A 143,232-nucleotide genomic window follows, 5' to 3' on the forward strand; every position below is an offset into this window, starting at 1 on the left:
GGGAGTAGGAGTAAACCTAAACCTAGCAGGTAACTAATGAAAGAGACTATCACTGCTGATTTAGGCTATTACTGCTGATTTATGGAATCAAGAACTAGAAGGCTTCCCTGTGATGCAAGGAGTCCCTTCACCTGCCTTTTCTTTCACCCTTTCTGCAAGACAGGTCTGTAAATCCAGCTTTCCCATGTTCTGTTCTCACCGCTTTAGTTGCAGCTCTTGGAGGAAGAATCTGGAGATCAGTTGTAGGGCAGACAAGAGACTACTGCTAATAAAGAATATCCAAACTCCATTCAGCATTAGATCCAAACAGCATCACAAATGAGGTTCCTGCATGATGCACTTTTTTTCTACACAGGAATTTGATTCATATATATATATATATATACACACACACACACACACCTTGGTAAAGCAGAAAAAGACCTGACATAAAAATGAGAAAACCAAATTGCAATTTCCCTCTCAATCCTGGAGTCTCCAATGGATGCTGATCACCTAAGCAATGCTCTGAATGCCAAATATCACTTTATTGACCATGAGAAAGCTCCAAGATGGATTGAATTCTTACATCTTCTTTGTAAAGAAGTATTAATCAGGATCGAGCTTCAACAAATTCTCTGAATGCCCAATGTCACTTTATTGACCATGAGAAAGCTCCAAGATGGATTGAATTCTTACATCTTCTTTGTAAAGACCTTACTTAACACACACATCAGTTCATTCCCCTTTGCAACCCCCAAAGTTGTTAAACCTTAATGCTAGATAGTGCAAAGCAGCAACACATCATAGCACTACAGTGTTATATAGGCTGGGACAACTTCAGCAGCTACAAAGTACTGACCTATCATTTCACCTTCAGAATACAAAATGTTCCCTTTTTAATTAGTGACTCCAGAAAGAAATATTTTAGTCACCAGGAGTATAAAAATACTCCATATTCCTCTGCTCTTAGCTGCGTGGGTTTTGAACAATGGCCTCTTGGCATTAGCTAGAATCTAGAGCCCAAATACTCAGTGGAAATCCCTCCCAATGTAGCAATTAGCATCATTCACTTACTTGACCTACATTCTAAAAGTGTCTAGACAGAATTCACTACTGATAGTTTGGAGGGATGGGAGTGAAGAGGTTGGTTGGTTTCTTTAGCAGGGAAAAAAAAGTTTTTAGATTAATTTTTGGTCTATGTTAGAAGAATCAAGGACACATTAAGATACACTGTTACACAGAGAGATGCTGAGGAAAAGGTCCCCTGTCAGTATAAATCAGACCTGCAGCCTCCAAGAGCAGTGTGTGAGAAGCACGCTGGTTTTATCAGCTGGGATCTGGCCTAAGAACCTCAGCCTAATCCATTAGTCTGTGCTGCTGAAAAATATTGAGTGATACAGATGAAATGAAAGAAGTGCAGCAAAGAACTATAAATAGCCTGGAGGGAAAAAACTGAACACTATCTACACCCTAGTAACAAGGTTAGAAACATCACATGCCCTGTGATTCAGACTTTTAAAATATACATATATATAAAATAATGCCCTATATTCCTTCATAGCTTATCTCCCTAGAAGCAAAGACCCTACAGATCTAAACATGCTCTAAAGCTACAGGCCAAAAGGTAAGCTCACTAGTGTGTATAAAATTGTGCTGGTGAGCAGCCTAACCTTACAGCTGAGGACTCTTTAAGTTTATCACTTAAGTCCTCTACTGGAAATGAAAATTATGTAGCACACAAGGCCTTTGCTTATCCTGTCCATACAGGATATGATTCCACACACATATGATTCCACAGCACCAAGTCACTGATCACCAGAAAAAGCACACTGGCAGAAGGCTAAGGCCTGAAGTAATAGAGCTGAACTGACTAAAAGCACTTACTACCATCCTCCCTGAATGTGCCTTACTACTCCTGTGCCCCTAGCTCAGAGCACAGAGGCTGCCTCTCCATGTGGTCTGCAGTGCATCAACATTCCCACGAGGGTCACCCCTGCATGCTGAGGCTGGCAGTGCAATAGCACCTTGTCCTGCCTCTCCCGTCCCCTGCCAGGTACAGAACACGGGCACAAACCCCCTCTGGAGATCGTGGGTCCTTGCCACACAACAGACTGTGAGCAGGTGAGGACAGGGTATTCCTTGGCCCCTGGCAGAGAAACCTGTTCTATTAAGGCCCCTGAAGAAAAATGATTACAAACATAGCAAAGTGAAGCAAAGCTTTTCCTTATTATAAGTAACATGTAATATAATAAATCCCCAAGCAATGTGTGTGCTAGGTCAAGAGATTCCCTAAAAAAGAGTACCTAAAAATAACTTAAAGGAGTACACAAATTAAGAATATAGTAATAGATTATCAAATATTTACAAGAAATCAGTATGACCATACTGGCTTGGGTGGATTAGTACAGAGGCCTGACCCAGACTATGGCCAGTTTAAAATGTTCAGGAAGAAAACATGATTGATTATCTTCCAACCAGATTTGAACCACTACGCCCAAATTAAACAAACAAACAAAAAAAAGGGGCAAAGTTTTAATGGTGACCAGTGCAATAGGTTTCAGAGAGGAGGAGCTATTTTGGTTGTGCAAAATCATCTATCCTTTAAGAGCTGAGAAATAATTCCACTTTGGTTTTCACACAGTGAAGTCAGCCAGCTGTATCTGAAATGGGAGGTGATCCATTTAGCTGGCAATGGGCAAGGAGCTCAGGCTGCACAGTGCAAACTGCAAGATTGGTAAGTGGTGTTGTGCTTCACACCCTGGGGCCTCTTCTGCAAAACATTTAACCACTTGGTTGCCCTCAAAGGCAACCAAGGGTGCTCTGGAAAGAAAAAGACCATTTAAGAAATTTTCTAAACTATGACCTTGGCCACTTATGCTGACCAGTTTGGGGTCAATCCCAGCTTTCTCCTGTCACTTTGCTGACCTCAAGTGGCTGAGCAATGCAGCCACCCCTTGTGGCACTGACAAGTGATCACTGTTTATGTGAAGCATTAAACCATTTCAAAAAACCACAAATACAAAAGTTGTCATTGGATACTGGAATGATGCAGAGAAGCCAGCAGGATCACTGTGAAGGGAAACAGACTCTATGGTGGAGGCTGACTCATGCCAAGATGGGAACACCTGCAAAGCAGACTACTACTGCATTTCTCCTCTCATTGTCACCTCAGGTAAAATAATAAGGCACTTGGGTAGAAGAATAGGACATTACCTAGAAGAGCATATCTGCACACCAGAAGGAGCTCATGGAGTCAGGCACTTGTTTCACTGTCACTGATGTGAAACACCCTCTAAAAATGGCACAGGGAGGACTGATCCACAGTCCCCTCCAATTCACCAAATCCCTCCCACTCATTTCACTGGATTTTGAGTCAGGCCTGAGGGTGGCAAATAGGATGCTGAAAGAAGAAAATCTAAGGAGAAGGAAGAAGAAGAAAAGAGCTGGTGCGGCAGCTGCTGTAATAAAATACAAATTCAATATTTTACAAAATAGAATAGTTGCAAGAAATATCTACTGTACATAGTAAAAAATTATTTTTAAGGCTAGGTTGGTTTTTCCCTTATTTATCATTAGGAAAAAATAAAGGAGAAAAAAGAGCTTCAAATTATTTTTCTTTTTTTTTAATTGACTTCTGGTAAACTGTTAAGTAGCTATGCTAGCCTGCTGAATTAGGATTTTCACATTAGATCCATCCTCAATGGAGCATGAGTGCCCTTCTGTAAGAACCAGATAAAACCCTGCTTAAATTCCGGACTGAGTTCAACTATGCCCCTGCAAGGACAAATTGCAAAAAGCACAACTCAGGCAAAGGCATGACCAGGGTACTGAGAGAGAGAGAGAGAGAGGGAGAGAGGGGACGCCTGAAGACAACACCACAGGGCAAGAAGGAAACAAAGCATGGAGAAGAGTATTGGACCAGGACCAGACCTGAATGCTGCTCTTGGCTTTCTCAGAGAGCCTGGGCCATCACTTCACCTCTTCACGTGCTCATCTCATTGCTCTTTTGACAGGTCTCCTGCCTACACAATCAGCTCTTCAGATCAGAGGCTGCCTTGGCATACAGTTAATACAGGATCCACCACCTCTAGGCAAGAGCTGGCCCTATCTGTACCCAAAGCAGCTGGTCTCAGACCACACCTCTGGAAAAGCAGGCAAAAGGAAAATAAGACACGTGGATTTATTTTAGGACAATTCAAATTTAAGGGGAGGAAATGAGTATTCAGTGATGTTTGTCTGTCCAATTTCAGGGTCTGCCCAGATCACTTGCAGGGATAGGAAAGCTCAGTTCTCTTAATTGCAACTACCTGAACAGAATTTGTCAAAACTAATAAATACTATTTACAACAGTAACAGGAAGATGGCAAGGAAAGGAAAACACAAGACAATCTGAGACCAGGTCTACACAAGAATTTTCATCAACCAGCTAGAAGCCAATAAATTAAATCCATACAGTCCTCTCAGGAGGCACTTCTGGTTTCAGCCTTACATTGATTTAGTTTGTTGGGAAGGAGCTGACTTAAGCTAAATAGATTAGCCTTAAGCAGACTAAAGGGCATCCATCTAAAATATTGCATAAATGTAACAAAACCTGCTTTCTAAACAGATTTAGTTAAACTAGTGTAATTCTCCCACATAGTGTGTGGTAAGACAGTGACTGATTTTTGCTTAATTTCTCAAGGGTGGAAGCAGGGAAGCCCACTAGGACTGCTTTCAATGCACAGAGAAACCTACCCTGCTAAGTGATGAAGAGGCTGGAGGGGAGAAGAGACAGAGCATGGGGAGGATAACTCAGCAGCATCATGGACCAGCCCTCTCCTGCCTGTGCTGTGAACTCAGCATGTCAGGGCCCTTTCTTGTCCCTTCAGCAGCAGGCTGCACATGAGCTTCTCTATCCCCCCAAAAGGCTCAAGGGCTGTAGACCAGTAGGCACAGAGCTGTGGTGAGACTCTAAGCACCATCATGCTGCATCTCCTCTCTCTCTCAATTACCTTCTCCCAAGAAAACTATAGCCCACATGGTCCCACTGGTTTTGCACAATTCACCCTTCTCCAGAATGTCTTTGTGCTCAGATCAGGCTGTGTGCATGTACAGGCACACACACCCACCAGTCACTGGCACACTGCAGGCATCATCTGCCATCATAATTCAGTCCTGCCCTTGCAGTTTTAGACAGGAAAGGGATAAAAGCAGAGACAGGGACTGTGTACAATGTGAAGAAGGGAGTTACAAAGACAAGAGATCCCATCTGTAGTCACAGCCTCATCAGTCAATGCAGAAGTTGAACTCCCTCTCTTTTGTACTTTGGTTCACTGAGGATGACAAGTCAGGGGAACTTTGGTTGAAAATATGTGGGAAGGAGGGAAGTCAAGAAAAAAGGCCTTTTTTATTTTTAAGAGGTGGCATTGACTCTTCTATCTATTTCAATTATCTTCAGTGTTTCATTTCCTTTTAGTTCGGAGTTGACTCTGTAGGGAACAAAAAAGCAAAGGTTAATGCTAATAGTAATTTTTTTAAGCACATATCCTGCTTGATTTAGCTAATCGTAAAGAGCCATTCAGTATTTACCAGCCAGGTATTTGTCAGTTAGCTGTGTCTGGAAACATACTGAATTATACTGAAGTAGTCATCTCCTTGCTTCTAGGCAAGCAAAGGCACAGCAGAAAGAAGTGCAGGTATTTAAACCAGCAACTCTGTCTCTTTTCAGAGGCCTGCAAAACTTACATTTATGCTAAAAAACCCAAAAAAACCAAACAACAAAAAATCCCTTACACTTATGCTAGAAGTGAGGGAACTCAGGGTAGGAACTTAAGTAATTTACAGATAATTTTACATGTCTGTCTCTTGAGGCTGAGTCCTGCAAACTTTCTGCAGTAATGCTTTAGTAAAATCACTGCTGTGAGAAACTCCAGCTCTTCATGCCCTAACCTCATTGAAATTCCAGTGAATCACAACCTCACACTTCCATACAACTGCCAAAAGCTTATTCCTTTGGGAAGTACAAAGTAAGTGCTTTAAAGAAGTGGGCAGGCCCAACTAACAGGCTTACAGGGGTTAGGTTTCTGGCAGAAGTACCAAGTTTGGTAGCTGCATTACTACAATTCTGATGCAAACAGTTCTCCAGAGCAACAGTGACTTTGCCTATAGGCTCTCCAGATAAAAGCCAAACTCTTGCTTCATGGTGACCAGCACAGCTGAGCTGCCAGTCTAACCTATGGCCTTCAGGCATGAACAAGAGTGACACAGAACGCCCGTGTGACAAGCAGCCTACCCTGCACTCACCTGTGCTGCTGCAGGCCCAGCAGCACTGATTTCTCTAGCCTGGTCTCGTTGGCTATTGTGAACTGCATGATATCATCCGGCTGTGTCCCTGACACAGCTTCCAGGGACAGTGCTGTGAACTTGGAGGGGTCTGTTTGCCTGTCACTGCGATCTGCAAAGGAGATCGGGCTGGATGGCTCCTCCAGCTGTTGAGGCTCTTCATATATTAGTAGGCTTCTTGACCTCACTGCATACAAAGACAGAAGGCAAAATGAGATGAGCAACAGACAGCTCAGAGAACAACCCTGGTCATTTCAGGAAATGGAAACTGTTAGGGCAGAGCCAAAGCTGCAAAAGCCTTTTCTTTTCATAGTGATTAACTGGCAATTTGATAGCTGAAGAAAGAAACCACAGGAATGGTCTAGGTAGGGATCAAAAAGCCCTAAATTATTCAAAAAACAAGAACAAAATTAAATAATAACTTTACTAATATATTGGTTCATTATGGTTATGTAATACTAACAGTTTCCCATTCAGTCCTTGGACTCTTTGGTGACACTGGCAAAGAAAACAGCCACTGAAATAATTTGTGCATTTTAACAGTATGAACATCTGCTACCGAGTAGAAATCCTGCTACCTTTCACAGACCACTAACTTTAGTTCTGCAAACAGAGGCAAAAAATTCTTTAAACAGAAGCACCAAGCAGGCTAGTGGGGAAAAGGTTTTGCTCGTTTTTATGAAGTCTGCTGCCATCAGCACAGTTTGCCAAGCTATTCTTCTTAGGAAAGCACAGGTATATGTGTATATATATATATATATTTAAAAAATGGCCATTTAAGGATCAGAAGTGCAAGAGGTGCTTGAGAAGGGGGTTAGGAATGGGTGTGGAAAACAAGTGCTTAAGTACAACCAAGCAAAGAGCAAGACTGGGATAGTTGTCACTTACCAATGGAATCTGTGTAGGACTCTGGTGAGGAATGCTGCCTGGGCAACACCATCTTTGTAGCAGAAGGATATGGCCCATAGCTCTGGGAGAAGCTGCCAAAAACTACTGCAAAGCACAGCACCACCATCTGGCAAAGGGAGGATGCAGGAGAGGTGAGTGCACTTGACCCACATGCGCACAAGAGAACTGATACTTTATCAAAACAAACCATTTGAAGCCATCCTCACCACTGCACACCTAGCTAAGGCACCTTTACAATAACAATTCAGTGCTTCAAAGGGCACATTTCAATGCTGGGGTTCGTTTTCAATGTCTGCACTATTCTGACCAGCTGCCTTTTTTACTTACAAAGCTGAAATACAGATAAAGCTGCCATGTGTGTCTTACAGGCACTGCTGAGGATTTCCAGTATTATTTCTGCTGCTGGCCCCAGTTTTGCTTCCAAGTGACAGTGAGGCTAGACTGGGAGAACAGCTTATGCCTTGTAAATTATTTCCATCAATTTACAGCACTTTAGGTATAAAGGGAACTTGACAGCTGAGTGTAAGGAGGGAAAAGGAATGGTTTCATTCAACTCATTTTCTTATCTTGACTACTACTACTAAAATAGGACAGAGGTAGATTTACAGCCTCAGTCATATTTTGATTTGGTTGAGCAAGTTTATTTTTATTAGTATCAAAAGCACCGAGCCCCAAAGGTCACCTCATTTTCATTTTACAACTCTAGACACAATTTCCACCATATAATACTGCAGGAAAAAAATAAAGTGAGTCCCTTGAAGAGTACTGCTCCTTCTTTCATCACTGCAGCACCCAGCCAAAAGCACAGGCCCAGTCTTCTCCAGAACTCAGTACCTTCCCACAATTATTAATCTTCATCAGCCACCTCCCTCAAAATTGTTAAATCATGAAAAGGAGTTCCCTAAGCTGCAAATTTGCCATTGAGAGGCTTTGCAGAACAAGAGATGTGCCTTGTAAGAGATTCTCCTTCCCTTAGAATTCCCAGCCTTAGGGACACTCACCATAAGACAGGTCCCTGTTTGTGTGCTAGCTGCCTTACACGAGCGGGACACTTTGCCAGCAACCACGGCTTGGAGTCTCTGCAACTGCTGCAGAAGTGTTCTGGAAAGCAAAGACAACAGACAAGCATCACACACACTGACCTGTTTGTTGGTTAAACAAATTTTTCTTCCAAATTCCACACAGGGCAATAATACAGCATTTAGGATAAGGTAAAGATAGTTAAAGTTTTCTCCTTAAAATCAATAGCAAGGAATGGTTTTAATTTTACAAAGTTTTTACATGTATTAGCACTGAAACGTTCAAGATTTTTTGGTTTTCCCTCAGCTTAGGTCCCTGAACAATTACTTCTTTAGTACTTTGAGTAAGTTTTTATAAATAAAATTTGTACTTCAGTGTTTCTATAGAAAATGGCACATTAACAACTGAAACTGCTCTGCATGCAAGTGATCAGTTGCATATATAACCCGATTCTATGTCATCATGAACTCAGCAGGAGTTTTGCCATTATTTTTTAAGATGCAAAATCAAGTTTATAACTGCTCAGTTAGTTATCAAAGCCTTCAACTGCTCTAGTCAGTAATCCAGTTGGTTATCAAAACTCTCTTTTCCCAAAATCTTGCTATTTAGTTGATTAGAACACATGCTGGCTGACTTTTAAAGAGAATAACTTAAAACCAGACATACACACAGGCTTCATTTCTCACATTCATTTATTAAATAAAACACTTTCATGCTATTTCTTAAATTCTGCAGAGTTGACAACAATTGCAGATGCTTCAAGTGGCTACTCTGATTGTGTCTTTCCTCTTTGGAAACAGGACCTCTTTGAGGTCCCAACCACAGTGACAATTCTCTTGTGGCTGGATTCAACAGTCCCAGACCAGAAGAGCCTTTCTGACTGGTTTTTTTTTGTTGTTTTTTTACTTTTTCTGCTGTAGCATCAATTACTGAAGTCAGAACACAAGTAATTTAAATGGGAAATTATCTCAAAGTATGATCGGTACAGGATTTTCCCAGCAGTTTTTTTAACAACCTATGAGCAACCCAAATGCCTGTCCTCAACACAAATATAGTACAATTTTGTATCGAGATGCTAAACTTTCTATTTGTTCCCAAGTTTACTTTTCACTTCTCCTGTAAGTTTCACAATCTGCTGTGGAGGATACCCCATAGAAACTCCAGACGACAGTTTCAGAGGCTGTTACGTCAAAAGCTAAAGCAAGAGGCAAGGTCAGGATGTCAGAGAAAATAGAAGGAGTATTTTAAGACCAAAATGGCTAAAAGCTAATTGTAGGACAGACCCAGAGGTGCCTCCACAGCTCAATATACACTGGTCTGCCTATTTTCATAGATTTTTTTAATCATCAATGCTCATTGCTAATTAGAGTTTAATGAATTCAAGGACTTCAGGAATACATTCTGAAATGAGCACAAGGCATTCTCACAGCACAGATTTATCTGGGCCAGCAGATCCTTCTCAACTTGTTAGGAAAGGATATCTTGAATGGTCTTGAGAGCGTGGCTTACTCTGCAACTCAGTACTTAAAAAAGAGAGTGATATGCCGAATGCAATCGTTTATTCAGTAATACAGAGACCACAGGCAAATTAAGAGATACAAACAGAGTCCACCACCCAAATGAGACCATCCTAATTCCCTGCTCCCTTTGGCATCTCTCCCCAGTTCCCCCTGACCTCCACTGCATGGCACAGGGCTCACAGACCTGTGCCCATCATTTCCTGGCACAGAACACCTTGCCTGCAGTATTCCCACCACGTGCCACCAGCTGTGTTAGACAGCAATGCTCTTTCAACCCTGAACTTTCTGGGCTATTTTGGAAGACTAAATCTTTCCCCCATTTCAGGCCTGACTCACTGGGCTCGATGCAGAACAGCTCTGCAGAGTGAGGAGGAAGGAGCTCTCCTCCTCCTCAGCTCGGGGGCTGGCAGCAGCAGCAGCCTTGAAATGCTGATCATTCTTGCCACTTTTTGTGGAGGCGTCAGTGAGAAAACAGCTAATGGCTGGTGAGGAAATCAACAGAAAAGAGGCAATTCTCCTCAGTTTGTTCATCTCTGCCTTTTCATGCTCAATTTAAAAAACCTGTTGGGCAGAGTGGGCCCAGAGAGCTGATTACAAAACAGTCTCTTTGGAAAGTGTAATTAGGCAGGTATTCTGAGGTCTTCTATAGACAGAGGAAGATTCATCCTCCACCTTATTTACCAAATACCTTCACATAAAATGTCTTTCTTCCCCAAGTCATTTATCTGTTTGAGCAGAGCTACTGTTTCCTTCTCAACACACAAGGACTCAGTGCTTGGAGCTGACAGGATACAGGTGCATTTGCAAACTGTGAGCAAGAACCAAGGCAAGAACAAGAAACAAGTTTGACCAGAGATGACATCAGTTTGTCCTGCCACTGCCAAAATGGGACACTCCTTGATGCATTTATTCTTTGTTTGAATCTGGAACGGTGGAAGACTGGATTCTGAGGTCAAAAGATTCCCATGTAAAAGCTTGTGACTGGACAGCTGCAAGGGTGATCTAGACCAGGAGAGGCAAAAGGAGCAGATCTCTGATGCTTCCTCTAAATACCAGTAGAAAGGCCACAAATGCTTTTAATGGAATACACTGCCTATGGCGAAATGCTAACAGGAGAAAATGCAATCCCAAGACAGCATGCTAAGGGGGTTTGCACCCACAGGGATAATTTTCACTGTGTCTGACACGTTTTCCAGGGATATTCAATTAGAGGGTCAATTCTGTAGGAGGTGTGAGTGTGCTTTTCACGCTTCTCCCTGCCAATGGAAGCACCTCATAGGAAAGCTGTAAAGTAACTGAAGACTCCTGCACTTCCTTCCACATGCTGCCAGCAAACTCGGTCTGTCTGTAATGTCTTGGTTCTGGTGCATATTCACATCTATTCATCTTCAGAAAAGGCCTTTTCTCTACCAAAGTATGGAGCAAGTCAAGCCTTCCCTTCTGCTTCCAGTGATACTTAAATTAAGGAGAGAAAACTTTTCACTACAGAACCACCTGGGAGACTTCCTCAAGTCACTATTTCTGTTTAAAATCTAACATTGATGCAAACAAACAAAAAACAACCAAACAAGACATCTTCTAGGGGACACCAAACACTTTCTCCTAGTCAAAAGTTTTTAGAGGATTATTCCTATTGTGTGAGGAAGAAAACCCAGTTCTGATAAGAAGAGAGCAAAAAATATTCTGTCTTTAATTCTACACAGAGATTCCTTCTCTGCCTGTCCCATTTGTAGGAAAGGGGACAAATCCCAGAGTAAAGTTGTAACTAAAAGACCACTTAAATTCACTATCTTCCCTCATTTGAATTACAAAGAAAATCTCTAGCAATTTTCCATAGAAGATGTTTCATCATAAAAACCTCTTGGTCTGAAAGTAAGGAGTTACTCCAGGGCTGCCAAGCTTTGTCAACTATTGTAAGGGTGGTCTGAAATTAGGTGCAAGATATCTCACTGGAACTTAAACCTAGATCCTTTACTCCTTGAAAACAATTTGCTGAGATGACTTTATCAGTCTCAAATGAAAGAACAACCAATCAAATCAGTGAGGTCTGGCAGCTTTGGTGCTGATAAACCCTTGGTGGGTCAGACTCATGTGCAACTTGATCTTTAGATGACTGGGAGTTGAAGAAATGGAAGAATACCCTATTTTTATTTACAAGGCATTGCCTCTAAGGTGCTTGTTAGTGAAGATCTGGCTACTGGCAGACAGCTGGATACTGTTACTCCATGGGAGCAACTCTGGCAGCCACTTGCATTCGTTGTCCATATGTGACACTCTCAACCACTGGATCCTGTGTCTATCATTTCTCCAGGAAAAGAGATCATCAAGATACTTACAAATACAGACTCAACGAAAGTGAGAAGCAAAAGCACTTCTCAACACATGATACCCAGAACCACATGTTTCAAAACTGTCTTTAAGAACAAACAGGGCTCCCAGGTAACCATGCTGGTGTTAGAGAATGTCTGCAACCCTCAGGATCACTGGCAGTTTCTGCCTTTGGTCTCAAATGTGAGAGGGTCAAGCCTTCTTGGTGACTGGGACAACTTAGTTCAATACCCAGCACCAGCTTCTTCTCACACCCTTTGCTTTCTGAGAGAGCAGTGTCCCACATGCTTAGATGCTACTCATACCAATGGTTCACTTGTGGCTACAAGACAAAACAGGTAAGCATGTAATAATGTCCTTCCTTAATTTTGAGAAAACTGCCTAGGAAGGAACTTGGATGGGTTTCTTTTAAGGGATTGAGTCACACAAATTAGGAGAGGTAACATATGTTAGTGTTCTAATACTAAAGCTGACAAAAAGGCTGCACTCACCCACACAGAGTAATGAGAATTAAAAACTCTGGCATCTTGATACCCAGCCTCCTGCCCTGTCTTTTAAGATGTGTGAATGCCAAGGGAGATGCTCCTGGATACAGTTTTTTTGACCACACCCACACCTTTGATGTTACATCTTTTCAAACCAAGATTTTCAGGCTAAGGCTGGTTTTCAAGGAAGAATCTTCTAATTTTTTTTTCATGTTACTGAGAGAAACGAAGGAAAACTTTTATCAGAAAAAAATTCTAGTGTTTCCATGGTTTGGAGCCAGATTTTGAAATGCAAGCAGGGTTTCCCTGAAGTCTTAGGTATGTATCTATGCAAATGTTTTCTATATATAGATTAACATACTCTTAAAATCTGATTGCACATACTGAAGGGAAACTGCTGTTCAACAGTTGTATGTTTTGGAAATTGCTCTTCAGTTCCTCTCAATCCAACCAGATTACACAAACATGATAGTGACTGACAGTAATACATGTTCATTAACTTTTAGGTAAGCAACTATAGCCCAACTTTTCAACAAGGTAAAAATCCAACTTTGTCTACATCTACAGTTGAAAGTATCATTTTAACATGTAATCTTATTTTCCTGTTATCTTTCTTCCACTCTTACAGTCTTTCACAATAGGAGAACAGCTTTGATGTTTGTAGATCTAATTTTAGATAATATATTCAATAATGTCTTCATTATTTTTACTGAAATGAATACTCAAAGTTACAGCTAAAGTCAACTAGGGCTCTGCTTTGGGCATATTAAGTAAGATACATGTGTGCATAACTGCGCTAGGTACTTTGAGAAATAAAGTCCTAAACATAAAAAATCGGGCATCTGACACACCAAACTGACACTAAATAATTTTGACCACCACTGCTCCGAACTCAGATTCCTGACTGTATGTAGGAGATGAAAGTTCCAGCTATAGGATGCTGTGAAGACAAGTTCTGAAATATGTGAACAATTTCTAGATGTCATGCCAAAGCTCTGTGCAAATACCAATGAGGAAATGAGACATTTTGAATTCCCTGTAGGATGTGGATAATGTACATTAAACCAGGGTCTGGACCCATTCTCTGAATGACACAGTTGCACAATTATACAGTAAAGAGGAAAAGTAGCTTTTTGGAGTTAAGGTGAAAAACTCTAAAATATGATATGTTACTGAGGTTTGATGAAAGCAGGCACTTTAACAAATTTCTCAGTACTTCACGCATAAGCCTTAGCAGATTTTAGACACAGTTGATATCTAAATAGCCAAAACAGCACTGCCATTCAGTTAAAAGAATTTCTGTGCAGAAGGACGAACATCTGCTTCTCTGCATGAGATTACAGATCAATATCAATGCTATTGCAGAGGGAAGGAAACAATGCAACTCATCCCACGTGGCCAAAGTATGAAGGATTTGGAGATCATATCACTTACCTAAAACTTTTTAGAGCATTTAGCATGAAAGAATTAAGATAATCAAATAATAGGTAAGATGCCAAAGGTCCTTTCTGAAAGGATGGGTAACACCAACAAAGCTTGAGTGCATCCCCAACAGCTCAGAGATTAAAACAGCTGGCCAAATTTATCTTAACTGGGGAAAGCAGTTGATAACATGTTGTACCCAAGGGGATAATCTACAGCTGCACCTTTTCTTAAGAGAAGATGGCTTCAGTACCTTCTCGGACAGATACTGGGTGAGACATCTCTACTCCACACCTACAGAATAGTTCCTGGTTCTTTTATGTCAGACCATGGAGGATGACATAAGAGGTGCAGAAATGGCTTGGCTCGCTTCAAGCAAGCAGCAGATGTCTTTATGCATGAGCACTGTGTGGGAGACACTCTGCAGCAAGTCACAGTGCTACAGGGCTGGCTTCATGAAATCAGAGATTGGATCCAGAGAGTAGAAACAACACATGCCACTCAATTAGCAATGCACTGGCTGCCAGATCAGCTCTAGGGCCATTTTCCATGATCGTGGGTCTTACCTTCAAATCCCAGCCTTCCCCCACACTTCAGTGTCATCATCATGTTCCTTGGTAATATTCAGCCATCACTGCAAATGCCTCTAACTGGGAAGTGTTAAGGGTGGGTTCATCTAGTACCTACTCACTGGGATTTGCCACACTGAGCATAAACCAGGATTGACACTGCACTCTCAGCTAACATCAAATTAAAAGCTTAGATATTCAACATCTTCTGCCATGTGTCTTTTGAAAAAGCCACCACTGAGTCACCCATTTTTTCAGAAATGAAGAAGCAAGAAGATGATTTTCCCCTCCAAATGAAGAAAATTCTGGGGTGTGAGATAGTTAGAAGGTTGCACAATAATTGCAGTGACATCTAGTAGTGCAAAAGGAAGTAATAATGACTCTGGAATTTCAGCACTGTTAATTCTGAAAGCGAGACAGGTTAAGGCTTCCTGGCAAAATTTCACTAAATAAAGACAACTTGGGAGAGCTGGAATGTAGGGGCTATTTTGATTTATATTGCTAATTACATTCCCTTGGGCAGTGAAGGAACTCAGAGAAGTGTGCTAAAAGGTTTCTCAAGCACACCACAGGCTGAGGAGGCAGTTTAAGACATGACATCCAAACCTCCATGCTTTATATCCCACTGCAGTCACAATAACTGGCCTTCCACATCTTTCTCTGACATGAGCCCCATCAGACACAGCTTTTCACATTGCAGTTGATCACTTAACCTCCAGATTTTCACTTTTCATGGTAATATCCCGCTATCAAGTTTTGTTTGATGATATCCATACCTTACCTGTTAGTGTTCTCCAGGACTTCAACCTTCTTACGCAGCTCACTGTTTTCATTTGAGCAGGTCTCAACTCTGGAGACAGCACAACAGAAGAGAAATATAAAAACATCAGTTATTTATTCAAGTGATTGTAAAACAAGCCAAACTTGCCTTCACTGAGAGCTCCAAGATCTTGCCTACATTTAAAGAAACAATTACACCAATGAACTTCAGTCGTAATATTTAATCACACTTCATAGCGTGAAACACAAAGCAAAAGTTGCATTAGCTGTCTGGCAAATGCCATGCTTCTGAAATTGGAGCCTCAAATTTCAAGCTTATGAGGTCTAATAAGCCATGAGATTAAGGACAGAGCTCAAGACTGTCCCAAGATACTACCCATTTCCAAACCGTCCCTGGAAATCCCCAAACTAAAGGACATTGTCATATAACATGTAAGAGGTCCAAGTAAAACATCTGACTCCTAAGAAAACAAACAGAATCCTGAATAGCTTCAAGAAGAAAAAAGGGTAAAGAAAATATCCTTGATATCTGGTATGTATGAGGTGGAATTTCAGAAGAGTAACTCTGAGGAAGCAAGACAGAGCTATAAAGAGACAAGAAAAAAATGGAAATTACATCAAGGATATCACCAAAGATGGTACAAGGGTTTTAACAGAACCATCTGGTGAATTGCATAAGAGTAATACTAGAATATTCATCTCCTGGAAGAAAGATTCATTTGGGATATAAATCACTAACTGGGGGTTTGGCTCCTGCTTGCTAAGGGAAGTCCGTGAGTCACATGCTATTTTCCTAAGTCCTGCTTATTTTCCCAGGCAGTCCTGACTCATCCACTTCCTATTTCTGTTTTCATCTGCACTGGAAGACAGAGTTCACTCACTCTAGATCCATCTTTCCCTGAACACTGCCTGTCCACTAGGCCAACACAGTCGCCTGAGGTGAAGCCAGTGCAGCTGGGTCTTTCCTAATTTAAGGTGTGAAGTGTTTGCTGGCACATTAGCGACCCGCTGCAGGCAGGCACAGTCCTGACCCCAACCAGCAGCTGCCAGGAGCAGGGCCTTTTCTCAGTCACTGCCACGAGATGGCAGCTGGCACTCTGTGCACGGAACTGTCCCAGCAGTCACAGCTGGATCCCTTCCCAGTCCCACAACTAGTGCTATTGGCCTGCTTGAAACAGGAAGGAGGCTAGCTTACTTTTTTTCCAGACTGTCCATGTATTCTTTCTTTTTTCTTCTACTTTCCTGGGCAGAGATCTAAGGAAAAAGGATGAAAAACATCAAATATTTGCATAGAAAACAAAAGCATCAGAGACAAATTAATAAACTGGTAAAAAGCCCCAGTGTTATTGGATTCAAGCATCTGTCTTGTTCTCATTTCTATTCTTGGCAAGCAAAGCACTGACTTGCTTGCCAGTTTCCACATTCTGAAACAAGGCTCCTCCTTTCAATCACACACAAAAAATCATCCCCTGCTAACCTTAAAAAAAATAAATCAGATTCATCTGGAGAGAATATCCCAGGACAAATACGAAAACATGATCCCAGGATGATGTCCTGCATCCAGGAGAGAAAAAGTCCATAAATGTATTAGAAAACAGCTTTTCAGACAAGGACATGGGGTCCTGATGAACAAGTCAAACAACTGTCAGCAGTGTGCCCCTGTTGGCAAAGCAGCCAACCAAACGTGGATTGAGGACATTGTAGCTGGCAGGTCCAGAGGAGTGGTTCTTCCCCCTCTGTTGAGCGGCTGCAAACCACAGCTGAGTACAGCAGTGCAGTCCATGGCTCAGAAACAAATGCTCTGGATGTACAGAAGCAGGCCCAGAGGCAGAGCTCTGCTGTAATAAGCATGCCAGAGCACATGACATTTCAGGAAAGGAAAAAGATGGGCTTGTTCAGACTGAAGAAGAGAAGGCCAAGGAGGGAATCTGATTTACTGCTGTCTTCAGCTATCTTGTGCAGCAAAGATGATGTCAGAGCTCTCAGATGCACACAGAAAAATGGCAAGAGGCATCAAATACAAGTTGCAGCAAAGGAAATTCCAGTCACGCATTAGGGATTCTATTTATTTGTTTTTACCACAAGAGTGTCCTAATATGGGAACACGGTGCCCAGAGACACAGAGGACTCATCATCCTTTGCAGCAGTATAATGTGACTGGACAAGACCCTGAGCAACCTACCCTAAGCTGACCCTGCTTTCCAAGCCAGGGCTTTGACCAAAGGACCTCCAGATTTCTCCTCAATATAAATTACTCTGATTCTATGTAAGTGGTACATGAAATGCACAAGACCACTTCAGAAAATTTTGAACAAACACAGTACAAGACCAAATTCCAATTTAGTGTGTCCAAATTTACACCTCTATCTGCAAAACCAGTAGCAGAACATAGTAACCATAAAATATGTGCTAAAATCCTCTAGAACAAATGTGCTGGCCAGGTCTGAAAAAAAATTGCATTCTTCCCTATCATTAGGATCTTCCCCATGTCAGAAGGAAGAAAACCCCAAACTTGCAGGGCTTTTGGCATCCTTGGCATCAACTTCACAAGTTACTGAATTCAGTGATCAAAAGACTAGTGCACTGCAATACAGAATCATATTTTAAAACAGGAAACAGAAAAGAACACCTTCCTCACCATGCAAAGAACACAGAGCTCTTTGCCTGCCATAAGGGTAGGATTGTTCTGATTTTTAAATGGAGCCAAGCCACTGCAACTTGATACCCTGCCTCCTAAATACTCTATTGTTAATGGGGTCAGGTAAATACCTACACTGAGGCACACTCACACTGACAGACAATTTGATGGATGGTTTAGGAACAAAGAAAAGCACTTTGTTAAAATACAACTTACAGCATTCAACAGTACCATGGACCATTACTGCAGAATTCTGCAGCATTTTTTTAAATGAAGGACAAGTAGGAACTACCCAGCAAAGCTAACTAAGATTTACCTTGTTTTTTATTTTCCTGCGGATTTTCTTTAGAACTTTCTCCTCTGCTTTTGTCAGGGGCAGTTTGGTAGGGATTGGGTAGCCCTCTGCTATCAGCGTCCTCTTCTCTTCCTCTGTCAGGATGAGGGGGCCAGTCCCCTGTAATTTCTTCAAGGGTCATAGAAATGAAATAAAACGAAACAGTAAGTGCACACAGTCCTAGAAGAAAAGGTTGTTAGGGAGGAGAGGCAGCAGGTCTCCCACTTCAGACAGGACTGGGCCTACTAGAACAGCCTCCTGCAGCTGGGAATGTGTGGAAGACCTTTCAGGTAACTTCCATTCTGAGTTCAAACCTTTGGGACAGGATTCCCTCAAAACAGTTGTTCTTAGCCCAGCATTGCCCACACTGAGGCCAACGGTATAACTGCCTTTGGCTCAAACAGGGACAGAGACACATGAGAAACACTACTGAAAATCCCTCCCTGAAGATCACCACCTGCTAATGACATGACAAGAGGACAGATGCAGATCTACCAGAGACAGGTCAACCCAGCAGGACTGGGCCCTAAGGCAAAGCACAGTCCATGATGGGATAAACACAGTCCATGATGGGATAAACCTAAGAACACTGGTGAACCCTGTCTCAGCTTGGAGGAGAGGCACATGTTGTTCCCTGTGGGAACAGAACAGACCAGTGAGCAAGAATTACCGGATCTGCAGTTTTGACCAGAGATGAATTCATCTAAACAACAATTCAAAGTTAGCAAATCTCTGTCAAAACCAGTAATTTAGAAAGTTAAAAAAAAAAAAAAAGACACACAGATAAATGATGGAGAAAGCCAGCTCAACTCACATGTGGTGCAGTCAGGAGAGGGGAATTGGAGAGCATCGAAGCTGCGCGTGACACAACCTTGGCCGTGGCCTGGAGCTGGACTGGGCTGGAAGGAGGGAGTGACCGAGCTGGGCTCTGCCCTCCTTCAGAGTCACTGCCATGGCTGCTCGGAGGGGTGGGAGGCAAATGCAGGGTATCCACTGCTAAACGGCAACAGAGACAGAAAGTAACACAAGGTTTAAGGTGTTGATTCAAATCGTCACTAAAGCTGCCACCACCACACAGTTTCCAGGACTAGGAGTGTCTGCTAAAAGATGGATCAAGCAGAAGTGACAACTTGGAAGAGGTTCGGAGCATGCAGGTCTCCAAAGAAGGAATGAAATGCAGCAGCTATCTTTAGGTTTGACAGACAAAACAGGACTCTGTGCATATGCTCCAGTCACTTCTACCTACACTTCAGCTCCTTCTTTAAATGCTTTGAGGTTCACATATAATGTAAAGTACAAGTTCCCTGCTCCTGGGAAACCACATTAACAGAGGGGCTCTGAGCCAGCATACTTACTCTCCAAAAACAATAGTGTTTTCTAACTTTGCCACATATTAAACAATCTGCCAGTATTTGCAAGGGAAGGGATCACATCCAAGGAGTTACATGATCAGGAAGGAGAGAAAGGCCTCCTAAGGACATGATTTGGCACAGCTGGGAAGTGACTGACAAACTAGTGACAGCAAAGGCTTCAATGCACTGATGGAGCAGGAGCAGCACAGGCAGCCACCACAGGAACCTCTCTCATACTGTCTGTCCAGGGGCCATAATATAACCTCAGCTGCAGCCAAAAGAACCTGCTCTAGAATTGTCAGTCAAATTGCTGCTTAGGATCAAAAGGGTCTGGACCAACAGAAACAGGGCATGTCTCACCCACTTTTACTAAATGGACAATTTAGCAGATGCTCAAGACAGCCATAACTAAGTCACTTTTTCTCTGAGCTAAATTTACAGCAATTGAATTTTGAAGTAGGAAGACACAGGACTAATTTACCACCCTCCACTTCTGCTATGCAAATTTGAGTTGAAAAGATCAAATGGGTGGTGAGGGAGGATGGAAGAAAAATAGTAATAAAAAAATCAATAATACTCTTTTTGTCTCACATGGTAGCTCTTGCAGTTACCAGAAGAAGAAACATATTTGAAAAACAGAAAGGCCCTTAATCCCACAAAGTGAGCAAACAAATCTGTACCTGGGTTGAGATACAACCTCCCTTTATCCACCTGCTACATCATTTGCTTCTCTCCCTAGAGCAGGGCTACTTACCCACAGAAATTAATTCACTAACAGAATATCAAGTGTTTCTAACTGAAATGCAGTCATCTGCTGAGATCTCACACCAAATATTGGCTCTTCCAAAGTTTTCTTGGCTTTAATTGTGTTTAGTTTTCAGGGTAGGAATCTTTGCTCCTCCTTTCACATTAGAGTGCAAGGAGAAAGAAATAATGATTGTTCTTACAACTAATATGCTACAAACAGATTCACCTTACTTTTATTTTCATATAAACTCACATCCTGCTTTTGCATCAGAGGTTAACAGTAAAGTTTCTTATATCTTAACTGTCTCCTCAAATTGATTTCTTTTCTATCCTAAATAATCCTGTACTTGAATAATTCAAGCTCCCTTCAGTACAATTATTAATATCTTAGAGAGAAAAAGGCATAATTTTCTTTGTGATGAAAAAGGAAGGAAAAAAAAAAGAAAAAAACTTCACATAAAGGCTCAAAGAGACTCTGGCTCTTCAATAGCCTGAGTTGAATCCCTATAAAATGACAGCTTCATCCTAAAATCTGACATGATGAACAAGAAATCCAAATACTTAATCAGGGTAAAGTACATTAATTGTACTTGCTGGACATCTACCCCTACATTTTCATTTGGTATTTAACAGACCTTCTTTAGAAGAGAGGTTCAGGAACTGATCCACTTCATGGGGCTCCAATTTAATCTCTGGAAGAACTTTCTGGGTCAGTGGTTTCATCTAGAAAAGAGAAATTACCAGCATGAAAACCTGGAGTACACATCTTAAAAATCTTAATAGAAGGACACAAGGATTACTTCTCCATAAATGGAGAGGTTTCCTCTCCTCCTGCTCTGCCACAGGCAAAGCTTTAACTGCTTCACACAGTTTGCTAAACCAGGCTACAGAGAATATCGCCCTGACTGCTCCCACTATGGCTTTTCTTACTACTATATTTAGCTAAAATAAAAGATTATGCCTCAGAGATGACATTTCAGACTGAAAGCTAACATGTAACCCACTCAAATTACTTCTCTTAGCAACAGAGCTGCTGCTAGGATTTGCTGGACTGCACAGTCTGTTTGAGCAAGGACAGGAACACCCCTGGGAGTCAGGGAGAGCCTCTTAAAAGGCCATTGTCATCTGGGAGCAAGAGCAAGGTGCCAGTTACTGAGCACCAGGTTTTGGGAGCCAGGTTCCTTCCACAGTGCTGAGGAGCAGGAAAAGAGACAGTCACTGCTGACTGAAGTTTGGAAGACACCTGGCTTGCCCCACTGACAAGGGTGGGGCACCAGGCTGCCAAGCTTTGCCTGGAGCCTGTCTGTGTGCTGCACTGCCAGGCCTGATGAAGCCAGTCTGGCACACCAGCCAAAATCTCTCTCAGTAACCTGTGTAACTAATCCATGCAACAGCAATGAGCCACCAGCAGGTCCCAATACTCTGCAAATCACAGCATCCCAAGCTACAGGAGGACTGTGTCCTGGGAGCAGCACATTCAAGCTAGGAGGAAATTACGGGAAACTTGTGCTTAGCTTTCTTCAGTTTCTCATAAAATAATTTCTGTTGCACATATTTTCGATACACATCCAAGTGGAAACATTTACTTTCAGCTCCCTCCAGCCTGGACTGACATTGCATCCTGAGGGCTGACAACAGCCATGCTTCTTCCTCTGCTGGCTGGGGACCCTGGTGAGCCACCAGCTGCTGCAGTTCATTCTCCTTAACCCAACCACAGCCAAACTAAGCTCTTTAGAATGTCCACTGGCTGCTCCAGCTGTGGTCAGAAAAGCATCACAAAGCTCCTTGTGAGGCTGGTTGGTCCGGAAGTAGCAGCAGCTTGAAATGTCAAAGCTTCACAGACCTGGAAAAAGTAACTTTGGAGGCAAACAGGGAAACCCTCCGATCCATCCAAACAAGGAGTTCTGTTCTGCTCAGGGGAAGGCACTGCAGCAATAAGTAAGGTCTTTTTACAGACACTTAGCTTGTCACAGGCTTCATAGAGCAAGTGGATTAGGCAGTTCAGGTGCAACTGGTTCATTAGAAACTATTCAAATATTTCTAAAAACCCAAAAGCACCAGGCTTTGGAGCTAGCATAGAAGACAAAGTTGTATATCCAACCATTAAGAGCTAAAGATGCAGACAACAAGCTCTTACAGCAATAGTGGGACACCAGCAAACATTAAAAACCATTAGAACAGACTGCAGTGTGCACCCTGAACTGCCAGGCTCTGGCACCAAGGAGGCTACATGTAGCTTCCATAGTAGCCAAGGGGCTACTATGTACTACACAGGGTACACTGCTACACTATGCAGCCTTAGGAGAGCCTGCAGTAACTGTGCAGAGAGAACAGAGTCTGCAGTACCAGGGCATCCGTCTGTAGCTCAGGCTGTTCCCCCTCCAGCGACGTGGCTGTGATGGTGAGACTGACTGAGGGAGCAAGGCCTGATGTCTCACAAAGCCCTGGCTCAGTCTTTATTGCAGCTGGAGTAAACTCTGTAGCCAGACACCATTCCTCATTTTCCAGGTCACCTGCCAGGGAAGGAAATTGGACACCACATGTTTAGATCAGAAACAGAAAGACTACAAATGAAAATAATGTCATTCCACCTTCAGAGAAGGGAAACAAACACAGAAGACATTTTAGTCTATCAACAAAACTCTGACCTTACTATTCAGCTTTCAGTCCATGCAGACAACCATGCCATTTCAGGGCTGTAACCTAATCCTAGCCCCAGGATACACAGAGGAGCAGCGAGGAAAGACACAGAGCACTAATCACTGTACATTGCTGAAAGCTGCTAATGCGTAGCAGAACAAGACTAAACAAGCCACTGGGTAAAGCAGCCAGAGAGCCCTGTCCTAAACAGCTTAATGCCTGCTGACTCAGTTTTATTCCTCCTTCTAGAGATAGCCTTTACCCAGACTTCTGCTTCTTCTACTGCTTGCAGGCAGCAAATAGCTCAAATGGTGCAATTATACTTTTAAGAACAAAGTATTTGTCACACCATTAACTTCATTTTTTTCCCCCAAGGATTCATTTAGTATGTGCAAAATAGAATATAGGTTTGATGATGTTACAGGAGCACCAGTGCCATTGTGATCATGCTGATTTTCTCCACAGAGCCTCTGGGAAGTCACAGCACAGGATGAATATTTTATCTGGCAGCAATGAAACAGGCATCACGTGTCGGCAGCATTATCCCCCAACTCCACTTATTGAAAGCTCCCTAGTCAAGAGAAAGCCATGCAACTTTTCTCTAGACAAAGCTGAAGGGCTTGCCCAGCATTGTCAAGAACTGGAAGAAGGGTGGCATGGTAAGTTTAGCTCCGCATTTCTATTCCATTTCCATTCACTGTTTTACTTGCTAAAAAATGACTTATTTTCCCAGGTCTGAAGTATAACAGAGTACCAAGAATTTCGAAAGACTCAACCTTTGAAACAATTCCACAAGGCTGTTAACAACCCCCTTTAAAAATACAAAGTAATCAAATGCATTTTTGTCAATTGTAATTCTGCCTTAGAAAACTTCCTATTCCAACTGAAAGATTTTAGTCTTTCTTCTTGCAGAGAAGAAATATATACTATATATACTATACCAAGGGCACTGCATCCCAGCTGCATGTGGCACAGTCCTGTGCCACGACTGAGCAGTGGTTGTAAGAGGCATATCCATTAAATAGAGCAGCTGGAATCTGATAGGAAATATACACAAAAGGAAAAAGAGTGCAGTTCTTTCAAAGCTTTCTACTGCCTTCAGAGTCTTTACTGCATATACAAAATTAAAAGTGAGAGAGCAAAAACATACACTGTAGGGCTGGTAAAGCAACAGAGCTCTGAATTAACTGTGTGTGGCACCACCATCCTGGGAGGCAGCCACGGGGCTGTGGCTGTGCCACCAGCATTCTGCAAGGCTGCACAAGACCCTTCATTCACTGCTGGTGAATGTCAACAGAGCAAACAGGTAACAAAAATAAGAGAGGGCTCACAGCCTGGGCTGCTTGTGTCCCTGCTATTAAGACCACACACACATGGAGCGCACAGGCACTGGGCAGAAGCTGGGTGCCTGGAGGAAGGGAGAAGAATGTGCATCTCCAGTGCGAGTAATTACTTTGTGGTAGGGCCTAACCTCCACCACTGGCAAGGAAGGAGGTAATTTGAGTAAAGACACACCAAGGAATTAAAAAGGAAAAATATGTATCCTGTAATCAGAAGCTCAAGAACAGCAAGGCCAGCACTCTGCCAGGTTAACTGCAGAGCAAGGGCTAAACACCATATTTAAACTTCTGTAGAGCTTACTCCCAAAGCTTCCTGGGAAATGCCAAAATACAAAATTAGAAGTATTTATGGGGAACAAACCAGGTAGGCTTGTCTGAATATTAACTCAGGAGAGAGGACACTGCTCTTTTAGGAGAGAGGACACTACCCTTCCCAAGCCTCTTTAGTCACAACACAAAAGTGCAGCTCCCTCCCAGGTTGCTGTGTATGAATTGTTCAGGTAAAACCTTTAAAGTGGTACCTGCCTGGAAATCCAGAATCCCTTGGCAAATGGAACTTTCAAATGCCTGTTTGCATAACTTGAGCCAAAGCTGGCCCCACATCACCTTGTGCAGAGCCTCCCTTTGCTGCCTCTTGCACCTCTGGGTCGAGCTACCCTGGGGCAGCACCATTGTGAAGGCTATGGATAAATTAGAGTTATTAGTGAAGCCAGTAATTAGCCCTTAATTTTCTTAAATTTGTATCCTCATGAAAGCAGAAGAGAAATCCAGCCATGGGTGACCAGCACATGGGTATGTTCTCTAAGGCTGCACTTTATGATGTTTATCACCTCTAATCCCCAGGCTCATCATGAATATTCAACTGCTCTAAGACAGCAAAATATGCTGGCCTGTGGCTGGTCACTTCACTCCTCTGGAATCCATCATTTTACTCCTCTGGAAGCCAACTTTGCTGATTAACCTGACATCCCTGCCATCACCACTTAGATCTGCATAAACTGCTCAGAGTTATTCTAGGCTTTAAGCCAGTCTAACCAGTCTGCAGGGTTACAGATGGTTTCCAGCGACAGCAACACGCTGCGTTTAGCACTGAGATAACGCTGAACAACTGCATCTGGCACTTTTCTGACACTGCCTCTTACAATGCATGGTGACAGCTGTCATTCCAGATGAACAATCCTGTGAAAGGAAGGGATGGAGGACTGGTCAAATCTCACCTGGATACTCTCCTCCCCCCCGCCCCCTCCCCTTCTGCTGCCACCTTTTTCCAAGCCACAGTTACACATTCCCTACCAGGATCAGGGAGTGTTGTGCTACAAGTTACTTTCTTTTGATGCATTCTAGTTTCTGAAGTCACCAACAATCCCTCTCTGCTCCAAGGGATTTCCCACTCTCCTTTCTCCTCTTCCTGAGCACAGCAGGTTGAAATTATCTGAAAATCATTCTTAGTTTACTCTTACAACAGTTCTTTAGCATCTTAGTATACTCTGCTGAGCACTGTACTAGCAGAGCAAAGTGGCAACCCTTCTCCCAAAGCCCTTCAGAATGTAACACAAAATGAGAAAAACTCAGGCAAAGAGGAAAAATGGAGCAGGCTAATAGACCAGTGGTCATACAGGGAGGTATGGCACACCCTCCAAGACAAGAGTATTTCTGATAGAGGGTTACAGAGAACCACGAGAGAGGTTTCACAGAATAATGAGAACAAGAAAGAAGGTGCATGTGAAATGCTGAAATGAAAAGGACAACAGGAGCTGGCTCAAGAGACCCACTGGAGGAAAAGGGAGGTAAGTGTCTTCTCCACACCAAACCAAGCAAGACATGCTGTGGTAAGAGTAAATGACTGGTGTCAAGAAGTTAGAGGTGCTTATGTTTATATCTATATTTGACATGATCCATGAGGTACATGTGAACTTTTGAGCCACAGTCCAACACAAGATGCTGAGAGTATGATCTCCATGATGGTACTAATTATAGACAAATATGAATAGGGCAACACTGCATCCTCAAAGGTGAAACAAAATATGCTGCAAGTCATTCAGATATTGAGACACGAAAGCCTAAACAAGAGATTTAGCTCTCCAAATGCTTAAGAACTGTCACTTTGGTTCTCTCGAAAAATCTCTTCTCAGGCTTCAAAACAGTACACTGTTGTCACAGGCTTCACAGAGCCATAGATAAGTGATCCTGGCTGTCAGTTCCCTCCCCAGCTGAAATTTTCTACAAACCACAGAACTCTATCATGCAATGACTGTTTAGATGAGTAGCATTCCCCTTTACCTACACTTTCCTAAGTCACTGAATGCTAGGCATTTTGGCACGTGGAACATGTAATTTAGGGAGTCCACACAGTACTCAGCGAAATCCCAGCTAACACTTCTACATGCAGTGCACTAGTGCTGGTAAATTGCACATGTGAACTGAACACTCAGGTTGCAAAGCAGCCAAGTATTAAGAAATACCTATGAATGTTTAACTCAGTGTCCTTCTGCACATCAAATACACCTAAAAATAGCAATGCTTTAATAATGTGACCCAACAGTTTCTCTACAGAACCCATGCTTTATCCAACAAGCAGAATGCATGGTGCTTTACTAATAGAGAAGATATTCCATGTTTTGTTCTTTGCACTGTCTCATGAACAGCTGCACCTCTCCTTTACTGAACACAATCCAAATTTTGTTCCCACAGGGCTATTTAATTCTCTCCTAGGGAAATACTCCACAACCTGAATTCATTTTCACAGTGGAGCTGAAAGTTCAAGCGAGACATGGGGAGACTAAGGCCAAAAAGCAACTAATAATTTAAAATGGCTAAGTGGAGACAACTAGAGAAAACTGGAATTGGATTTTTCAGATGATTTTGCCCTGTTACTACATTTTATCAAAATCCAGCATGCTTTCAGGCTGGGCTGTGAGCACCTACCACTGCTGCAAGTTAAACATCAGAGTTTGAACTTTGTCATCCAAAAATCCCATTCATCACAGCCACCCAGGGTTTGTGACACATGCACCTAAGATCTCCTGTGTCCAAGACTAAAACTACATTTCTTCAGAAAGCTTTTGTGTGCTTATTCTGTCATCAAGCTTGTGCCTCTTCTCCTGCAGATTTGTTTAGCACACATCTTCCACTGCACACCTCACACACTGTGATGATGACTGTCAACAGAAATGTGCTCCTCCAAGCATCACAGCTGTAGCTGTAATCAGTGTGTGTGACTTAGGCACACATGAAAAACACACAACCAACAACAGTTGTGTTTTTGCATGTCATAATTAATAGAAATAATTTCTGTGTTTACAAAAAACATTTTTAATATATCTGTATTAATACACATATTTTTAAAATTCTACATAGTCTCTTAATAAGACCATATGCAGCTTTCTAGGATATTTGTATCTCTCAGAAGAACTGCAACATTTTTTTTCTCCTCTTGAGCTGTGGACATGGTATGGAAAGGCAGGGTAGGCAAAGTGGAAAACAAGGTGAAAAATGCTTACCTCAACTGTACCGTTTTTCTAATATCAGAGTTCTCAGAAAGTTTTGCTTTCCTTTTTTATTTCTATCCAACTAATTCTTTAATCTTGTCCAACATACCACTTCCTTTCCTGTGAAAAAGTAGATCTTCTCCAACACTGACTAAATTTCACCCTTTCTGGTAGATGTACAGGAAAACTTACAAAAATAACTAAAATGGTGTCCCTTGCTCCCCACATTCTTTTCAGCATTCTTCATTAGAGTTTACAGAGACACTTATTGATGGATAATTAAGCTGTATGTGCATTTATTGTGCATTTTTAAATAAATGAGAGATGCGCTCTGCATCTCACCCTCACTCCTCTCAAGTACAGAGAATGCAAGTACCCAGAAAAACAACATGGGTTTCTCACCTTTTTTTCCCTGCAGTAAAAAGTAAGATAGCACCACTGTGTAAACAACCCACATGAAGGGTGTACCACTGAACCCAATCTTGGAGGGGAATAAAAGCCCATACCACCATTACAGATCTCTATCACAGAGAACAGATGTATGCACTGCATGTCATTCCAAACCAGTGTGCAAATAAGACCTCTAGAATCATCAAGGGATATATCCTTATCTGTATCACCAGAATGAAGAGGCAGCTTTTGCCTCCTTGTTAAAGTTCCCTGCTCAAGTGATGGATAAAGTAACTTAGAGAAAAACAAAACTGAAAATTTAAGGTAACCACAGACTATCAGTCAAAGTGCTCTGCACAGGTATCAGAAAAGCCATCTCTGAACAAGGTAATGCAGGAAGTTCCCTAATGAGTCAAAGAGTTCTCCAGCCAAGTGCACTTAAATAACCTCCCTTTTCAGCTGTGTTACACATTTGAACAATAGGGCTTCAACTAATTCCTTTTGGCAGACCTTACACTGCCACCACTGTACCACGGTGCTGCATGCACAGCCCACCTGGCTTCTGCACAGCCATGCCATGGACAACCATCTGCAGTCTCAGGCTCAACTCACCACACGCTAATGACACACTGTGATGCAGAGGGTGCTTAAACTGCACCAAGGGGGTCCCTGTGTGCAAAGCTGCCTTTGGACAAGTGTTCAGTTGTCACCTGAATCCTCTCTCAGGGGAGTCCCTCTAATACACTGAGCAGCAGGACCTAGGGGTGCTCACCACCACAGAGCAGCTGCCAGCTGGGAGCCAGCTAACTGCAAAGGGAAAGCACCTCTTGGAAAAGGCTCACAAGTTGTTTGTGGGGAAAATGACTACTTGATCTGTCAGAGAAGCACCTCTGCACCATGAGCCCAAAAGGGCCTCTGATGCATACATTTTGGGCATGCTGCTGGACATGCGACTTTCAGGGACGGAAGTTCAGTGTCCCCAGCTTTGCAGTCTGAGCCCTTCCTACCTCCCAAAGGTAAATTGGGCCTTTCTGGAGAAATAACTGCTTCCTTCTCATTCCCCTGGGTTCAGATGGTTCTCAGTGCCCAGCTCTGGGCTCACATAACACTCCCTGTCAGACACAAGCCCTGTTTATTACGCCTGAAATGCTGAACTCCAACGCCTCTACCTCTCCCCCTCTCTCCTTTAGGAGGTGAGAGCCCACATTCATGGACAAACAGTTCCTCTTACAGATTTTCCAGATGGCATTTCCCCCTCCCAATGCACACATGCTCCCACCGCAAATAATGAAACCGAAGCCCTCAGAACTGCTGGGACAAAAGAGATACTGTTTGACTACCAAACATTGGGGTCCTTTCTAAAGTGCCAGAAAGGGAAAATTAAATAAAGGGGCAAAGATAAGCAGCAGTAATACACAGTAACTACAATGCATAGCAGAAATAGCTTTTTTTTTAATAAAAAATTATCATCATTCATACCAGCATCCCCTCTTTGACCAGCATGGAGTCCATGTAAAACCCACAGATAATTTGCATCACTATCAAAGTTACTAAGATAGAAACAAAAACATATCACATGGGAGTCAGGCACAGACTGAGGTGGTAGCTGCATTTACAGCGTTAAGGTTGGATAACATTAAATGTCCTATATAAGATTATTATTTTTTTTTCTTTTAAGGTATGAGAGAGATATCCACAGAAACACCGTGGTCAAATAAAACAGTTCTCTCTTTCTCTCTCAGGTCCCAATTTTTCTCCTCACACCCCACAGATGCTGTGAAGGCAGATTATTATTACAGCTTCAACACACATGAAATGGACGTGATGCTCACAGTACATAACCAAGTGAGCACAAGCTGTTAGTGCAACACTACAGGAAAAATGAGATCACTGGTTTGACAAACAGCAGGACTGGAAGTGGGAGGAGTATTCCCATAACATGCATGATCAGGGAAACTATTCCTGGGAAATCAGTTCCTGTAGTCACTTGGCAAAGAGTTTGAAAAAGAAACTGCAAAGGTCCCTGTATTGAGAAAGGCATGGCAATAGCTGAAGGTCCAGAAGATTCCACCCAGGGGAAACACCAAGGAAGTGCAGTTCATTTAGACTGTATCCAAGCAGCAGTCAAGAGGGAACTTAGTCACAGCGTACAAACACCTAGGGAAAGAAGTTTCAGAGAGCAGATGGTTCTTTAAAAGAAACAAAGGCTATAATGAGATCTCATCTATGTGTAACTGGAAGCTAAAGGAGGCCAGACTGCAAATAAAGCTGACAATTAACAGTAACCATAAGTAAACGCCCACCTCTAAATCAAAACTAGCATTTTTCAGACATGCTGCTGCTCAAGTAGGAGTTGCAGGGTTGATGCAGAGTAACCTATTGAGACTGTGGACCTTGGATATACAGAAGTTCAAAAAAATCTTCTCATAGTCTGGTATGAATTTAGTTTTCTCATACAGGGCAATGCCTTCAGGCACATGGGGTGATTCTGGGGGTGTCCTCTACAGGGCCAGGAACTGGACTTGGTGATCCTGATGGGTCCCTTCCAACTCAGAGAGAGTTCTACAATTCTATGACTTTAACACTGCAGATGGTGACAAGGATTGACTGCTACCTTTCCACATAAAAATCGATACAAATACAGACCACTCCCACTAAATGGCTTTCTCCTCATTTCCTAAACAAAAGAAAAAAATTATGCAGAAAAAAAGTTGCAGGAATATGCTCTAAAAAATTACCAGTAGGGCTTTGACAGCAACTTTTGAAAGCACAAGTGAATTTCTTCGTTCATTTCTGTTTTCTTTAAAGTCAGGGCAGCAGAGATTCCCATTTTCATTGTTCACATTACACTGATTCAGTGTTTGAACAAAAACAGACAGTAGCAGGACAGTGCACCTCTCTATATATAGAAAATAAATTAGGATATGTAATATAACCTAATATAAATAATAAAACTCTTATGACTCACATATACACATGTATATTAAATGTGTGCATACATATGGATACAAATAAAATGCATGAAGACCAACCTCAAGCCCAGAGGTGCCTCTGTGCAGAGGCAGCACATGACACTGATTACCAAATGTGTGCATACATAGGGATACAAATAAAACACATGAAGAACGAACCTGAGCCTCAAGCCCAGAGGTGCCTCTGTGCAGAGGCAGCACATGACACTGATTACTGCTTGTGAACTCCACACCTAAGCAAGGGTTTTTCATAGCCCTGCCTGAGATAAGGGATGGATTTACTGTAGAAGGGAGAAAAGTGGGAGCCATGGTGTAGGGGGTTTTGTTTGGTTTGTTTGGGTTTCTTATTTGTTTGTGTTTTTCTTTTTCAAACCATGTAGGGAGATGGACTTGAAGTTTAAAAGTTGAAAAAGAAAATTCAAGTTTTAAAAGCACATTACAGAAAATCATAACCTCAGCAGTAAAAAACCCAGAAACAATGCAGGTTACAGTCTGGGGCCAGCCCATTTTGGCACAACTAGGAGTAAAACACAAACACATCATTTCAGCAATCACTCTGTCAAACCTTCAGCCAAGACAAGCCTCTTCAAATCCAAAAGTAACTTCAAAGCATTCCTGAGCAGGAAAGCATTAACAGGAGGGGCAGGTGGGAACCCAGACTAGCCTCAACAGCAGAGCCCTCCGGGGACTGGGAAAGGAATGCACCCAGCAACCTGGGCACAATTTGAGGAGACACAGCATCCAATCACTGGCCAGCTGTCCACTGTCTCTGCCCTGCCAGGCTCACTAAGTGAAAAACACCAGAAAAATCGAACACACACCCACCAAAACACACCCTCAGCACCTGAACTGATCTCAGAGGATGAAGAGCCCCACACAGATGCTGCAGGCTCTGCCTTCACATTCCTGCTACACACCAGCCCCCCAGCATTACCTGCACTCAGCTGTCACCCATGCATCTCACATGTCCAAAACAAGGGACAGACACAATCTCAAAGTTTGTGCCCACAGCTAACAAGATCAAGCATGGGAGGGCAGGGAAAGAGCCTACACTCTTGAGCCTGTTAGTCACAAGAATAACATAGTGTCTGCTGAAACTTGGGTCTTGCCTTGCTCCTGGCTGTCTGACCCACAGCCCTCCCTTTCTAAAAGGCTGCAAACTGGAAAATTGAAGACAAACCTGCACCAAGCACAACAGAAAATCAGGCTTCTTTCTCTATTTCTTTACAGCTGTCAGAAATGAAGCTGTGCCTCAAAAGGCTGCAATGAGATCTCCCTTACCCACCTGCCCTATTCCCAGTCTGCCCTCCCAGCTTCTTCATGTCGTTCCAAGAGCATTTTCCACTCCACAGCTACCCATTGTCCTTCTCCACAGCCACTCTGCAGTTGTTTCAAAAAGCCCAGGTATCAAAACTAGAAAGCAGAAACCTGGTGGGAGAGAGGTGGTAGTGCAGCTGGTGTGGACAGCTCGTACACAGGACACAGCCTCCTTTTTCATGCTGCAGCCTGTAGCCGTCCCCAGGTCATATGCCTTATTCACCACTCCAGGCAAACAAAAGTGATCAACCAGCTGCAAGCAGGCAGGTCAAGCCTGTCAATCTGTCTCCCTCTAGTATCTTTAAAGTTTATGCAAAACTGAATCTAAGAATAGATTCTCGTCATGAGAAGAAACCAAACAATGCATTAAATGCCAGATGTCTTGTACACATGTGCTTTAAAAGTGACACCTTCAGAGAGCCCACACTAGCAACAGGCTGCAAGCGTTCAAAAAAGTTGTTCTGTACAAAGCTGGGGAAATGGCCTCAATACAGTGAAGTCAAAACAGCAAGTGGGGAAAGCCAGTGTTTGGACCTTGACTTTATGGACACTTAAATGTGCGCTCACATTGAATTTAACAGGATTTCTTGGAAAAGTTAAACCCAGACTCATGAGTTTTCTAAGTTTTACAGTTCTAGCTCTTTTTAGAAAAACTTTATCTAAAATTTACAATTACAGGAATAGGTCAATTCAGCAGTTTCAGAAATTACAGTAATGGCCAAGCAGTGGCCAGCAAAACAGCTCACAGCAGAAATTACTCATTCCCCTGCAGGAGTGGGCAGGGAAATGGAATCAGAGCAACAAATCACTCCACCATAATGGCTGAAATGAAACATTAAATAACATTTTCAATAAGGTGGTAGAAGACTTAGGGGGGGAACGACACCAAAAGATGGAAACAGACACCAAAAGGCTTAAACCTTGAAGATCATGTGCTGAACAAGGCCAGCCTTTTTCTCAGCCTCCCTGCATGCTGAAGCTCAAAAACCAGGCAAAAATCGTGAAAACACTACAAGAGCTCACTAATTTGCCCACTGGGATGGGTACTTGGAGAATCCAAATTTTTTGGACATTCATACATGTCTCAGCTCCTGCCACTCCATAAAACCCCTCCCAGCTCCCCAGCAGCAGAGGATTATGCTGGAGCATAAGGACCTTCCCCTCCACTCTCTTACTTTGTGGTCCCCAAAAGGACACTGCTGCTCCCAGTATCTGTGCCCTTACTCCACCAAGGGGACTGGTCTTCACTGGAATTGTCAGGAGCACTGTGTACCCTCACTGTCTAATAACAGAGATGCTTTCAATCCCCAGCGTCATGCCCTACAGTACTGCCATCCACAAAATCCTCTCTTCCTGCTCTCACAAATTCAAGGAATGAAAAATCATCAGGGTGATGACTTTGAATATCTATCAGACAGCCAGGTTCACTCTACTATTGCAGTATCTTTAAGTATTCACTGTTTTGAAGTCAATAGGTGCAGAAAGGTCATGAGCATGATTCTGGGGTTAGGATCAAATAAAATCCCAAACACCAAGAACAAATCCTCCTCCTCCTCCTCCTCCTCTCTTATGAAACACTCTGCAGAGCGAACATAAGATGAAGTGTTTTCCATTCATTTTCTATTTTTAAACCCACTTGTTAATGTTTCTTGGCTTTTTAAAACATCACTTGACTACAGCTCTATTACAGTAGTCTCAGCAGTATGAATTTTTTCAGGAATTTTCCCCAAAGGAAATTCCCCTCACTTTTAGCCTAATTTGAAGCTTCCCCCTATAAGCTTCCAGAAAAGCTTACTTCCAGAAAAGCTTGGTCCTTGTTTTCCCTTCCACAATTAATATCTCCTGTATGTGTTAATTTTAAAATATTCCTATAAAACAGCTAGGAAATAGAAAAACAGAAAACTTTCTGAAGATTATGTTTCCCAATCATTTCCAAAAATCCTGTCCCACACTGAAAAATCCTTCTCACAGGTTTTATTAGTTGTCCTCTTGTCAAATCTCTAAAAGATTTCATCTTGTTCCAACAGAGCACTTTGGACTACAAAACTGTCAGCCTTTGAAGACCTGTCTGGTAGATCTTCACAAACAGTTTAGCTGGTCAATGCTTAGCCAAAAGCACTAATCTCTCTCCCTTGTCTTCTAATGCAGCTTAACACTCCACTTCTTTGTACTGTAAAGCTAATGGTGATGACAAACAAATTTTTAGGAGTCAAAGTCTGGCATTGCTATTATTCCTTATAGTCACCAGATATTCATGGTCTTGCTCCTCCACCAACCACTTCACACCAGAACAAGAAGGTTGGATCTCCTCCTCCCACCATTCTTGCCTTTCCCCTTTTTCCCTTCCAGATGTTTAGAACTGCTGAATTCCAGTTAGCTGTTAAAAATGTTATGGGTTTTTATCAATTTCTATGCATCACCATTTTCCACAGCCACGGTTCCACCAGGAGCATTTAATTACTGCATTATCACAACGAATGAACGTGGGCTCAGTGTGTTGTACCTTCATTAAAGTTGTCATCAGTCGAGATGTGGGTCAAGGGAGACTGGGGTCGGGAGTCCCCACAGAGGGAATAGCTGTGCTCAGCCTGGATGAGGGGCGCTGGGGATGCCGGGGACAGTTCCACCTCCATGATTTCATTCTTCTCAGACAAGAAGGGATCATTCAACAGCTGGCCTAGGACATCAGGTGAAAATTCATCCAGGAACTCTGTGAAGTGCTGTGGAGACAAAAAGGCAGGGGAAAGTTTATCTCCTCTCCTGTCTGTCATGCCAAGCACAGGAGGGAACGGATGAGAACAATTCCATGTGTCACTGGTCATCTGTGCCAGTCAGCAGCAGGATCTACCACCCTGTATAACAACCTCCTCCTCCAATCACTGCTTCAAGCTGAAGAGCTACAGCTAGAACAAAAGTCCTCTCAGAGGCATACATTACAACAGAAGAGCCTGTCATTAAACTGCAACAAAAATGGAAAATGGAAGCATGGTACTCATGTCCTGAAGCAGTTTCCTCCTGCCACACCAAAGGTACTCACTACTGTGCACTATAGTGGGAAAAATAGGAAAGCACATTTCCCTCAGACAGAGTGAAAGATCCTGCAGGACCTGTCACCAGAACATGTTATGTATGGAATAGACTATAGGGGGTTAATGTTCACTGAAGCACAGAAGAAAAATGAAACACATTCCAGCACAGACTGACACCACATATGACTGTTTTAGCTGTGCAGAACATTCCGTGTGCTCCAGGAAAACAGGTCCATGCACATCCACAGCCAAGAAATTAACACGGTTGCTATAAAACAGGTTTCCTGGTTGATTTATGTATCTATTTTACAAGTAGCATTCCACCTAGAGCCCATATCCAGCTTCTAGGCCCCAGAGCTAAAGCTCCTGACAGCCAGTACTAATTACTACTTTGTCTAGTGTCTTGCACTGAATTCATTACACCAGCAGCACAAGTTAGATCTGTATGTAGCAGAGTAATTCCACACTTGTGTATTATTCAAAATGAGCACAAACCAAACCTTGCAATCTATTTCCTCCAAACTCCAATGCAGCTCCCATCAAAAGCCAAAAACTTTGTCTCTTCATCTTCTTTCCAGTGTCAGAAAACTACACCTTTGACAGATGAAAAATCTGCACTGCAACAAATCATTCCTGTTCATCTCATTCACACAATTCTATTTTTGTATAAAAATCCTTGCACAGTGAATTGTAATGAGATTTTCTGAACAATGAGCAATTATCTACCATCTTATATAGGAATCTTTGTCAGCTGAGGCACGATGCTATAAAAGTCTAAGTTTGTTTGATCTGTTTAGTTTTTGCAAGCAGTATTGATCTTGGCTCTTCATCATGCTCTCTCCTGCAGAAACAAACACTGAAATTCAAGATTCAGCTTCCTGTAGGCTAAATTAAGAATTAAACAAGTCAATATTGTACAGACCCTCAAGGGAAGCAGGGTGCTCACCCTCACACACTCACATTTCACAGCTCCAGCAGCACCTGTGGCCTTGAAGCCTCATGCTGAAAACCCTGAGCACAGGTGGCTCTCACAGAGTTCCTGGATGTTCAAGCACCTCTTCCAAATGCTAACTGTGCCTTTTTTCAAAATCAGTAAGTCTTGAATCAATGCTGACCGACAATGAGGAAAAGAAAATATTGACTGAATACAAGGTAATAAACAGAGGACCACAGCTGCTATGCTGAAATAACAAACTAGCTCAAGAAAAGCCTTTACAAATGGCAAAACAGATTTGTAGCCTCGTATTTACTTACTGTAAATCATAACACTAATAAACTCTTAGAGGACTCTGCAAGAGGGTCATGACCACCTTAGAAAGCCTTGTTTATTTTAATTTTGATACCCAAGGACTCAGTAGCACTTCACAACCAGGTGCTTCCCAACAAGGATAAAAGTATAAGCTGCAACACCCCACTATGCAAAGAAAAAAGAAAAAGGATGCACAAGAGTAGTTGAACATCCTGGTACATCAATAAAGACACTGAATAAAACAGTGTGGGCAGCCATTAATGTATAAACAAGGCACAGAAATACTTCCCATCCATGAAAGAAGTCTAGGATGAACCTATAAAAAAGCAGTACCTTTCTTAGGGACAATGCTTTTCCCCCCAGTCTGCACATTTCTTTTCATTTGGAGCAATGGCAAGAGTAAATTGTATTTGTTTACATCTTTTCCTAAAGCTAGACCATTTCCTTCTATCTAATTCTTGCATGCATTACTCTGACTGATGAGTAGCAGATACTGGAATATGGCTGCTACAGTATTTGTACCATGGGTTCCACAAGCAGCTGCTTTACCACCAGCATCATCCAATTTCAGGATGTCATCCTTGAAAATATCATACCTATGTGTTGACTTAGTCTGACTATTTAGATGTTATAACTTAACAGACTCAGCTTAAAGAAACAGGGTCACAGGCTACTCAGCTATTTTTGGCAAATTCACAAATAAAGAATTTCATTAGCCTTCTGTCTACCAGTTTTGATAAGAAATAAAAGCTTATCAAGTGTTATTTTACTTTTCCATTTGACTGAAGTGAGACCCATCAGATTTTTTTTTTTTTTTTCCTTTCTGAATGGGGAATTTTACTAAAACCACTTCAGGAAAAGCAAAGGAGGAAACAAACATTCAACTTCAGAAAACCAGAGAGAAAGAGGACCTCAGGTGGGGAAGGATGTTCAACACATTTGTCAATATTTGTGCTTTCTCCTTTTCACATGCAGCTGCAAAGCAGCAAGCTGTGAGCAATAATAGAATATGCATTTATAACAGAATTATCTGAGAGTAAATAAATGGTGGTTTCTAAAATGATTTTCTAGTTTCATTATAAGTATCAAGTTTATTTTTAATGATCTCTGATGTAACATTGTACACTGGCCAATAGAGACTGCCACAGGTCAGACTGTGCAGCTGCTGAACTCAGCAAACAGACAATGTTAGAGATCTGGATGTCTCTGATTTAAAAAATCACGGGCTCCTAGATTTACAGCAATTTTTCAGATGTTATACACTTCTCTACTACAGTGAATGCTTAAAGCTAGATCACTTTTTGTCCCAAATAAAACAACTGTCTCATTGAACATGGCTCAGTTTGCTTAGAGAAGTAAAGAAGAAAAGGCATCTGAGCAGCAGCTAATGCAAAACCACCCGGGGGCAGCCAGACCTCCAGCTCCCCAAAACTTCCACCTACACCTAAGCTGCTCCTTCTGTCTTTTCAATGCACATTCTCCCACTGCCAACCCCCCTCCTCCTCCTCCTCCCCTCTCTGCTTCCACATGCACCTCAGCAGCCGTCCTTCCATAGCTGGAAAGCCCCAGAATAACTCCCAATTTTGACACAGTAGCAACCAGCCCTGTGCTCAGGAACAGGAAAGGGCAATTTGGGAAGGAAACTGAGACCTTGACCCTTAGAACCTGTACATAAATTTGCTTGCAAAAGAAAGACTAGCTTTCAGCTAGCTAGGCGTCTTTCACTCAGAGAGTTCACCCTTACAAAAATTTAAAAAAATTTAAAAGCTTGCACTGAGATTCTGCCTTTTTTTCTTCTTCTTTTCCCTTTTTGTTGTTGATACCTCTGTAGACAGCTCAGCTGCCAGATTCCTGCTATCGTCACACCCCACTGGCAGCCCCAGAACTAATTGCAGACATGTGTTAGTACAAGGAGTCTGTTTGAATTATTAAACTGTTCTCACCACATAGCAGAGAGATGTGTTCAGCTAGGATTTTAACCTCTGTAAAAAGTCAGGGATTTAGGACAGATGTAACCTTATCTTCCACCTCCCCTTCCCCCAGAACCCTGAAAAGAGAAAACAACAGCAGCACTCCTGTTTACACACAGAAAGCAAATGGCAGCCCTGAGGAGTTTCAGCACTCATCTGGCTGGACATTGGCTCATGCCTACACCCTGGGTGTTTTTGGGGAGCACAAACACCTCCAGCCACGCCGTTGCAGCAAGCAAACAGAGGAAAGCTCTCACATCCGGGTGCACAGGGGATTTTTGGACAGCTCTTGGAAAGTAGCATTTGGCTGCACACCAGCTGTGCCGAGGGCTGCAGCTCTGCACAGCATCTGCCTGTTCCTGCCACACAAAGGCCCTTTTCTCCAGCTGCCTCAGGGACCAGGGTTTTTTTTATTTCTTGTCTGATCAAATGAAGGTCTGTGAAGCAAAACACCCAGGTTTTGCTAGGTGTATGGCAGTGCTGGCTTCTCCAACAGCTGACCTGAAGCCAGATGAGAGCAGCACTAGCCCAGTTGGTCGTCTAAAGACGATGTTACCATGCCTAAAAATTAATCTTCAGAAAACTGGCCTTGTAAGAACTCATTAAAAAAGGAATGCAAAGAAGTCAAGAGCCCAGAATGATACTTCTCAATTATATTTAAATTTTAAAACAAGTAGCAGGCTTTGCTGAGCCTGGAAAATGCACTGTATCAGCTGTAAGTCCCACACACCAGTTGTAGCATCACAATCCCACCTTTTCCAGCAGAGCCATGCCAGAGGGGAGCTGCAGTGACAGCACCTTTTGCACACTGCAGAATAAGCTCAGCAGACCAGGGCAAGGCAGCCATGCCAGAGCTAAAACCACTCACAAATTCAAGACATTATCCTCCTGGGAGTTAGTGGCTCCCTCCAGGCTCACCCCAAAGTCTCCCCATCCTGAAGGGATCCATCACCCCTCCACAGGAGGAACTGTCAGGTACACAACAGGCACTCATTAAAAAAAAAAAAAATCTCACCATCCACCTGTAGGTACAAACAACCTGGGTTTTATGTCTTTATTATACTGCAAAATCATTTAATGTCTACTCAGTAACTATACTGAAACTCCCTCATTTGTGGGAGAATATGAAGAGTAACACAAAACTGGTATTTGAAACCAGCAATAAGATCCACTGTAAGAGCAGACACAATTGTTTGGACTCTCACACCAGCATTTACTCACTTTAAGCACTAAAAAAATGTAGACAGATTTAAAAAAATCCACTAAGTGAATAACATACAGGTTGTGTCATCAGCAAAACAAATGCCAGGAAATTCAGAGCTAATAGATTTACATGGTAATTAAATCTGCACATCTTCCCAACTTGCTTGGGTTACACAGTTGGAAATGCTGAAGTTCATGCTGAGCAAATCTTATAATCCACCCCATTATGTACACATGTATGCACACATTTCCATTGCAAACACTCAAATATTTCCACCCCACAACCAGCAAAGCAGACATGCATTTTTTTAACTTATCAGGGGGATTTTCCAAGAAACACACTTACTCCTTTGCCCATCTTCCAAAATATTCTTTCACTTTTCTCTTTAACAAACTCCACCAAAAATAGTATTTTGTATTTAAAAAGATAACTAAAATCTAATGAAACACTAAAATAGACAGATCTAAATATGGGTTAAAAGAAAGAAAATAAAAATGAAAGAAAGACAGACAGAAAGACAGAACCCCTTGTGCAGCAGAGGCAAGGGTGAGAAACAACCCTCAAGTCCACTGTCTGCAAGAGGAGAAAAGAATGCTATTGCTCCTTCCTAGCCCAAGCCTCTTGGGAGACATGCCAAATAGGAAAATCCTTCTCACAATCCCCTGCCCTTCTCCCAGTGCATAGCTCTTGGATCCAGCCTAACTGTTCAAGAGGCTGGGTACATGTTTTGCTATTTCCCACCCCCTTCCCAAAAAGCCAAAGCTAGAGGAGTGAGTCACTGGGGCAAGAGCAGTGAGTCAGTGAGCTGGAAACCCTTCAAAAAGGCTGCCCCCATGTTAGTCCCTGACTGAGACCTCAAAGTACATTATTAATTCTGTGTTGCAAGTAAGCATTTGGATTAAGCTCTCAGGTCAGATGTAGCTGTTCTTTTCTCTCAGCTCTTCCCCCTCCTCCCCACTCCCCTATGCCTTGTTTTTTGGGGTTTTTTTTACCAGTTTGAGCAGCAGAAGCACAGAACACTGAACCTCTCCATTATTGTCCCCACGCCGTTCCCCTCACCCAGTGAGCAGCAGGGTCACAGTTCCTTGCCCCCAGTGACTGCAGAGGCTGCAGGACAGGCCTGACTGACCCATCTGCATCTCACAGACCTCCAAGCCACCAAGAGTAGGGGCAAGCCTCTCCTTGCCACCTCCAGTCAGCATGGCTCACACCACACAGGGAGGGGAGCTCAGCTTCCAAAACTTAGTCACTGGGGTCTCCAATGATTTTTAGCACCCACATAAGAACCTAAAGAGACCAGTTATGTATTAAGAGCTGTGTGTAGAGAAGAAAAGTATGTTTGATTGGCTTGCTTGTTTTGGTTTGGTTTGTTTTTGTTATTTTTTCCCCATGCTCCAGCCATGCAGTGCCAGTCATAAATATTTGCCGTGAGATAATATTAATCTGCTTGGTTACACCCCAGCTACACCTCCAGGCTCTATAGAAGGAACTTGGATTTACTGCAAGTTTTACATCAAACTAGTATCTTCTGTGTAACTCACAGGGTCAAGCCAAAACGTAAACAGTGAAGAAAGTTTTCAGATTGTATACAAAATTTACATTTCAATGGTGGGCATTTATGGCCCTCTTTGCTGCCCAAGAGCTCAGCAGCAGGGATAACACATTTTGCTCTTGCACAGCTGCTTCAACTTCCAGCCATTTTTAAAAGGACATGGTTGCTCCAGCTCCTTCTTGACAAGAGACAGATTTTCACAATATAGGAGAGTTTTACACCACTTGGGCACACTGCACTTGGCTTCATTTAACATCTTCCCTCAACATGGAAATGGGAGGGGATGAAAGCGAAGAAAATACATCTCGGGCCTCCTGCAACAGCATCCCTTTTTGATGGGTACAGATGACCCCTTTGCAAAGGGCACAGCCAGCACAGTTCCTGTATTTTAAACAAAATCCACTAGTCTTGCATGCATCTCAGAGATCACAGAATATCTCAAGTTGGAAAGAACCCATAAAGATCATCAAGTCCAACTCCCAGCTGACTTCAGAATTATAATAGGAAGTAGGAAAAGATAACCACTGATACTGCTAGAAAACCTCAGAAAAATCATAATTTCACATCTAGCTTCCCATTAGTGCAGGGGACTTCCTGCAGAACACAGATGCTTTCCAGTTCAGATGTTTCAGATGTTAAAGTGTTCTCAACAGCCTCCTCCCTGAGGACCAAATTAGTATCTTTCAAAGGAGGAGCTTTCACCAGTCTGACTGGTGTAGGTAGGAAACAACTTCTGCTCTATCAGCAGTGCTTGCCAGTCCTGACTGCCAAGACACATGACATTTAAAATAAAAATACTTATTTTCTCCTTCAAAAGTGTTTCTTCTTTAATGGCTGCAAAGTTTAAATGGCAGGGTTCCAGCTTGCAGGAGCCATCATTCTTTCTTTTCCTAATGCTGGCTGCAAACCTACACACCACCCATCAAAATCGTGCCCTTTAATTAAAGCTGTCTGATATTGCAAAATGAGTAAGGCTTTATGATCAGTATTGGCAGCTTAAGGAGAGATTGGGCATTTTATTTCACAAAAGAGTTAGTAATCTTTGCTTTACAGGTTTATAGAACTGGTTGGGGAGTGTTCTGATGCATTGTTTGTTTGTTTTTAAGAATAGAAGCTGAGGCTTGAAAAGACACAAATTTAAGCTCCTCGATGTTTATTTAGGCACTCTTCAGTTTTGAAGAGTCAGACTATCAAGTGCCTAAATGCAGACACCCTGAGCTGATTATGGAAAACATTAATTAGCTTTCATAAAGACTACCAAAAATTCATACATATAATGGTTGAAATTGCAGCTGTGTGTATAGTTTTAAAAAGAAAAAAAACACACCACACACATATAACCCTTTCTTGAACTCAAGAAACAGGTGCTTGAGCACAGTGGAGGGAGAATAAAAAACAGAGTGGTTCTGTGAAACAAATATAAAGAAATCAACAGGCCCTATTGCCCTACCTAGGAGGATGAAGTGCCCAACCCTTGCAGAGCTCAAGGATCAGCAGCCTTTGGCTAGCAATGACCTGAGCTGCCACAGGGTTTAGACCCTGCCCAGCAGGACCTGTGTCTATCACACAGATATCTGCTATCAGGGCAGAAGGAGGAACACACTGGCAGGACTTTGTGTTCAGTGCTGCTGTCACTGAAGGTTACGCATTATGTACCATGCACTAAAAAAGCTGGTTGTGTGTCTAATACTCTTGCAGTGTGTGATCTCACCACACAGTCAAACAAACTGAAGAACAGCTGAAGAGCACCTTTCCAAACAAGTCCTCTACCCTGCTTTCAGTAGAAACATCCAGGGGTTTGATGTGACATACCTCTCACCCTTCCCCTGAGCTTGCACTAAGCCCAGACACCACGGATGCACACAGAGCTAGGACTTCATCAACAGCAGGTATCGTCACAGACTTCCCATCCCTGACTGACAAAACATTGCCAGTTTGCAACTTTGCATCATGTTTAATATCACACCTGCTACTGCCCCAGCAAGGTAATGAAGAACAGTGTGACAGTGATAATGACAACACCAAGAGCATCCCTACCCTATACCTTAAAAAGAACATGGTTTTTGAAGCCATGACACTGGAGCTGCTTCAGATGAGCCAGCCCTACCAAATGCATCCACAGCAAAAAGCCTTGCATTTTAAAGCCACCCCCAGCGGTCCTCTGTAGCATGAGATGGATACTTCAGGACACCCACGTTGCACTTGTACAGCATTAACTCTGCAGAAATTCACACAGGAACCCAAAGAAATGGTTTTGGCACCTCATTTTGTATGGACCAGTACTTCCATTAGCACTGGTACTTTGGGACCCTTCCTCTGAGGGAAGACACATTTCATTTTATGTCAAAACAAGAGTGTGGGTGGGTCACTTGCCTTTTACTCGTCAAAGGCAGACAAAGTTTGTTTTGAAGCCCTGCTGAAATCTGCAGAAAGGAAAAAAAAAAGGAGACAGGATATGAAAAAGATCAAATAAATATACACTTACAATCATGTGTCTGGAAAAATCATTTTAAGATACCCCACACTTGAGAGCTGGTATTCCAATTTCCTATGACAAGCTTTTTGTCCCAGCGCCAGTAAACATTACTTCACTCAGTTTTATAAAAAATAAATAAATAAACCATGAGAGGCACTGGACTAGGGTTCAGGACCCAAGATAGCAGTAGATGGAAACATCTGCACCTAAGACCAGGTCTTAAACAAAAACAAACTTCTGTGCTTATTATTCCTCTCTGCTTCCTTCCAGAGATGCAGGGACTTGCGGAACAGGTTATCTAGCAAGAGGTATGGTGGATCTCTCTCATGAGTCCTGGGAATACAGGGGAGACTTTCAAACCAGTGCTGCCATCATTTGTCTGTGACCTGACACTTCAGCCTGTTTTTTAGCCTTCTCCCACTCAGAGCACCCCTCTCCTCCATCTCTAGCTCCTCTCTGTACTTTCCATTTCAAGGCCTTTGCCCCCAAGCAGGTGAAAGAGAGGCCAAGCTACTCATCCATCCCCTTGCAGGACATAAAGAAGAGCAGCAGAACTGGGAATGAAGCTGCAAACTTGCAGGCAAAGACTCTAGAGGAGCAGAGCCAGAAAAGCAAGGGAACAGAAGGAAAACAACAGGAAGAGTCAAAGTCACAGCACCTGGAAAGGGATAAAGTAAACCAGTGACAGATAAGCAGCATATTAAGATTGTGCCAGAACTTCCTCCATCCCCAGCTGTGTATTTTTGCCAAGTGTCATTGACTTTTGTGCACTGCCATTTAAATCTCAGTGCATTACAGAGTTTACTCTCGTGACTGCTCTGGACTGTCTTTTACTTGTTCCTCCTCTCTTATTTGTTCCTCCCCACCTGAAAGGCAAAACCACTGCCATCTCACCATGGCAGGTGAAGAGAAAACCACACAGGGAAAACAAACCTGCTTACCACGGGAACATAAATATTATATATTTGAGCTACTGAGAGAAAGGAAAAATTACTGAGAATTAACATAAATCAGAATCTAGAAAACAAGAAAGAGTTAACAGAAAATGCAGTTCAGATGGAGAAACATTGCTTCTGAGTTTGTCAGGATCCAGAAGAATGTTAATTATAGATCAGGCCACTGCTTGGCTGCAGTTATTGAGGGGAGAAAAAAGAAGATCAAAATGTTTAATTGAATATTCCTGGGAGGGGGCGGTTCTGAATTACTGTTTTTTATATAAGACCAGATGATACAGCCATCCCACAGGATGGTAATGAAATGACTTTTATTCCAACAATAATGGAAGAGAATATAAAAACAGCTACTCAAAGTTGGCCATTTTAATTAGTAGATCTAGAAAACTTCCATCTGAAAAGTCTAAATAGAGCTTCTAAGGAGCTCTTGAAACTATTTTCAATAGGAGACAATATTAATGGACTGTAAGAAATAATACAAAAATATTCAAATGTAAACAAGGCAACCAAAGTAACAGCAAGTTAACCTACCTTTCATTTCTGATGAAAGAAAGAAATGGAAAAGAGAAGAGAGTAGTGAAGAGCCCAAGAACTTCCAAAAGGAAGAGAAATCTAATTTATGCTTATAATTCCACAATAACTGATAATCAAGCTTCTTAAATTTTCTCTCATTCTGAAATAATATTACAAGCTTAATACCCTTTGTAGCGTAAGGCTTGGTGCTCTACAAAGTAAGCCAGAGTGAGATGAAGTCAACAGGCCCCATTCAGTGTAACAAGGAAATCAGAAATCTCCAGATGTGAAACACAAATGAGCTGATTGTCCCACACATTTCCAGTGGGTTCCCACAGGGATCAGTTCTTGGCCCCAGACTCTAATACTGTGACCTGAGAGGAAAAGCACCACTGCTGAAAGTTGCAGATAATGCAGTATCAGCAGGGGCAGCAAGTCACAAAAAGGTCAAGTCACCAAGCCAAAACACAGAGAACTTCGTAAGCAGCCATTAACAAGAGACATGTCTTAAGTAAAGCTGAAGATTAAAAAAAAAAAATCTTATGTTGTAAACCAAAGGCTCCAAGTCACACTTGGGCAATGACAATGAGAAGCCAAGGCCGCAGGACCCAGGGACATGGCTGAAGAAACATCTGTGGGACAGGTACCACAAGCACTGAGTCCTAGGGAGGAATTACTGCAGATGTGTGCTCATGCCCCAAATGCAGGAGGCCCCTGTTGTATTTCAGGTTCAGCCCGCAGCCAGTGCTGGGGTTTCACTCAGTTCCAGGTGCAGCCAAGCACTGGGAACTCTTGCATGGCCATCCCATGCTGTGAGGCCAGCACCCAAAGAACAGCTGGGAGATATTGCAGAATTTTTTGCCTTTTTTATTTATTTAGGACTTCTTTTGTTTGTTTCTTAAATGAGAAACTTATTTTGTATTTAAAAGAAGTGTGCCTGTAAAGCTCAATCCCCAGCTACAGCTCTGTACTGCAGCCTCATGCCAATCACACAACCTGCTGCACAAGTCTGTGTTCCCTGCAAAACCAGAGTTTGGGGACTTCAGAAGACAGAGAGGTGTGAAGCACAAATTTCTCTGTGCTCATGGTGCATGCAGCTGCTACTGGCCACAGTCAGGCTCTACTCCTATGTTACCAAATTTAAAAAAAAAGGAAGTTGAACAACTGGAGAAAGTTCAGAGAATCACAAGAATTACTACAGAAAGAGAAATCTTGCCTCAAAAGCTAATAAGAAAAGAAGAAACTAATGTATTCAGCTTATCAAAGAGGAAACAAATGCAGGACATGAATGTTCCTAAGTAATGAAACGGAATAAGACTTCAGAGGATGGCTCGACCAGCTTGCAGCTAAGTTTACCATCTGGAGCCAGATCTATTCACTGTAGTTCACAATATTAAAAAAAGGGAGAACAATCAATCATGAAGGAACAGTGTGAATTCCTCGACCCAAGCCATTCTTAATTGAAGAGTAGAGGTTGCCCTAAAAAGATATGCAGGAATTCAAACAATCTGGGGAAGTTTTATAGCCTTTGATTTACATAAGGTTAAAATAATTCATCATAATTGTTTCCTTTGACCCTCTGGCAGCCAAACAAGGCTGTTTACTAGAATGGCAGCGTGTTCTGGAGAAACTGACGCAAAGCCAGAGCTGGGAAACCTGCTGATGCGACTTTGCATACCTGTATTCCAGATAACCTGATATCCTTATCAGGAAGGCAGCTGGGGAACACAGTTCAAGAAGGCAGGTTTGAGACCAAAGGTTGTTCATGTCAGACACAACGCCCCGCTCACAAGCCTGCTCCAAACACAGCGCTCTGCAAACTCCAAGTGGCCAGCACATCCCACAGCACTAGCCCACTGAAAGCCTTTTCCCTTGTTTATTTTTAAGGCTGGGTTCTCCAGCTCTGCTGCACAAGTGAGTCAGCTTTCCTCTCCACACCAGAGGGTTGGTGAGGGCTGCACACATGTCCCAGCTAGCTGGGAGAGGGAGCCCCTACCACGTGCCATCACTGCAAGAGCCCCACCTCAACAGCAAGCTGGGAGAGGGTCTCAGAGGAGGAAAGATTTGGCAAGCTTGCATTGGACTTCTCTGTCAAAGAGACTGAAATGCAAACACACACATGCAAACTACCCCCTATATTTCTGAAACTAATTTGTTCCTCAGGATCGGAGTGGCAGCTGCAGCCACACCACACCACACCACAAGCAAGTGGTTGTGACAAACTGCAAGGATTCACAAGCACAGAGCACTGTTATAATTTTCAGAGTCCACATTTGATTTCCGCATCCAATAGATGGCCAGTTTCAGCGCTGACAGGAGATTCCCCATGAGCCCATGCGAGAGGAATGCTGAAGTGCATGGGGAAATTAAAAGGGAGCTTCCACGTTAATGGATTTGCTTCAAAAGAAGTAATTTAGCAGCTGCTCACTTCAAAGTCTTTTTTAAGTCTTCTAGTTAGTAAAGCTGCATGTGTCTGTGCATCTCTTTCAGGGCCTATCATCCTTTCCAAGTGCAAGTTTGCAGCAGCAGAAGCCTGTCCATAGCAGAGAAATCAAAGGCAAGTAACTTTATTCTTACTTTAAATCTGACAAAGAGCACAAACACAAGTGTGTAATGTGCAACCCAATTCAAACACAGCAAGAACAAGGTTACTTGTGCTCTTATTTTACATTAGACATAAGCTTTTTTAAAAAAAAAGGTTTTTAAAGCTTTTTTAGTTTGATAAAGAAAAGCTTTAAAAGCAACCAGCTGACAGAATGAAAGGAGAGGGAGCATTTAAGGAAAGGATGAGTTTGATCCCGTTTTAAAGATTAATTACAATATTAATGCCAGCAGAAGATGCTCCAGCCAACACCTCCAGCCAGCACACACACACACAGAGCCCTGCGCAGCATCTTCCCCATCCACATCTCCCAAACCCTAATGCACAAACAAAGCGGCACTGAAATTTAATTAATTGGATATATTGAGCAAGTGAGCGAGCTGTGCAGCGTGGAAGATGCCTCTCCTGAGGCTGCAGAAAGAGCCTGCCAGCGTCCTGGGGACAGAGACGGCGCAGGGAAGTATCAGACATTGCATAATGCACAGGCACACGTCATTGCTCATTCCTGCTATCCCGGCCAGCGCCAGCTCAGACCCCTGCCAGCCACGGCCACGATCTATTCCAGCTATTCAGAGGCGGCTGGGTGCCCAAATGGGGGAGCAGAGAGAGGAGGCCCAGCCTGGGGGTGTGCCTGGGGATGGACATGGGACCTGTCCCAGCACCCAGCCAGTGCCTCCAGGGGCCCCTCAGCCCCTGCTTGTGCAACCATTACCCCACAGTTTAGAAGCAGGGGGAGTAGGGTGGAAAATATGGTTTTTCCAGACTTTACCAACACATTTTCCCTCCTCTAAGGAAAGAAGTACGGCCTGGTGTTTAGAGGACTAAGCAGGAGCTGCCATCACACACCATCTGGGCCAGCCTGGACCGTCCCCTGAGGCAAAGGCGCCCTTTGCCTCTTCATTCCACGCACCCAAGGGCAGTAAGGAAGCGATACTCTGCAGTCACAAGGGAGGGATCTCAAGGGTAGTGGCATGGAAGATTGCATCACAGTCAATGCCAAAATTATCAGGATCATAAGAAAACCAAAGCTAGCTGGGAGACAGAGAAAGCCCCTGGTTGTAGGGCACAGCACTGGACACTGCACAAAGGCCAGGAGTGAGAGACACACACACACAAGCACTTCAGTTGTTTAGGTTAGTAAATACCTTTGAGATCATCAAGTCCAACCCAGCACTGACAAGTCCAACATTGAACCTGGTCTTTAAGTGCCACATCTGCACATCTTTTAAAAATCCCCAGGGATGGTGACTCAATCCCTAAACAGCCTTCTCCAGTGCTTGACAGCCCTATCAGTAAAGAAAATTTTTTATTATCCAATCTAAAACCTCTACTGGGGCAACTTGAGGCCATTTCCACCTGTCCTTGGGAGAAGAGACCCAACCCACATTGCTATGACTTCCTTTCAGATAGCTGTACAGAGAGCAAGAAGGTCACCCCTGCACCTCCTTTTCTCTAGACTAAACAACGCCAGCTTCCTCAGCTGCTCCTCAGAAGATCTGTGTTCCAAATCCCTCACCACCTCTGCTGCCCTTCTCTGGACTTGCTCCAGCACCTCAATGCCTTTCCTGTCGTGAGGGCAAACACCGGATTCAAGATGTCAACTCACCAACACCACATACAGCACTTTCGGCTCTGAGGGCTACCCAGAGATAAAGTGCAAGCTCAGGAGCTCAGAAATCAAAACCTGCATTCTGGAATTTAAGGCGTTGTGACTTCTTCCGTGCAGCCTGCAAGGCACCTTTGGCCACACGAGACCCAGGTACCAACCCAGCACAGCCCCTGGCATTGCACAGCTCAAGCAGAGGGCACCCAAAGGGAGGAAAACTCTCCTGGAGCTAAATGAGTCTGTTTGGCTCTAGAGAAACACAGGTACAGAGCTAGAAAAATCATCAGGGGAACCTTGTACTGCTTATCAGCAATGTGTAACTCCAGAGCCAGTTAGGATATATATACATAGATTTATATACATGTGTATGTGTGTGTGCTTGTGTGTCCATGTATTAAATATAGTTCATTTTTTTAACACAGCACCGTTGGCTGCGTAACATTTTGGATGAGCATCTGCCACAGACCATCTGGGCTGGGAGGGAGGGAGGGAGACCATAATGCCATGGGACTCTTGAGGAATCTGAAACTTGCAGCGGATTTTACACAGAAAGCTGTTGCATAAGGAACACTGACAAATTGTGTGGCACCAGGAAAGTTCTTTAGCTAAAAGAAGAAAAAAAGAAGAAACAGAAGTGATCCTAAAACTGCTGCTTCCTGTGGGGGTTGGAGCTGGCTACAGATGACAGGACTGACTTCACACCACTTATACTCAGCATCATGGAGTGAAACCAAACCAGGACAGACATCAGTGTGCCAGAAGACCAAACACTGAACTGATGTTGCCCCAGTGAACTGAAAGTAGTACCTGGCATTCAGCAGATTAGCACAGAGTGTATTTTCCTTCCATCAAAAAAAAAAGCACATCAAAGCCACACAAATTTTAATTTATTAAACTAACATACAAGAACAAATGGTTCTTCTGTAAAGCATTTCAACATCCTTCTAACCAAGACAGCTTCACATTCATAATGTTTATGTGTAGATAGAATCTCAACCACTTCCCTGGGCAGACTGTTGCAATACTTGACAGCCCCTTCCACAAATTTTTTTATCACATTATCCAATCTAAACCTACCCCGGTACACCTGCAGGCCATATTCTATTTTCCATTGCTTGTTACCTGGAAGAACAGACTGACCCAACCTCCTTTCAGGTAGCTGCAGAGATCACTAAGCTCTCCCCTGAGCCTCCTTTTCTCTAGGCTAAACAACCCAGCAACCTCAGCCACTCCTCAGAAGATCTGTACTCCAGACCCTTCAGCAGCTTCTGTTGTCCAGAGACTAGAGCAAAGTTTTACAAACTAGAAGATTTTATAAATCAAGCCTCACAATAATCACATCTTATGCAATAAGAATACAAAGACTCAGACATGCCAAAACTAAAACCATCAGATTTTCAGAACTGCTGAGCATCCTCCTCTCTATACCTCTATTTTTAATTTTTTTTCCTAGTTGCAAGAGCTGCAAAGTCTAACAAAGGAAACTAAAGAACATGAAATATGTTCAAGCTTGCAGAGTCTGCAAACTTCCCCAGAAAAGTGTTGGGTGTGCAAAACCAGCTAGGGATTTTAAAAGCACTGCTCACCACTGCTCACTGCACAGCCAACAAGTTGTGGTTTCAGGTGGCTTTGGAAGATCTGGTCTTCAGCAAATCAAAATGAGCATGGCTGGAACTAATGCCAAAGGAGAAGAACTCAGTATTTCTGGGATTTCTGTAAGCTGAATTGCTCCTGTGTTGTCACACTTGCAAGCATGCACATGCTGGGAACTCAAGCAAGCATAGGGCAGTGGAGGGAAATAGCTCTTCTTTTGGAAAGAGCAGCTGTCCCTTTTTTCCCCATTAACTTATCTTTATTGTTCTAACAATGCAATAAAAACATTTAGTAACATTTCAAAAGGTCCAGTAGGGCATCATTTTGTAAAAGGAACACAGTAAACCATTTTACAGAAAGACCTAATAGTTTTGTTCCGTGAAAGGGTTCCGTTACACAAGCCTCCGGTTTGAGCTTTATGGGGACAGCCAGGCACACCCAGAAAAGCCTGCAAACAGATGGAGATAAAAGAAATTTAAATGGACCATCCAGCTTTTAACATAATTCCCATATGTGCTATTCTACAAGCTACCAGGTGGGTGGGATGGGAGGAAGGAGTAGGTAGAAGAGATCATCAATCTCCCCATCCTGCCTACAGCGCTTCAATCTCTGGTGCGGGTAGCTCCAGTTAGACCTACTTCCCTATTCACAGGGTCTGTTAAGCCAGCCAGAAAAGGTCAGGACAGAACATGGAAATAGATTTAAACCAGATTCCCATGCTAATACCAATTCAAACTGCATATTCCCTAACTAAAATGAAAATATTAAATAAAAGCAGTGACAATCTGATATGCTCTTAAAGGTTTAGTGTTCTAGCCATTCTCATTCAAGCAGATGATTTGTCTGATCCTGATGTAAATCCATTCTTAAAAGTTCAAGCAGTAAACAAGGATATATGCTGAGAATCAACCTTTTTTGATGTGTAGAAATTTGTATTCCTGGCTTTTCTGTTGCTAAGATAGAGGCTCTACACACAGTGCTGTACCTGCAGGAATAAAAACTGGACAGGACTTTTCACACCACATCACAGTATTGTTAGGCAATGCATTGTATTATCAGACAAGACCACGACTCTGCACCTCCAAGAGGGGCAACTGGGCCAATAAGCAAAGGGGCTAAAGACCCAGCCAAGGGCTGTGAAATCTCTCACTGCTAAGGGATGTTCAGGCACATATTCAGGTGTTCTCCTGGAACGCTATGAAGTTGGTGTTTTGTTTAGGGAAAAAATCCAGCATCTAAGGAGGACTACAGAGAGGGTCCCCAGCAGGACTTACAAGATCCACAACACAGACCCTCTGAAGCCTTCAGTTATAAGGCAAGAATAAACAAGACACAGAAACACAACTAGAGAGCAGAAGAGGAATGTGCACAGCTCCCCATCTTGTCCTTCAACACTCAAATATTTCCATGGCAATGAGTCTTTTCTTCCTGAAAACAAGAGCACTTGTGAAATTGGTGCAGGAAGACCAGCAGCAAGCCACCTCTACTGATACACACAAGCTTCATCCTTGGCAAGATAATCTCTAGCAGCAAAAAGACCCTGTGGTCATTCAGCCTCTGCCAGTGGTGGCACAAGAGCACACTTGTGAGCCTGTGATGTGGAAGAGCCCTGGGGATGCTGGGGAGAGGGACAATATTTCACCAACCACCACCCAGAACACCCCAGGTGTTTTTTGTATCAGATACCTATCTAGCCTCAGGATACCTGAACCCTTTAGTCACTGCCCAAAAACTCAGATAAACAAGGTCTTGAAAAATATCCAGAAAATCAGCCCTGTTTTAAGATAACACTGTGCCAGACACCTGCAGGACTATTACTCTCCTGATGGCAGGAGCAGGCCTTCACCCCTGCCACTCCTGTTCTCAGGAAGGGACAAGGTGCCTAACTCGCCTTCCGGGGCAGGGTTAGGTTAAAACACTGGTGCGTAAGGCCCAGACACCTCTTCCTGTGACAGTCCCCAGCAGAGACATGAAAGCGAAAAGTGCAGGCAGCAGTATGGAAAGGCAACCCTGTGCAAAGACAGACCAAGCATATGCCCAGAGCAGCTTCAGGCCTGCCTCAGCCCAAAGCACCAGCACAGAGTTGTTGTCCTTGGAAAGAGGCGAGAGCATCCCCGCAATTCACCCCACCAACGTCCCAGCCGTGCTCTCACACTTTATATTTAACTACCAGTAACCCGTGTGCTAACCCCTCCCTGGATTTACATCATCCCGTCGGCAGAATAAAACCACACGGATTCAGCGGGGTTTGGTTAAACGTTATGCACACACGCAGGGCTCAGTGGTCCCAGGGTCTCAAAAGCCCGACTGCTGGCGCTGAGCCCTGCCCTTCCCTCCGGATCCGAAGGAAACACAGAGCCATTTGTTGTGACCCGGCGGGCGCACAGAGCGGGCCTGTGCGGGCACGGTGCGGGCTGAGGTGGGCTCCGCTCCATCGGCCTGACACACGGACTGCTGAGGCTCTTTCTTCCTTCGGCGCGGCTCGTCCCAGGCACATAAACACGGCAAACGAGACATTTCTGAGCAGAGGCAGGAGCAGCCTCAGGGAGAAAGAGCAATAACCCCCGCCTGTGCCCCATGCGCCGCTCACTCCCCAGCAGAGCCCGGCCGAGGCGGCGGCTGGCGGGGATCCAGCCCACCCGGACACCGCGCCAGGAGCCTGCAGCTGCAGGAATGTCTAGGACCGGGCGCACGCAGCTTTTGTTAATTGCATGCCTCTGCTTCCACCGTCTCAGACTGCCCTGGCTGGGTACGTTTTGGGGTCGGCTTCTTTTCTGTCTTTCTTATTTCTTTCCCAAATTCTACTTTTAAGTGGATGGGTAAGGGGAGCAATTATAAGGCAGCCTATTGTGACGGAATGCTCCTCTGCCTGTTCCTAGACTTTGAAGGGATGCTCCCCGGCCTAAATGACCACAGTCTTATCTTATCCTCATTTTTGGGTAACACTTAGATTTTTTAAAACTCTGAGAAACCATTTTTCTCTGTTGATAGCGGTGAAGATGCTTTCTTCCCTGCTTGGGATCTCAGACGACACAAACCAGTGTGAACAAAGCTGAAAGAACACATTTCAGAAAACCTCGATGTGCCTGAAAACCCACATGCAGGAAGGAGTGTTATAACAATATCAAGCTATGAAACATTCTTTGGCAACCTATCTTTAAAAGCTCAAGAGTCTAAATGCTGCTCATATCCAATGGATGAGAGCACATCTTGAAAAGTGAGCAAGTCCTGGCAAAGTCACATGCAAACTACTCGGCTGCGCCAGCTCCGTCATTAAAACTCAGGCTGAGCACAACAAAGAGGCACATTTCAACTGCAAGACTCAATTTGAAGCCATCACACCAGACTGCAAATGCAGAAGGAGTTCATAAATATGCAATTTCTTATAGCCTGACTTTCCATCCTATCTGTTTCACCGAAAGGTGCGGTTCAGCCTCTTGTCAGCATCCCACAGCATCAGTAGACCACGCAAAAGGCCAGCACCAAGAAAATCCTAGTATTGCTGTGTCACTAGAATTCCAAGATAAAAATGTTTAACAGCCATAACCTCGAGAGATATGTGCCCTTCTGCCAGAAACTTTTCGGTTTATTTCTCATATTCAACAGAGGGCACCATCCTTCCCAGAGGTCACTCTCTCAGCTTCTCTCCACATCTGCTGCTCCAATCCAGTTCCAGGATGAATTTGTGGGTTATTCATGGTTTATTTCTCATATTCAGCAGAAGGCACCATCCTTCCCAGAGGTCACTGTCTCTCAGCTTCTCTCCACATCTGCTGCTCCAATCCAGTTCCACCAGGATGAATTTGTGGGTTATTCAAGCTAACAGAGACTACCTTGGTAAAGCAGTACGAGGGAGCTACTCCAGGTTCAGATATGCCAGCAGCTCTAAAGTGGACAGCCAGAACACCTAACCAGTGGTTCATTTCTTGCTCTCCCTCCCATGGGTGATTTCCACTTTATTTCTACCTGTTTGGTCAATCAGGACTGACCTCATTTAAGAGATCAGTGAGATTCCACAACTTTGGAGCAGCAGCAGCCCAAGCACACAGCCCTGTACAACTCAAGCAAAATGTGGACTTCTTTTTTCTCTCCACCTCTCAGAAATGCATTGTTTACAGCAGCAGCTCACCTCACAGCCTACCGCTTCTTGGAAACACAAGAGAATGTAGCAGTATGTAATCAATTCAGTGTCTTCATGCAGAATCTTACAGTAACGTGATAAAAAAAATCATACATTCTTCCTACATCATCTGGTGTGTGTAAGTCTTTATAAAATGAGACATTATGATGTAGGTTGTTTAGGCTGCTTCATCTAAATCACACTGCCTTGCACAGAGCACTGCTCCCTTTAAAGGTATTACAAATGACAGAATTTAATGATTTAATTGCAACAATTAGACCATTCTGGCTGAGGTCAGGTGCACAGAACTTCACTGAAGTGAAAAATGCACCTCCATTTAAAAAAAAGTAAGACCCATATTCTTGCATCAAATCTTTGCCAGCAATATGGACAACTCTTCATTTTCTATAAGTATTCCGTAAAACACAGTGAGGTATGTTAGCATCTGTTTTCCAGATAAGGTAGTGCAAGAAGTAACCTCCTCAAACTAGAGCAGCATTTGGCATTGAAAATGCAACAAAAACTTGAGTATTCCTGTAAGGGATCTGCAAATCTACCTATCCCCTTATGTATTAAGTCTGGGAAAGAGATTCGCTGTCTTCAGCCTCAAGAAGAACCAAAACTGGTAGAGACAACAGACATCTTTAAGAATTCTTCTTAAATTCATGGAATGAGCAATTTGAGCTCTATCAAAGACTTCACAAAATTTCTTTGTGTGCAGATGCATTTTGAAGTCCAATTTCAGTAAACTGTCATGCCATGGTCATAGGACAGGAAAAAGAGAGATTGATCTGGACATCTTGTCCAAGTTTGCACTGCGTAGCTGTACTATTTCCAGGCTGAACAGCTTTTTCCTAGAGAAGAATGTGTGGTTTGTGTGGTTCCCTATCTTTATGATCTCATGGATTAGCTTGAAACGCCTCGGGCTACAGTGCATCCTGACCAGGACATACTGTCTCTTCTAATGTTGCAACAACAACATTTAAGTGCCGAGTAGATTTCGCAGGCTACTCTCCCTAACCCTGAGTCACCAAATGGCTGGAGGTGTCAGAGTTACCATAAATCAGCAAGTCCTGCAGGCTCTACTGACAGGACTGCCACTGCAAGCTCTGGGAGGGCACTAGCAAGGCTGCTTCCTCCAAAACCTGTGCACACTTTTGTTACAGCACACACTATTCAACCCTTCCTACTGAAGGGAACATCTGCTTCTGGCATGTAATGTTCCCAAATCCCACCAAAAAAGATTACTCTAGGTAGCCACGAACTTCATGATGGCAACAGATCAGCCTCAAACTGAGCAATCCACTCATCTCTGGGCCATCTGCCATCCACCAGACACAAAGTACCTGACTTTGTTTCTTACTACAGAAACAATCCAGCCATGCTTTAGCAATCAGAAAATAAAACTCAGCTGAAGTTCTTTTGGCCTGACCACTGCAGTGGGTTTGTTGTTTTTTGGGGGTTTTTTTTCCTGGTCTTCCATATATAGCTGTGACAGCAACAGTAAAATATTCTCTCAGCCGCCCTCCCGCAGCGGAGTCTGTACCCACCCACACCACAGATGTACTCAGAGGTACAAAGCTCTCCCTCCCTATTTACACAGCCTGACAAGCCTGGGATGCCGCTTGCTGCAGCACGGTTGGTGCTCCAGCCCTCCCACAAGATCCCAAATTTGTGTCTTGGGTGCAAGGCAGCACCTGTGCAAAGTCTAAGGACCAGGAGAAGCCATGTACATCTCAGATTCCGGAGCAGTGCACTTCCCATGGTGCCCAAGATCACTGTGGGATCAGAGCTGGCAGGTAATTATCAAAAACTCATAACAGGAATGATTTCGTTCTTATAGAATTATCAAGTCACGTTTTAAGCACTGCATATACAAGAGCAGATTTCAAAATGTTTCACACTTCCATATTTTCTTCTTCACATATGCTTCCATCTAGCAAAATCCCACCACAATAATGAGCAAGATCTTTACCTTCCTTGTGGTTATGCATAAGCCTAACTAAGCAAAACATGCACCTTCCACTTAAATTTCTTCAAGTTACTTAAGCTACATTAGTTAAACATTATTTTGCTAATGTGCCAGTGCCACATTCTGATATATTCTGCCTTGGATGGTGCACTCCCACTCTTTTCCCAAAATACAAAAACTGTCTCCAAAATACTGCACACCTCCAAAAAAAAACAACACACCAGTGGACAGATGACAGTTTCTTGCTAAGGCTGAATACACTCCTTCCCCTGTTGAGGAGGGAATCAAATTTGGATCTTCTGAGGTTTGCATCACTTCCTGGTAAGGGCACATTTTGTCCTCTTTATTTTTTCCTTGTCTTTAAACCTCCTTTAAACCCCCCCAAGCCCAGCCAGAATCCAAACCAAAGTGGCTGAGCCAGCTTGCACTACACTTTATCAGTCAGCCTTTGACCAAAGCAAGCAACCCAGACTTCCCAGAGGTGCCTCTGACCAGCAGGCCCAGCTTCTCACAGTGCCATCAATACACAAAACTGCATCATGTCTGCCAGGGAAAGATAAAGAAGCACAGCCTGCAGATAAACATTCTGCTGCTAAGTCACAGGTTCATCATGCATATACTAGAAATATGGAATAAGAGGAACCCAGCCTCCTCTAGTGATAACTCGTTTTAAGTGAAATTACAGTTTCTGTTTTCTTAAATCTCTTCCTGGTCCAATAATAGTCGTTGTTAAAGTTTTAAGCTAAGAGAACTTCTTGCTAATTTTTCCTCCCAAATTCTGTAAAACTGACTGTTGTTCAGTCCATGCCCTGTCCCTTAGTCTGAACACCCTGAAGAGCTCTCCAAAGCTTAATCTGGAAAGGGAAGAGGTTCTCCTATTAAAACATATTCAGCAGGAGCTGGCAGGTCTGGGTTGGAGACACAAAAACCTAATAATGAGAGCTAATAACAAGACCACCAGCACCTACCAGCAAGGTAAGGAGCAGAAGTGACACTCTCCTACACTGTATGGTTTCTAGGGCAAGAGCTGGCTGAAAGAGCATACATTTCTCAGCTCTTCTACATCTCTGCCCCTTCCCTGGATCCCCTCAACAGATCCTCCGGCTATACCTTTTTCCAGTAAGACAATGGAAACCCTTTTTACTCCCCATCATGGTTACACTTGTGCCCTTTCATATGAGCCTGTCCACCAGTGTGAGAAAATGTGCACTAAGCTATAGGGGAGAAGACCTAAATGAGGCAGAGATATTCCTCACATAAAACTATAAAAAAATTACATTTTTATAACCTTTTTTTTCCCTCCCTGCCAGAGAGGGATGGAAAAACCATCTCCTTCCTCCCAAACTTATTTTACTGTTTGGTTTTCAAAGGAAAAACCAGGACACAAAAACTATTTGCTAAAAAGGAGACTCTGAGAAGTTAACAGTGACCTGGAGCATTTGAATATACTGTCTGCAGTTACACTGACCATAAGGTCCTAAGGCTCCCTGCTCACTCCCTAGGTGGGGAACATCCCTGTTTGGCTTGGCTCAGCTCCCTGAAGCGCCGCGTCACTAACTGGAAACAGGCGGGTTTGCAGGGAGATTCCAAGAAGAAGCCCAAAGGAGCAATGCAACCACAGGCACCACTCCTCAAACCAAATCAGGGGAAAATACAGGATGCTGAAGGAACCTGGTCCATGCTTGGTCCCTGGCTAAGCTAACAAAAGAGGGTTTAAGTGTCTCTGTGTTGCAAATAACCACAGTGAGGAACCTGAAAGTGTTGGTTACATTAATTGTGTCCTTGTACTTCAGAGAAATCCTTGACAATCTGCTTAGAGACAAAAAAAACCCAACCTCCTCCCTGCTGCTATGAGACAGCACCAGGCCATGTGTAACCTCAGGGCTGCTTCTACACCAGGCCCCTCTCCCCTCCAAAGTCCAGAGGGAAGATCAGCTCCTGTGTGAGTACAGCTCCACTCCGAGATGTGTCAAATATCTCTGCTTAATGAAACAAAGCATCACCCCGACACACTTCAGATTGTCACAGCACTGCCTCAAAGCTCACACACAGTGCAGCATCTGCCAGCGACTGAGCTGGTCAAAGAGCTGTTTCCCAGCACCAGCACAGCCATCTCTCTTTGGCACGCAGTGCAGACCTCTGATGTCACAGCCTGGGCTGCACACAACTCATCACATTTCCTCACCCCACCTGCCTCCACACTTCTTCACACCCCTACTTGGTCCAGGTTTTGTCAGGCATTTGCTCACTCACTTCATATCGTCTCCACAGAATTCTGACTCCCATTTTTCCCTGCTGCTTGACTGAACTGATGGAATGCAGCGTGCCTGCCTCAAACACCACACCTCTTGCTGGAGATCTAAGCAGAAGTGGGAAGTGAGATTTTTGGGACACCTGCTGGAAAGTGCCTTAAGAGGCTCAATTAAGAGAGGACATGTAAGTCAAGAGAGACCCCTCAAAGGTCTTCTGGCAGTGCTCTGAAAAGCCAGGCATGTCTTGTCCTGTGACTCCACTGCCACGGGTTACCTTTGCACAGCAGAATGACGAAGGCAGTCACAGGAGGAGAACTTACCCCACAAATTAAGTGGTGCTGAACGGCCAGCATTGCTCATTTATTCCATCCCCAGACAGGCTCCAGAGGTGACTCCCAGCAGCACGTAGCTCCAGCCTCTCCTGGTGGAGCCTGACCAGCCTGACAGGATCATCAGGCTGAGGAACTTCATTCCTTGCCAGACGTTCTCCAGGAGGCACTCCATGCTGAGCAGGTCAGGAAGGGGCCACTCCACAAGTGCAGCAGCATTCCCCCACACACCACCACCACCCCACAGGCACACTGGGACTTCATGCCACAAGGAGAAGCAACACTGCTTTAGAGAAGATGGGCGCTCTGCTGGTCATCGCCGTGTTTCCAATACAGCTTTTGGACACTTTCAAGCTACATATGCTGTCCACACTACACTAGAATAAAATATTTTTGCTTCTAGCATATTCCAGAGAAAAACCAAAACAGCATTACCACTACAAAAGGTTATGCCATGCCATGGAAGCAGTTTAAGCCAGTATCTTCTGTCTGCCAGCTGCCTAAATACAGAGATGCTAAGGAAGAAAAATTACTAGCCCTTCCCAAATGTCCCAGGCCCTCTCCTCCTCCTGTTTCAATTTGCATGTCAAAATTAAAGACTATTTCCCTATAAACTATGAGGATACTGACCCTGGATCACATGGAGACCTCCAGGCTTGTTAAAATGCTGCAGAAGTTCTAGACAGGCATTAATGAGGTAAGGCCTGCCACAGCCAAGAGATTTTAAGCTTCCTCCAGATGATGGTGTAGAAAAGTACAGGCATGTAGAGTGATGCACAGAGGGACAAGAACAATCTTCCACTGTTAAACACTGGGGTAAAAGTTCATACCATAACAACCACCGTCTTCCATTAATTATACCTTTAAAATGAAAGCTACAAACTTTGCTTTTTTATCTGTATATTTATCCCATCTTCTCACACATTCCCTTCTTCCTCACACCTCACCCTAACTGCCTTGCTTTCTGCTTTTCCTCGGCCCTTCCCTTGTCAGGGTTGAAGACCCTTGGCACACTGACACCAATCACGTGTGTTTTACCCACTCTATACAAGGCCACCTTGGGTAGTCAACTTCAAGAAGGAACGTACATAAAGGTGGCCTTGTATTTTGGGACTAACACCTTTTTTCTAGCAGAAATCTTATCCTTCTCCATCTGGCTTGTACATTTTCCTCCTTTATATGTGCCAAGAGGTGTCATGATAAACAGAAGCAGTTCAAAAACAGCTTGAAGCAATTAAAGCACTTATTTAAACTTCACTGAAATCAACCGTTCAGGAAAATGACCAAATGCTGTGATGTATGTTACACCTTGAAGTATCCAGAATCAACAGACCCAGCAATAAAGTTTTATAGCATTTCAAGCTAGAAAGGACTATGAAACCTTCCTAATCTTCCCTGTTCTAATCCACTGTTTCTATGAGGTACCCTTATATAGGATCTGATAATTTGTTGAAATATAACTGCCAGAAGAGAACATGGGTGTGCCTCAAAGATTGAGGAATGAGCATTTTTCTTAACTCAAGCATATTTTAGCACTTTTTTTGTTATTGCATTCCAAGTCTTGATTTCCAATATGTATTCACCTGTCCCATAGGTAGACACATTTTATTGTTCCTAGTCACATAACTTTGCTTTCAGAGCATGGATAAAAACCTTGAGAAGCCTCCAGTCTGGTACCTTTTAGCAGAATCCGGTAAATCTATCCTCTGACACCAAGTCTCCATTAGCAACTACTTTGAGTCAGTCCTTTAATTCCATACACTTTGTGGTACAATCTTTCAGCCAATACAATGAAATAAATAGCCAATTGCTTGCAAAATTTCTCCATTTACTATCATTTTTTTTGCATCTCAACGAAACCAGGTTTTTCTGTATTTAATGGAAAGCTCCACAAGACCACCTTAAATTAAGGTTTAATTAAAATTAAATTCTACCTCTTAGGGTTAAATCCTCTCTGTATTATTGCACTCTGTAACTGTGGAATACTAAAAGATTCCAAGTATTTTTACATATCTTGGGTACCAGGATCTCCAGTGCATAGTTTTAATTTCTTCCCCTTTACTCTATTAATTGAATATTTTCAGGTATTTCCTCATAATGTCATGACCCAACAAAAATCAATGTCAACAAGCCAAACTTCCCCTCTGGGACCTTCCAGCATATCTGGATTTCCAGTTATCTAGATTTATTGGTTCCAAGGCATGTTGATTATTTTTTCCATATTGGTTCCAAGGCAACCTAATTAGTGACAGTGGCTAATTTTCACATGACACCATTTAGAGAAATCTCCTTTCTATCTTTATATTTGCCAATATTGTGTTTTCCCCTTGGATATTCTTTGCTGATCTTCATCCATTTCTCTTTACTTCACACTGATTCTTTTCTACCCTTCTCTAGCCTGTAAGCATTAGATGGGACAAAAAGAGAAAAGGTACTACCAGAGGACATGAGCATTTTAAAAAAGGCACAGTGTAATGATAGCTTAAGATTCATAATCCCCTTTATGATAATTTTAATCTAAGCACAAAGCTCTGAAGGGATCTTCTGCTGTGAGTACAGAAATACTCATTATGTGTGTTACGAGAACCACAGCTGAAATCCAAGTTTTCAGATGCTCTATTCTGGTACTATTACTGAAAATGACATTACATACATCACATGAAACTGAGAAAGATGCCTCAAGAACAGCAATGTTAGCTTAATATAAACTGTTCTGATCACACCACTTCCTCAAACTCCTCCAAACACCTGTCTACCTTTAAAGCAATACATATTTAATGTTTGTGATAATTTCTCACAAATCATCTACTTCAACCACTTGCTTTTGCGGCTGTTCTTGAAATTCTCCCAAATTAGCCTCTTTCAGATATCCAGGTGTCAAGAACTGAAAAGTCCTCAGCCAAACCGTGACATAGTGCAAGATCCAAACCATGACACCTGCAAGACCCAGGTTTTTAAGAGTCTCCCCAAACCATACTTTTCAACACTTCAATCACCACAATAGTAGCAGCACTGTTAATTGGCGATCCCCAGCCACAACCCAGTCTCCTTTACACCCAGACTTCACAGCTTTCTGCACTCAATAACTGCTTCAGAAGCCTCTTCAGCAATGCAAGTTTCTGCAGACTCTTGTTTCTTGCTTACAGTTCCAAGCTCCCTTTTCCCTCTCAAATGCCTGTGAATTTGAAACAATTTACTCCTAGCTCCAGTGGCTCCATCCCAGCCACCACACCATGTAATGTCCCTCTGGAGCACTAAAGCCACATCTTAAAACCTAGTAGGATTTTTTTCCCTTCCCCAACTAATCTTGCCAGCAAGCTGTCCCAAGCAAGGTTCTTTTTCATTAAAGCTAAAAGAAGATGTTCTGGACACAAAATGCCTTTAAACTTTTTAGAAAAGTAATCAGGATTTTAACTGCACATTTCTGAAAGTCAGTGACACTTTTGTGTTCTTTTTGATCTTGCAGATCTGGCAGTGTTTGTAGTTGAGAAAAAAAAACAGGAATATAAATTGAGTTCATCTTTTCCCTGTGGTTTTTCCTCATTTTGATCTTGCAGATCTGACAGTGTTTGTTGAGAAAGTTGAGAAAAAGTTGAGAAAAAAAAGAAAAAAAAAAGAAAGTTGAGAAAAAAAACAGGAATATAAATTGAGTTCATCTTTTCCCTGTGGTTTTTCTAACATATTTCTAACAACCCAACAAACAAGCAATGGCAACAGGGAAACGTTCCCAAGTCACAGAGCAGACTCCCCAAAGCACTTTTCTGATGGAAATTCAGCTGAAATTTTGTTCTGAATGAGTACAGCCAAGTGAGAAGTCACAAGTCACCCTGGGCAAGTACAAAATGCTACTTTTTCTCTTTTAGTCCTTCTGGCAAGCGACAGCATCCACTGAAAGCCACGAGAAGCAAACGAGCTGAATTGAGAAAGAACTGCAAAAGCATTAAGGCTCAAGGAGGAGACAAATTTTGCATCCAGAAAGCTCATGCCTTAAAAGCAGAGCCAAAGCTCATTCCTGCCATGCCTGTTCCTGCAGGCAGTCATGCCTGAGCAGTGCCTTCCAGCAGTCGGCAGAGAGAGCCGGCTCTAGATCCCGAGGGAGCAGCACCCACGCACATCTGGAGCCCTCCTGCAGCTGCACCCACACACATCTGGAGCCCTCCTGCAGCTGCCAGCTCCTGCCCTCTCCCAGTGAGCCTCAGCTTCAGCCCCTGCAGGAGTGCTGTGAGGGAAGGGGTCAGCCAGGCAAGCTGAATCACATGGATGGCACTCTCCATCTGGAGAGGCAAGGGAGAAATGTTTCTCAGTGAGAGGAAGGGCAGATGGCTCACAGCCAGCCACAATGGACATCCCCAGAGAGCCCTCACTCCCTGTGGCATTTCACCAGGGAGCACGCAAGGCATTAGAGCTATATGTAGGCAGTGCCAGTTTGCTTTACTTTTTTAAAAAGAACCCTTCTGCTTTCTGCCCTTTTTCTAAAAAACACATCTTACCAGCCTGCCTGAAAGCCCACGCCACTCCCAGGCCTGAGTCACCCACCCAGCAGCGCAGGGGGGAGGCACAGAGGAGAAGGGGAAGGGAGCTGCAGCACCAAGGAGCTCAAACAAGACATGCCATCAGTGCTGATGACGAGGCCAGTTACACCCATGATGAGAAAGACAGATGTTTTGCAGAAAGTCAGCCGCTGCCTCATATTAGCAGTTATGAAAGTGGAGAGTTCAGACATCATATTTTCCTTCAGTCTTCATCCTTTGCCAGCCAGGACAGATCCCAGAAAGCCAGGTGTCTGGTTGCAAGAAATACTGCAGCCTTAGTTCTAAGTTCTTAGTCTTGGCCCCTCCTGAAGGCATCACTGTGTCTGTAATATCCCAGGCTTTCTAAGGCAAGCGTGCCATCACTGCTCCAGCAGTGGTGAGAAAATCCAGGACTGAAGATCAGTTCTCTGCTGCTTCTGAGTTTTGGTTCTACACATACACAAATCTCTCCTGTGGGTACCAGAGGCTCCATAAATGAGAACACACATGTCTTCAGATAACCCCCACAAAATCAAAACATTGCAGGCGGATTACAGAAACCAACAAAAGAACCTATTTTTTTCCTAAGAGTGGGGAAAAAACAGCCTTGGAATAAGCATTCTCTTGTGCACAGAATTTGCTGCAGGGATGAAGGGACAGAGATTTGCTTGGTATTCAGGGACTGGAATTTGGGGTTTCTTTTGGTTGGGTGTTTTTCAGGTTTTAGGGTCTACAAAACCTCCTCCATGCTACTCACATGAGCTAATCCACAAGGTGGTCTCTTCCTACACCCACAGTTTCAGGGTTATCCACAACAAGGAAATAACACAGGTATGAGGTAGCATAGACAAACAGCCTTGAAACAAACCAGTCTGCTGCCCAGCAGTGCCCTATCTCAACCTGAGCAGGTCAGTGCCTTGAGTCCAGACTGCTGTAAAAGGAACCACAGCATAGGTCCAGCTGGAAAGGGGCTCAGGTCATCTCTAGCCCAGCCTGCTGCCCAAACAGGGACAACACTAAGCTAAGACCAGCTTACTCAGGGCTTTAGCCAGTCAGGTCTTAAAAACTTACAAGGAAAGAGGTGGTGCAGTCTTCCTGGGCAGCTCTCTCTCCAGTGCTCCGTTATCCTCACTGTGAAAGCCCTTTTTCCTTACCAGTCTGAACCTCTCTTTCTTCTGTTGATGTCCACTTCCTCCCACCCTCTTGCCATGCTGTGGTGTAAAGAGCCTGACTCTTTTTCCACTCTTTTCTACAGACCTTCACATTACAGCATCCACACTTTGGAGAAGAGAAATTAAACCAGGTCTCCTAAGCACAGCAGCTGAAAGATGCTTCTCTTGCTTCACAAGTCACCATGAGCTTCAAAGAATTTTGCCAGAGCTGAGGACTCTGTTCTCATCCAAAATCAGGGGCAACACTCAACATCCTTAGTGCAGAACAAGGGAAAATTACTTTCCTCCTGTCTGGAGGAAAGCCCATCTCACCCAAAAAAGTACACTCCTTACCCCTGAAGGCAACTTCAGCTGCAGCAAGAGCTCAGAGATGAGTGCTGCAGGCTCACCAAACAGCCTGGGCTCATTTCAGCAGAGGTGCAGGACTGCAGTGAGCCCAGCTCCAGGTGAGCCACTAAAGCCCATCAGGAATATTGCTCTTGGCCCCTGCACTACAGGAGAGGACAAATTACTTTCCTCCTGTCTACTGGAGATCAGCCCATCTCAACCAAAAAAGTACACTCCTTACCCCTACAGCCAACTTCAGCTGCAGCAAGAGCTCAGAGATGAGTGCTGCAGGCTCACCAAACAGCCTGGGCTCATTTCAGCAGAGGTGCAGGACTGCAGTGAGCCCAGCTCCAGGTGAGCCACTAAAGCCCATCAGGAATAATGTTCTTGGCCCCTACACTATAGGAGAGGAGCCTCCACCAACTTCTGTCCTGCATTGCTGCTCAGGACACATCCAATCTGGCAAGGAAGGAGGCCTGAAGCTCCCTAAGACACCCAAAGCTCCCGAAGAGGTTATTGCAGCAGCCTGGTCTCTATTTCTCACCCCATATGACTGACAGATTGCATGAAAGGACAAAGCCAGCCCCAGCACAGCTGCAGAGGAATGTTTTTCTTTGGCAGAGAGGAGAGAGATGAAGTGGGTGTCACGTTTTTCCATTAAATTTTTGCCTGTCACCACAGCAGAGCCAGATCACATACAGAAGACTGAAAGCCAGTTAGGAGCAGATGACAAAAAAAAAATAGAAGGTAGTAGTTTCCAAGACACAGAGAAGGCACAGAGAGGTTGAAAGCCAGTTAGGAGCAGATGGCAAAAAAAATAGAAGGTAGTAGTTTCCAAGACACAGAGAAGGCACAGAGAGGTCACTGGCAGCATTCAGCTCTACATTTGGATGGATGGCACCTATGGGGACAGCTCTAGTAATTAAGGTCTATCCCATTTAACCACACTTTATTTTCCCACATTGCCTTCTCTGCTTCCCTACTCACCCTCAGGAGAGGGAATGCTCATTATTTGGTAGAGTATGTGTATCCTTCTTGCATACATTTAGTACTCCACTCAGTCCAGTGACTTTCTTTTCTGCAGTTGTGATCTGTGTCTGACAGCTTGCAGATAGAGAATGAGGAGAAAGTCCCTGCTCTGAAAAGCTCAGCATCTCAGACTAAATGTGCACCTCAGCTATGCCTTGTTAAACCCCACCATTTTTCACCTGTCTTCTCTACTGCCTGTTACTAACTTCAGAGGGGTGAAAGGGCAACATATTTGTCAGCAAAATTGTGATCCTAAGCCAAGCTTATTCTTTGCATGCCATTCCTTTCGCTTTTATGAAAGAAAAATAATTTCGCGTCCAAGGCAGCTTCCACTTTTCACCAGCACTTGACATCTTGGAGGGGTGGTGGGGTCATGGACCAATCCAACATCAGTACTTCCTTGAAAATCAGGTCTGTCTGTTTTTCTGCTACATACCCACATCCTTCTGAAACAAGCCTTTTTCCTACTGATCCTTGAACAAATACCTCTTCCAGGCAAACCCTGTTCTTTCCAGTGACATCCAAATCAGAGTCCACTGGTATCAAACAAATACACACATGCACATAAGGGTTGCATCTAAGCACAACTCATAAATCTACTCTGACTATTCCCACTGCACATTCCTTTAGCTCAAAATGCAGTTCCACTACCCCTTCCCCAGCCAAATATTCCTGCCTGCACTTTCACATCAGCATCAGTACCTGGGCTGCTATAGGACAAGCTGTGTCAGGAAACTGATAAACCTGAAAGCTCATTTCTGGCAAAAAAAAGTCATTTCAAAACTGGATGAGCTCGCAGGCAGCTGCCACAACAGCCTGTGGTTACATCCAGGTGCTGAACTGCACTGTCAGGTCTTGTCACCCACAAAAAAAACACAGCCAGAAGGCATCTCCATGATTCCGAGAGAGATGAATAGGGAGCAACAGCATAAAAGAATGTGCCCTCTTGAAAACACAGAGCTCTACTGCGAGAGCACCCCTCAGGGATCCACCAGGAACCTATTTCTCTTGGAAAAAGGCAAGATGCTCTAGGGAATCAGAGGAGTTAAAGGGGGACCTTGTAAGCTCAGGGTCAGCAGCCAAGACAGCCTGTGACAAATGCCACAGAGCCAGGTCAGACACTCTGTGTCTGAAACAATTTCACCTGTCAGTAACTCACCCACAAAACAATCCTTCTCCAGAAGGGAGAGAAGCAGCCTAAAACAGAGGATACAGGGATGATGGATGTTTAAACCAAGTATTATGAAGTGACTGGAAAACAGCTTTTGGGAAAGGAGGGAGGAAGGTGTACAGACAGCAGTAAGGACAGCAAGGCCTGATAACCAACGTTTGGATGCAAAAAAGCACAAAAATGCAGCACCTATCTGCAAGTGCAAAGCCAGCAGTAAAACTTAGCCAGTCAGAGACAGCGGGCTACTTTCAAAGTGTCTTCAAAGCAACAACCAAGTATGTCAGAGGGACCTTGTGAGCTGGAGGACCAAGAGAAAATAAGCCCACAGCAACTCAGAGCTCCCAGCTCTTTGGAGGGAGGGGCAACCAGCAAGGCACAGCACACACTGGCCTCCTCTACAGACAGATAATCCTAAAAAAGTGAGACTGCTGTAATAAAAAACTAGTCCCCATCCCATGATAGGGGAAACTCACTTAGCTCTGGCTAAGAAGGGACTCTTCACACTGCAAACAAAGACCTGCAAAGAGCACAAGTTCCCACCAGCCCAGCAGATAAGTTGAACAACTCCAGACACAGGAAAGCCCTGTCTGGTAACACCATAAGTGAAATTCCTTTACCCCTGCTATCGTGCACAACCTGCTCCATGTGTAAGGACTGGCTTTCCAAAGGAAACATTTACAGAGCACAGTGCACATCAGTCACGTCCATTAGGAAAAAGAATAAATAGTGGGTTTGTACATTATGCTGGCTCATTCCTATCTACCACGCTTCAAAGTTGGTCCCAGGACAGACTAACATTTTTTCCAGCTCCTGCAGATCAAGCACTTCACTATACAGTTACAGCCAGCAACTCAATACCCCTATTTTTCTAATTTTAACTGTCAGAAAACAGCAGGGTAAAGTTTCAAGGTCTCCTGCTTGTGTTTATCTCAGCTTTTAGAGGAACTGTGGATCAGTTAGACCCATTACAAGTAAGTGACATGTCTCTTGGCAAGATGGAATAGTTTTCTTATTTAAATTTGGGAAGAAAACGAGGAGGAGAAATGGTTTTCAGTGAAAGGCACTATGTACAACTAATTTTGCTGTTCAGCAGTTGTGATGTTGACTTTTTTATTGATATGGAAAGTCATTGACAAAATTTAACACTACTGCTTTGTATGGGCTCTGTATACAACTATTTAAAAATCTCACTTTCTCATTTCCCCTCCTCACTGCAATTTTGGAAAAATCTTTACAAGTACTGACTGTATAAATATTTTACATGAAGCCAGCTGCAGGTGTATAGAGCAGAAAGAATGAGGGATTTCAACTTTATGGTTTGTGGGCAACGGACCAAACCCCATGTGCAAATAAATGAAGTAGTTCTCCCCCTACCAAAATGAAACAAAAATTGGATCCAACTTTACTGACACCAGAGAGCTACATATAGCCACCACACAATGAGATACAGCCAGCTCCACATCCACACCCGCTGCAGCAGTCGCAGCTTTCAATTAAATACACACAGACTGTAAAAATCTAGCCCTGTCATCCATTAAAGTAACGACTGGCGTACTCCAAAAGCTCGAGGCACTCCCTGGCAGCTCATCCAGAAGCAGCTTTCCTGCAGAAGTCGTTAGAAGCATAAAGTAGCAGCAACCATCGTTTTTGTGACAGAGGAAATGAGTCACCAGGCGAGCACTGCTGAGGTTCAGAGGTTTGTGATGGGGAGGAAAGAAGGCCAGCTCAGAGTTTCCCGAGCCCATCTTAGATGACAATCACAACCCTGACTATTAACCTTCACCTTTGGTTTTGCGTTCACAGGGAGACTGAAACTTGGTAGCTGCAGCCTGGAAAGCCGAAGCCTCCTCTTCTCATTCCAACCTACACTACACCCCTGGCCCAGGGCTGAGCTGCCCACAGCATCACCAGCAACATGGAAACAGGATCACAGGGCTGAGACACCACTCAGGCAACAGCAGCAGCAATGAGACATTTCACCATTTCACTAATTTCAATGCTTTCATGAGTTCCAAGTTCAATAGTCAGGCTCTTTACCAAACAACCCATTTGGGCTACTTGGCATTTGAAGTTACCTTCCATTAACCACTCATCTGGACACCCAGGACATGACATCTAGGAATTTAGTCATAAATATCAGAGCCAGCTGCTGTCCCCCCATACCTGTAGGGCAGTTGCAGTTCTGCATGTGCCATGCCAAGATCACATCCATGCTTGCATGCCGCTGCATTTCGCTACCGCCTGGAAGCAGCAACCCATGTGTTAAAATAGCCATGAAAATGGGGGGGGAAATAAAACTGCCTCCTCAGTATTACATAAGGAGGTTTTAAATGTCCAAGAACCACCTGCCTTTCAGCCCCCATCCAGCAATGGGACAGGTAGTTGGCATTTCAAGGCGTGTTTGTCAGACTTCTGCATCTGAATCAGACGTAGCATTTGTCACAGAAGACAGGGTCCCAGCTGGGCCATGGCCAACCACAGATCAATTCCAGTGGAGCCCCAGAGCCTCCAGCAGGGCTCTCCCACTTCAGGCCCACCTGTGTGTTATGGAAAGCAACAGCAGCAGCAAGAAGCTGGAGGTTTTGCTACCTGGCCAAACTCCTGCTCCCCTTGGGCAGTGGCAGGTGTTGTGTTTCCCTTCTGCTCAACTACCAGAAAAAAACACAAAATTAATAATAATAATAATAATAATAATAATAACAACAACAACAACAACAACAATAATACTGCCTTGCAGAGTGCCAGCACAGGGCACTACCAACACAGTCACAACAAGCTACAGCACAGCTGAAGATTATATAATGCAGACATGTGACACATACCATGAACACACCTCTGGGAAACCTTTCAGCCTTTGCTTCCATGGGAAACCACTCTGGAAAAATAACTGCTATAAAGCTATCTGGCATCTAGGTGAGCACTTTGAGGACTTTAACAAGACTTTAACCTCCAGGATTGCTGCCTGCCAATAGGAGAGCTGAGCTCCTCGAGGCCCCACTTTCTCCAGGTACAGCTGATGATATCACCAACAGCACCAGTGGGGTGAGGGAAGGGTTCCTCACACAGCTCCAGGCACTGGTGAAATCATCAGCTGTTAAAGAGAAATGTAAATCCCCAGGAGGTTGGATTTCAGCCCTGGTAATTAAGGCAGGCTGGAAGAGTTTAAAATAGAGGTCAAGTTTTTAAGTCTATGCATGCTTTCACACTTGTCTGCTAGCGTCAAATCAACAAGAGCCAGGAACAGCCTTTTTGGTCACAGAAAGGTTAAATTTCAACTCAAAATACACAAAAGGTAGTTGGCACAGAATTCTCACCCTCACCAGTCTGTACACACAGGTCTGACTGTGGAATGGCACTGACCCTTCTTCCTGCTCGTGAGCTCTCCCCTCAGCCATCATCATCCTCTCCCCCTGCCAGTCCAGCTTGCATCCCCAGGGCTGCATGACTGTCCCAGAGACTCTTCCCAAGCCCACAGTGTCCTTGGATGCAGACCTGCACATCCAGCTAAGGGGCACCGCAGGAGTGTGTGAGGATGCTGTAGGACCCGAGTTGCTTGGCTGTGAGGGTGACAGCACAGGGCGTGGGCACTCCTGCAGAGGGGGTACAGGAAGGATCTCCTCATTGTCCCAATCCTTCCAGAAAAACCCTTCCAAAAAAACTTGCAGTAGGTTTGCAAACAGCAGAACAACGGGGTCAAAACAGTCCTCCAAGACAGAAAGCACAGCCCAGGAGAAGAACAGATGTTTCATCCAGAGAGCTTGTTTGTTTGTTTTGGGTTTTTCAAATGATTCTATGAAGTATTGGCCAGAGGTAAATAGAAACCTTGTGTTTCATGGTATCAAGCATGGTATTCTCCTCCACATGGCAGGGCACATTCACAAAAAAAAAACTTCAACAGGCCCAAGTGTGGGGTTTTTTTGCTCTAAAGAATGTCAATTTCATACATATTCTTTTCTTTTTTAAAGATTGCAATATCCCACTACACCTACTTTATAGCATTTAGTTGGGCTGCTTTTTTTTTCTGAAACTTCTTTCAGAAGAATTCTAAGAATAACCAGAAAGATAAATTGATTTAATGCTTTTTATTTGGCTTCAAGAGGGTCTCTGAAGAAATCTTAAACTTCTAAAAAGACCCAATCAGCAAGACAGCAAACACAAACAAATCAATGTCAGTGTTACTCCCAACAAAAGTCACCACAGCCCAATATTTTGCAGATCCAGCTACACACTCCCCCTTACAAAATGCTCATCATCATAGCATTCACAGCTGAAAATCCCCAATAAAACTTGAAAACAGAAAAGGGAAAAGCATCCCACTTCCATCCACCAGACAAACAGGATGTTTTCTTTATCAAGACACACTTAATTCTCAGGCTCTTTGAAATAGGGCAGAAAAGACATATCCATGTCACTTGCAGCCACAATTTCTAGCTCAAGTGTAAGATCTCCTTCAAAGCACTAATTAAAGAAGACATGAGAACACTGAGTAAGAAAACAAAAGTTAAGAGTGGCAACTCCATTCTCATCACAAGGACCCAAACAGAGCAAGAGAAAGTATGGCAGCACAACTGTAAAATCTGAAGGGGAACACTCTCCAATGAGCCTCCCATTTAATTCACAACATTCTTGTTGGTAAAGAAAAAAAACCACACGAAAACAGCAGTTTGAAGGAAGAGTTTTAAGTGCTCCTGCTGGCGCTTTTAAAAGCCCAAGCCACCATAACAGGATTGCCTTTCCCCAGATGTGCCAGAAGATACACATTGCGCAAGAAAACTCAGGACTTTCAAAGACAAAGAAGCCAAACACTGTTTAAAGACCGTCAGGCGTGCAGCAGGCTTGCTTCCTGCTGGAACGAGGCTTGGAGCTTGTGACGGACACGATCCCGGATCAGGGAGACTACCACACACAACAAATAAGGTTTTCCTTGTTTGCCTTACAAGACTAATGCCAAGATCAGCACAGAGGCAGTGGCTGCGGGATGCCCGCTGCTCCCATGAAGGGCCGGGTGCCTCACTCTGTATTTGCACATCACCCTGTTGGTGCAAGGTGATGTATTTGCACATCACCCTCACTCTGCGGCTGTATTTGCACATCACCCTGTTGGTGCAAGGTGATGTATTTGCACATCACCCTCACTCTGCGGCTGTATTTGCACATCACCCTGTTGGTGCAAGGTGATGTATTTGCACATCACCCTGTACATCATTTGCACATCACCCTCTTGGGTGCGAGGAAGAAACGCGGAGCCTGCGGCAGCCCCTGCCAAGCGCTATCCCTGGGGCACTGCCACATCCCAGCTGCCACCACCATCTTCCTCAGGGTCTCCATCCAGGCACGTGCTCGACCACCACAGCGAGCGTGGCTGCCCCACGCCTCGCACCAGCAGCGCACCGGAGACCTCCACGCACACTTCCACTCGGGATTACACCTACAGGGCTCTACAGAGGTGTATCGCTGCGCTTGCGAGATGCCTCCTGAGTAACAGTGAACCAACAGACGTATTTCCTCAAAACTGCCCTAACTATGCGTTTTACGCAAGCCAAAATATGGGGATTCCAGCCAAAAAAACAAACAACAAAAACATCGAAACTTGTGTCACTTCCTTCCTGCGCTTGGGAGCGGGACGGAGCCGGGGCAGTCTGGTCTCGAAGAAGAAGAGACGGCCGGCGATTCCGGAGCGCTCTCCCGGGAGAAGCGGCAGCGCCGAGGGCGCAGAGGAAGCCCCGGCCGGGCGGGGCCCGCGGGATCCCGGTTACCGGGAGGGGAGGGAGTTGAGAACCCCCGGAGCAAGGGGACCCCAAGGCCTGCCCGAGGACACCCCGGCCCCCGGGGGTGCAGCCCCGAGGGGCGACAGTCACGGCGAGCACCTGTTGGCCAGACCCGCCCGGTGCCGACCCTGGCGCCCGCCGGGACACCCGAGGAACCCCGCCACGGCCCCCGAAACGCGGCCGCCCACGGCGGCGTCTCAACCATCCCACCCCCGGCCTCCCGGCGCCGCCAGCAGCCGCCGCCCGCCCCCGCCGCTCCTCACCGTGCGGCTCAGCAGCGTCTCGGGGTCTGCGGGCTCGCACAGCTCGCTCAGCTTGCGGTCCCAGTGCAGCAGCGGCGGCTGCTCCCCGCCGCTCTCGCACACCTCCATGGCGGCCGCAGGCACCCGCGCCGGCCCGTCGGTCGGTCGGTCTGTCTGTCGGTCCGTCCGTCCGCCGCCCGCTGCCCGCCGCCCCGCCCCGCGCCGCCCTCAGGGACGGCGGGGCCCGGGGAGAGGGGACGGGACAGCCGGGCCGCGGGCCCCGTTCGCTGAGACAGGTCGGAACGCACCTTCTGAAAACCACAGCGTCACGGCTCCGGGCAGCCGGTGCCTGCCTCGGATCGGTCCCAGAGCGCTCACCAGCCGGCAGCAAAAATAATCCCAGCAACGGGAAATTATGGTATTTTAAGACTTGTGTTGCTGCCAAGCCGGCGCAAGACTGACATTCCATTGTTCTTAAAAAGGGACAAGCTGCCAGAGCCTTAGGACTGAAAAAGCTGGGCATTCCTGAGTGCTTGGCTGCAGCTCCCGGGCCCGGCTCCACAGCCACGGACACCCAGCCAGAACTGGAGCTCCTGGCCTGTTCTCCTCTCCTGGAGCTCCCTGGAGACATCACCTCTTGTGGCAGCCACTCCCACCCACTCACACAGCCAGTCATCCAGCCCTTGTTCTGGAGAAGGATTTCCCAACACTTAATAGGCAGAACAGCAACAAAAATAGGAAAAATTATGGTGATTGCACCAGGTGTGTTGCTTTAAAGTTTATTAAACTGCTGGAGTTTAATTAGGGAAAAAAAAAGTGTAACAGGAATTACACTAAGATCTCCTGCAAAAATTAGTTATTTTAAGTTAGTCATTGTGAAAGAAGTCAGTCTGACATTTGCCTTCAGCAGCAAAGAAAAGCCAAATTACCAGTACCTGAATTACTACCTTCCACTTTGGCAAGCCCCACCAGAGGTACAAACTTCTTGTTTGTACTGCCAGGCACCGTTATCAAAGCAATTCCATTGTGCCAGTCCAGAGATTCAGGTTGTGAAATTTGTAAAGGTCAGTTCCTGATCCAGGAGCCTCCGTGTTTTCATTGGATGTGTTCTTCCTATCAAAGCTTTTGAGGCCTTGTGATAATCCCTTTAACAAAAGGCTCTCCATCAGCCTGCTGGCTGAGATTAGCACCTTCTAAAATCACTGCTGTGACTAGATAATTTCTTGGGGCTGGGGCACTAAATGAATGTTTTGCCCATATGAGAAGTCTAAAGGGAGACCCAAATTTGCCTTGTAAACCAAAAAAATGAAGGCCACCTTAGAAGAAGGTGGTCCTGACTGGGTGAGTGCAGCTTCCTTTGCTGAGCACGATGAGAACAAGGGGCTCCCAAAGACTTCTGTTTGACCAAGAGTAACTGGGCTGAAATTTCTCATCCTAACACATTTCTCAGGCAGAAATATTTATTTAAGGAAGAAGTTGCACAGGCACACACTTCTGTCCTTCCCCCTTGGGTAAAGCACTCATACAAACTGAGGCACCCTGGGTAAACAGAACCCTGCTTTCCCCAGTGGTTTCCACTCTTCCTGCACCATATAAAGCTGTGTCCCTCTCCCCTCTGCTCTTCCCCAGGAGCTCTCTCTTTATCAGTGGTACTGAGGCACAGCTGCTGCTGTGAGACACAGGGCTGCTGGGAATTCATAAGTATGCTGGAAAACTTCTTTGGCCATTGAAATATTTTGACACACAAAACTACCCCTCTCTGGGGCTATAATATAAAATAAAAACCAATAAAAATGTGTCAATAACAGGGCAGTTACCAATATTAAGTTTTGAGCTTCAACATCTCTGAAACAATGACCCAAGACTTTGTAAGGAAACGTGACCAATTTACTTTGCGTGGTGGCAGCCAACAGCACAGAGACCACACTGATGTGTTTGTGCTGCAGCACCAGCGCTTCTTGGAAAAGGAAATCTGAAATAGCAAGGTTCTGCTAGAGATTGGCAGCACATACAGGGCACCAAGAAGGAAGAGACAGAAGTGGAGGAGACTAATCCTTTCCAGAGAATATTAATTATTCAGTGTGCTGATACAATACATGGGACAGTAGTCTAATGTGTCACATGTTGCTGCCCACAGACTGACACTACACCAGAAATCAGACACTGGGAAAAGCAGCTGAAAACCTACAAGAACATGATGCAGACACAGCTATCCTAACTTTATCCCATACTCCCTGGAGGATTTGAATGGTGGATCTCAATAGTTACCAGCCTGCTGAAAATCAAGGCTGTTTCTCCATGCTTCATTACTTTTCTCTTAGAACAGCTATAATAGTATTATTAAGTTCCAACTCATGTAATTGAGAGCATTTTTGATTTATTCTTTTGTGTAAGACCCTTTCCTCACCCCACTCTTCTGAAGTGGGTTTGAACTCACCCCACAGCACAGGGGGAGAGTGCAAACATTAACCAAAAATCTACAAGAACATAAAAGGGTGGGGAGTTACTGTCTATATAGGGAAGAGAAGAGCTCAGTCTTTGTTTACTGAGAATTCCGCTCCCTTTCTACGAGGAGCAGAAAGCCCACACAAAAATCACACAGAAAACCAAAGCAACTAAGAAAGAGGAGGCTGCTAAGGCAGAGCTCCAAACAAACAACACTTACTTAAAACATCAAAGACCAAAACAAGCAACAATACAAAGCCTGCAAAGGAAAAGGTGCTCTCTTTCTCCCTGCAGATCCGGGTTACAGAAGCCACAACTCCTGCAACCACATCATTACTCAGTTCTTGATCAGGTCAGCTGCACAAAGGTTCATTAAACATTTACAGGTGACATTTTTCTGACTTGTGACAACCAGGATCAAGATAACCATCCATTTTCTACAGCCGCTTGGTTCAAATCAGTTTGAGAAACCAACCAGCAAGAAAAGAACAAACAGCAACACAGCCCACAGGATGAAAACTGCCAGGTTTCTGACCAGCTACCAGTAAAAATCTTACCCCTTGAAAGCAACAGAAAACAGCCACAGCTAGAGATTTCTTCAACAAATTCAGCACCTCTTAAAGAGTGCAGGACACAAATTTCAGGTCTAAGAATATAAAGAAAAAAACAGCAGTCAATTTCTCTAGTCAGTTAATAGAGATTTTTGTGAAATGGCCAGGTATGGTAATGAGCTGCATTTTTTACGTGGGACTAAGCAATAAGCAGAAGAAAAATCTCACACACACTGACACACGTTCCCCACAAGAGGATGTCTCAGGAGAAACCCTGTGAAAGTGATTTCTTTGTGTGTTGTGCAAAGACTTTACTTGCACTAACAAAGCAAATTTCTTGTGTAAATGAGATTTAAATCACACTGCTGTGCTGAGAAGCTCTCCACTGCCAAGATAAACAGACACAAAGTCTTAGTTTGTACATTCAGACACGCTCAACTACTTGGCAAAAAAGCTTCCACCACAGAAATTTCAGAGTTAAAAATAGAAGGTGAGCTTGAGAATAGTAAAGTTTTCTTCCCACCATCTTGGCATTTCATTCCTTTTCTGACACATGAAAAAAGAGGGATAGCCATCCCTGAAGACAGCCTGTTACTAAACCCACATAATTGGTACAGTGACAGAAATACAGGCTCCCTTTACCAGAATCATCTTTGCTGTTTTACCCAGGGGCTTCTCTAAGCTCCAATTCAGCTTTCCTGCCTTTGCAATTCCTGCCCCTCTGCAAGGGCTTTCACCAGGCCCCACAGGCACTGCTGGTCTTGAACTGAAGTGTGACCTGTGTTTGGGAGCACAGACACAGTGCCCCCAACCCCACGGAACACAGAGAAGAGTGAGAGGGCTATTGGTGAAGTGGGACTTGATTTCTTTGGCTGAAGCATCCATGCCTCCTAATTTCTGTGGACAGAGCAATTACTGCAGAGTAATGAGAAATAAAGTTGAAAGGGTTCTTTGCTGTGTGGCACAGGCACAATGCCATGGTGTCTTCCTCAAACCGCCACAATAACAAGCAGAGAAGAGTGTTTCCTGCACCTTGCAGCAGGCTGACAGAAATAACTGACTGCCACGGAGCTGCCTTGCAGACCAGAATAGCTCTGCCTCAGAGCTGTTCAGAAACGCTCCAAATACTTGGTGAACATGCTGACATTTTAAAAATAAGTCACACAGATTTATCTTTTGTAATTATCTCCATAAATACATAAAATAAATTCCTGCTTAAGGTCAAACGCTTCTAAATATCCTGGTTGATGCAAGCAGCCCGGGTTTGCCTCATCAGGTTTACACAAGATGCTAACACAGACAAGAAAAGCAGAATGCCATTTTCCAGGGGACACTGGGAAAACACTCTGCCTAGTTACAAACAAGGAATCACTGTATTTCACTCAGGTGATCCCAGTCCCATTCCATTTCCTCACACAACAAATACCTATCCATTAAAAAAAAAACCTGAAACCAACCAGATGCTATAGGAATGCTGATTTCACACAGGATTTTCTCACAAGTGAAATGACTTCGTTACAGATTAACTTTGCCCCAGAGTAGCAGAGCAGACATAAGATGAATACACAGGAAGCCTTTGCCACTGGTTATTTTTGCTGTAACTAGGGCAATGCAGAATGATCTGGGAAGGCCTACCCTGCTGCCAAGCTGTGCTGAACATTCAGCACACGGCTTCCAGTGTGTGCTCAAAGTCACTGTGTGCTGTCTTTGTAGCAGGTCAATCTTTAAATGTGTACTAGCTACTTTAAATAGAACTGGAAGGGCAAGAAAACTCAAACTTCTTGAGTAAATATTTTTCCTTGCTGGCACCTAATCCTAATACCTTGTGCTAGCTCTGCAGTCTCCAGCTTGAGCCAGGGGCAGAGATTAGCAGGAGCCATTCAGCAGCTGCAGAGTTCTGGCAGTTCTGGCCACTCCATTGTGGTGGTGAAGGGAATCCTTGCTGCCACTTCTGCTCTGAGTCTGAAGGAGAAAGGCAGTTCCCAGACACCAAAAACAGACACTGCCATGAGCTCCACCACCACAGCAGAGTGCAAACAAGGTGACCACTGAATGAACAGAAGCTCAGCACATTTGCTCAAGGCCTTCTAGCAGAAAGCTCAAGACAAACCCCAGCTTTTACGAAAGAGAAAAAATTGTGTAGACCAAGCACAAACTACTTGGATCACTACTGTGCAAGAGCATCATCACAATTCTCACAGCAGTACAACAGGCTCAGATTAAACAAGTAGTTAAAGGAATTAAAGTCAGGATTTTCTATTTAAAAAGACAATCTCCTGTGGATAGCAACCCATTGAAATAGCTAAGCCTTTGCAATACATCTGACACCCCAGTATGCCATTGACAGGGGCTCAGATACTTGTTAGAGCTTTAACATCAACCAGAAATAGATGCTGAATTGAAATAACTGAAGTTTTTGTTAGTACAGACAATGTGCACACTTCCCCAAAGTTCAGTAGGGGAAAGAGCTGCAAAGATTATTAATGTGTTCTGCACTGGGATCAGAGAGATGAGATACAAAATCCCACCAGCTCTGAAGGCAGGAAATTGTCACTTCTAATATTTTTCTTTCCCTGTTCCATCATGTTGTATTACAGTGGGAATTTCCCCTTCTCTTTTTTTGTGTAGTAGAATTAAACTCATTTTAGTTGAGCAACTTCTTACCAGTACAATAATTCTCACTCTGACAACAAAACGCAGTGAAATAAGGGCCACTCCCACACCACAAACCCCAGACCCGGAATGTATTTCATGTTTTCCTTGCGACTCTCCAAAGGCACAGCCAAGGCAGTCGCTCCTCCAGCTCCTCCTGACGGCAAGCCAAGGGCACAGCACCCTAACGAGGGACGGCATGGGAATGCTGATGTCATCCTACACCAAACACCACAACAAACAAGACCTAAGCAGGGTTTGGAGAAAGACAATACCTAGGATCAGCAGAGGGGCAGGTGCAAATGCACAGGAGGCCTTCTCCGAGCCTGTGACAAATCTCCAGCTGAGCGCTAGTCAAGGCCAATGGTTCTGCTTTAAACTCACTGTCCAACTGGCTTAGTGAAGGAAAAACAGGGAATTACACCTATAGAACAGAGGAGGGATGTCTAAAGTGAGAGGGGATCGGGCTGGCAGGCCCCGTAAGTCAGGAGAGAGATTAAAGCAGACAAGGACAGAAGGCTTCAAAGTGGCTGAAGATGCAAAGAGCAGCTCCCCATTTATATATTCATCAGCTCAAGAACTGATACAGTGCCTGGAGTAATTCTCCTTTGAAGAAGAAAGTAATACTAAAGATCATAACAGAGAGAAAACACATGGGAGAACAAAACACACAGAAGTACCCTCTAGGTAACAAACATTTTATTTATTTCTTAAAGGAACTACAGCAATATATGTGCTACAGAATTATGAAGCACTGAAAAAACCAAAGGAATGAAATGGCCTGGATCCAAGCACTAAGGACATCACACCTTTTCTCTCACTGAGCCATCACTCAGAAAAATCACATTATCTGAAAAGAAATTAAAAAAAAATTAATCTTGAGCATTGTTTTGCCTTGTTGCAAGCCTTCACACCATGAAGCCCAGATATCTGAGTTAAAATAATTTGCTAAGATGTAGATTTTGGAACAGAATAACAGTTGGTAAAGGAGTGTTCAATACAAGGTTCCTTCTCTATCTCCCCTGAAAGCAGACAATTCAAGGTAGCCATATGTACTATGAAACAAGTGTGCTGAAGCTGATGAAAAGCTGCTGAACAGTGAAAGACACTAAAATATTTTAAAATGATGGTTTAATTATTTCACTACGATCTCCATCAGTTACAGCTTATTTCCCTTTTCTTTTGTCATGTTCACTCTGCACTATATACCATGTCAACAGCCTGTAGGAATATGGGAAGCTCCTACTTCATCAAGCCTAAGGAATTTCTAAAGTGTCTTGAGACTGGGCCTCTTGAACAAGAAATCATTAGGAGAACACTAATTAAAAAACATAATTGCTTCTTCCTTCCAGCACTGCTAGCTTTTAAAGAGGCTGCAGAAACATCCAGGAATATGACTGTTCTTTTTCCTTTTTTTCCCCCTCTCCTTTTCCTCTGTTCTAGTCATTCCAGACATACTTGTGTAACAGAAATGTTTGCTCTACTACCCAACTAATTTATCCCTCATTCAAAAGCAACACAGGAGCAGCTCTATCCACAATAAAGATGCAGGATGCTCAGGCTATTTCAAGGCTCAAGGAACAAGCTGAGTTTCCTAGTTTTCTTTGTTGTGTCAACCCAAGGCACAAATCTACTCCTTATCTATTCTGTGGGATAAACAAATGACACCAACACTTTGCAATACTCCCATTTTCTGTGTGTTCACAAGCAGTGCCAGAGGAAATCTTTTGGTACACACTATCCATTATCTCAAAATCCCTGAGTGTGGATACTGAGGATGAAGACAAACCAAGCTTCATTTCAGAGGCCCTCCACCCTCTTTTCATTTTAAAAGGGCAAGGGGCACCTTGGTGCTTTGCTTCTTACCTGCTATAATTGTTGTGGCCTGTCGCCTCACATTGTTCTTATCTGTATATTCACCATAATCTATCTTCCCTTCAACAAATATTCGAGAGCTGAAAAAAACCAAGAATTTTATTTTGGTCAGAGAACTGTGCTGCTGTTTTCCACTCTAGAATTGTAGAATGGTTTGGGTTAAAATGGGATCCTAAAGACCACATGTTCCAAACATCTGGCCATAGCAGAAATACATCCACTAGATCAGGCTGCTAAAAGTCCCATCCAGTCTGACACTTCCAGGGATGGGGCATCCACAGCTTCTCTGGGTAACCTGTGCCAGGGCTTCACTAGCTTGACAGTAAGGTTTACATCCATATATCCAACCTAAATTTTCCCTCTTTCACTTGGAGCCCACGACTCTTTGTCTTATCACTACACTTCCTGATGAAAAGGCTGAATTCAGAATCTGATTCAAACTACACAGGCTTTTGTATCAGTTGTTTGTAGCTGCTCTGCTAACTTGTCTTATGGCACCTGTATGTTACAGATCCTGATCACTGTAATTATCACAGTAATCCATTATTAAGGCATTAAATTCTCACACACATTTGTTATTTACTTACCCCTTCCTCACATACTGATAGGTGACATCCCTGAGGCCAGGTCTGAAGACAGAGATTCTGTGCCATGTCGTCTTCTGACTGATATCACCTAAGGTACACAGAAGTAAAAGAGCTGGATGCCAAATCCTCTTTGTGATACAAGACTCAGAAATCAGCTTCAACACATTGGTATTCTCAAATTGTGAGAAGTGATTTGAAAACAGAAGTATACTAGCACTCCATCTCCCACTTCACTCCAGAACTAAATGTTCCACTCATTCGTGTCCAAACAAATTCTTGTGCAGAAGCACAGTTCAAAGTAAGACATTGTTTTTTCTGTAAGACAGTGCTCACGCTAATAATTTCCCCCCCCCAGACACTTCACACTGAATAGAATCTAGAGAATGAGACATCTGCAGATGCAAACTGATGAGAGAATCAATGAGAAAATCATCTTTTCTTTGTTTTTCTCATCCTGAAATACCAATAAGAGTACAGAACCTGCTATACCTCTGACATACCCCCACCAGTGACAAACTGCCCACTCCACACACTCTCCTCTCCTCCTGAGGAAAGTGAACAACAGATCTCTCTTCAGTACATGCTGCTGGGGATCAGTAAGACACACACAAGTGCACCAGCATCTTTGCTGAGTTCAAAGGAACCTTCCTGCACCCCAGAGATTTGCAAGTGTGCTGCTGGCCATGCAGCTGTGACCTGGGACCTGCTGGCCATGCAGACTCACCTCCCTGGTTTACTTCACTATCTCCTGTCCGCCACATCTCATTGGTTGCAAGGGAAAATATGGTAACAGGATTTTTTCCTTCCACTTGCCTCATGATAGGGTCCTGTCCAACCCGACCAAGCAGCTGAACACGATTCATGGCTGAAACAAGAGAGACCAAACACCAAAGTGAATTATGGTGCTTCTAAGCACGGCAAGCCATCAGTGAGCAGCTTTTCTCAAGGGCCAGGATCACAGCTTTCTGCACCTCCTGAGCACTTTTTAAGCTCTTGTGACATTTGGCTTTTTCAGGCCCCAGCAGATGGTTGACTATGTCTGTACTGTCATTATCACTGTGAACTAACTGATTTAAAAAGCCAAAGGTTCCTTATTCTTTCTGTTCCATCTCTTTCACAGATACATCCATGTACCACTTAAGACTAAACTGCATTTGTATGACTTTTATTTGTTTCATAATGATAAAACACAATGCACAGCAGTACCTTTGAAACAAAGTTGCATTACTATACTCCATCCTCTGAATGAGAGAGTCAGTTTTTACACCATTACCAGGCCCAGGCAGACACTGTCTATCCCTTCCAGTGTTCAAGGACAACTGGAAGAAGTCAGGTAAGTATCCCTCATGCACAATGAACATGTGAAGTGAATAGTGAAGGCTGAAGAACACCTGGAGCAAATCCTACTGGGGCAGCACCACATAGACAAGTGCCCCAGGGACCCAGGAGTCTGAGAAACAAGCACACAAAACAGCTGAAGGCAGCTGTTAGAAACCATGCCAACAGCAGACCCAAACCACTGCCACAGACAAAGCACAACTACCTGTTCTCTAGAGAGGGTAGTCTGAGTCAGGGCTTTCTTCTTTTCCCCTAAACTGCTGCATCACCTGACAGACACCAGACAGGAAGCCACTCAAGACTGTGTGCTTGAAACAACACATTCTTAGGTGCTACACTAAGGAGCTACCACTCCTACTTGCTTCTCTCCTGCCTTATTGAGATGTCCTAAAACTGAGATAAACACGAGTAACAACTAAATTGCATTGCAGGAGGTACTTACATCTTTCAAGTACCAATGAGTTAACCGTATCAGAGTCATGTCTAACGAGTAACAACTAAATTGCATCGCAGGAAGTACTTACATCTTTCAAGTACCAATGAGTTAACCGTATCAGAGTCATGTCTTACAAACTGGCGCAGCACCTGAAGGAACAGAGAAATGTGAGTTTCCAAGACACAAACTATGAACAGCATTCACAAGCCTTCACACCTCATTTTCTGAGCACTTGCAGAGGCTCTGCAAGTATGTTCTTTGCTAGGTAACTAATGGGGGACCTGAGGAAAGAAATCTGTTCGGCCAAATGAAGCTAGTAAGATTACTTAAAAAACATCTGGTTAAATCAAGGTGAAAGAGTTGCCTAGAAAGAAGTATGGGCCAAAGGTATACCTCCAGCAGTTACTTTTGGGACACGCAGTAACTACTGCTTTTCTGTAATATGTAAATAAGAAGGTTTGTGGAAGAGTGGGGGTTTAGTTGTTTCAGCTTTAGTCTTTGGAAACAAACAGGTCTGATGGTTCTGCTTCGTTTCAGAGATTAACCAGGTGTGCCCAAAAAGTACATCCATCCACTGGAATGAGCAGTGGATGCACTGGCACACCTGTTCCCAAGGGAAATCTAGGACACAAAATTCTTAGAACTGCAAGTGGGAAAGCTGCACAGGAACTGCCATTACTCCAGCAAATATTCCAGCTTAAAGGAAAGGAAGTGGCGGGAGGGAAGCACAGAAAGACTTCTGCTAGCTGTCCACGTGCAGGAATTGGAAAAAAGTCTCATTTCCCAGAACAGGTGGCTCCAGAGCTCACACTCTCTCCCTAAGAGCAGACCCAGCGCCGAGGCCCCGGCCAGCGGGCACGGCGGCCGAGGGCTCCGGGCTGTGTCCGCCCCTCCCCTTCCCGGGCAGCGCCGAGCGCGGCCCCGTGTCCGGGATCGCGGCGGGCACAGCGGCTGCAGCCGGGCCCGCGCTCCGCCGCGGCCCCGCACGGCCCTACCTGCCACGCCGGTCGCCGCCACATGCTGCCGCCGAGCCTGCGGAGGGAAGAGCAGGGCTGAAGCAGGGCTGAAACAGCGCCCAGCGAGCCCCGGCCCGGCCCCGGCCCCGCGCCTCTCCCGCTGCCGCGCTGCGCCCGCCCGGAACAGGAAAGGGCCGGGGCGGAGGTTCCGGGCGGAAACGCGCCCGAGCCCCCGGGAGACACCGAGACCACGGGGGGAAAAATAGCCAACAAAATTCCGTCACTCCATTATCGGTTAAAAATGATAAAACCTTTATTCGCACGAAACGATAGGATCTAACAGTTAAAAGCCAGCATGTGCAACGTCATAAAACAAACCAGTAAAACCTGGAAATAAGCGAGTTACCAAGCGCTGCCCCCTAACATTGCAGCGCTCTGTCCAACCAACAAAAACGACAAGGACCCCCAAAGTTACATTTAGCGGGGAGAGGGCGAAGGCTGTATGAGATCTCAAATACACACAACCATTAACATGGGCAACTCCAAAAAGCTGATAAAGCCCTTTCTAATGGCCCTCATCTTTGCTGAAAGGCTGCAGTTCACAGGCAGAGATGCTGGAGGGGAGCTGGGTACAGACAGCCCCAGCTACCAGCACACTGCAGCCGTCTCCCCCACGGGAACAAGGAGTCCTCCCGGACTGACAGAAAACGAGTCGGGCACCAGGGACTAACTAGTCTGTTAGAGCACACCCAGTGACAAAAGTTTTGTTGCCGAAATTTGAAATAATGTTTTTCTTCAACTCCCACTCCCCTAACTCAAAAGTATTTTCTATTACTCTGTGTCCCCCCTTAGTGAAACACCACTCCAGCTGCACCCGAGCCCCCCAGGACAGCTGTGTGTAACCACCTGGCTCCTGATGTGTAGCTGGAACTGGCTGCCATAGTCTCTGCCTACTTGCTCCTAGAAGGGGCCAGCTGTAGATGCTGTCTCCCTGTACAGCCATCATCATCCCTCTATACTCAGCCCAAGTGTTAAGACCGCCAAATCACCAATAACAGGGCCCAACTCAGGAAAGAGGGAAGTGAGTGGAGCAAATGTCATTCTTTTGTCACAGCAGAGCTACACTGAGTCTACAGCAAGGCAAATTACACAAGAAATTAAACTGTAAAAGACTGAGGACAACCTTAAATCCCATTATACAACACTTGTAAGCCAGTCATTCTTTTCTCAGCCAACATCTCATCATAACTAACAGGGGAACAAAAAGCAAACAAACAAAAAACAAAAAACCCAAAAAAACAACAGGGAGAGAGTATGGGGCATTGGTCTGTGCAGACCCTCTGCTTTCACAGGGCCATTCAGCAGTCTATGGACAACACAAATTCAGAAACCCAGAGTAAAGCTAAACGAGCGACAGCTCTTCCCTCCCACCAGACGCTTGCTCTTTTGCTTAGAAGAGGTTTCAGACTCTTGTAACTTGGCACTTCCTAAGGCTTGGTCCTTCATGAGAGTCTGGGCAAGGCGAGCTGCTTTAAGTTCCCTGCAGGGGGGAGACAAAGGAAGAGGAAAGGAAGAAAACCATGTAATGCATGAATCCCCAGCAGCTACAGAAGCAAACTATGAACAATCTTTCACATGAGGGTTACTGTAATACTCCAGCACTGCTGGAAGGGGGCAACTTCTCAGCCCAGAGGATAACATGAAGATTACTGTAGCTGTCTCTAGAGTTTGTTTGAAAAGGTAGGAGCTCTGAAGATTTACCAGAAGAAAACTATGTATCAGGTCAGCAACACATTGGCACCAGTATGAGGAATACCTGGCTCAATTTTTCTCCCATTGTTTCAGATAGTTGTGAGTGCTGAAATTTATGTCAGTGTCATCTCATACATCTATAACACCTAAATAAATGCAGATGCTTCTTTTCCATTGCCTTTCTTCCCTTTCTTATACTTGCTGCTCTTCCAGAGCATTCACACTTCTGTCTACACAGAAAACCTCTTCCCCAGCTGACAATTGCACTTAGAGGGGTTGTGGGGACGTTCTCAGATCCCATCACCCCAAAACACTACTGCCAACAGCAGTGAGAGGGAACAAGGGAAATCTGCCACCACTTGATATTTCTTTTCCTTCTATGCTTAGCCCACTATCTCAGTGCATTATCAATTCCTCATCTGCCCACTGGCTGCAGGTTGTATCAGCATTTTGCATCACCAGTGGCTGCAGGAAGCACACAAGTTTGCTGTTATAACTCAGCCAGTTCCTCCAAGCCAGAGCTGAAGCACAGCTGCTGCCTGGGCACTGCAAGTCCCTGGTTTTACACCCCCATCATCCCCCCACCTCCAGGCACAGGAACTGCCTGGGGATTTCTGCACGTGCATTCTCCCAGCACTACCACCCTCAATTCAAAGCTGGTGACCAGCATGGTTGTGCCCATGCCTTCTCCCCTTCGTGCCCAAGTCAGCTCTACCTTTCCAGCATGGCAGTCTTGCATTTCTCCATATTTAGCTGCTCCTGGAGCTGCACAGCTTTTCCACACGAAGGACGGAGAACAGGGTGTTTGGTGAGAGCCGTGGCAGAAGGTCTTTGTGCTGGGTCAGGATGGATCATGAGCTAGAAGGCAAAGGAGTGCAGAGTCTGACATTCCTGTCACATGCCAGCTGCAAAAGCCACCATCCTGTCAAGACTACTTCCTCACCTTAAGGAGTTCAAGAAAACGGTGGGGAAGCTTCTGGGGGATGGGTGGGACGTTGCCTTTGCGGATGTGGTGCCACAGGGCGCCGTTGTGAGGCAGCGGTGCTGTCCCAGCTGCCAGAGCCACCGTGAGTGCCAGGGCAAAGATGTCTGCCTTGGGCAAGTAGCAGTATTGCTGCAGAGAGAAGGGAAAGATGTTAGAAAGGAACATCTTGCTACACTAAGCAAAGGTGAGCTGGGATATGAGTTCAAAAAGAAACAGCCAAGCAAGTGTGTGCATACAGCACTGCCTTCACCACTCCAGGGAGCTGTTTCCTGCTCTTCAGGATGAAAACATTGGCAGCAGGCAGTAGGACTAAAAAAAAGCATGTTGGCTCTCAGCCATAAGGACCTTGCAGGCCACGTTGGGATCACTGCAGTAACTCCAGAGGATGGCCTAACACATGTGTACCTCCAGCCTCCACCACAAGGCAGTGAGCTACCCATGCCCAACTCAAACTGAAGGCTGCATCTGATACATTGGCCTAACAGTTCCTAAATCCACTTGCAGCACAGACACTGTCCCTTAAACATCTGAACAACACATCCAAGCTGGTTGTTCAATTCTGATTCCCTTTACATTTGTTGGCTGGAGTGACAAAACTGCAGCCAGTTTAAGAGGCATGTTGTGCCTCCCACCTCTCCCACTACTTGTTCAGTGTTTGTTTTACAAGGCATCTGTCTGGGTAAATATATTCCTCCATAATCACATCCAGTAGTTTCACCTCAGCTGGACATGTAAATCAAATGTCTTCAAACTGATAAAGGTTTTGTCTCACTGATCCCTCAAGGGGAATAGCTGCAGTAATCCAATGATAGCTACTGATGAAGTATTTACATGATAAGACCCACAGCACTATTGTTCATGAGAAGTGCTAATTTTACAGATTTCACAGCCAGACCAGACAGATGAAAGAGAAGATAAGGTGAGGAACAAATTAGGCTAATGACTGCTCTACAGTTGATCTCTCCCCACTTGCTCTCGATAGATAGCTACTTATGAAGTATTTACATAAGACCCACAGCACTATTGTTCATGAGAAGTGCTAATTTTACAGATTTCACAGCCAGACCAGACAGATGAAAGAGAAGATAAGGTGAGGAACAAATTAGACTAATGACTGCTCTACAGTTGATCTCTCCCCACTTGCTCTCCCACCCTGTTCTCCCCCTGCCCAGCTTTAGCAGTTTTACCTCTTGCAAAATCTCATTGGCCAAAAACCGCCTGTCTCCTTCCTCCACCTGAGGGTTTGTTATTGACGTCACATGTCCAAGGTCACCTGAGACAAAGAACAAGCAGCTGAAATGTAATGAAGCAAACTGAAGTCATTCTCCAATAAAAGCCTCCCCTTTATAGGCACCAACAGAGAAATACTGAGTAGGAGAGCAAGCCTACTCCTAACTCGGCATTCTGCACTTGGAAACAAGCACATGAATTTTCCGTGACTTGTCTTCTTAGAGGAATAATTCTGGTGAGTAATTGGGGCATTCATGACTATTCTATCAGTTCTGTGTGCAAGTCTCTTCAGCCACAGGACACAGCAGTCTCAGGCTGTAATGGGCAGCCCTAATCTTAGGCCATCTGTAAAGTAGGCTAAAACATACCAATCTTATACACCACACCAGGAGAGAATTCATCTTCACTGTCACTCTCCTCCTGCCCAGCAGGGCCTGAAACTGCCAGCTTGTGACAGATGAAGATATTACCTGCAAGACACAGAAATTCAGCAATAAGGTGATACCAGTGGTCAGGCTGCAGCGCCTGACAACTTCGTAAAAATCCCACCTGTCAAAGTAGTTAAGCTTTGCAACAAGAGAAATTATACACATGCTTCCCACCCTGTAGTCAGCTTTCTTCCCAGCTCACATTCAGACACAGAGCTGGCATAAGACAGCTGTATCTTGTGCATAAAATATCCCAGGGAAATCGGCTTTCCCCTCCCTCTGCCCTCTACAGGAGAAGAGTAATTTCAGCAGGAAAAAGGAGTTGCCCTCTAATATTAATTATGTGACAGAGGGGAAGCATTGCCCTGGAGGTGACCATCCTGGGCTGCAGAGAGGAAACCTTGTTACTATTTTTGCAGGAACTTAATCCCCCCAAGCTAAAAGGTATCACAAAAGGCAGGTGTTGTGCAACAGGACAGGAGTAATAAAGGAAGTCCCCATCTTCCCTGGCAGCCCTATTTGCTCCATCAGTATGAAGGTGATTCCCATAAGCTAGGAATAGGAGCATGAGACAGGAGTAAAATGCTATCAGAGAAGGCTCAATTTTAGAGCAGCAGTAGGGGCACAAATCAAAATAAAAATAAAACCAAAACACCATCCACAAGACAAGGGCAAGGTCCTCTTTTCTTTGGAGCACTACAATCAGTCCACTCAAAAGGATTTATTACAGGTCTGACCCCTGAGGGATCACTAGGAAAACCCTCCACAAAGGAGGAGGGCACTATACTTACTAGGTTTGATATCCAGGTGCACAAGGCCAGAGTTGTGGATATATTTTAGTCCCATGGAGACTTGCAGCAATATTTCCTTCAGCTCTCCTTCTAGAAAATACTTCCCAAGCTTTGCATTTTCCAGCAGCACATCTTGGAGACTACCACCTAGGGGAAAACAGTCAGTTTGAGACCTGACAGAGGTTTTATGGAACAGCATGTTTGAAACAGCTTAGCTGCCCAGAACACTTGGAGGCTTGCTAGAGACAAACCCCAAGCACAGCAGCTCTGTGTGCTCTAGTGAACAAACTTGGACATCACCACTCAGCTTCAGCCTTCCCACTGCCCTGGAATGCCCAGCCTGCTGCTCCACAAGGATGACCAGCTGTAGTTCTACCTCCAGCCTACAGCTCTACATCCTGCCAGGAGGGCTGCCCTGTTAATGATGCTAGTGCTGCTGCAAGTGAACAGCAGAAAAATTAATTGCTTCTGCTGTGCTTAGATGCAGAAAGCAGGTATAGGAATGGTGGAACAAGGAAATTAAGTTCCCACTGGCAGATTTTTTGACTGAAAAGCATTAACAATAAACACAGTTTTGTGGGTCTCCATCAAGACACTATGTATATTTCAGAGCCAGAAGATATCATAGCCTCTGTCTCCATCAGCTTACTTTTCACCACCTCTTTTTCGGCCTCACATGTTCAGCCACCAGAATACAAGCAATACACCCATGCTGCAGCAATGAACACATTTCATGGTTGCTTCCATCAGATTTTAGAGCAATACTCCGAGCAGCTGTCACCACTCTTCATTAAGCCTCAAGACTACAGGTGCAGTCAAAACATGAACATTGCATATTTGCTTTCAGAAACTCTGGTAGCTAAAGGCATCTTCTCCAATTTCTCTCAAGCAGTGGTATTGCCAAGGGCAAACTCCAGTAGGAGTCTGCCACCCTGACTGCAGCACCCCATTTATACTTTGCCTCATAATTTACTCCATTCCTCTGCAGCTGTAAACCCTTTCTTCTGGCCAGGATGCAATGTGCCTTCATCCAACCAGTCACTACCCACCTCCATTAAGAGGAGGTTTTGCCAAGATACATGGCCCTTAAGTCAGCAGCTCTTGAGTCACTCATATCGGTGTTACCTGGATGGTCCCAGCACAACCCTAAGCATCAGAATGGGGAATTCTTTTCCAGGCCAGCCAAAAAAGAGAAACAATTTTCAAATCCCAGAAACACAAAGTTCCACTGCTTCTAACACATTAGCATCACTCAGAGCTTCATCTAAATATTATGTGCCCTTACTGGATTCTCCACAGAAATGCAGCCCCATGGCAATTTGCTTTCTTGTAAGCCAAAACACACACCTTTAAGTACAAAAGAAAGCAACTTTGCCCATGCAGAGATCTCAGCCTTGAATGCTGTCCAGCCCTTACCATTGCAGTGCTCGTTCTGGATAATCATGTGATCATCCTCTGCCCAGGCCGAGTAGTAGCGCACGACGTGGGGGTGGTGCCCCAGGACGGCGTGGGCATAAACCTCGCGCAGTGCCAGCTGCCTGGGGAGGCACACACGGAAAAAGCTGAGGTGACAGGCTGCCAGAGGCTACTTGGCACCAGGAGAGGAGCCCTGCTTTGCAGCCTGAAAGTCCTGAACCCCTCTGTTCCCCCTTTCTCTCAGATTTTGACAGACAGACTGGCTCTCACAGCTGCTGAGGCAAAGCCTGCCCTTGATCAAATACCTGAGCAGCTGTTAAAGGAAATAATTGCTGAGCAAGTCTTTTTTTAAAGAGGCAAAGGCAGCAGCAGCTTCAAAGACTTTGCTTTAGCTACAGGACATCACAAACCGGTCAATATAGATAAGAGTAGTGCTGCCCACAGAGCAAGGCAGGGACAGCAGTAGGTCTGTCAAATTTCTTGGTAGTTATTGTAAAGAAACTGTCTGGATGGACCCAAGGTGATCAGGTATTCCATCCTCTCACTTTGCTGTGCATGTGACTTCTTCCTTCCCTAGACATTTATATCCAATAGCTGTATAGTGGTATCTTCCCCCACTCTCCCAGCTGTTACTTGGAAGTGCAGCAGTAGCCAATTTTTGCTCATGCCACACATCAGATACTTTTAGATCCACACTCCCTCCTTCCCATCACACCTCTCAAGAACATGCCCATCATTTCAACTGGCAGTTTCCAGAAGCACACTCACTCATCTGAGGATCCTGCCAGAGGCCTTTTGGAGCGTTTGATGGCATAAACACATCCATCGAGGCGTTTGATGCACTTGTAGACAGAGCCAAATTCCCCCACACCAATTTTTTCCAGTTCCAGGAACTCCTTCTTGTAACGGGAAACCATATTGCTTGCCTTCAGAGTATATCTCTGCAGAGTGACAAAAACAGCAGAGACAAATAGGAGTTGAATGACTCAATAGCTGTCATTGTTTTAGGGGTGTGTAACACTTGCTGTCACGGAGCACCCCCATTGTTCCCTCTCTCATTTGTGTTTTCATCCAGGTGTTTGGCCAGTTCTTGAAACAGCCATTTCAGCTCTTGAAATTACCTTTCACTTGTGTTTTTTCTGACCACTTGAACACCACCTTCCCTGGGTTGCAAGGCTGTTTGGTTGGTTTTATATGATCAGGACTTGTTAGCCATGGAGGTAAAAATTGTAGGTAAGGAGACATTTAGTCTAGTTGGCTGTACATGCCTAAGCCTTCTTGGGTTACTGCCATCAAATCCCTTCTCCTGACAAGGAGACCAGTTCCTGGACCCACAACTGTCAGGGATGAACAGCAGGCAACAACAAGGTATTGGCCTAAAGACAGGACTTGAGAAAACCTTAGATCTATTGCCTGTTTTGAGCTCAGGAGAGGAGCTTGGTGTGTTGGCTTTGTGTGACCCCAGCTTTGCAAGAGCAGCTGAGGTTGCCTGCAGCCAAGGCCATTCTCTATCAGCTCAGGCTCTGCAGGTTTGAAGCACCAGCTGTTGGCTAATGGCAGATTAGCTGGTCTCAGTGTATTTGTTTGTATTCCCACTGATATCTCACCCAGAGACACTTTTCCACAAAGAGCTGAAAGCTGGCAGAACTGTTGGAACATAATTATTGCTGCAATAATGGCCACTAGGGATCTAGGAACTGCTGGTACTGCTGGGAGAGTGATGCCTACTGGCAAGGAAAATAAGTAAAGAAAAGATCAGCATTGGAGCATAAAGTGAACATCAAGAGTGGTCTAAGTGATTTTTCTCCATCCCTTACAGGGACAGCAGCTCATGTTGCTCAGTGGCTTCCACAGAAACTGCTGTGATTGCTGTAGTTTATGGTAGAGGAGGAGGTAAGTGTTGGTCCTCACAGCCAGTAAAATCTGGCTCACATGAAACAGAAGCCCTTCCCAACAGGCTGCATTTCATAAGGCAGCTGTATTTTACACTATCTTAAGAAGCTTGGCAGTAAAAATGCCTCCTATTACTCAATTTTATACCTATATTACATAGTCAACCTCATTAGCAATCACACAGAATAATAGTCCAGTAATTCACAAGTTACTTGAGGCTTTCTTCTAGGTAAAACAATAATTGTGGCAGCCTTGGAGGTTGCCTGGTAGCAGATTTGCTCTGCAGGTGTAGTTTTTCCAGAGACCATTTGCCTGCAATCCCAGTCTCCTCGGCTAGAGGGTACCGTTATCCTTCCATAAGCCTGGCTATCGCAGTTACGAAGAACAATTCCACCTTTTCCAAGTTTGTCATCTCAAACTACTGTTAACCAAGCATTCAGCGTGGACCTTTTCTGTAATAGGTATCCATTCTCTGGCACAGTGCCATGGTTTATACTCCAATAACAGAATAAATTCCATCAAACACCAAGCTTTTACAAACATTTTATCCACTCTGTGGGAAGAAAATGTACAGACACTCACCTTTGTAGGTAGCTCCTTTTTAATCTGGCTTCCTGGATGAGGATCATTCCTGCAACAGAAGATTAGGAAAGTCTGGGGTATCATTTCAGTGCAGCAATCCAACTGGGTTTGAAATTAACATATCTTTCAAATGAACCTCCAAACCTTGCTTCACAGCCTAACCATGTATTTTATAGAGTTGATAAACAAGTTTTTAATTGAGGTCTTAAAGACTGCAGTCACAGATTAGGAAGTCTTTGTTTCCATTTAGGAGGCCTCCACAAAGCGATTTCAGTACTGCCCACAGGAGAGTGGCATTGTCCAGAGGCATCATTCTCCCTCCTTGTTACTGGTGAAGCTGCAGCCATAGCACTAAAGAGAGCTGTTGATCCCCCACTTACCTTTCTGAAGAGAGGCAATGATTGATTTTTACTTATACTTCTGTTACCTTTATACATCTGCTAACATTTACTCTACACCAATGAATACTACAGAAGTAGATGATTCATTGTTAGCAAATAAGTCCAGATACTGAACATCTCCATTGCTTATATCCTTCCAACAGTCTGATTGCAGTCTGCTGCCTAAGAGTAGCTCACTTACAGCTCTCCTGCAGCCTTCCGTTTGCCATTAGGATGGAAGAGCATTTGTCTATAGGATTCTGGTGTGAAGGGATTAATGTTGACAAGAGAAGCTTGGGAAGAGTCATCAGAGTCAGCACGAGGAGTGAGCCTCAGATGTCGGAAGCCTTTGGCTGGGACCTTGGTTGCAGATGAAGGAAAAGCTGTCTTTGATAACAGGCTCTGTATTGAGAGAAGAAAAAATAGGTGACAAATAAACCAGGACTTTTTTTTTTGTTGCTATTTCAGAATAAAATTCTTGTTCTCCTGTAATTCAAGGAGAACTCAGCTCCCTTTCTTGGCATAGCTGAATCATTAAATACCCGTGTCCCTAGTTTAGTCCCCACAGTTTTCATTTTCCACAAAGCATTCCATTCTTTGTTAAGCCCTTTCATATTCTATTCCCTGCTCACTTGGACAAGGCCTGCAGAGCCATTTTGGCAATCACAGTCCTCAAGAGGAGCCAGCTGCTCCCCTTTCCCTCCTACTGAGAAGTAGAAATTGCATCATATGTTGCATTAACATAGAAGGCATGGACCATTGCATCAGTTCAGTCAGGACAGGTTTGTCAGGAGATGAGCTAGAACACCAGCCAGATTTCCCAGCACTAAGCAGCCTTAGGATAGGGGATGTTGCTAGAAATATTTTTTATATGGCTACTAGCAAAGCAAAACGAATCCATTTCTCCTCATGAGTAAAAACCAGAGTTTCAGAAATTTAAGTTCAGAAAGAACCTCTGGATCTTCTATAGCTCATCTTGCCACAGAACACAGGTCATTGTGTTTCACTCACTAGTCCAGAACCTTGAACCATGGAAAGCATATTTACCAGTCTTGAGCTGAAGACAAAAATCTACTCACTCTGATTTGACTCCTTCAGTAACCATGAGCTTTTAAAAAATACATTTGGTTTTGACTTGTTTCAGCTTCAAGAGAGTGGTATAAGGTCTAAAGGATTATTTAACATCGTGCTTTCCTCTAGTTAAAAGCTGTTTATGAACAAAAGTCTCCCTGTTGAAGATCAAGGTACTTTTATATCTTTTCAATCCCACAGTGGTCTCATTATCATTATCCTGAAGCCACATCTCCACTCACATTTGGTGGCTCTGTCTGCAGTTTTAGACAGGGCTCTGCTCTCTCCATCCTTTCTATCACTTTCAAATGTTCTAAGGCCTACACCCACAGATTTGTCTACAAGCAGATTTAGGCCCTTTGGAGCCCATTTTTTGCAGCATGCTTGGAAAACAAGACCTTTATCCCAGGAGAGAAAGGAAAAGAAATGGTTGGTTTCATGCAATTGCTGCTTATGGGCCACAACATGACAAATTAAAAGCAGCATGTTTTGAATCATCCAGCCAACATGTTATCTACACAATGCACACCCTGAAAGCAGCCTTCACTACCTGCAGCCCATCTGGTCTGGAAAAGATTTTTATACACCTTTATTGTAGTTTAACCCCAGCCAGCAACTAAGCCCTCTGCTTTTGAACCCTTTGCCCACAACAACAATGCCTTCCTTGGTGGGATGGGGAGCAGAAATAGGGAAAAACAGGTAGAGGCTGTAGGTTGAGAAAAGAACAATTTAATGATTAAAATCAAATATAATAATTATTAGTGCTATGAAAAGAGAAATAAAACCCAAGACAGGCAAGTGATTCACAATTGCTCACCACCTGCTGACTGATGTCCAGCCCATCCCTGGGTCCTAATCAGCCCCTCCTGAATAATTTCCTTCTGTTTATATGTTGAGCATGACATTGGGTGGTATGAACTTTCCTCTGGTTTGTTCCTGGCAGCTGTCCTGGCTATGGAGCCACACTGCTGCAGGTGCTTCTGCTCACTGGCAGAACATGGGAAATGAAAAGTCCTTGACTGTGGGTAAATACTTCTCAGCATGCATGTTTTAGCAACACTGTCCTTAAGCCCAAAATCACAATGCAGTACCAGTTACTAGGACAAAATTATCTCCATCCAAAGCAAGGGCAACTTCTCACCTATGTTAAGGTGAGATTTAGGGAGAATTCTTACAAAGGGTCACTGCAGGAAATTTTTGGATTTATGCCCTTTAGACTGCTTTCCCCTAGAAAGTGGCAGGCCATTCCTCAGTAAATATTGCCACACAGTCAATCATAAGGCCAGAGGATCATCCTTCTCTCCACATAATCAGGTTTTTGGAGAGGGACAGAAGTCAAATACTAGCTCAGAAGCATTAAAGCACTGATTTTCTGTGTAGCACTTAAGCAAAGGAGCAAACAATCTCTTAACAGAGCAGGAACATTGAGAGAAGACCAACAGCTACACTTCACTGCAGGTCTAGACTGCTTGGAGCCACACACACACATCAGAAATTATCTAGGAACAGAGAAGCTGGTGCCAAGTCTCTACCTGTGCTTACTCAAGACAAAAAGCAGTTGTGTTATACTCTCTCCAAGAAGTTACACATAAAACAGAGGCTGGGATTATTCTCCCAAGAAACTGGCTCACTAGCTAAATTGTATTTTAGGACAGTGACACAGGTGAAGAGATGATAACCTCCCTCCACAACTTCACATAGGTTTTTCTACCCCTTCCACAGGAGACTTGCTACCCTAAGAACAAAGCTCTGTTTTCTTCAGATTCGCTGAGCAGCTGTCTTACACAAAAAGAAACACTGTGGCACCAGACAACAAGCTGGCTGGAGCTGACCAGCCTTGCCAGACAAGGTACACATCCCAGCCACAACACCATTTCCAATTCTCAAGACAAAATCCATTAGCATCCAAAAATGATGAGCATTGAACAGAGCAGCAAGTGCAGCTGCCTACCTCCAAGCTCCCCCCAAACAACGAGCTTCTTGAAGGGAGATGCATTCATCTCCCACAGAGGCGCTACAGACCTGCCATTACCTTAGGAGTGTGCGGGGTGTCACAGAGCTGCAGCTTTTTCCAGGTGATGTGCAGTGGTGTCTCAGGTTTACTCCAGCTCTTGCTCACAGATGGGGAAGACTTCAGGGTGGGACTCATCAAGGCTTTTGTTCTGCTCAGGAAAATCTCACTAAGCTTTCTCTGAGGGGTTGCTGGCAGAGGACTGCTCTCTTGCCATTTCTGGAACTCTGAGCTTCTGGGGGGGCTCAAGCTCAGGGAGTCCTCCTCATTTACACTTCTTTCTTCACTGTCTTCACCACAACTGGAAAAGTCCAGTCGCTGAATGAATTCATTGTTGTTGTCCCAGTCATCCATGTTAGCACATGAAACAGAACAGGTAGAGCTGATACTGGCCTGTTTTGTTAGAGACAGAAAGACAGCATCATTTACAGATAAACTATCTTCTTCCTTGCTTCATCAAGGGCATCAGTTCAGCTGACCACACTCTGCAATCCCACACACACAGAAACCTTGGTCATTCAGCAGTGTAACTAGACAGCATTGGTTGATGAAGAGCATCCCAGAATTACCAGGTACAAAGCCATTGCACTACTGCTCACGTAAAAACAGATTTTTGCTTTTTGCCTTACTGACACAAGTCAGATGCAACTCAGAAGTCACTGCCTTTGCCAGTAAGAGAGACAACTCCTCCATCCCCTATTCCCATCACACAAGGAAACACATACTAAAGAATAACACACACAGCCTCCACTCACGCTCTTCTACAATAAAATTCTCAGCCAGAGGGGAGGGGAAAAAAAAAATTCCATGCTACATACAGCTGTAAAAGCAGAGGGTGCCCCAAGGAGTCACCAGATACCCCACAGACAGCCTCTCTCCGGCCCTGGACCATTTATAGCCACCCCACACCTGAGCCAATGCTAATGGGAAACATCTGGAGCTTGGCAGCACCTGTCCACAGTTGCCCGGTGGATGGGGAATTCTCTCTGGATGTGGATTTGCAGTGCCAACAAGCAGCTCTGCAGGGAGCCTGACTCTCTCTCAGTCTGAGTCATCTCCCTGCTCCTGCATGCTCATCCCTTCTCCAGCTTCCTGGGGCCTGTAAGGTGGTGATGTTTGCTGACAGCCTGTCTGCTCCATAATCCCATCAGAGATCCAGCCTTTGTGGTCTTTACCTTTTACCTGTATACCCCTGTGATGGGGCCTTGTGTTTCCTCTTTAAGTCTGAATTTCACTTCATGCATTTAGATATGCATTAGTTTGGGCAAGCATTGCAGCCTGCATGAAGAGGTCATTAGCCTAATTCATAATGTACAGATTTATGAATGTATCATTTCAAAGAGTCAGGAGAGAGTCAGGAGCAGGTCAATGTCTCCCTTCACTGCACCTCTTTGTAAAAAACAGGAAGAGCCTTTGGCAACCTGTGTTTCAAAGTGGGACTAGAGCAAGTTTTCACTAACTGGGGACAAGGTTACAGCAGCCTTTTTTCTTAGCCTTGAGGAGAGCTGCCAGAAGAATGTGCAGTGATTGGAAGTGGCTGCAGCCCATAGGATGCTTGGCACAAGCAGCATCTGCTTTCCTTTGCACACATCAAGGGCAATTCCCACCAGAACACACAGGGCCACATTGGTCTGAGGTCTCTGTGCTCTCCTAACCCATTCTTTAAATGAAAAGTATGGCCATATGGGTCTCTGAAAAAGACTGTGATGAACAATTCATTTGATATAGAAATTATTTGTATCCTATTCACCAAAACAGCTTCAGGATTACATGGCAGGAGCCCACTACTCTTGCATCTGGCCCAAAGGTTGCAGTATTCCTTGCAGGCACAGAGCAGCTGCTCTCTTAGCCTCAAATGCAGCTGCTGCATCGCCCTGTGCCTTATCCTGAGCGAGGTCCAAAAGCGTGGCAGTGCCAGCACTGGCTCTTTCTGCTGTGACAAGCTGTGTCTGCAGCACCTGGCCAGCTGAGATCCAGGGCCACTTTAGTACTGCTGTGGTCTGACTGCATTCATCAGATGTTCAGCAGCTGGAGCATCAGATTGAAATGTATTAATTTTGAAGAAATAAAGCTTTTAGTCCCCATGATGACACGTTTTTAATACCCAGAAAGGAAATTCCTTCAGACTTGTTTTCAATTCCACCTCAAACAATTTTTAAACCTCCCCCCCCACCCCCGCTTCAGGATTTAGAGGAACTATCCATTTTTCCAGTGAGGGATATGATATGTAAGGGAGAAAACTTGGACCTGTGTAAAGAGGGCCAGCTTGTTCATCTTGCATTTTAAAAATAAAAGCTACCACACTTTCATTTACATTTTTCCTGACTGTTCAAAGACCTGATGACAATTTCGTGAGCCCTCAGCTGGAGGGAAAAGGTGTTCATTTTCTTTTGAAGTAGAGTTTTTGTCTCTATTGTCTTCCAGCCTAAATAATTTCAATTTTGGCAAAATAATAAAACAGTAGAAAATATGGTCTTTGTTTTTTTACATGTATCCAACAAAGATTGTGCTGTCAGCAGGCCCAAATTGCTTGCCAAAGCCATATCAATGGCTCTGGTACCACCAGGTCCCTTGTCCCACAGGCTTTTTCAGCAAAGCTGGGAGTTCGGAGCATGATGATGTTTCACACATCTCAGAGGCAGCACTGGCAGCCCCTGCTCACTGCCACTGCTTGCTCGTCCCACTGCATCCCTTCCCTCATGCTGGGACAATACTGGTGTGGTTGCACTGCTGAGGGGACCAGGAACAGCTCTGCACCACAAATAGCTCATGTGGGTCATGAAGGAATTCTTATTTGGGATTTGTTTCCTGCCTAGATTGCTGGGGGACAGACACTTGACATTTGTAGCAGCACTACTGTGGAGATGAAGATAGAAATGAGCTGTCACTTCAGCATCACCAACATACAAAAATATATTCATCCAAATGAAGATTGGCACTGTCTATACAGTTAAAGCAAAGCATGTGGCCAAGTATTTGCAGAATCTGGCTTTTCTTTACACAGTAACAAAATATTGTGCAGGGTTTGTTTCTTTTTTTCTTTACCAGTCACCTTCTATGAAAAACTCCATCTGCTAAAAACCACCTACTCTGGTCTATAGCTCTGCAAAGTAAACTTGTGCATGGGCTTTGCGAAACAAAATGCCCACTCAGTGTTGGAGCTGTCTGAAATGAAGCTAACAGCAAATAGATGCTAATGTTACCCAAAAAAAAGAGAAAAAATCCAAATCCCACTGCTGAGGAAACTGGATGATGGTTTCTTAATGGGGTATTGAACACTCAGAACTGCTCAACAGGAAAAAAGTTAGACAATTAAGGCTTTTATGACAGTATCTTCCTTTTAATTGTGGCCTGCTTAATTGGGTAATTCGATTAATCAGAAAGACCTAGGGAACCAAGTTAATCCTAATGACACCTAATGACATTGGTGGTGGCATAAGGAAGATGGTAATTACAAAACGTTGGCTGACTAGATTCCATGGTCATGCTTCTGTCTGACCCATCTTTCAGTCTGCTTGTTCCGCCCAAAACTGTTTCACATCCTTCTGTAGCACCTATGCACGTATATATACATACATATATATATATGTATATATAGACATACATATATATACACACACATATATATGTACACATACCAGTATACACTGGATCAATACCCCTGACTGCTTCAGATTTGTGGCTCGCAGTTCCCACCACAGCCATTTGAGGGGGTGCGAGCCTGCCCCCGTTGCTCTGCCCAGTTCCCGGGGTTTTGCCAGCAGGACGGCTTTAGCGGGGCTGGGGGCGGCAGCTGCCCGGCGTTGCTGTCACAGCCTTTTGGAGACAGAGGGCGGGCAGCTGGCTCTGCCCTGCGCCAGGAGGCGAAGCACGGGCAGCCGGACTGTCCCCAGCCCGCCGTGCTCTCCAGGAGCCGGCACCGGAGAGCTCCGAGCCGGGATCTCCGCCGGCGGCCCCGGCCCCGCCCCGCCGGTGACAGCCCCGAGCTCCCGCCCCTCGCTGCCCGCCCCCCGCCGGTGCGGCGCGGGGGGTGCGGCTCGGCTCTGCCTCGCTAGGCTCGGTTAATCTCTGCTCGGCCCGGCTCGGCTCAGCTCTGCTCGGTTCATCTCGGCCCGGCCCGGCCCGGCCATGGTGGAGCGCTCGGACGAGGCGCCGCTGCTGTTCTGGGCCGAGGGCCCCGCCGTGTCGGCGCCGCCGCCCGCGGCCGAGCCGGGCAGCAGCAGCAGCGGCGGCTGGAGCGCGGCTCCGTGGGACGGCGAGGGGCCGGCGGAGGCGGCGGGGCCGCAGCGGGCCGAGGCGGAGGAGGACCAGATCGTGGCCGTCTTCGTGGTCACCTTCGACCCCCGCACGGGTGAGCGGCGCCGGGAGCGGGCGCGCTGGGACGCGGGGGCCGGGCCTGGGGCTCCCGGTGCCCCTGGAGTAAGATGGATGCGGCCGGGACTGGGCTTCCCCTGGGGAGCGCTCCCCCCGCATCCCGCCTCCCAGGGAGCGCTCCTCCCGCCGTGCCGGGGCAGCGTGGCCGGACCCCGGGCTGGGCGGCCGCGGGAGCCGGGCTGCCCTCTGCCCCCACGGGGGACAGCGGCTGCACCGCACGGCTGCCGGTGTCGGGACCGGGGGCCGTGCGCATTTGCCGAAAACGGAGCACAAGGGGGATTGCTTGTGGTCTCCATCCCGCCGAGAAGAAGTTCTGGCGGGAGGAAGGCGCCGCGTCTGGTGCCGCTCGGAGGAGAGGCATGGGTGTATCTCCACGGCACAGCGAGTTTGTGGACGGCGCTGGGGCATCCCCTGCGCCCCACACAGATTTAGGCCGAGCCTCTGCCCAGCGCTGCCTGGAGGGCACCAACCTGTTAGCAGCATCTTGAGAGCATCCTTCTGCCTCCGTGGAGTGGCGCAGACCTGCCCGCAGCTATTGGTGATGGATGGCGTTTGTGGCAGGCGTAAATCCGGCAGGCTCGCAGGGCATGATCACCAGCAGCAGCAGCAGCTCAGCTGCGTATTTCTTGGTGACCAGTGTGTTTAGAGGCTGGCCTCTGGCGGGATCTCTGGGACTTAGTGCTTTGAAGGAGTGCTGCGATCCAGGAGGGCAGAGGAGAGGGGCAAGGGAATATATTTTCTACTTCTCATTGCCATATCCATCTCTCTCAATGTTGTTGGACTGTGCTGTTGTATCACTACTGACAGAGGTTATTAATTTCAAACCTGTAAATCAGCACTTCAGGAAATGTTTGAACTTTGTTTTCCTAGTCCCACTGCTCCCACAGTATCCACCAAACAGGATGTTAGGACACAGGTAGGAAGTTAGCACCTGCCTTGCACCTGTGAACACAGGTACTACTGTGCAGAGGGGTCTGATGTCCTGAGACACATTGCTGGGTCTGCCAGGCACCAACCTGGGGTTCAAAGGCAAGAGGGAGATTCGGGAGCCTATTTACATCCAGATGTGAGACTGAGCTCCTCTTTCTTTTCTAGACAGGCAGTGCGTTAGCAAATCCACAACAAAAGTACAAGAGACAGGAGTTTGTAAAGCACAGTGAGGTTAGTTCTTCGGTGGGAGGGAAAAGTACCTGACATCCTGCTCACAAGAGGACCTTGGTAGTGAAGTATGAATGCCAGTCTTGAACTGAAAATCCTAAGGAAGTAGAGAACAGGACGTAGCTGCTGGTGTGATGTGGTGTCAGCAGTGCCCACTGTCAGACAGCATGGCTGCAGGGTCCCAAAACACCCAAGGGATTTTGAGAAGTTACCCTTTCATATTGCACCCGAGGGAAGTATCTTCAGTCTAGAGATAATTCACTCATAAAAATCTGAAATAAGAATGGATGTCATCTTTCCACCAGGAGATGGAAAATGGAAGTGTTTCTCCTAAGTATCCAAAACATGAAAGAGTCTGGGTGAGTGCAGCGACAGCAGGTTGCCTTTCAATCCGACAGCATATGCCTTCCATGAAATTGTGAGATTTTCTTGAGAGTTGGCAGGAAGCTGAGCTTTCTCAGGAGTTTTTCTTAACCAGCTGTTGCTTTGAATGAAGTCCAGGGAAAGTTGGGCAACAGCTCTTCTCACATCTGATGTGCAGTTAATGCTGGGTGTCACCAGCCTTGGAGCAGTCTGTCAAGTCCAGGAAGATTTAGCTTCCTGCTGCTACCCAGCATGGATGATAGGACTGTGAGCAATACACCAGCAAATGTCAGCTTTACAGCTGGGGAGCAAAGTGCCCTGCACAGGGTGTGGACTTGGAAAAACATAATGAAGTTGCAGTGGTGTGAACTTGCTAAGGTCAAAAAGAGAATACAGGAATTACTGGTGAACCACATCAGATAGTGTGAGGGACTTCTGTAATGTTTATAAGAGTAGCTGGTCCTTGTGTATGACTTAAAGGAAATAATCCAGTTAGTGTCTGAGCGAGCTGCTTGATCCTGCCCAGGAAAAGCACGGCAGACTCCTTTGGCAGCTTGCTGAGGCATAGGAGCAGCTGAATTTCTGATGGTGGCTGTGCAGGTGGTTATGCCAGGTAGTGTCTGCCCAAATACAGGCAAGTAGGTGGGCAAGAGAGGTTTTAGTGCAGAAGCATGAAGTGGTAACTAGGCCAATAAAGAATGTAACAACTTCCCTCCAAAATTTAGATGGACTTGAAGTAGAAGAGCTTAGTGTACAGCAGTTGCATGTGATGAGTTTCCAAAGGTAGGTTATGGGGTTGCCAGGTCACTGTTACAGTTCCAGTGTCCCTGGGACTGTCAATGCTCATGTGAGTGACTGACATAAGAGCCAGAGGCAGCTTCTGAATCGGTTCAGTCCTCACCTGCAGCATGGTGAACCTTGTGGCACTTGAGAAGGAGCTCTCTTCACTGCTGTTGTGGGGCAGCTGATAACAGTCACCTTTGTGGAGGTCCCACACAGCTTATAGGGTCTGTGAGTCATGGAGAGAGACAAGGAAGAGAGGGAAGTAATGTGTTTTGCACCAGTGAACATGCAAATATTCTGTTTTTCTGTCCCACATTTCCTCCATGCAGGAAACGAAGGGAGTGTAATGTTTAGGTTACACTTTATGCCTCTCCTGTCCTGGCCCAACATGGTAGCACTGCACAGCTGGGGACCCTAAAGTCCTTGGGAAACATCTAATAGTGAGGAGTGACAGGTGATGACCCAAAATGCTGGTGCCAATATCTTTGTGAGGATGTGAAAATCCAGTGGAAAGGAAATACAAGGGAAAGAGGAAGAACATCCTTAACTTTGCACACTAGAAAATGAGTGCTGGCTCAGACCTGACCTGAAGGTGGGAGATAGCTTCCAGGAGATCAGATCTGCAGATCTGTCTCTCAGCAGAATCACTAGTCTGCTCTCTAATGCTGGGTGACTCTCACTTGGAAAGTTTCCTGTGTGCACGAGAGCTGCTTTCTCCATGGGGAAGGGCAGTGCTTCCTGTTTTTCTACAACATTGCTCCCTCCTCCCTCTGGTTTCTCAGGCAGACTGGCAGGCCTATTGCATCTGGGTGAAGTCTCTCCTTTGTTTGCTCTCCTGTTTCGCCAGACTGACTTTCCTACTTTTTAATCTCGGCGTTTGTTCTCCAACTGCCACGTTGCTCGTGTGTTCATAGGGCAAGGTGGCATGAGGAACAGCCAGAAGCACAGCTGCAGGTTGCTCCTGACAGATTCCAGAAAAAAAAAATAGCCATGTGATAGGTGAGCTGGTTTTGAGGTCACATGCAGGGTAAAGATCTGTTTCAAGGCATCCTTTCCTTATTGTTGCTACAGAACAGGCATTGTGGACATTGTTTGAGCAATGTCCACTCTAACACCTCTGCAGTGGATGTGACACCTGACAGTGTTTGTGACTAAGCTGAGCAAAGCCCGTCTTCCTTTGCTTTTGTGGCACTCTCCCCTTCCATCTATGAATCTACAGGTAATGACCAGTAAGGGATGCTCTGTGGGGCAAGGCTTAAAAGCACATCTGGCCTTAACCACAATTTCATGGTTATGAGGCAACAGTCTCAAGAATTGACTTCCTCACGCTTTCAAGGAAGGCTCTTGTGCCTTTAAAGAGCAAATCAAAGAGGCTCACGCAAGCCCCAAACAACAAAAGCCACCATCTATATATAATCTGCAGGCCCTCCAGGGGAGCGCACGGCTGCTATGATGTCACTGCTCTCTCTGCCAGCCTTTCACACGCCTCGGAGGCCGAGGCGCTGCACAGCAGAGCTCTGTGCTCTCGCCTGTGCTGCGCGCGGGTCACGAGGCTGCTGCTGCTCCCCGGCTCTCCGGGAGAGGTCTGCTTGTGCACTGCAAGAGGGCACTTGGATGCACATCTTCTCCTGTTGCCATGCCTAACACTGTTGGTTTTTTTGAAGTCCTTGCCAGGCAGGGCTGGGGGAGGTCTACTGAATACGGCATCTATGTGAGAAGAAAAACAGCGTATTTAAATGTCAGTGGCTAAGCCCTGTTCCTGTGCAGGCATATACTTGTGCAGTATGAGTAATGAGACAAAAGACAGGCTTCAGAAATGAGGCCTGAGATTTAAATATCTCCAAGAGTCTTGGCTGAGTGTAAGGCCCCTTCAAATGTACGCTGTCTGTGCAAGCACTGCTGGAATGCTCATCCCAAAGGGCAGGGAAAGGAGTGAACCAGTAGGAAGCACCTTTTTGCTGCATCTGCCCCAAATGTACACTGTCTGTGCAAGCTGGAATGCTGGAATGCTCATCCCAAAGGGCAGGGAAAGGAGTGAACCAGTAGGAAGCACCTTTTTGCTGCATCTGCCATTGCATTATCCTGAAGAATTTTGGTTTCTTTGCCTTGTTTTTAAAACTAAGCTGTATGACTTCAAATGCTGTGGGCAGACTGACAGCAACTCGGTGGATGAATCTGGAGCACATCTCAGTGCAGTGGGAATGTCCAGGTGAGCAGGTTGGGCTCTGAAGTGCTGTCATGGGAAAGTGTGAGGAGTCATCCCTTTTTTGGTCCATGGTAAACTTGTTGGACTTCATTTGCTTTAGGGACATTTTGTGACTTCTCTGATATCATCTGTTCCAGGATCAGGCTCCTCAGGTGGCCTTTTCCCCTGAACAACTGCAGGCTTTCTGGCTGGGTTAGCAGGTGACAGATGTTTGCTGATCTTGATCTAGGTTGTAATTTATGTACTTCTTTGTTGGTTATTCCAGCATGCACAAACACATTGCAGTACTTGGATCACCTCAGCCTCCATATAAAGCTTCAGGTAACTCCTCCTATCCTAAAGAAAATAGGACAGATTCAGGGAAGAAGTGATGACTTGGATGATGGCTTAGGGGTTTCTGTTTGACCAGGCCTGCCAAGCACAGGGAAAGAACAATATTGGTGGTGGTGTGAGCTATTCCAGAAATTCATCCTAAAGAGCAACAGTCTGTCCTTTGGTTCTTTTTTGTGGGATGGATGCTTGTGTAGACCAAAGCTTATCCACCATCAGGTAAAATCATAGCTGCTCTGTAATTAAAATAAATCCACAAAATAGCACTAGCTTCAGAAGTGGCCCCAAATGTCCTGCAGCGTCCGTGTGTTGTGCTACAAGTAACATTTGCAAGAGATGTGTGAAGTACTGTATGTCATGTACTGCCTGTGACAATGTAGGAGTTCAGGAGTTGTGTTAGGACACAGGTGTCCCAGGGTTAGAAAAGCAACAACTTGTTGATGACGTATGCAGTTTAGAAAAGGGTACTGTATTCAAGCTTACCCAAATGAATTTGCTTCTCTACAGGCAACATGGTGGAATGGTGTTTACCCCAAGACATAGATTTGGAAGGTGTGGAATTCAAATCCATGGCAAGCGGGTCCCACAAAATCCAGTCAGATTTCATGTGAGTATATCTGAGCTATATTGCTTCTTCCTTTCTTTGTGCATCTTAATTCATAACATGGATGAAAAATACCTTCTAGGAAGCTAGGGTCCTGCAGAAACTGGCTTGCTAAGCTGTTTCTACCTGCCAAAGATACTTTTCAGACGCTTTCAGTATCATGTTAAGTATCAGCTAGCTGCAGGGATCTGCTGTATGACTCCTTTGCCTGTGGAGACCAACTGGGGCAGGCCAGCTTCTCACTGGTGTGCAGATTTTAATGTGTACTGAGCAAATGATCTGCACTGCCACTATAGAGACTGTCAGCAGAGGCCTAGAGTGAAGGGCAAGGAATGGTAGAACTGAAATGGGAAGGATTTTGCAGGAACAGGACTTAGAAAAATGTCAACTCTGACAGAACTTTTGGTTCCTTTAAATGTTGTTATAAACAGGTCTTGCTCACTTTCTTCTTTGCTAGTTCCCTCAGTGGAAACACGTAAGAGAGAAATTTTCTGCATTCTGCTAACCCAATGTTGCAATGCAGCAATGTTTTGCAATGAACTGCAGTGTCACAATTCCTTTTGGTGAGGAATAACAGTTACTTTCTTAAAGGCATGTGAACTGAACTCTTGTGCAGTCTGATAATCAGTTCTTCAACCCAAAATATGACCAGGTAGCTGTACTGTACTCAGAACTGCATTCACTGCAGGCTTCTTCCTTGGAGGAAGGGCTCTACACTGACTGAATTATGCGTTCTGTTGGTCTTCCTTCCAAGTTACTTATTTATTTTATACTTCCTGGCCTGTGGCATGGCTGGTAGGGGCTTTAGTGGGAACACCTGAGAACTCTTGCCTCAAATATTTTGTCTTGCTACTCAGAAGACTGGGGCACCCAAGGCCTGTCCTCAGCCCTTCAGTTAGCAGGGTGGGATTTCAGGGAGCTCCTTACAGAAGAAAATATATTCCCAAATCAGCAATTTTAGCCCTCAGTTACCTTTCTTCTTCTTTCTTCTTTTTAACATTAACCCTTCTGTCCAACCTTTGTCTGCAGTTATTTCCGGAAAGGGCTCTGCTTTGGCCTGGCCTGCTTTGCCAACATGCCTGTGGAGAGTGAGTTAGAGCGTGGTGCCCGCATGAAGTCCGTGGGCATCCTCTCCCCTTCCTACACACTGCTGTATAGGTACATGCACTTCCTGGAGAACCAGGTCAGGTAAGTTCCCTTGAGAATGAGCCTGGCCATTCCCCACCTGGGAGAGGTTATGTTCCTTCTAGGGAGAGCAGTTTTAGGCAAGTGAGAATTCAGTGACAATGCTCTGCTGTGATTTCCTTGACTGGCTATTTCTCCAGAAAGTATTACAGGTTCACAGTGTGAAGGAGACAAGGAACTGATTAGCAGCAGTCTGTTCCTTTCTTAACAGGCTAGTCAAATGATACCCAAACCCTGGTTATTGTAGGCAGACATAGATGTCACAGAAAGAATAAGAAGTTCCCCTTTTCTCCTTCTGAAAACCATTTTACTAGGGGTTTACAAAAGGCTTCTAATTGTGTAATGGTGCTCCTGGCTAGCTGTGTGCTTCAGTTGTGTTGAGTGGATCTAGCAGCAAAAATGGTGATGGTAGAAAACTGTTCCTACCTGAGTGTGTTTAAAACGGGACCAGTGCTATGCACACCCCAGCCTGCTGCCTGTGTCAGCGTGTGCGTGTTCTCTGGCTGCACTGAGAGCTGGTAGTCCTGATGTTTTTTCAGCCCTCCTGGATGAATCTGTGCAACTGAAGCACCAAGGATCCCTTTTAGCTGGGAGAGCGATGTTTGTTGGGGGCAAGGCACTAAACAAGTAGTCTAGAGATACTACAGATCCCCCCTTTTCTCCTTTCTTTTCCAGACACCAGCTGGAAATGCCAGGACACTACTCCCATCTAGAGGCATGGAGAGTTGAGAGAATAAGAAGTTCCCCTTTTCTCCTTCTGAAAACCATTTTACTAGGGGTTTACAAAAGGCTTCTAATTGTGTAATGGTGCTCCTGGCTAGCTGTGTGCTTCAGTTGTGTTGAGTGGATCTAGCAGCAAAAATGGTGATGGTAGAAAACTGTTCCTACCTGCGTGTGTTTAAAACGGGACCAGTGCTATGCACACCCCAGCCTGCTGCCTGTGTCAGCGTGTGCGTGTTCTCTGGCTGCACTGAGAGCTGGTAGTCCTGATGTTTTTTCAGCCCTCCTGGATGAATCTGTGCAACTGAAGCATCCAGGATCTCTTTTAGCTGGGAGAGCAGATATTTGTTGGGGGCAAGGCACTAAACAAATAGTCTGGAGATACTACAGATCCCCCCTTTTTTCCTTTCTTTTCCAGACACCAGCTGGAAATGCCAGGACACTACTCCCATCTAGAGGCATTCTATGATGACAAGAAAGGCGTTCTCCCTGATAGCAAGGGCACCCCCAGCTCTCAGCAACCTGTTCACTGGCTGCCTTCTATCCACAGATACATGTACCCAGAGATGAAGGTGAGGCAGGTGCCTGAGGCCTGCAGGAATGAGCAGTGGACTGCTGCTTCTTGCTGGTGCCTCATACTCCTTTATGTAAGCAGTCACTCCTGTGCTTTGCAGGCTGCTTAGATAAGATTTTGTTACTTGGACCGTTGCAAGCTGTGTGCTGGTCTTGCTCCCACATTCTCCAGAAAGTATTACAGGTTCACAGTGTGAAGGAGACAAGGAACTGATTAGCAGCAGTCTGTTCCTTTCTTAACAGGCTAGTCAAATGATACCCAAACCCTGGTTATTGTAGGCAGACATAGATGTCACAGGGAGAGTTGAGAGAATAAGAAGTTCCCCTTTTCTCCTTCTGAAAACCATTTTACTAGGGGTTTACAAAAGGCTTCTAATTGTGTAATGGTGCTCCTGGCTAGCTGTGTGCTTCAGTTGTGTTGAGTGGATCTAGCAGCAAAAATGGTGATGGTAGAAAACTGTTCCTACCTGAGTGTGTTTAAAACGGGACCAGTGCTATGCACACCCCAGCCTGCTGCCTGTGTCAGCGTGTGCGTGTTCTCTGGCTGCACTGAGAGCTGGTAGTCCTGATGTTTTTTCAGCCCTCCTGGATGAATCTGTGCAACTGAAGCACCAAGGATCCCTTTTAGCTGGGAGAGCGATGTTTGTTGGGGGCAAGGCACTAAACAAGTAGTCTAGAGATACTACAGATCCCCCCTTTTCTCCTTTCTTTTCCAGACACCAGCTGGAAATGCCAGGACACTACTCCCATCTAGAGGCATTCTATGATGACAAGAAAGGCGTTCTCCCTGATAGCAAGGGCACCCCCAGCTCTCAGCAACCTGTTCACTGGCTGCCTTCTATCCACAGATACATGTACCCAGAGATGAAGGTGAGGCAGGTGCCTGAGGCCTGCAGGAATGAGCAGTGGACTGCTGCTTCTTGCTGGTGCCTCATACTCCTTTATGTAAGCAGTCACTCCTGTGCTTTGCAGGCTGCTTAGATAAGATTTTGTTACTTGGACCGTTGCAAGCTGTGTGCTGGTCTTGCTCCCACATTTAGCCTTAGCATCTGTGCATGTGTCCCTGTTTCACCTCTAAGCTGTTTTCTTCCCTTTCGCTCCACCTGCAGATCACACACCCTGCTGGCTGTATGTCTCAGTTCATCAAATTCTTTGGTGAGCAGATCCTCGTCCTCTGGAAGTTTGCCCTGCTGCGCAAGCGCATACTGATATTTTCACCACCCCCAGTTGGAGTTGTCTGCTATAGAGGTATATTTCCAGGGACACTGCAGAGCTCTGATCTAGTAGGCTGAAGCATTGCAGAAATTGCCTGCAAGTACTGAGGGGACAGATGTCATGCAGGTCTTCAAAATCCATTGTGACCATGCCTCGTGAAGACACCGCTCAGTCTGCATTTACACGTTTCCTTTTCTTCAGGCCTTGTGAGTAAGGACACATCTGGCACTGTCAAACTCAGTGTGAAGACACTGCTCAGTCTGCATTTACACGTTTCCTACCAAATGCTTTTCTTCAGGCCTTGTGAGTAAGGACACATCTGGCACTGTCAAACTCAGTTCCTGTCAGGAGAGGACGATAAGAGCACTGACTGAATTTGTGGATTCTAGAATGTGGGATTCCTATGGGAGAACTGATTATTTCCTATGCAAAACAAGATGTCATCACTTGAGAAGTTCTGGTGTTCAAGGGCATTTCAGAGCTCTGACCATTGTTTTCATAGGGGCCTGTGGGAGAAGTGGGCATTTGGGGTTCAGAGTGCCCTTGTGGGAAACCAAAAGCATCTCAGGATGTACTTGTCTTGTCCACAGTGTATTGCTGCTGTTGCCTTGCAAATGTTTCTCTGCCTGGTCTTGGAGGAACTGTCCCAGAGTCCAAACCATTCTTCTATGTGAATGTGGCAGACATAGAAATGCTGGAGACAGAAGTATCATATGTGGCCTGTAAGTACGGTGGATTAGGTGTGGTGTTTTTAGCTTCAGGCTGCAAAATGTCTTGAGACTGTGGAATAGAACTGATGAAAAATAGGTTGTGCACAGAATGACTAACTATGCAAGCAGGAGAGAACAGTTGGTCTGCTGGGAAAGCAACACGCTGCTCTGAAAATCTTCTCTGGTTTTGGCAGGTACAACAGAAAAGATCTTTGAGCAGAAACGGGATCTCTATGATGTCTATGTGGACAACCAGAATGTGAAGACGCATCACGAACATCTGCAACCGCTCCTGAAAATTAACAATGCTGACAAGGAGAAGTACCGACGGCTCAATGACCAAAGGTAATCACAGACGTCTGGGTGCTCCTGAGAGGAGGTGAGGAATAAAGAGGACACTACTCCTTTGTATTTTCCTCCTTGCAGTATTTTCAAAATATCCCACTAGTTCAGCTCATCTCTTGAAGATTCTGGTTGTCTCATAAAGCTTTGAGGTTCACAGTAGGTATGTGCAATTAACTTGTCTCCCTTCTCTCAGGCAGATGTTAATGTATTCTCAAGAAGTGGGTGAGGACTGCAGCTCCTGTGAAGAGGACCTTTTTATCTTGTGAGTGGATACCTCTAATACTTAGTTGGACACTGCTAGTTTTAAGGAGTCTCTTGTACTGATTTTGTGTTGCACTGTTTGGCATATCATGAAGCAGCATGTTTGACATAATTCCATAGTTAGTTTTCTTCCTCTAGAGGTCCAAAAACAGACTGGCTCTTCTTCAGATTATCTTCCTTTCGACAAGCCAAAATGTAGTATCCACTGGGGTCCCTTATGTGCCAGAAGGGAGAAGTGAATTTTAAAAACACAGTCGGAGATGTAAGAATGCCCTCGCAAACATAAGCACTATTGCCAGAACATTTGGCTCTGGAAAGGACAGTTTTCATGGAAAGCAGGCACTGTACCATACTGGGGGTTGGTACAGTGTGGAGATCAGACCTGCATGTGAAGAACTGGCCCACTGATGTGGCTGACTTCATACCTGGCAAACAGAGGAACCAGAACTGGATGTAGAGTGGGAGGTACAGAATTAGATAAAAACCACATGCCTACCACCTCTGAAGCCGTTCTCTGCCTGTTGCTATTCACACTCTGCAGCAAGTGAGAAGTAATGGGATGAAACTGTGTGAAGGGCTGTGGGGGCAGAGCTCTGATTGTTGAGCTTCACAGGTGTAGCCAGAGCTCTTTTTGAATAGCTTTGCATGTTTCTAGGAAAGCAACAGGTAAGAAGTAGCTCTCACTACTGGTGTGTTCTGCACCAGTAATGGAGAATTGATTTACTCATTGGCTTATCAGATGGGTGACAACACTGTTTCCTCCTTTACATTATGGGCGCTGTAGGTGTGATGTACCTGCTTGGTGACCACAGAACACACTTTAGCTGATAATGTGGCTTCCTCTGAGGGAAATGCCACCCACAGACAGGAGCACTGCTGTCAATTAACAGTTACTGCTTTATCTTTGTTTATTCTGGGTCACCATAGAGAGAATGGAAAAGTACTACAGCACCACCTACCAAGGTGGGATCTCTGGCTAAAGGGGGTTAAATGCAGTGCTGGGGCTCTGCTGCCTGTTTGGTAAAGATATTGTCTTTTTGGAGAGTGTGTGCAATCCCTTTTGCTGACTTTACCCTATAGGTTTTTCATGGAGCAGAACAACCGCATATTCCAGACGCTGATGGAGGTGTCAGCCAGCCAGGATAAGACACTGACAGCTGACCACGCACGAGGCATGGGCCTGGATCCCCAAGGGGATCGAAGTTTCCTTATGGACCTCCTGGAAGTGTATGGCATTGATGTTATGCTAGTCATTGACAACCCCTGCTGCACTTAAAGCAAGGGCAACAGAGATGGGGAGCAAAGATCACTTTTTAAAGACTACCAGATATTGCTTAGGAGGATCACTGGAACTCACCACAGCCACAGTTATTTAATAACTTTATATGGAGAGTATTTATAATTTTAAAAGAAAATGTGATTTTATTTTCTCACACTCAACTTCCCAGTGAGTACCTGCTCTAAGGTTCCTTTTGGTTTTGTCTCCCTTTCCCTTTCATTTGTGTTTTTTTGTTTTGTTTAGCTAGGACCAGTGCCACCTTTGCACCAAACCTCACTGTTGCCAGTGATAGCTAGGTTTTGGCGTAGCCTGGATACCTGAGGGCTGAAGACTTCAGGAAAGCACTTTGTTTGATGACAACCAATGTGAAATGCTATAGCTGAGCTTTCAGACTTGTCTGGAAAATCCTCCTATCAACTGCCCCTTCCACTTGGGGACTGAAGAGGGCTTTAGCACAAGCTGTTAATGGCCCAATCTCATAAATAGCTCCTACCAAGTTTATTGGTGGGGACAGTTAAACCAATGATAACAACCAGGACTCCTTTAAACACTCCTCACGCAACTTTAAGGTGAACTGAAGCCACCCTTCCTTGTAAATGCCAGAAGCAAGTTTGGGATCGGGGATGCTACAGGATCTTATGACTTTGCTTACCGGAGCAGCATGGTTTCACTTTCAGCATCTGAGGTGGTCTAAACTGGCAGAGACTGCACCTACGTATCTCATAGCTGGAGAAGAGCACCCTCTCTCCTCAGTCCATACCACCACCACCTTCGGCTTTTAGTTTGCATCACACCTGCTGCTTTGGTTTAAAATCTTCAAACCAGCAAGATGGTCTCCCATTTAACAGGGACCAACACCACTGAGCCACTTTGCAGTCACTGCTGTCCAGCCTCAGCGCGGATGGTGCTGGGCTGGAGGGGGTAGAATAAGTATGCTTTAACTAACGTCACTAGCCCTTCCTTTGTAGATGATGGGACTTCTTGCTCCTTTGCTTTAATACTGTCTGCTAACCCTCTTTTTGTTGAGCCTTCAGCACTGCCTGCTGCTATCCCTGGATTTCCATGTGAGACAGAGAACAGACCTTTCAGCAGGAACAACTGAAGTTTGCAGGAGGCTCCCTTGGAGTTTGGTATTCTTACCTGGCACAGCTGCTAGGAACAATGTTTAAAAGCAAGTCTGTCTTTTTTTCTGGGCAGAGCTGTAGAACCAGATGAAACAGATGTTTTCTTATGCTGTTGAAAGAACAGGATTCAGTTCCTGAAGGACCAGTCATTTCCTCCAAGAAGGCCATCCCAGTGAAGAGTAATCCCTTTGCCATACAAAATCCAAGAATGCTACTGTGGGTTCTACATGTGACATACAGCTTTGCTCCAAATCCTTCAGCTAGTAGCAATATCAGCTTTCAGCTGACTGTTCTTCCTGAACTGTGGCTATAGCTGATTAGTTGCTGCTTCTGTCGTTACAGATTTCAGCACCCTTAGAGGCTTGCTGTGCACTGTAGGAATGCAGACTGTAGCTGATGTATCCATTTGTCCTCGCATTTTACAGGATGAGACAGAGCCTGAACCACCGAGATCTCACCCACTCTAAAGCAGGCAAGCACGTTTTTGAAACAGGTGAAGCAAATGTTCTCCAAGCATACCCTCTGTGGATTGTCTTCCTCTGGAAAGGGGGAGGCAATTGTTCCTGCAATTTTCCTGTCTCTGAGCAGTCACTCACTTCCCTAGCTGCTTTTTCAAGGCTTTGGGATGTTTTTGTACAGAAGAAAATATGTGGTTGTTCATACTGTCAATTGCTCACAATAACTGTAACATCATCCTTAGACAGTTGGGGAAAAAAATGGAGAAAGAGGTAAAAACAACTGAGTATCATTTAATGGAAAGACCAGTCTCTTTTCCTTAAAAAATGGCTTTATTTTGAAATTGACACCTGACGTATAAAAGTGGCCCACAACCTCCACACTTTTCTTCTCTAACTTCCACTTCAGTTTTAACATGCTGTCTGCAGTGACGATCCCTGAGGAAGTACAGCTGAGCTACTCTTGTATTGCTGTCACTTCTTCAGACATCAAAAGAAAAAAATACAGAACTGAAACTAGTCGCAAGCAGTTTCTCCTCTTTCTTGAAGGTTTGGTACATAGTTTAGCTGTGGTCAATTGTTAAAGACTTTCTATTTTGTCTTTTGCTAAACTAAACAGAAACAAACCTTTGATTTAATGTTGAAATTTTATAGTCACTGCAGTGAGAGGCTAACGCCCTGCATTGTTGATTACAAACTGTTGGAACACGAGGTCTAGTAGACTGCACTGACATAGCCCACTGAGCAGAAGCTCCTGAAATTCCTATTTGATTTATTAAATGTCTGCTTTCCAGAAATCAGATCCTCAGTTGTTAGCAGTAGTATGGGTGCAGAAGCATCAAAGCAAGCAGATTACCATAGCAGCATCCATGTGCTACATCCAGTTGGATGGTTGCAGCCTATCTTATTCTTCCTTGTAATTTTGCTTCTCTATTAAGGCTCTCTTGGCAGTCAACAGCTACAAAAGTCAGGAAGCTGTCCAACAGAAGACAGAACAAGAAGACTCTTCTCTCCTAACCCTTCCTTATTTGATTAGCTGCAAAAGTGCTTTCACCTGCACTCCTTTTCTAAAAGATAGCGCTTTTATTTTTGTCACATGTGGAAAGTTCTCAAGAAATGGGTAATGGGTACATAATAGAAACAAATTGTTATAGCTTGGGACATGAAGGGCTGTTCTGTGGAACCAGTTTAACTGAGTCATATCTTTACAGAAGATACCATAATTCAAGGTAAAACAGTTATGTACAGATATTCAAAATCCTCTCCTGGACACTCAATTGGTGCTTTGTTGCATAGTAGCAGCTGGGAGACATCTACAGGGTATGTTTTGAATCAAAAGAGGGAGGAAAACGTGGCATAAGATAGGATACTGCTGATTTGTCTTCTCCCTTTGCCTTTACAGTGGTGCCTTCAGTTTCTTGGGTTTAATGCCTCTGGTCAGTTGCTGTGATCAGAGCCCAGGTTTGAATGGTGGTTACGGTAACCAGGTCTACCCTGTGCCCCTGTGTATTCTCCAAAACTCAAATTGTTGGATAGCCAGTGCGAGTTCTCAGCTTGTACTTGCTTGACTTGAATCAGGAGAACAAGAACTTCCGAACTGCATCTTAACTCAAGCTGCACTAGAAATGTATAATCAAGCAATGAATTATTACTACTTGTACTATCTGCACTGAAGGGTAAAGCTTATGAGAGACATAAAAGCTCGATTTTCAATCTGAACAAGCAACACCATGCCAGACATCTAAATGATCCAAAATCTTCTCACTGCAAGGTTAGGCCAAACTGCATAGCGCCAATAAAGAACTATAATGGATACTAGGAGAAAGGCACTTTATGGAATCAGAATTCAGATTTGACTTACAGACATGCCACTACCTTCTTTTCTAGCATACATGAGGTACTTACTGCAGTGTATGTTACAGCCAATGGTCATGACTGTCACAGGAGCTGAGTTTGTGTGTTCACCATCCTTTTGGGCAGAAGAAAGTCCAATCACCTTTTCAAAAGGAAGTAGTTCCCTGTACAGGTTATTTAGTAAAGCAGGGTTATGGAGCTAGCCCATTTTAACACCTGTCAAAGTTAATAAGCAGAAGGCTGGAGTAGCTGTGGCCCTCGTGGCCACAGACTGTGCAAGGGACAGGAATGCTTTGCTCGGGGAGGTGGAAAGACAGTAGCTCCTGGAATAGCAGGGTAAGAGCACTCTATCCTAAAGCAGAGTTCTAGGTAAAAAGCATGCACATTAACCCAAACTCTCATCCTAGCCATTACTTCTAAGTTAGTTGCTGTCTTCTTCCCACCTTCCCAAAACCAGTGGTGTAGTAATTATAAGAAAGGACAACATAAATGTCTTTTACAAGGGACTGGAATGTATTGACTTAACAGTGTCATCTGTCTAAAACTGAGGGTACTAAATGCCTATGAACCAGGATTTTAGATCTTGGTTAATGCAACATGTCATTCAAATGGGAATGTTTAAATGTGGTCAAAATAAACAGGTGCCTTGAGCTGGCCCATCATTAGATTGCTATCCCTCCTTTTTATTTATGTTACAGTATTTTAAGCCCTTCTAGAATGGATTTTAAGTTGAAGTCAGGATAAGTGTTTTCATGAGTGAGACCTAGGATTCTACTCCTCCTTCCTGTCTTGGAGTTTGTACAAAGGAAGATTTTTGTGTTGCTGTCAGACAGAAACATAAGAACTGAGTCCTTTCCTCAACACTTCAGATAGTGGGTTCAGCCCCTGCCTATTTTATGTAGTGTCTATCTCACACCTCCCTTCTGAATGTTGCAATTCAGAGGTCTGGAATTACCCTGTATTGGAAGAACTCTGAACTGCAGAGGAAGGAGAAAAACTACTTGAATGGTATTTGTACAAGCTACTCAACTTATGCTGATGTGAATATTTAAATACCAGCCTCTGTCTCAGATGATCCCTTGGTACTTCAACATGAGAACAGCATCAGCAATACCAATTCTGAAGGGATCTCTTGGTTACCCTCAAGCAAGGAATTACATTGTAATGGGAGCTATGGAAGAGAACTATGATTTTTCCTGTAAAATGGTACAGATGAACAAGGAGCCAGTTCTCACCACCTTACCCCTTGCAACAGGCTGAGTGTAATTCTAACAGCTCTGATGTTGTTTGCATCTTGCAGATGTGTGGTTGCTCCCATAGGCCTGTGGCTCTGTAGAGAAAATGCTTACTAAAAACATGGGTATTTTTTAATACAATTAAAGCTTACCTTTTTGAAATGGCTGTTGCCTTGTCTTTCCTGCCACTGGAGAAAAAACACATTGCTGATTTTATTACAGAAACATCAACTTGAGGGAAATCTTCAGTGGTCAGAACTGCCCTTGACTCTGAATGAGCCAGGGGCTGCAGAGCAATGTCCAGGTGTCTCTGTGGCAAGCAAAAAGAGCAAAGCACAACCACAATGTTCCTTGGAGAGTGACCCAGGGCTCCACTGAGCATTCTTCATTACTGCAAACCAAAAGACAGCACAAACCAGGTCCTATCACCAGCATTAACTATGAAAAGGAACTAGCAGGCTTCTATTCCCTTCAGTCTCAGTCAAGAGTTACAGAGCGGATAGGGCTGGAAGGGACTTCAAAGATCACCCAGTTTAGGTACTTTGTGTCTCTACACTGTAGTCCAGGGAAGAACATTCAGCTTGGTTTCAGCATCATGCAGAAACCCAACTTGCTTCCACTTTGAAGGCATTTTTCCTGTAAGATGTCTCCAGCAGAGGATGCTGTTGGAGCACAGGCTGCCAGGATTTAGTCCTGGAGAGAGCTGCTGGAAACCAACTCATTTAGGTCTGTATTTTGATAACAGCAGAGAGTCAACAGGTTAACTTAGACTAGACCACAGTGTAACATATTGACTACAGACAATCACATCAGAAAAATAAGGATAATTTTCTTTCTTCCAGTAAGCAAGGCAGAATCAGTGAATTTCTAAGTTAGAATAAGGGCAACAGATAAGCTTGCCTAAGCCAGTAATACTTCTTTTCAGCAATTAAAGCAAACTATAAATAAAAGCTCATAAAAGCAACAAAACTAATTACGGTACTGAGGCTCAAGTGGATGGAGGTTGCATATGGAGTGGTGAGCACTGTTTACATTAGAGAAGAGCAATCAGACACAATAAATAATAAACTTTATTTGGGTATCCTTACTGGCATTATACTACTGCAGGAATAAGAAGAATACTTACAAAAAAAAAGACTCAGCTTGTTAAAGAGTCTTTCCAAATGTACTTCATACAGCTTTGGGTCAATGATGTTTTCCAATTTGCTTTTGTGCAACATACCTAAATTGCTCAAAGGACTACATTTCTACTATATAATTACTGAAACTCTGTGCTGTTGAATTTGGCAAGATGAAAATACATATGGGGAATTCTTAAACTTGCTTTGTATCACCAACCTCCAGTTTATTTTGTGACAGAGTAGATAACCAACCATCTGTTTTAATGTGGCAATTCCAATGCTTCATAGAATTCCTTAGCATTACTCCCCCCAAATATTTTTTTCCAGGATCCCAGGTTTTGCAAGATTTTTACATGGGTAAAGTAAAATTAAACTCTTAGAACACAAGGACAAGTATACTTAAATTTTACTTAATATACAATTGCATTGCAGCAGTAGCATGTGGCACACAGCACTCAGCCTGTAGTGCTGTAAATGGATGACTTCTTAGGGGAGGGGGAAAAAAGATGCCATCAAGTTAACATGCATTTTTCAGAATTTTCATTTGCATTTTTAACCCCTTTGAGACCAGTCAAATGATACACTTCCAATGGAAGTACCTCGCACATAAAAATAGCCAAAAGGCTTATTAGTCTAGTGGGGTTAATCAGGTTAGTTAGGTCTCATGTGCCTTGAAGAGACCGTGGTAAGACTGGTGAACACTGCCCCTCTGCCATGAGCTCTCATTGTACTGCTGCCTGCAGCAGCTGCTCTCTCATCCTGGGGTCACAGAAGAAGCGGAGTTTGCGGGGTAAGAGCTTCACCTCCACAGGCATGGCTTCATACTCCTCATTATCAATGCCAAAGGATCCCTCAGTGCCCTGTGTGCAGTTAAACATCAAACGTTACTTCAGCAAGGCTGTAATGCTGATTTTACTAATAAAACACAGTTGCACACTTAGCTCAGTCTCAACCAAGACCTGCCTCTGCCTTCCAGCCCATTTTTTCTCCATGACACAGGGAGACCTATCCTTCACTGCACAGAATGTACTAAGAGTCTGGTGCATGAGATGTTACCTCACTTAGTTACTAATTAGTGATAATTAAACACTAGGAAGCTCTAATGACCCACATTGTTTATACTGAAGGATTCTTTTCTATTGGAACTACAATTATGTGCACTAGATCTTGGGTCTGCCAGTGGTGACATAAACTAATCTGCAGAAATGCCTGTTAAGTAACTTCTATTAAATCCATGTCATAAACCCCTTTCAGCATTGTTTTACTATATTGATCTGAAACATGAGATGAAAAGTAATTTACTGGCCAGGAATTACTCAGCAGTAGAATTTTCTCGAGTGTTTAATGCTGATAAAGTCAGCATGTGATTAAAACCATTCATCAAAATGGCAGGCTGACTTTACCTAAAAACAACTTCAGTGACTGCTTTGTGTGCCCTTGACTCACAGGAGCACTGTGCTACGTGGGTACTCAAACCAACTGTGAGGGAACTGGGACACCAGAGCAGCACAGACTAGGGGAACCAGTACAAGTTCTGGCAGTCAGACATACTGCAGAGCAGTCCACCTCCATCAACATCAACTGGTGAGACTCATCTGGGCTACCTGCAGTTCCTTCACTGGAGCTGGGCCATGGAGTTGAACTGCTCTGTACCATGCACCCATGTTCTGAAGATCTTAGCAGCAACTGCAGTATGAACAGCTTATTTTATACCACAACCATTACTCACGGCCCAGCTGTACTTAGCCCAGCACTGCAGAGTATTCTTTCAGAATCACAAATTTATCACAATCTGAATTCAGTGGAAGCATTAGGATGCTGGTTAATCATGACATCATAATTCATGATTTTTATTTGGTAGCAACAGATTTTTTTGCCTTTCAACACATTCTTTATCCCTTAATATGGAATTATTTTGCCAAAAGATAGATCACTTGAAAATAGAAATTATCTAGGAGATTGATTTAATGTCCTTGTAAAAACAAGAAACTGTCTTCCCAGGGCCACAATAACAGCTCACAGCCAGGAAAAGATGAATCTAAATTACACAGGCAGGCACAGCTTTGTCTTCTTTCTCAGCTTCATCATTTCAAAGTTTTGGGGCACTTCTTTATACTGATCTCAGCTCCCCTGCCTTGCCTTACCCTCCTTTCTCTCTAATATTTATCTTCTTCTCTACAGCACAATGCCTTCTAGGGCAAAATGTACACATCTTCAGTGCTAAGGAAAAGAAGATCTGCATATCACAGCATTACAGAATGTTTGAATCAACAGTGGATCATCTGGTCCAACCTCCCTGTTCAAGCAGGGTCAGCCCAGAGCACATTGCACAGGATTGCATCCAGATGACTCTTAGTATCTCCAGTGAGGGAGACTCCACAACCTCTCTGTGCAGTCTGTTTCAGTGCCTGCTTATATGCACAGTAAAGAAGTTCTTCCTAGTGTTTGGGTGGAACTTCCATTTGTATGCAATACACTCAAGAGACCCTTTAACCACTACTGTCTTCATAAAATATCTGCCACTATTTTGTGGCAGAAAAAATTTCCCCCATCAGGTTTACAGACTGCTTGGGGAACTTCAGTATGTCTGTCCTGACAAGGGACTCATTGGCTGCACTGGGAACTGAGTGTCTCACTTGCAGTGTAATCAATCTCCCAGATTTAGAGTAGGAATTTCTTAAAGTGCAGCATCAACAGGTACAAGAAACAAAGTGAAAGACTTTTTCAGATCTCTCAGCTTCTCACCTCTGGAAGTTGCAAGATGCATCTGCTGGCTTGGATGTACTGACTCCCTTCAGGACACATGTGTGGGTCATGCATCTTTTGACTTCTGTCCAAACCAAAAGAGAGATAAGGTAAGGACATGCTTCTCTCAGAAACAGCCTTCTTCAGGGATGGCATTTTGCTGTGGTAAGTCACTATGCATTCGGTAAACTTCGAGGTTATATACACAAATATTTGTGTATTTAACTGTGAAAAAGTAGAAGAGTCCTTCCCTCTTCTGTTGCAGTCAATGCAAATCATAATGTACCCACAGCCTCCAACAAGCTTCTGCTCTGAGGCTCACTAATATTTGAACACTGGCTCAATTATATTTGAACACTGAGCAGAGTTTTGTGCTCTTCACTTCCATGCTGAACTGTGAGCTGCCTGCAGTGACTACCTCATATCTTATGCAACTAAACTTACCAACAACCTAAAAAATCTAAGCCAAAAAAAGATAGACAGAATTATAGTTAGAAGCATTACTATCTAAAAACAAACAAAACCCCCACATTTTTCATATCAAAACCAATCAGCATGACATTTCTTATCAGCTGCTTCTGTTATTACTCATGAAGAAACCGTCATCATTTTATCCATTCCAAATAACATATCCAGTTTTGACAGTTTCTCTCTTCTGGTACCTGTGAGATTCTTATTTATGTACTGAACTTAGATAAGTGCTGCTTCCTTTCCCACTTCTGCTGATGACAAAAGGGATCGCATGGAATGCAGTTTCCTGTCTTGGAAAGCTGGTGTTGCAAGTGCCATGTGGTCTTTTTCAAGGCTTAGGCTGCTGTCCTGTTGCCGTCTCAGCTGTTAGAGAACAGCAAGTTGTGATTGCTTTTCCCCACAAGTGCTGCTGCAGAGTGAGCACAAGCTCTGGGCTGTGCTGACCTTCCTCTGGCCTCCTGACTGACCACACACGTAACCTTTGACTGACCCCTGGCAAAGGGGACACCGCACCCCAGGCAGCAACCTCTCAGTCTGGGCCCCTCTCCAGACAGACAGCAACACACAAATAGCAAAGAGAACAGCACAGAATTATTGTGTTAATACACCACAATTCTCAAGCATGGTGGAATTATCACAGATATTTCTCTGACAGGCAATGCCTGCTGTCCCCAAATTTCCATCTCTAGACTGATATGAAAGAAAGGTGCATTTAAATATTGCCTAAGAAAAGAACTCACAAAAATCACGTCAGAATCTCCCTGTACACCAAATCTTCTATGCCCCGAGGAAGGCAGTGCCTCTAAAGTCACAGAAAATCCCAGAGAAGGAACATGAGAAGAGAGGCTTGAAACAGGAGATGAAAATCAAAGACAAAGGAAGAAAAGCTAAGGAAAGGGCAGGGAAGGATAGAAGCAATATTAACTGCGGAAACTTTGGTTTTAATCAAATATGTATACACTAAAAGATTGATGAGTGATTGTGAGGGAATTAAACATCCTCCAGCAACATAAATTATAAATCATTGATGGCATGCAATACTATCAGTTTATACAGTACTGTACAAACAAGCAGCAAGATTCCTCACTTAAAGTTTAACCTGCTTGGAGTTTATCATACAAGGCATACTCTGGTGAGCAAGCAGATTTTTTTGGCCAACGAAGGCACATGAAGCTCTATAGAGACGTAATTGTGGGGTCAAGGTAAACTCAAAAGAGCCAAGACATGGAATTAAAGATCAATCAAGGGAGAGCACAGGTAGAAGCAAATAAGACACAACTTCACCTGCAGTGATTGCTCCTCTAGTGGTCCAGCAGAAAAAAAAAATCATAATTCATTTCCCTTAGACTCTGGTCCTCACTCAAGACCAGACAGCAATGTGAAATAGGAACAAGATCAGAAGTCTAACAGCAAATTTCCATTGATTGTTGCATCCCACTCTATTCTGAACCACAAAAGTACAGGCAGAGAGAGAACCACAACACCTACTGCACATAACACACAACTGGAACATCATTTTCATATCCAGAAGCTGCCAGTGTTAAATGATTCAGAGTAAGACCTCTAACAAAAAACCCCAATTTTGTGCACTGTGGATGATAACTGCAATTGTGTCCTGGAGTGACAGCTCTCTGTATTTTCATATACAGAATCTAAACTGGCTACCAGGATGTGGATTACTGATGCCACACTTTCCATGCCTACTCTCCTTCCCTGCAGCACTTCTTAGTAATCACTCCATTGGAAACAACTCTCCTTCCCCCACCTTATCAAAACACCAGTTCTACAGCTGCAGTGGATGCTCTTGCTCACACAGACCTGATCCACAGCCAGAGGCACTTTTATACACCTGGGATAACCTCTTCCTTTCTTGGAAATCCAACAGCAGCTGCCCTCCAGCACACTGACACATCCCCACATGCCCCCAGACACACACACTGCTGAGCCTCCATGGTAGTTTCCTGCTGGATGTGTGGTTTTCTCTGTGTGACCCATCAGTTCTCATCAGCTCATGTCAGTGCCCTCTCCAATATAAAACCCCCTTGTTAATTGCACTGATAAGGTATTTCCTCTAAAAACCTTTTTCAGCCCCCCAAATTCTGGTATTTAAACTATGCACTAAAAAAGAAGAAAAAATAAAGAGCTGTTTCACACATTTCCAAAGACAAACCCTGTTGGTGCTAGGCAATGGGGGGCCTCTGATAATGGGCTTAACTCAACTCCAGCTGGCAAAGGCACAGTGGGACCTCTGAACACCCTGATTCTGCCTTGAAAAAACAGGGCACCTTTTCTCTGCTCTGACTCCTTTCTGTACAACTAACCATCCCCCCCCACTGCTCTCCCACCCCCCACACCTCTCTTTGTCTTTCTTTGTTACCTACAGGCTTTTTGGCACTATTTAATCAAAAGAGCTTGTTTCTCTGAACTTTGCTTGAACAGCTCACAGCTTTCAGTACTGCCTCTAATTAGCTCTCAACAGCAGGGCTATGGTAATGCTTCTCACAGGCTTTTTCTGCATGACACTGTAACTGCAGTCAGAAAATGTGCCACACTACTGCAGGAAGACATCCAGTCAACACAGGAGGTATTATTTACACTGGGAATACACTTGAATATGCCTCCCGCAAGTCACACAAACTCATCTACATTTTTCTGCCAGCAAAATGTTTGAGAACCCAGAATAACATCTCCTTTATCTATCTCCTTTACAAGACCAGATTCCTCTTGCTTCTAATAGGAAAACTGCCTCCTCCTTTCCTTCTGTAGCCTTCAAAGCAAACAAATCAGTCCCAAGCAACAACAGTCCACATGCTCATGCAATTTGAAAGCAGCTGCAGGTGGTAACCTGACTTACAGTGTATGCATAGGTCAGAAGATTCTATTCCCACTGAGGCTCCTGGGAGGCTCAAATAAGGGGCCTGAGTTGCCATTAGTACCACAAACAAGTATCTTGCAGGAATTATTAGGGTGATGACAAGCAGGTAAAATTGCACTGAAATCCTCACACTGATTTCACTAGAGGGAGCTCGAAGACTGAGAAAACAGCAAATTAAAAGGCAATATGGAGAGGAGCTCCCCTGGATTTAGCAAGAAAATCTGTTGCTGGTAAAACCTGTACTGAAGACATAATGTATTTGAGAGTGGGACTGTAAGAAGGAGCTGGAAAAGGCAGCTCTGATTTGCTTCTTGTAAGAGCAGGAGGAACAAGAACACTACAAGGCATCACAAGCACAAAGGAAGCACTACCTTTCACTTTCTCCACACGCTGCTTCTTCACACCTGCAGCCTTTCTTATTCCACGTACAAGAGGCCCAATACATTTGCTTAAAGTCCCTGTTTAAATTCACATCTTCCAAAGTTCTTCTGGCTCAGACCTAATTTCTCACAAGAGCTATTGAGGGAAGGAAGAGGCCCTCTTAGAGGAGGGCCTGTCTCACCACAGTTCAAGAATTCCCAGATACCACTAGTACAAACAAACCAGCTCTGTGACCCACCTCTCAATCCACTGAGCAGCTAGGCCTAAAAGATTCTGGGCTAAATCTGCACAGCTGCCTATAAAACTCAGTAAGGACAGTAATATCCAAGCAGTACTGACTTACAGCAACAGGGGAAAAGATGAAAGGTATAGGAAACTCAGAAGCTAGGAAAAACTCCAGGTTCTGAATACTCCAGGTTCTGGATTTCTGCCTTGTTTACAGAAACAGAACATGAGTAAGAATTTTAAAGAACAAAAGTACTAGTCCCTGAGAAGCAGTACTGATTGGTGTGCTTTGCAGTCCTCTGCCTCTGAATCTTGCAGCACAGTATGAGAGAAAACCAGCACACTTTTCAGAGATCCTGCCCTCTTTTTGCAGCCTTCCCATACTCACCCTCTGTGAACAAACTCCCCTTTGCTGACACTCTCTGCTTCAATGCAAATGTCCATGAAGTCCTCAGTGCGCTGTGCAAAAAAGGATTCAGAAATCAAGCAGTTAACATTTGAAAATGCCACACCCATGATACTGCAATATGTTCACACAATGGCCAGTCCTTTGTCCCCCAAAAGGAGACAGAAGATGCATTTCTGCATTTCATGCTTCATCCAAATCTCAATTTGAGATTAGAAACTAGAAATTACAGACAGTATTTTCCCATTAATGAATATTCAATAAATACCACAAGAAGCAAAATAACGAGTCACACGTTTGGCTTCCTGTTACATTTAAAGACAATAGCAGATCTCTTACGCTTACTTATTTAATTTCTATTCAATGGGTATTTCATGAATTTAAGCAATAGTACAATGATACAACATTGTACTATGGCTTAAATAGTACCAAACACCACAGTAAGAGAATTTTAAACAATACAAATTGGAAATCAAAGTGTCCTTGGTAACAATCCTTTAAACTCCTCACTTAGTTTCTTTCCTATTTACAGCCTGCCCTTAAACTGAGTATACAGTACAGCTTTTCCCAGGAAAGCAATTTTGATTAAGATGCAATTTATATCTTATGTATTTTAATATTTTTGTCATGGCAAAAGTTGTAGTGTGAAGATGCAATCAAAATTATAAAAGTAAAAATAAATGCATGTTAGCTTAATTTGGTTTATTCCTTTGCTGTTCTGCAGAGGCACTGCCTGAGCTGCACCTGTATGGTTTTATCAGCTTCCCTTCAATGGGGCAGCCTCTGCATGAATCTGAGGTGAGACACAGAGACAGGACTGGCTGGCAGCAGTCAGCAGATATGGCCTGGTATTTATTCCAGAGAGCTGCTGGTCAGCTTTGAGGACTACAGGGACAATGGTTTCAAGAGAGGGACTTTAATGCAGTAATAAGGGATCCACATGTGTAGAAAAAGAGATGTAGTATCAAGATATTTCCACCTCTAGAAACAGGAAAGTACAACTGGTCTAACATGAACTTGTCCATTTCTCTAGGTTATGCAAGAGACCTGAGAACCCTACATCACTTGCTTCTTTTCAAAACCAATATTGAAGTACATCTTGAACCACAGAAAGAACATTAAGGGAGTTTGTGGCAATTGGACACTTCTGTTCTTGGTAGGTCTGTTTTTACATCACTGGTTCCCATCCAGTTCCTGATATTTCTTCTGTTCTTGGTAGGTCTGTTTTTACATCACTGGTTCCCATCCAGTTCAACAACCAATTCTGTTCAAGTGCCACCTAGAAACCACTAAAAAAAATACCCAAATACTAGTCTCTGTCTAGCTTCTACCATTACTAGGACACTGACAGTCCAAATCATAACCCATGATGAAGAAGAAACTAAAGTTCATGGTGGTATATTCTAAGGAGAAACCAGGAGAACATTAAAAAAAGTAAATTTGCTTGTTTGGTTTCTCTTGGTCTGATCCTGCAAGATAACATATCAATATAACACACATTTTCATGTTCTTAAAGACCCGGATTCTAAGGAAGAAATATGCTGCAGAAAGTTCAACACCTCCTGTTAACCTGGGTGTAGTGGCAAGGGTTTCCTGCACCCTTGAGGAGGAAATGCAGCGAAGCTCACGAGCATAGAATCACTGTGTAAGCATTTTCCTGTAAAATTAAAGACTGACATCTATCCAAATAGCTTTCACAGCAGTAAAATTGCACCAAAACACAGGCATAAGCCAAAGAGAGGTTCTAAAACAGTGAATGAACAGCATGAACATGCTGAGAAGGTTATGACAGGAACAGTTCCTTTGATGCCTTGCTTCTATTCTTTCATCCACCTGCACTTCCTTTCCTTCAAATCAGTGTAGCCCCTGTCCTTTCCCTAGTACCAATTATTTCTAACTCTACTCTGCAAGTCTAAAAAAGAGGGACAGAAAAAAAATCCAGCCAGACACTCAGGCTCAGCTTCCTTTTAGCAGAAGTTCATAAAAGAGACTCTCACATAGGGAAAGGAATGCTTCTTGGTCCTTTTTTTACTCATGGGAAATCCTAAAACTTCTGTTTGCCTACTGAAACCTTGTACAAATTCTTTCTGATCCCACTGCAATGCAGTTTTACACTGGTCTCCTGTGCTTTCACACTGGATCTGAAACGTGCCCTTTCCTGGATTCAATCATGGACCTCTTCTTCCATGAAGCAGTAAATGTTATCCATATAGAGCCAAGAATGGGAGTTTAGCAAGACAGGAAAACTGTGGGCAGGCAGCATTTGGAATCCAATTATGTTATGGTCTTACTGCTAGATCAAGCTGCCTGTTCCGAGTTGCAATGGAAAGCTCAATGGTGGACAGCTTCAGTTCTTCCCAGTCCTCTGGGGCTACCTCCTGGGGGAACTCTGCATATCAGGAAGAGAAGGTACCAGTCATTAAGTGGAATTTAATTACACAGATCACTGTGAAGCAGATGCCAGACACAAAAATCAGTCTGAGCCATTCTGGCCACTAGTTTTGTTTCTCAAAATGTCAAAATCTTAAAAAAATTAAAAGGGAGCTTAGGAGTACTGAAGAAAAGAAAAAATACCATCAGCATTTACACAGTACCAGAAAAGATTGTCAAGCACAGTACATCACAGCCCTGTGAATCCTTACGTCCAGGGATTAGTAGATCTCCTGGGCTAGTGGCAAGAACATTGAGAAAACCCATGATATACTAGTATCAAAAACCCAGGAATCTGATGTTCAGGTGGCTGTGGTAACACATTTTCTACAGGAGGCAGCTCCACAGTTCAGTTCTCATATCCAGATCACTTGGTGCATGCTCATGCATGAATCACCTCTGCTAGCCAAGGAGGAACAAGGTCTTAGCAGCAGGCTGTGCAAAATACCCACTCTCCTTCCTCCTGCAGCCTGCCATGTGCACTACGCAGACAACAGCCCAACCCAAGAGGGGCTCAGAGAACACAAAGTTTATGGTACAGAAAGAATTTAACATATTAAGAGAAATTTAGGCCTGGTCCAAATTGTATTTAAAGTCACATTTGTTGCACTGCGTCAGCAACTCTCCCCACCCTGGAAAAACACGGGCTGCTCCTCTCCGCCCAGCTGAGAAGCCATTCTGCTGGAAGATGATTTCAAGAAGTTCACCCAGAAGTGCCAAGTATCCTCAATGGATACCTCCACTGCAAAGGCAACTATGAGTCCAGGGAACACCCTGGGTTCTCTACAAGTGAGTATTTGTTTGAGACCACAAACACTGGCAGGACTACTCTGTTCCATTTCTGACAGATGCCACTACAAGCGTCTTGACAAAAATCACAGTTTAAATAAATTTAAAAAGGAAACAAAAAAACCACCCCAAAATAGTAACAGAAAAGAGAGCAGTGAACTAGACATGCCTTCCACACAGCACACCCCCAGACCTGTTAGAGGAGTAGAGCCTGCATGTGAGTTTATGCCTGAACACATCCAGCCCACCTTTTGGAGATGACCAGTATGACCGAAGTCGTCTGTAAAGCCTCACATACAAAGGAGGTCTGGATGGTTTCTCCTCTGGCTCTTCTGGAGGTCTCTCAGTTGGACCCAGGTACATGAGAGCAGCTTGATGTTTCTGAGGCCACTCCTTGGATTTACATGGAAAGAAATGACAGAACATGAAAGGCATTTTGTTTAGGGCATTGCCTGTTTATTCTGTTTAGTCCTGTAGCCTATTTATTGTGTTCTTACACGTAGCCCTGTAGAGCTACTCAGACCACCCCCCGCCACTGCCTCAGCCTACTTTATGGCTCTCCAGTCTCCAGGTTCATTGGTGAGATGACATTTCTGCAGTTTCAAAAAGATTACCCACAGTTCCCAAATCCACTAATCTAATCCTTCCCTGCGCAGAAGTGAGGGCCTTTTCCCCCTCTATGAACAGAGGGTGAAGGGATGTTTCCTTTGTTGCTGATGTGTGGCAGGGTGACACAGCTGCTTCTGGCTGGAGGGAACAATCCAAACCAGCCAGGTCAACAGTAATGTCTGAAAGCACAGTTGGTGTCTGCATGGCAAAAAGGCAACCTCAAAGAGCAACTGCTCAGCAGGATCCAGTGCAAACAGACAAAGCCTACAGTGCTGTGTGCAGCCAAGGGGCACTAAAACCTGACAGGCCTTTGTTCTCCAGCAACTCAAACAATCCAGACCTGACCTGATAGTCAGGTGCTTCTAAACACCAACAGAACAGCTCTTAAGGCAAGTCATGTGAGCTTTATAAAGCATTAAAAAAATAAATAAAAAGGAAAGTACTAACACACTATTCTTGGTGTTATTTCAGATTCCAGTACCAGGGCTACAGAAAAACCTTAGCTTTTGAAATATCTCCAGATGCTGACAAAGTTTATTTCCTGTCAATGTTTTGAAAATAATTTCAGAAATGCTCCAAATGCAGGACTTATGGGAGGGAATACCTCAATTGGTTTTTAAATTTATATACTAAAACAACACAGCCAAGAGCTCACATGAACTCGGTACAATTATTTTTCTATGTACAAAACTACAGAAGTCGTTTTGGATCATATAGCACAGGTTGTTAAACTAATTCACCTCACACCTCTGAGAGCAAGGAAAGACTCCACTCTAATACTTACACAATAAGCAGGACAAACAGAGGTTGTATCAGTAGGGCAGTACACAAACAATAAATATTAATGATTAAATGGAAAAGCAGCAGTGCTCAGATAATTTAAGATTGTGTATTCTAGAAGAGATGATAACACTCATAACAATGCCCCTACCAATATCAGAGGTGATATGTCCAATTACACTTTTTTTCAGCTACAGGTCATCCTGTTTCAAGAGACACCCCCAGTAAAACCAGAAAATATGAAGTGTGGAGCAGCAAACACAAGCCAGGAAGAGATTAAACTCAACAGGCTGGAGACAGTTCTTGTAGAAACTAACAAAATGATAACATAAGAGTCACATAAAGTAACGTGAACATCACAATTAGGTGAGACCAGGCAGAAAGTTTTCTATCTAAATGGCTGAAGAAGTGGGCACTTCTCTTTAACCTTCAGCAGGTTTAACAGATCTTTTTAATGTGCAATTAATAGCTCACTAGAGAAATCCACTATCACCACCCCCAGCTGAGCCTCAGGACTCAAAGGAAGCAAGAAAGGAGGTGGACAGAAAAGAAAAGGTTTCTACTTAGAATGCCAGAACTCAGAAGCATAACCTCACATTTTCTATGGATGGGGGGGAGAAACCCATCTCAACTCTTCTGGATACATTACTATTAAATCCCCCTTACAGGAGCTGTCTATAAAGGAAACATTGTCATTGTCACAGACAGCATGGCAAGACTGCACTATTTGATCTACTGTACCAGCTCCTGGGCATTTTCACTGCTTTTCAGGAGGTTCCTTATATGTTGAGAGAAAAGTAAAACCACGTGAATGAAAATGCCTTACCTTTAATGCAGGTCAAATTTTCATCTTTCCAGGATCAATTTTAGGCAACAGGCAAGATAAAAGCTATTCATCTTCATGTTCATTTTACTACACAAGGAAGCCTGATTATCAATGTGCATGAGCAGTCTAATTATAGACCCTTCTGCCAGATGAATAAATCAGAGTGAAATGTTATTACAAAGAGTGTTGAGAAAATGTGGCTGAGCTCTTTAGCACTTCACCACTGCTGCTCACCAGTTTCACAGGGGGTTACTGGCTTCCCCTGGTGATCTTGCAGAAAAAATTAAAAAAAAAATTTAGAAGTATTTCTCTTTGCCTTCCTCTCTTCAGAAGTAAATCTATCAATTGGTAGGCTTTCTAACAAGTTGAGTTTTAGTCCCATTTTTTATTGTTACCAGAACCCTTCACAAAAGCTCGCAGACAAATTATACAAAGCATAGTCAGCCTGTTCATTTCTGAAACAAAAACATTTTCCCTACAATTAATGTTTACCTTAAATGTACTGAAAAAATGAGCTGCTTTTGTTTTCAGAGGCCCAAGGTACCAGTACCTGGAAAAAGAACAGATACAGAACTTCTGAGATATCCAGGGGTCCATACTGGGAAAGGAAGAAACTTTGCATGAAATCAGAGCACAGAGACTTGTTTGCCACTGAGTTAGTGCTCCCTGACAACCTTTAGCTTTTTGATACTGTAAGATAGTTTCTACACATCACCAGCAGCCTAGCAGTGACATCCCTATCTTGAGTTACACATCACCAAAATGCAGTGTCTAATCTTCACTACGAGCAGCAGGACATCTCACTATCAGAATTTTACTTTGTTTTATGAGACATCTGAGGATGATTCAAAGGTCTGTGGTCTAACAGCTGGTGGTGTGCATCTCCACAATATGCAATACAGCGTATTTCCAAAGGTTGGAGGAAACAAACAAAAAACCAAACGCTTCAGTGATAAAAGAACCAGCAAACATTCATTAGTGGCAAAGGATTCTCACATCGAAATCAGTTTTGCAAAATAAAAATCCTGCCAGCCACACAGCACTGTACAGAATCTAAAGATGTGACTGTATTTAGACAGGCTTGGCACACATTTTGATCAGTGTCTTTCACCAAAGAGGGTCAACAAAGCACATTGAACAGCATTAGCTCAAGAGTACTGCAGATGTAAGGATCTCATTAACCATTAGGCACGCAAATGTGCCCCTACTCCCCTCAAGCCACGAAATGGTCTGTAAAATAGTAACATAAGACAGCACCAGCTCTCCAGCAGCACAGTCCTTAGTAGAGGGATAGTCAGACACACTTCTGGAACTGTGTCTTATGGCTTAACTCCTTTTGAGTTATTTTCAGTTTAAGATCAGCTGCACTGGAACACAACAAATGTCTTTAGTCCAATAACCCATCTCTCATGGGCAGCAAAAGTGGATGAAGTGGGAAAGTATAAAAACAGGACAAACACACAAGGATTTTGTTCCAAGCAGACTCTGAGCACCTGTTCATTTGTTGCTGAAGTGCTTTCCAAGCTGGATGTGATTCTCTGCATTCAAAAACACTTATGGAAGGAAGCAAGGCTTGACGATGTTCGTGTGCCTCATGTATCAAAAGTGCTGTCGTGCCTCTAGCACTGAGCCCAAAGGACTCTTACAAAAGGGAAGTGCTGCAGGGAAAGATGTGAAGGCTGACACCAGGAGAAAACCAGGGCACGGGCGGGAAGCCCAGTAGGAGCGCAGAGAGAAGTGCATTTCTTTGAACTGGGGGCTGCAATTAGCAGGAGAGCCTGCAGCACAGCCAAGTCAGCACCTACACAGCCCACTTAAGAATGTCCCTGGCCTCCCAGGGACAAACAACCTGACCATTTACTCCATCTCCCCCATCGCCTCTTAAACCTACTCAAACATTTGCCAGACAAACTCCAGAGGTCTGCTACCTCTTTCTTCCTGACAAAGACAGCTCATTCACAAAGCACATGGTATTTCCTTACAGCTGCATTTCCTCCATAAGAGTTTGGGGAGTCAGTTGCTTTGGCAATGCTGCTCCTTCAGCAGATAATGCCTGTCATTTGATACACAGACACTGACATGTTAAGTGTCCACTGGAGAAAGCCCAATAATTATGAGTTTAGCATTCAGAGAACAGTCATCAGATAGCACAGTCCATGCAATTTCTGGCAGGAACCTGAAGGCATTTCTACTGCATCTGATGTCCCTTGCTGGAATTCGGTTTCAGAGTACACACACAGCTTTTCATTGGCAGATGACAAAAAACAATGGCCAATTACTTTACTTAGACTTTACTCAAGGGAGAGATTTTCCCTGTTACAATCTGAATAAAGTTCCAGAAGCAGATACCACAATGCAAGAAGAAAGCAAATACTTAAAACAACAGGTCAGCACCAAATATTTATTTCAAATCACAAGAATTCTGATACATCTTACACTCCTATATGTGTAATGCAAGATCTAGCAAGAGTGGGTGCCTCTGCCTTACAGATGGCTATATTCAGAAAAAGACTTACTTGAGAGAGGGGAGTGTGTCTTTTTAGGCAACAGATACTAAAAACGGTACAGTTTCCAAAAATAGTATTTTCTTACTTGCTAACTTTAACTCCTGCATCTCTGTAAGATCCCCATCTTAAACCAGATACTGCAAACACAGGCTGCTCTTTTTCTCCCTGTAAAGAAAAATAAATACTGCAAAACTGCCTTTTCTTACCTTTTTTCCAACTTTATTTTCTGAAGTTGGAAAAATAGCATTGCTACATAAAAACTTCTGTTAAACTTCTACACAGAAATTTAACAGAAGTGGTATGACAAAGAGCTAACAGCAAGAAAGCTTAGCACAATTTAAGCACTGTACAGTCCATCTGCTCCAGGGAGGAATATAAGAGGTGAAGTTTTGAACAGGTAGCCTGAGTTTGACTGCACACCCAGCAATGGCCATTTCATTTCATGGATTTGACTGTTAGCCAAAAGCAAGCTCTGCACAGCAATACAACACTCTTGCTGCAGAAACGTCCATTCTACAACTGAACAGAAAAATAATATTCAGAAACCATACGAGGCATAGTCAAAGGTTTTCCCATTTTGTATCTTTCCATTTGTCAAAGAAAGCTATTAACTTCACAATCCACAGGAATGCATCAAATCAGCAGACAGCTACTGGTATCTCTCACCATTGCTACAGGAATACCACTGGTAACTTGTATTCATCAATACTCTCTGAGTCTCAAAGAAAAGCAATGCTGAGGCTACCATTGCTACAGGAATATACCACTGGTAACTTTTGTATTCATCAATACTCTCTGAGTCTCAAAGAAAAGCAATGCTGAGGCATTCTAGTGTTTTCTGTTTAAATTGTCTGATGCCATAGCACATGGTGGAGAAATGACTGCCAGCAGAACTGTTGATATCATAAACTAAAATGCGTAACAGCAAAACAGAGGAAAACCAGTTCATGTAAACATAAAAATATCAGAATAGGAAAGTTTTAGGAATGTTGGTTTCCAAATAAGTAGATGCATTCACCTTGATCTGCAAGACATCAAGTGGAACTGTCTCTCCTTTCAAAATGGCCAATGTAGCATTAGTAATATGCCTGCAAAACAAACAGGAAAAAAAAGCAAAGGAAAACAAACAGGAAGGAAGGAAATGAGTAAGCTTTAAAATTACTTTTTTTTCCAGCAAATTCCACTATGAGTCCAGGTAGGGTTTTTTTTCAGCAAAAGTAAAAACCACAGGGAAACATGTTGCACTTAACCGAAATCAGAAAGCAAAACGTGTGGTTGCAACACATGACAAAACCTAACAAACAGCAAAATACAGAAAACAGTGAAAGGAAATTACCAGCCTAAGCTTTTGAGATATTCCTCCTTTTTGAGCTAATCTAGGAGATCAGAGGTCAACTGTGTTACCTCTTCTTTCAGATACTTAACATACAAAGGACCCAAATCATGATTCTATTTTAGTGGTAGCAAGTATTACAGCCTGGGAGAGAATGAGACAGCATGACTGGCCTCAATTCACATGTCTGAGATTGAGCTGCATTAGTATGTGCTAATTTATTTTGAAGTTTTTAATCAACGTAAACCCACTTATCAGCAGTGCCCATATTGTTTAGGTCTCCATTAAGTTGTGGACAGCAGCCAGAGCACTTTTGTCAGCTCAAGCTGTAAAGATTTTGTAACCAAAGCGTCTGAGTCCACTAAATAGCCTATGTTCAAACCTTGAAGCATATACTTGATTGAAACCCTTTCTTTGTTTTCAAAGTTGGGTAATATTTAGTTTCCACACTGCATACATTTCCAGTGTCTCAGCTGGACAAGGAAAAAACACAGTTTTTATATCCAGCCCAATATTCATGTGAATCAGTGGGAGAAACTGCCCTTGGTTTCATCAGGATTACAATACTGAGACAGATAAGGAAGCTGTTCTTCCCACAGCTCATCATCTCTCACAGCTCTTACCTTTCTCTAAGACCTTTACAGTTCCTACACTCCTAAGAGAGTGCTGAAGGAACCAAAGCCCAAATATTTCTTTGAAAAATATCACTTCTGCCCTTCTTGACTCAGGTTCTGTCACTGGTGCGGGTTGTTAAGCAGCCTATTGACCAAATTATCTTCAACTTCTCCAGTGTGCTGCAGTCCCACCTGCACAGTTCATTACCTTGGCACAAGAAAATCATCCATTTCAAACAGCTTCTTCAGAACCCAAACATAAATTATTATTTTAATCTTAGCTGCTGATTACAGCCTTGTCCACCTTTCTGAGCTTCAAAGCACTCTGGTAGCTTTAAGGAAGGATGTTATGCCAGTTGACTAGTGGGTTTTACGTATGATGGATACCAGCAAGGGTTCCACAAAGAACAACGTTAATGAATTACTGGGAGAGCGAGAGTGAAAAGATTTCAGGATCAAGAAGAAATATATTTATTATTATGAGAGGAGAAGAAGGGGGAAAATTGAAAAGAAATGAAGTGTGGGGAAAAGAAAGATTGACTCCCTGTTCCCCTTATAAGTGGAGAAAACAATCCTGCAGCAAACTGAACTGCAGGCAACAGATACCACCGACTGGATCATATTGAAAATGCTGAAGAATTGGGTTGTTGGATTACTGCCAGCATCAGTCCCACCATAGGGAAAAGTGAGTCCTGCCCTGCAAAAGCCAGTAATGTGATCCAACCTTTCCCATATTGTTGTATGCCTTACTTGGCAGGTCCTAACCAGGCTATATGCGGACTGGTTTCTAGAGTTCTTAGACTGGAGAAGGGTCAGAAAGAGGACTTATTTTTGGCTTATTTTGTCACATCCTTGCTATATCCTTGTCGTACCCTTTCAGCTATTCCTAAGAGGCTGATCCTCTTAATCCCTTTTTCTTTTTAAACTCTGAGCATCACACGATCACAGAGAAATTAGTCACAGCAAATGATTTCGAATAATACATACATTTCCTTCTCTTAATTTTTAGTCAGTTTTTGGAAGTCATTAACTCAGGTAAGTCCAGAGAATCATCAGGCTCTGCCCAGAGACTGCCAACTTCTATGTAATATAGAAGAAAAAGAAAAGCATCAAGCTACCAAGAAGCACTGCTTCTTGAAAACAACCAACCATGTTTCAGAAACACGTCATACTTACTGGACTTGATTCGTGCTCTCAGGGTACAGCGTGTGGCTCAGAGTGCAAGTTTTTCCAAGGGGTATGAATCCTATAGGAATCTTACTGAAGGCAGCCTGGACACATAAGGAGAGTAAATTAACATTTGCATGAAGCTTCCTGTGTGGAGATCACAGCTGTGTCTGGCATCACCCCTTTGGCACTGAGCACCAGGCACTTCCTCACACAATGACTCAGAACATGGCACCCAAATCTGTGAAGCCATCACTGCCAACCGGGTACAAAGGAGCTCTCTGTAATCATTAAGAGCATTGTTACATCCATTTTGGCAGCCACATCCCAACTAATGCATGGATTCTGTCAGCAATCTGCCATCTTCCTTAATACTGATGGTGGCATCACAGGCTCTGAATCCCATTTACCACTGCAGAAATCCCCCTTTGACAGAGTAACTTTTCATGGCAAAGAGATTTTCTCACTTAAGAAAAAGAAATTAATTGATTCCTCTGCCATCCAAATAATGAAGCAGCAGAAGGTCTAATTTTTGGAAGTCACTGACCATATTATTTTTCTGTACAGCTGTTCAGCAAAAGCGCTTGTTGAAGGAGCAAGTTACTACCCTGTACCTCATCTCAAACCTTGCTTTTTGAAGTGTGTCAGCAAACCACAGTAAACTACCCCATACCCCAGAGCACCACGCCCCTCCTGGGGGATGCTGCCAGTAGCACCAGGACACAGCCAATCCACAGCCACACGGGAATTTCCCTCTCACTGCTGTGTCTGTGTCACCTGTGAGTGCTAACACTCTCAAAAACTCTGCTCTCATTTTCTTCAGCACTGCTTTGCAGTGTGCAGCTGCAGTTTGCAGCTCCTGCAGTGAAGCTCTGCTCCCCTGGCTGCTGCAAACAGGGCTTCTGGAATACCTTGCACAGGCTCTTATGCAGGCAACAGTGGTGTGACACCCCCCGGAGAAAAGGGAAGCAGGGCACAGAAAGAGGGAGCTCGAGGGCAGATCTCTACTCCTAGGACAGAGAGACATGAAGGACAAGAACTCCTTGGCCAAAGACATGAAGTGACACAGTGGCAATACTACAATGCAGTATTCCACCCACAATTGTGCTGGATGCAGAATTCCCCACACTACTGCAAAATGATCCAAGCCACATCGAGAGAAGAAGCCAAAAAAATAAAGATAAATTAGCCAGTAAAGCCTCTAAACTTTGCTTCCATTATCATCAGATTATAAAAGTCTCAGGATCCAACTATAATAACATTAGATTTAAAACAATGATGTATCAGAATTTATATAACTAGCCTTCCTTTAAAAATACTGACTTGGTTGCAACTCCCCCTCGTCACATTCAGACAAAGCAAATGCCTAAACAGATACAATTCTAGCTGCCAAGGGTATCATCATAATCTTGTCTGGATCATTTAATAGAGGTTTTGCCAGCTCCTGCGAGAAGGTTTTGGGAACAATGATTCCCTCCTTTCTTCAATAACAGTGTCCTCCCACTTTAAAAAGAAAAATCTATCTCATTTCGCTTCAGAGTGATCCACCTTGAGAGGTTAAAATTTGCTTAGTGCAGCCATCTGCATAGGTAGGTATGCGCTGCTTGAAGAAACAGCAAAGCAATCCCAAAGCAGTAGGAGAGTGACCATAACTGAATTCAGTTTCAAGCCTGTACAAATACAACCAAAAAATGTATTTTTGCCCAATGCTTCTGCCAAACAAAGTGGCATACACAGCTGGTCCATGGGTCTTAGAAAATTGAGCATTTGGTTTCTCCACAATCCCTGCTCTGACGCTGGAAACTTCCCAAAGCCACGGCTTGGGAGTCACTGCACTCCCTCAGAAAGGGAACCAAGAACAGCAGGCAGCATTGCAGGACAGTAGCCCAGCTGGACTGTGGCACAGAAAGCTGGCTCCAGAGTAGTAAGCAAAGTATTTGCTGGAGACAGCTGAGGCCAAGAGATCAGAGTGGATGCACAAGACACTCCAAGAAATAAAAAAAAAATTTAAAATGACACCTTCTCACCTCATCTGCTCTACGGAGAAGTCCAGTTATGACCTGAAAAACATGGGAAATGCTCTGTTTAAAGTTACAGTAAGAACCTATGACATTCTTAACCATGTTTAATCTTTGAGAAGATTTAAGGAGCAGATACTCTTTTATGGAAGGTGCTACAGTTGTTTACATGGGAAAGGAGGAATGTTCAGCCTGCAAACATGTTGGAAACAGCAGGTTTATGAGTGTGCCTGAGTACATGCTGGTACCACAACCAATGCCAGTGTAAATGTTTTAACACTGAATGATGCTCTGCATAATGCAAAACCAGCACTGGTCAGTGCAATTAACAAAAGGCCAGAATGAACCTACAGATGTATTCTGATCTCTTTCTCCTAAGGTCATTACATCCATTTAGCCATTGTCTTATGCAGTTAGAAATCAGGAACTGCTTGAATAAAATACAGTCTTGAAAAAAGACAGTATCCTCCAGTTCTGCTTCTGTCATTAATCATCTTGACAATAGGCATTTATTAAATACGTTCCACGCTTTGTTATCATTCCCACGTAATTTTTAAATTATCTGATTCCCACTAAGCGAAATATTAATTCCTCTTGGGGAGTTTATAGAAAGGAAGGAACTTTGAAAACCAAACCACTACAACCACATCACACAGAAAGAAAAAGTCAGAATCATGTCCCTCCAAAGAGTTGGCTCATTCTAGAATGAAGTCCTGGAAGACAGCTATGTCACACAATCTTTTTGCTCCCACTCCCATCATGTCTTAACACTAATACCAACAAGCACAGTGTTCTGTCCCCAGAATATTAGAACATTTACTGAAAACACAGATAATAAACTGGACAGATCTCTAGGAACTGCTGTTATGATGCTGCTACATTGCACAGACTCAATCTTCTTGCCCTTGGCCTAACTATGAATTTCAAGAAACCAGGCCCCTGCAGTACCTCTTGGACTGTGCCATCTCCTCCTGCAATAATGATCAGATCCGTGTTTTCCATTAATTCCAGAAGCTTTTTTGCTTGTCCCTCATAATCAGTCTGAAGAAAAAGAGATCCAAATATGAGCACTGAAATGACTATTTTTAGTATATCTCTTTCATAGAAAAAAGAATCATCTATCTATCTGGTTTATAGTTATTTTTATAAAGGCACACAGTACTGTATATTACTTACATTCAGAGGTTTTTTCAACTTATAAGACCAGTTTGATGCATAATATAATATGTGCAAGTAAACACACACACAGAAGTTAAATGAAATATCAGAGCAAATCTTATTCAACAGATCTAGAATATCACAGCAACCATCTAATTTCCAGTTAATATTACATTGAAACAAATCCAGAAGCCAATCACTTGCAGAAAAACCCCCACTATCTTTAACAGCCAAAGTGCTCAAGTGCATCTCCTGAAAGACAGCATCAACTACACAAAAGGCCACTGCCATTAAAACTTTTTTCTATAAAATTCATGTCTTTTACAGAGCCATCTCACTTCCTGGCCCAGCCCTGTTTTGGCAACTTGTCGGGTCTAACACTACCAAGCATCAGTTTTAAGTCTTGCAAAATGATTTCTTCTCTTAGGGTGCCACTAGGTATATTTAATGATCAGAGAAAGGGATTAATAAAAATAGCATTTTAATACTAAACCTTGTGGAAAAGATTCCAAGACAGAAAGATGCACATCAGAATTCTTTGCTGTTAAGACACACTGACTATTAAGCAATCCACATATTACAGCCTCAAAAAACCTGCAGAAAGATCAGAATTCCTTCAATGTTTCCTTGTGCTTCTCTTTCCAAAGGAAACCTGTTGTTAATTCACACCATTTGGAGCTCAATGTTCTGCTTTCATGGTGGGAATGTTGAATTATTTGGAGAGACACAGAAATAATTTCAGTGTAAAGATAAAAGGTTATTTTTAATTAATCTGAATGGTTCAACTCCATGTCAAAATTCCTCACTTTTCAATTCTTCAAGTTCAGGCAGAAATGACAAATTCAACAGCGATGGGCACGCACCACTAGCCAGAACTCAAATATTTAGAGAGTTTTTTCTCAAACATGAATTACAGAAGGGCTGCTTTAGACAGACAAACAGGCACATGTACTGCCTTAGCTGAAAATTAAAATCTCACTACACTGTTTGAAAACCAACTGTGAATTAAAAAGATTACGTATCGGCCTAATATCTCAGTATTTATTTCTTTCTATAAGACATCTACAGGACAACTGAGAATTTCAAATGCATACAGATTTGAATTTCAATTCTTCAAGAGCAGAAAGAAGAGAGTAAATATTTCTACAGTAACAGGACCTATCAGTTCTTACCTTAACCACAGTTACATCCAAACCAGACAAGTGCAAGATTGGTGCAGCATTCTTTTCAAAAAGGTTCCCAGCTTTGCTAGAAATAACAGAGTAAAAACTGTTTAATGACGCCTGTGGCTGAAAAAAAAAATATTAAAAAGGAAAGAAACAAATGAATAGCAAGAAGAAATCCACTTAAAACCAAGCATTCAATCTCCACAATCAGTCACTCAACCTGACAGTCAGGAAAGATGAGATTTCACGTGGTTGAAATGCATTAGGTTTCTAGTCTCATATCTCAGATGTCAGGGTTTCGTTGCAGCTTCAATAAGTGCACAAGATGCTATCTAACTTTTGCCAAAAATAATTTAAAAAAACCATTAAAACAAATTAAGATCTCCAGAAAGAAATTTATTAGAAAATGAATGACTTACGAAGCACTAGCCTTTAGGACCATAAGGAAGGCCCATGTAGGCTTTAAGAAGTATTTTTAAAATCCCAATTATTTATTACTACATATTATTAAATAAGGTTAGAAGCAAAATTCTGACCTTTTTTTGTTGTAGGACTTATATTTTTGTGCATGTCATTGCATAACACAATATATATCATTAAATTATATCAAATAACAAAATATATATCAAAAATTATATAATTAACTATAAATTGTTTACAAGTTGAAACATGAGACTTGGTTAATTCCATGCATTTTCCAGGCACACAAAAGCATGTGAGTCCAAGGACTTTCATGTCAGCTACAATATTCCCCTCATACTGGTAGTAACAAACTCCCTGCCCCTTCACAAAATGCAACTATTCCAAAGCTTATTTGATCAGCAGAAACAGACACACATCACATCCAACATTATGGTTTTTCTGCTAATGAGGATGCATAAATAGCTGCCGACCTCTTCCAGGAGTCTTGCTCCAAGTCCATATTTAGCCTCTCAGTTTGTGGGCACATCCCTTTCAAGGGCAGGTTCCCACAGAAGTAAGATCACTTCTTGCCAACTTCAAGTCTTGAAGCAATCAAGGTCATCTCTTACTTCTATAGTTTTTGAGGATGGAAATATATCACATGCAAAAGTTTGGACGGAATACAAAAGAATTCTACATATGAAGGAATGACAAAGGCAAAATACAGGATTAAAGAAAAAAATGGAAGGAAAATATGTTTAGAAATCATTCTTCCACCTCAAGAAACTAATTCTATTTCTCATCCCAATATTTTTGGTGAAATAAAGTTTGGCATAGTTACATAGCACCAGCTTGGCATCAG

The 143,232-nt window shown here is 44.0% G+C and overlaps 5 protein-coding genes across 7 annotated transcripts in view; 1 reads left to right on the top strand and 4 right to left on the bottom strand.

The window, feature by feature from the left end:
* Positions 1–3,532: 3,532 nt before the first annotated feature.
* CREB3L2 (cAMP responsive element binding protein 3 like 2) lies at positions 3,533–74,407 on the bottom strand. Of its 2 annotated transcripts, none has more exons than XM_039707982.1 (12): positions 74,216–74,407; positions 35,058–35,274; positions 22,754–22,920; positions 21,043–21,130; positions 19,123–19,301; positions 18,291–18,437; positions 16,532–16,590; positions 15,338–15,406; positions 8,214–8,313; positions 7,192–7,318; positions 6,265–6,490; positions 3,533–5,450 (listed from the first exon to the last, which is right to left on the bottom strand). In XM_039707982.1, exons 1-12 carry the CDS (start codon positions 74,321–74,323, stop codon positions 5,375–5,377), a joined length of 1,563 nt encoding a protein of 520 aa, XP_039563916.1. In that variant the 5' UTR covers positions 74,324–74,407; the 3' UTR covers positions 3,533–5,374. The 2 variants fall into 2 exon arrangements, with proteins under 2 accessions (XP_039563916.1, XP_039563915.1); XM_039707981.1 differs by having other exon boundaries at positions 19,123–19,304.
* A 6,112-nt stretch (positions 74,408–80,519) lies between these two features.
* Positions 80,520–85,234, bottom strand: SSBP1 (single stranded DNA binding protein 1). 2 transcript variants are annotated; one of them, XM_039708311.1, is made up of 6 exons: positions 85,074–85,234; positions 84,167–84,227; positions 83,029–83,169; positions 82,305–82,392; positions 81,709–81,797; positions 80,525–80,692 (listed from the first exon to the last, which is right to left on the bottom strand). In XM_039708311.1, the coding sequence occupies exons 1-6, from the start codon at positions 85,095–85,097 to the stop codon at positions 80,646–80,648; spliced, it is 450 nt and encodes a 149-aa protein (XP_039564245.1). In that variant the 5' UTR covers positions 85,098–85,234; the 3' UTR covers positions 80,525–80,645. The 2 variants fall into 2 exon arrangements, with proteins under 2 accessions (XP_039564246.1, XP_039564245.1); XM_039708312.1 differs by lacking the exons at positions 84,167–84,227; positions 85,074–85,234 and adding an exon at positions 84,085–84,126 and having other exon boundaries at positions 80,520–80,692.
* Positions 85,235–85,322: 88 nt separating this feature from the next.
* Positions 85,323–98,437, bottom strand: WEE2 (WEE2 oocyte meiosis inhibiting kinase). The gene is made up of 12 exons (XM_039708310.1): positions 98,392–98,437; positions 97,595–97,966; positions 94,694–94,893; positions 94,112–94,160; positions 92,405–92,577; positions 91,637–91,758; positions 90,221–90,367; positions 89,370–89,471; positions 88,959–89,044; positions 87,730–87,900; positions 87,502–87,644; positions 85,323–86,574 (listed from the first exon to the last, which is right to left on the bottom strand). Exons 2-12 carry the CDS (start codon positions 97,925–97,927, stop codon positions 86,418–86,420), a joined length of 1,683 nt encoding a protein of 560 aa, XP_039564244.1. The 5' UTR covers positions 97,928–97,966; positions 98,392–98,437; the 3' UTR covers positions 85,323–86,417.
* Positions 98,438–101,612: 3,175 nt separating this feature from the next.
* DENND11 (DENN domain containing 11) lies at positions 101,613–118,509 on the top strand. Its single transcript, XM_039708040.1, has 9 exons — positions 101,613–101,924; positions 107,295–107,394; positions 108,421–108,579; positions 109,715–109,868; positions 110,979–111,117; positions 111,675–111,806; positions 111,989–112,139; positions 112,333–112,401; positions 113,481–118,509. The coding sequence occupies exons 1-9, from the start codon at positions 101,702–101,704 to the stop codon at positions 113,674–113,676; spliced, it is 1,323 nt and encodes a 440-aa protein (XP_039563974.1). The 5' UTR covers positions 101,613–101,701; the 3' UTR covers positions 113,677–118,509.
* Positions 118,510–119,399: 890 nt separating this feature from the next.
* AGK (acylglycerol kinase) overlaps positions 119,400–143,232 on the bottom strand; it is a 36,449-nt gene continuing 12,616 nt past the window's right edge. The window contains exons 4-15 of the mRNA XM_039708039.1: positions 141,975–142,050; positions 140,593–140,685; positions 139,654–139,686; positions 137,636–137,730; positions 135,531–135,600; positions 134,598–134,677; positions 132,498–132,555; positions 130,039–130,183; positions 128,863–128,960; positions 126,554–126,624; positions 122,214–122,298; positions 119,400–120,328 (exon numbers count right to left, since the gene is read on the bottom strand). Coding sequence (XP_039563973.1) covers positions 120,191–120,328; positions 122,214–122,298; positions 126,554–126,624; positions 128,863–128,960; positions 130,039–130,183; positions 132,498–132,555; positions 134,598–134,677; positions 135,531–135,600; positions 137,636–137,730; positions 139,654–139,686; positions 140,593–140,685; positions 141,975–142,050 — 1,042 coding nt within the window. The 3' untranslated portion in view covers positions 119,400–120,190. The remainder of the gene's footprint in view (positions 120,329–122,213; positions 122,299–126,553; positions 126,625–128,862; positions 128,961–130,038; positions 130,184–132,497; positions 132,556–134,597; positions 134,678–135,530; positions 135,601–137,635; positions 137,731–139,653; positions 139,687–140,592; positions 140,686–141,974; positions 142,051–143,232) is intronic.

The sequence above is a fragment of the Passer montanus genome, unplaced genomic scaffold, assembly GCF_014805655.1.
Source record: "Passer montanus isolate IOZ18808 unplaced genomic scaffold, ASM1480565v1 scaffold20, whole genome shotgun sequence".
Lineage (NCBI taxonomy): Eukaryota > Metazoa > Chordata > Aves > Passeriformes > Passeridae > Passer > Passer montanus.

Excerpts from the sequence above, each read along its gene's own strand:
- CREB3L2 (XM_039707981.1), bottom strand. The coding sequence starts at position 74,323 with ATGGAGGTGTGCGAGAGCGGCGGGGAGCAGCCGCCGCTGCTGCACTGG. Across the intron at positions 16,591-18,290 it reads GCAGGAAAATAAAAAACAAG|ATCTCTGCCCAGGAAAGTAG; the intron begins GTAAATCTTAGT and ends CTTTTTCCTTAG. Across the intron at positions 5,451-6,264 it reads CTGGGCCTGCAGCAGCACAG|AGTCAACTCCGAACTAAAAG; the intron begins GTGAGTGCAGGG and ends TGTTCCCTACAG.
- SSBP1 (XM_039708311.1), bottom strand. The coding sequence starts at position 85,097 with ATGTGGCGGCGACCGGCGTGGCAG. Across the intron at positions 83,170-84,166 it reads CTCATTGGTACTTGAAAGAT|CCATGAATCGTGTTCAGCTG; the intron begins GTAAGTACTTCC and ends CTCTTGTTTCAG. Across the intron at positions 80,693-81,708 it reads GGCCACAACAATTATAGCAG|ATAATGTGATTTTTCTGAGT; the intron begins GTAAGAAGCAAA and ends ATTTCTTTTCAG.
- WEE2 (XM_039708310.1), bottom strand. The coding sequence starts at position 97,927 with ATGGATGACTGGGACAACAACAATGAATTCATTCAGCGACTGGACTTT. Across the intron at positions 91,759-92,404 it reads CTGGCAGGATCCTCAGATGA|GCAGCTGGCACTGCGCGAGG; the intron begins GTGAGTGTGCTT and ends GTGCCTCCCCAG. Across the intron at positions 87,645-87,729 it reads GTTTTCTTGAACTCCTTAAG|CTCATGATCCATCCTGACCC; the intron begins GTGAGGAAGTAG and ends TTTGCCTTCTAG.
- DENND11 (XM_039708040.1), top strand. The coding sequence starts at position 101,702 with ATGGTGGAGCGCTCGGACGAGGCGCCGCTGCTGTTCTGGGCCGAGGGC. Across the intron at positions 101,925-107,294 it reads CACCTTCGACCCCCGCACGG|GCAACATGGTGGAATGGTGT; the intron begins GTGAGCGGCGCC and ends GCTTCTCTACAG. Across the intron at positions 111,118-111,674 it reads TGGAGTTGTCTGCTATAGAG|TGTATTGCTGCTGTTGCCTT; the intron begins GTATATTTCCAG and ends TCTTGTCCACAG.